At 38.8% G+C, this 144,179-nt stretch overlaps 1 non-coding gene across 1 annotated transcript; it reads right to left on the bottom strand.

Moving 5' to 3' along the window:
- Window positions 1-29,518: 29,518 nt before the first annotated feature.
- LOC131492331 (U6 spliceosomal RNA) lies at window positions 29,519-29,625 on the bottom strand. The gene has a single exon (XR_009252019.1). It is a non-coding gene; the product is annotated as a U6 spliceosomal RNA (small nuclear RNA).
- Window positions 29,626-144,179: the final 114,554 nt, after the last annotated feature.

A 144,179-nucleotide genomic window follows, 5' to 3' on the forward strand; every position in this document is an offset into this window, starting at 1 on the left:
TAAATCCTACCTAGATATTCTAGCTGGCCCTAATTTCTGAGTATGAAGCCTGTTTTTTTTTCCCTTTATTTAAAAAGGAAGGTGAAATTAGGTGTTGAAGACTCTTTTAGCCCCAGACTGAGAGTTTCCTCTTGACTTAATCTGAAGGATTGGAATAAAATTAAAATGAAAATAATTTTCTCATCATGTGATTCACTTTTTCTTAGTGCTGGGTTTATATACCACCTATAATCATTTCGAGAACCTTTTCAATCATCACAAGTATGACATACAAACGTTTGGAAGAAGCCAAGGGAACAAACTCGCTTTTTGGGAAATGCTGTGTTAGAATATGAAAATCCCCCAGATGCCCTGACCTTCTGGTTTCCTCACAGCATCATGGTAGGGAAGAGAGCCTCCCCAGAGGCTGGCCCAGGAGGGTGCAACTAACTCCCAGTAATGACAGCTCATTGGACTGCTGAGCTCACTCCGCATTCTCTTCTCGTTCCTGAGAGAAATGCTTTTTACTTAAGAGATGTGCAAAAGGCTGGAGCAGACCATGAGAGTCAACTGGTTGACCCTGTCTCCCAGATATCTAAGAAATCTTCCAATGCTTAAAAAATCCAGAGAGATCAATACTGCTCCCCTTTCAAAATGTCCTTCAGAAATAATGTCATTCCCTTGTTTTCTCTTATTGAGTTAAAGAGCTGAAACTCAGCAGAAGACAGTCAACTTTGCCATCACTTTCTCTGTTGGTGGGACAGGAACTTCTCTGGACCGGTTTCTCGTATCTGAGTCCACACACATTTTCTCTTTTCTCTTAGATAGATTTGCTCCAAACTGCTTTATATGAGCAACTGGTGTAACATGCAGCAAATACTTACTACATTTGTGTAGATAGCAGGAATTAAAGAGAAAATGGGATTTAAAGTGCTAGTCATAATAAACAGAGCCACACAACCTTAGTGACTTTTTATGATCAACACTGCTCCTGTAGAAAGAGAATTAACTAAGGTTGAAAAAAATAAATTCTATGTGCAGATTTGCCACATATTGAGGGTCCAAATAAATCACTTAGCTTTATCATCGTGGACGTGGCCAGTCCAGTGTACCAACCCAGAGTGACTCACTGCAAAGACTCAGGAGTGTTAACATGTTAACTAACGCTGCTAGTTATTATGTGAGTGACCAAAGAGAAGTGTATTCAACCTCTTTCACTCTCAGTTGTGTATGCAAAACTGATGCAGCTACTTAAGGAGACCGTTGTGAGTAGTAAATGAGGTGTTTTAAGTGCAATAAGGGTACAGAGCACCTAGGAAACCATTGTCCACAAGAAATTCTTTTAATCTAATCCTCAAATTTCTCAGCAGTAATAGGGAAATTTTACCATTTGGAGGGAACTGGTACAACAGAATAGTTAGGAAAAAGGCTTTTATAGCAGGCAGGCTTGGGTTCCAATTCCTCTTCTGCTGCCTACTATCCACTCTCCACTATCTCCTACTATCTACTAACTTGGGGAAACTACATAACCTCTGTGAATCTCAGGTACCTCCTCAGCTTTATAGAATGATTATAAGATAGACTTACCAAGAAGTTGTGAGGATTAAAGCATGTAAAGCACTTAGTACGTGGAACTATGTAAAGGGACCAGTAAATGGTGGTTATTTGGAAAATTTATTTATGTATTTATATGTTGGGGTATCGATACCAACCAATCCTAATTGTCAGGAGAAACACTCCATGCTTTGTGGAGTCTTAAGAGCATCGCCCGTTAAAACACGCTAGAACTTGGCAGTCAAAGAATCATAAACTCACAGTTGAAAAACTTCTTGGTGATTATACAGGCCACTCCGTATTATGTGTGAGTAACCACAAAGATTAACTCAGGCAAATGTTTGCTTTGACTCTGTTTCAAAGCCTCTGATCATTCCAGGGGAACACTGGCTCTTTTGAGGCAGCCCATTCAGTTGTCTTGAAACTGTTTGTTAGTTTGTTAAGAAGTTCATAATTATATCAGATGAAGTCTGTCTTCATGTGATTTCCGTCCACAGGACCTCGTCCTGCTGCTGCATACCAACATGGCGCCTCTGAACGCTATGTCAGCACTTGAAGGCTCCTGCCCCATCCTGTGGCGGTTATGAGTTAGGGGCTAGGCTTTTGGCCTAGGACACATGGGTTAAAACCAAGGCATGCTTTACTCTCTAACTGTGTGATGTTAAAAATAGTTATATAACTCATTAAATCTCAGTGTCCTCAGTTTTACTATAGGTACACATACCCACCCTCTCCACACACACACTGCTTCCCCCAGACCAAGTGGTAAAAATTAATGAAATGGTGCATTCAAAATTTGTGGGACAGTGCTTAGCACAAAACAAGTTATTTGCTAAGTTGTAGCCATGTTTTAACCATTATCATAAAATAAGTCTAATCTTCCCTGATTTCCTTTGCTCCAGATTATGTATCTCCCTGATTTCTAATTTTCTCCTTCACTCTCCCAGATTCTTTTCCCTGAATATACCCTCTACAAGTGTGATTCAGAATTACTCTTTGTATTTCAGGCCCATGTGACCTGAATGCAGAGCAAAAGAGAACAGACATCTTCCTCCTGAAGTAGCCAAACATCAAGTTACTTTCATTAAAGTCACACCATGCCACGGATTAATACTAAGTTACAGTCAACTAATTCCCCAGGGTTTTCTTTTCTTTAATCTTCAACTTCTGTTACAAAAACACATTTCATCAAATCCAATGCCATAAAGAAATAAAAGCCAAGAGAGATCCCGTTACTTGCCTAAGGTTATGTCAAGGTCAGGCCAAGGTTTGAGGCCCAGAAAGCAGGCTGCCGACGCCCAGACCACTGTTGCTTTCAAACAGGTTTGCTGTTTCTCACACTGCACTTCCCAGGGACTGCTTTAACAGCTTTAACTTTTTTCACCTCACCCGTGGGACCCAAAGGTCATTCTCAGTGGGAGAAAATGGGTGGATTAAGGGAGTGGGAATGAGGCCCAGCTCAGGACAAAGTGGCTTGTCTCTTCCTGGAGGCAAGTAGCTTTCACAGGGGTAACTCCAAGGACTGGTGTCCACTGCCAACATGCTGTCACTGCCTCTGGACCCTTTGGCCTGGACAGCCCCAAACAGCCCCTACTCCAGGTGAAGTCACCGGGCCGCAAGATGTCTGATGTCTCTTTCTTCTCTGATATCCCCCTTGACACCCTCCACCTGAGGCCTCTGGATGCCCTCAAGAATGCCTCTGCTTTGTCACTCCTTCAGCTGCCCTCCCCAAAGTAAAGCATCGTTGGCTTCCCCTCCAGATTGTCTAACAGCTGCTCCTGATAAGTAACCAAGCAGCTGAGTTTCTGAAGGAAATGAAGCACAGCCGGCTGCTGGCTATGGTTACTAGAGAAAGAAAGAGGAGCTCACAAAGTCCTCCAGTGGAAACTCAGGGGGAGAATGTTCGTGGTTAGCAGGGAAGGGAGGGCAATAGCAATCGAGGAACAGAGGTCAGATTCAAGGAGCAGGATACCAGAGACCTAGAGCGTAATTCCAAAACATTCTGATCATCGGATCTGTGGACTTCAAAACAATGAAAATGACCATGAATAAAAGAGGGGTAGTACATAATGATAAAGAGGTCAATTCCCTAGGAAGAAACAACAATCCAAAACATGTATATACCTAACAATACAGCCGACTAGAAATAAGAGTCAAAATATAGGAGGCGAAACTGATAGAGCTAAAAAGAGTAAGACACATATGCACTATTATAGCTGAAAAATTCAATACTGCTTTTTTTTTTTTAGGAGTTGGTAGATCAAGTAGGAAGAAAATCAGAAAGGAGAACGTTGACCTGGACAGCACTATAATCAACTTAATGGACATTTTTAGAGGATTCCTTTAATGCCAGCACAGTACTTACACTTTTCAAACTCAGAAGGAATGTGCACCAAGACAGATCACATTCTGGCCATAAAACACATATTAAAAAATTTAACAAATGAATATCATACACGCTAACATACTACATACATGCTACTAACACACTACAACAGAATTGAGCAAGAAATTAATAGCTAAAAGATAAATTAGGAGTTCCCAAATATTTTGAGATTAAATGGTATCTTTTTTAAAAAAACTTAATGTTCATTTATTTTAAATGTTTGCTTTGATTCTGTTTCAAAGCCTCTGATCATTCTGGGGGAACACTAGCTCTTTTGAGGCAGCCCATTCAACTGTCTTGAAAATTAGTTTGTTAAGAAGTTCATAATTGTATCAGGTGAAGTCTGTCTTCTTGTGATTTCCATTCATGGGGAGGAGGGGCAGACAGAGAGGGAGACACAGAATCCAAAGCGGGCTCCAGGTTCTGAGCTGTCGGCACAAAACCTGAAGCAGTGCTCAAACCCACAGACTGCAAAATCATGACCTGAGCCAAAGCTAGATGCTTAACTGACTGAGCCACCCAGGTGCCCCAGCATTTTCTTTCTTTTCAGTTTATTTATTTTGAGAGAGACAGAGAGAGAGAATCCCAATCAGGCTCTGCAATGTCATTGTGGGGGCTCCATGCAGGGCTGGAATTCATGAATCGTGAGATCACGACCTGAGCTGAAATCAAGAGTTGGATGCTTAACTGACTGAGCCACCCAGGCACCCCTAAGCAGCATTCTTTTATTTTTTTTTCTTTTTTTTTTTTTTTTTTTAATTTTTTAACGTCTATTTATTTTTGAGACAGAGAGAGACAGAGCATGAACGGGGGAGGGTCAGAGAGAGAGGGAGACACAGAATCTGAAACAGGCTCCAGGCTCTGAGCTGTCAGCACAGAGCCCGACGCGGGGCTTGAATTCACGGACCGCGAGATCATGACCTGAGCCGAAGTCGGATGCTTAACCGACTGAGCCACCCAGGCGCCCCAAGCAGCATCCTTTTAAATAACACAACAGTCAAAGATGATGTCATGAGAGAAATTTCAAAACACATTTTTAACTAAATAAAAATGGAAATATAACTGATTAAAATTTATTGGATGCAGCAAAAGCAGTGTTAAAAGTAAAATTTATAGCAACAAATATATGTTTTAGAAAAAGAATTAAGATCTAAAATCAATAACATAAGATTCCACCTTAGGAAAATAGAGAAGTAAAAGTAACTTAAGTTTAAAATAAGCAGAATAAGATAACTGGTAAAAATCAGAGCAAAAATCTATGAATTTGAAAACAGGAAAACAATAGAGAAAATCAATGAAACCCAAAAGTATTTATTTGAGTAAATCAATAAAATTGATAAACACTTAGCCAGGCTAACCCTGAGGGAAAAAACCCACAATTTTAAAATATTAGAAATGTAGGTGGGATCGTCACCACTGATACCTTGAACATTAAAAGGATGATTAAAGTATGAAAAGTTATATGCCAGGGGCGCCTGGGTGGCTCAGTCGGTTAAGCGTCCGACTTCAGCTCAGGTCACAATCTCACGGTCCGTGAGTTCGAGCCCCGCGTCAGGCTCTGGGCTGATGGCTCAGAGCCTGGAGCCTGTTTCCGATTCTGTGTCTCCCTGTCTCTCTGCCCCTCCCCCATTCATGCTCTGTCTCTCTCTGTCTCAAAAATAAATAAACGTTAAAAAATTAAAAAAAAAAAGTTATATGCCAAAAATCTGCCAAAAAACAAGAGTCCAGGGCCAGATGGCTTTCCTGGGGAATTCTACCAAATATTTAAGGAAGGGTTAACACCTATACTCTTGAAGCTGTTCCAAAAAATAGAAATGGAAGGAACACTTCCAAACTCATTCTATGAAGCCAGCATTACCTTGATTCCAAAACCAGATAGAGACCCAATAAAAAGGAGCCCAATTTCCCTGATGAACATGGATGCAGAAATCCTCAACAAGATATTAGCCAAGCATACATTAAAAAGATTATTCACCACAACCATGTGGGATTTATACCTGGGATGCAGGGCTGGTTCAATATTTGCAAAACAATTAACATGATTCATCACATCAATAAAAGAAAGGACAAGAACCATATGATCTTCTCAATAGATGCAGAGTAAGCATTCGACAAAATACAGCATCCTTTCTTGGTAAAAACCCTCAAGGAAGTAGGGATAGAAGGATCATACCTCAAGATCGTAAAAGCCATATATGAAAGACCCAATGCTAATATCATCCTCAATGGGAAAACTGAGAGTTTTCCCCCTAAGGTCAGGAACAAGACAGGGATGTCCACTCTCGCCACTGTTATTCAGCACAGTATTGGAAGTCTTAGACTCTGCAATCAGACAACACAAAGAAATAAAAGGCATCCAAATCGGCGAGGAGGAGGTCAAACTTTCACTCTTCGCAGATGACATGATACTCTATGTGGAAAACCCAAAAATTCCACCAAAAAACTGCTAGAACTAATTCATGAATTCAGGAAAGTTGCAGGATATAAAATCAATGCACAGAAATTGGTTGCATTCCTATACACCAACAATGAAGCGACAGAAAGAGAAATCAAGGAATCGATCCCATTTACAGTTGCACCAAAAACCATAAGATACCTAGGAATAAATCTAACCAAAGAGGTGAAAAATCTATACACTGAAAACTATAGAAAGCTTATGAAAGAAATTGAAGAAGACAAAAAGAAATGGAAAAAGATTCCATGCTCCTGGATAGGAAGAACAAATATTGTTAAAATGTCAATACCACCCAAAGCAATCTACATATTCAATGCAATCCTTATCAAAGTAACACCAGCATTCTTCACAGAGCTAGAACAAATAATCCTAAAATTTGTATGGAACCAGAGAAGACCCCGAATAGCCAAAGCAATTTTGAAAAAGAAAACCAAAGCAGGAGGCATCACAACCTCAGACTTCAAGCTATAGTACAAAGCTATAATCATCAAGACAGTATGGTACTGGCACAAGAACAGACACTCAGATCAATGGAACAGAATAGAGAACCCAGAAATGGACCCACAAATGTATGGCCAACTAATCTTTGATAAAGCAGGAAAGAATATCCAGTGGAACAAAGACAGTCTCTTCAGCAAGTGGTGCTGGGAAAACTGGACAGCAACATGCAGAAGAATGAACCTGAACCATTTTCTTACACCATACACAAAAATAAACTCAAAATGGATGAAAGACCTCAATGACAGAAAGCCATCAAAATCCTCGAGGAGAAAGCAGGCAAAAACCTCTTTGATCTTGGACGCAACAACTTCTTACTCAACATGTCTCCCTCCGGAGGCAAGGGAAACAAAAGCAAAAATGAACTACTGGGACCTCATCAAAATAAAAAGTTTCTGCACAGTGAAGGAAACAATCAGCAAAACTAACCGACAGAATGGGAGAAGATATTTGCAAATGACATATCAGATAAAGGGTTAGTATCCAAAATCTACAAAGAACTTATCAAACTCAACACTCAAAACCAAATAATCCAGTGAAGAAATGGGCAAAAGACATGAATAGTCACTTCTCCAAAGAAGACATCCAGATGGCCAACCAACACATGAAAAAATGCTCAACATCACTCATCATCAGGGAAATACAAATCAAAACCACAATGAGATACGACCTTACACATGTCAGAATGGCTAACATTAACAACTCAGGCAACAATAGATGTGGGCGAGGATGTGGAGAAAGAGGATCTCTTTTGCATTGTTGGTAGGAATGCAAGCTGGTGCAGCCCCTCTGGAAAACAGTATGGAGGTTCCTCAAAAAAACTAAAAATAGAACTACCCTATGACCCAGCAATTGCACTATTAGGCATTTATCCATGGGATATAGGTGTGCTGTTTCAAGGGACACATGCACCCCCATGTTTATAGCAGCACTATCAACAATAGCCAAAGTATGGAAAGAGCCCAAATGTCCATCGATCGATGAATGGATAAAGAAGAGGTAGAGGTGATATATATATACATACACACAATGGATAATTACTTGACAATCAAAAAGAATGAAATCTTGCCATTTGCAACTATGTGGATAGAACTGGAGGGTATTATGCTAAGTGAAATTAGTCTGTTAGAGAAAGACAAAAATCATATGACTTCACTCATATGAGGACTTTAAGAGACAAAACAGATGAACATAAGAGGAGGGAAACAAAAATAATATAAAAACGGGGAGGGGGACAAAACAGAAGAGACTCATAAATATAGAGAACAAACTGAGGATTGCTGGAGGGTTTGTGGGAGGGGGGATGGGCTAAATGGGTAAGGGGCATGAAGGAATCTACTCCTGAAATCATTGCTTCATTATATGCTAATTTGGATGTAAATTTTAAAAAATAAAAAATAAAGTTAACAAAAAAGAAAAGTTATATACCCACAATTTCGAGAGCATAAATAAAATTGGCAAAGCCCTTAAAAGACTCAAAGTACCAAAACCCACTAAAAGATAATCTGAATATCATGACATATATTTTAAAATGAATCAATAATTAATAAACTTCAAAAAAAAAATCATCAGTCCAAGCTGGTTTAAAGGTGAATTCTACTAAACACTTAACAAATCAATGATACCACGTCTCCACAATTTCTTCCAGAAACCAGATGCAGAGGAAACATTTCTTAACTCATTTTATGAGGTTACCACTACCTTAATAAGAAAATTGGATAAAGACATTACAAGAAAACTACAGACCAATCTCTCTCATGAACACTGATGAAAAATTCCTCGATAAAATATTACCAAACCAGATCTAGCAACGTATTTAAAGAATTAAACAATACCACCAAATGGGATTTATTCCAGGTATGCGAGACTGGTCCCCAAACTAATGTAATCTATTAATTAGCAAGTCAAAAAAGAAAAAGCACATGATTATATCAATTGATGAGAAAAAGCATTTGACAAAATCTAACACCTCATCATGTTAAAAACTCTCAGAAAACTAAGAATGCAGGTGAAATTCTTAAACCTGATAAAGAATACCTCAATAAAAAATTGTTACAGTTCAAATCATACTAAAGATCAAAAACTGGGCACTTTCCCCTAAGATCAGAACAAGGCAAAGAAAGATGTCATATTTGTCATTGCAATATCCCAAAATAGGTTCATCTGTTAGCCCTCTCTGAAGTACCAATTTCTGAATGAAAATCTGTAATTTTGACATAAAATTCCATGCCCTTTTCCAAGACCTTATAGTTTATACATTTGGGGTCATATGTAATAAGACTGTGTCTGCCACAAATAATTCTCTAATTCTCATGATTTTTTAATATTGTGACCTACTGGCTATATAGTATCTTTTCTTTCATATAGAAGTCTTTGAGCCATCCTATATAAGACAGAGATTTAACATTATTTGTACCCATACAGTGATCCAGTTTCCCCAGCACCATCTATTAAATAATCTGTCCTTTCCCCCATTGGTCTGTAATACTATCTCCACCATATACTAAGTTGCCACATACAAAAGGGTCAGGTTTTAAAGTCATTATACTCTTTATCAAGAATGTTTAAATTCTTTCCCTTCACTACTCGGTTTGACCATTACTATTTAAATCCATCACTTTTTAAAAAATAAAAAAATAAAAAATAAAATAAATAAATCCATCACTTTTTAATACTATGATTTTGTCTTCATGTCTGGTAGGAAAAATCCTCTCCCTCCTTGTTCTTTTCCAAAATTCACTTAGGCCTTTGTGAAAATTTTATTTTTCTATGTACATTTTAGAAAAAATTTCCAAGTCTTCAAAAATGCTAAAGTAAGTGTTAAACTTTCCAGTTGTTTTGGGATTGTAGACAATTTTTCAAATGCCATTCAGAATCTCCTACATGCTTGGCAAAATTGAATAACACTTGCCATGGGCCACACACAGAGCAAAATCCTTTGCATTTGCAAATGCATACATTTCTCACAAGTACTTCATGATGATTACATGTTATTGGCCTTATTTTATAAAGGACATGAGGAAAAGTTAAGGGACTTTACCAAGGTCACTTTCTTAGAAAGCATCACACTTGGGATTCAACCTAGTCAGTCTGACTCAAGAAAATTCTTAGGTGTGTATTATTTTTCAGATAATTAAACATGAATTGGAATTTGAAACTTTTTAGAGTAGCTTCCATTTTCTCTAGGAAGCCAGTCAGCATACTTCCACACTCTTTGATCCCTAATAGAAGTCACAGGCTCCCCCTTGGAGCTCCCATGACTGTTTCTACTGCTGTAGAGTAAAAGTAGAAAATCTCTTTGGGGGCACGTGTCCATAGCATGAAGACTGGGAATATCTACTTGTATGACAGCTTTGGGATAAATAGGATAGATAACATTACACCCCTCCCTCCCTAGAGTTGGGTTAGATCTACTTGAATTTGATATGTAATTCAGTGGGAGGGATATTAACGTTTAAACAGCATAGGTAGAAAGAGTGTAAGAAGGAAGAAGAAATGATTTCCCCAAGGCAAGTAGTTTATTCATCTTTAGGGAACTGACCACTTCTAGTTATAAATATGCTTCTCTGTATCCTATCCCTAGCCATGGAGGGGCTTTACCCTCCTAAATTCCATGACTGCCTGAATGCTTGACTTCAGAAGACAACATTGTGTCCAAATGGGAACCATACACTTGACTCACATTCCCTTTTCCTATTCTCTGTGGGACTACATTATAGACTTTGGGCTGGTAGCAATAATAGTTGTCATATTTATTCGATAAAAATAGGTCTTTCATTTCTATAACGTCCAATATCAACAAACAATTTTATTATGTTCATGAAGATCCCAAAGGAAAAATTTTAAAAAAATAAGTGGCTGAGGCTAGGGCACATAAAGTCTTTGGTGGCCTCATTTCAGAAGCCGACAAATTCATAAGTTGACTCTTACATAATAGGACACATTTATTCGTCTCCAGTTCTTCTCTTTCCCCAGGCAGTGAATTGCAACTTTGACTACTGAGGTCTGTCTCCACTTTGTACGTGATCAGTTAACTGTAATTCAGGCTATCTGACATCTCAAGAAGAATATAAATGCAGTGAGGAAATTTTCATCAAATATAATAACACTGATGTCAATATAATATTAATTAGCTAATTAATAGTGAGTGAATTGAGCAGGATGTAAAGCTGTAATTGCTACAGTATTCTAAGTTGATATAAATATGTATGTTTTACATAGAAAACTTCAACTAGAAAAACTTCAAACTAGGCCAACTAGAAAAACTTCAAACATGAAATACTGGCTATCTCTGAATGGTGGAGTTACAGTGATTTCAACCCATTGTTTACACTTTATTTTACCAATTTTATACATCGAACATTGGGGTAGGAATGGCGGGCTGTTCACCAAAATATATGCTTTCCTTCCACAGTGTAGAGTTTGCTAAGAAAATGCTATTGGGCAGGAACTACATTTCCCAGGACCCGTGGGTCTGGGTAAGGCCATATGACTCCATGCTTGCCTGTGGAATGCAAGAGGATAGGATGCATGCTACATGAGGCCCAAGGTAGTTAAAGAAGCTGCTGGGCCTTTTCTATCTACTGTTTCCCTCAGAGAGGACTCTGAAGTCCTCAAAGATGTCAGAGCCTCACAAAGGAAAGAACCTACTTCTCTGAATTGCCACTTGGCACCTACTGCTAAACAGGAACATCTACATTGGCAGATTATGTAGGCAAATAATAATAATAACAATAATAATGATGATGATGATAACAATAATAAGCTTCTGTCTTAATCAACTTTCTTTTCCTGAGTTCTCCTAAGAAAAGAACACTGAAAAAAATTTGTTTTTAGGGAGGTAGTTTTTAGGGCATTGATCCAGAAGCAAGAGTGAGAGGTCAGTGAAGTGAATCAGAGAAGGAGGAACAGGGATTGCAAGGATGCATTGAGTTGACCAACACCGGAGACAGCAAGTGCTTGAATTCCCCTAGGGCTCCCAAGGAGGCTTACACAGTCATCTCAGAACTGCCTAGCTATAGCAGAGAAGGAGGAGATGTTTGTATATCTGCTCCCAACTCCTGCTGGTCAAGAGCTGATACCTCTTGAGGCACTGAGTCTCTGGCTTCCACATTGAATATGTTTACATACAGAATATTTCATGTAGGTGTCCCTCGATGTGTAGTAAGAGAAGCCCTGGGGCAAAAAGCTAGAGGTACCTGATGAATGTCTGAGGCAAGATACTGCTAGATGATATCTGACTTAGGCCATTCACCCCTGACATGGCTAGAACAAGAAGTGAGGTCCAAAGGATTGGAATTGGTGCACAAGAGGTGTTTGGTAGTCACTGAAAATGTGGGATTGATTTACTACAGTATCTAACCTGGTCTTAACTAAAATAGGCATATATTAACCTTGTGATCAGAAAACCACACACGCACATTTTTGTTTGATTCTATAAAACAGTCAGTATCCTTATGACACTTAATGATTCGCATTGAAAGCACAACTGTCAAGTGAGATATGCTAAGCATCTGAGAGTCTTCTCAGCTATTCAACCACCAAAGGCAGTCAATTACACCTTCTAAACAATATTCAGGATTGTCCCTGCTTCTGTATCGGCTGCCCCTGCTTTAGTCTAGGCTTTTATCAGCACATGCCCCAAACATTGCTATAGCCTCCAATCTCCCCCATTTGTTGTTTAAATCTAAAATTAAATAGGGTTGTAGTAAAATCCTGCTTAAAACTTACTTCAAGGGTTCCCTCTTCTCATAAACTCTGAGCTCTTTACAAGGAATTCTATATGCTTCATAATCCAGCCTCAAGACACATCTCTACCCTACCTCAATCACTCCAGAGACTGCACCTGGCACTTGAGGCAGACAACAGAAATACAAAGGGAACCCCAAGACTTTTCATGCCATTTGGTTGTGTATGAGCCTCTCTTTACCGGGAAGGCTTTCCCTCATTTTTACCTAGAGCAGGAGTTGGGCAACCACAGCCCTTAGTGAGCTACCACCAATGAGCTAAGAATGTTTTTTATATTTTTAAATGATTGGGAAAAATTTTTTTTTAAGTTAATAATCATTGTGACACATGAAAATTATATGAGATTCAAATTTCATTGCCATGAATACAGGTCTTTTTGGAATACATCCATGCTTGCTTACTCATTTGTTGAGGGCTGGTTTGGGGCTACCAAGGCAGAGTTGAGCTATTGTCAGAGACTTGCAGCCCCCAAAGCCTAAAGTATTTGTCTCCTGTCTTTTCATTTAAATAATAATAATAATAAAATAAAGAATAAACCTTTGCAGAGAGCATCATCCTTCAAACTCTGCCCATGAAGGGCCATTCCATATCTCTGTCCCTACAAAACTGAGTTCCCACCTCCAGGAAAGCACGATTCCCACCTAGGGTAAACTGTGCATTTATGTGTCTGCTATCCTACCTATTACCTTTTTGGGAGACAAGGTTATATCTTATTTATCTCTGATTATCCTCTGACCACCAGAATGGTGCCAGGTGAACAAGGCTTAGTCAACATTTGAATCTGTCCAGCTCTAAGCGCTGCTTCCTTTTCTGGAACTTGGTGGTTAAAAGCATGGGCTCTGGCATTGTATTGCCTGAGTTTGATGCTGGGTGTAGCACATAAGGCTGTGCAGCCCTGGAGTCACCCTAACCCCTCTAAGCCTCTGCCTCCTCATCTAAGAACCAAAGATAATAACAGTACCTGCAGCATAGGCTTGTTGTGGGAATTACATGTGATAATATATGCATGGTACTAAGCACAGTGCGAGCACATAGTACATTTTCAGTTAATATTAGCAATTATGATGATGATTGTGTAATCCCTAAAGCTTAAGTGAAGCCCTGGGGTCTCCAGGGAGACATCACTGACCAAACAGTATTCCCTACCTACACAGCTCCATGGTGTTACTTGTGCTTTAGCTATTTTAATGTGCTCATGTGTTGTTAAATAAAATGGTGTGTTTGCTGAGGCAAGGGACAAGATAGGCTTGAAACAAATCATCTTTCCATTTTATCTAAGGATCTCTGTCAATCTATTTTGCTTACATATATCTTCTTCCTGCTGGTTCCTTTTCCTTTTCTCTCCATCTTCCTTTCCAAGGGCTCTCTCTGTCTCTCACTGCTTCCCCAACTTGCCTGATTGCATCACTTTGCTCTTCCTCTTCAGCCTCCCTTTACTTGTCCCCATCTCCAGTCCCTTGTCTTTACTGTTTTCTCAGTATGTTCCCCTCTCTCTGCTCTGCCCTCTCTTTTCTTTTTTCTCTCTCTTCTGTCTTCATTCTTTGCATTCTTTCCATCCTATTTCCCTCTCATTTTGCTTCTGTCATTTCCCTGGTATATCGCTGGTCTCTTTTCCTGCTTCCTCCTCCTCCACCTCTCTGTCCTCTCATGCCACTGAAGCTGGGTCCCCTCCCCAGGTCCTGTGTAGGGGTAGAGGCTCCCTGCCCCCTAGATGACCAGCACATCAGCAAAAAGCTATTAGTCACCCAGCAGAGGAAGAAGACAGTTGTCTGAGGGAGTGTGGTGCTCGGGGAGCATCTCGAGGCCAGGCAGAAAATGGAGTGGTCAGGAAGGAAGAGGAGGCGGTGTTTAATGGAATGGAAATAAAATAGGTGAGAGAGGGGCGCCTGGGTGGCGCAGTCGGTTAAGCGTCCGACTTCAGCCAGGTCACGATCTCGCGGTCCGTGAGTTCGAGCCCCGCGTCAGGCTCTGGGCTGATGGCTCGGAGCCTGGAGCCTGTTTCCAATTCTGTGTGTCTCCCTCTCTCTCTGCCCCTTCCCCGTTCATGCTCTGTCTCTCTCTGTCCCAAAAATAAATAAAAGACGTTGAAAAAAAAAATTTAAAAAAAAAAAAAAAAAAAAAAAAAAATAGGTGAGAGAAAATGAGATGGAAAAGCAGAGATGTACGACACAAGAGAATTTAGTTGGAATGAGATTGTCATCAGATCAGCTGGGGGGAGAAAATGGAAAAACAAGCCTGTTAAAGTGAATTCTTTGTCATAACCACAAGGTTTATATTCTCAGCTTGCTGGCTTGGCTTCCCAACACTGTTTTGTTCTTTCCTAACCATTTTGTTTGATCCTTCTCTTCTCACCAGACTTTGCTATTTACCCAACCCTGTCTGATTTCCATTTGCTGATTTATTTTCTTGGGCACTCTGGGCTGGCCAAGGGTTTAGAAAGAAATCATGGTTAGAAGCACAGATTCAGGAGTCAGAATGGACTTAAAATCTGGCTCTAAAAATCAAAGTGTTTCTGTTATGTTAATGCTGTAAAGTTACCTCTTCCTATCACCTGGCATAGGTTTTGGAACAGAGTTACTTGGACCACAATCCCATTTCTCCTCTTACTAGTTTTGTGATCTTGGCAATTTATTGATGTCTCTGGTCTCATTGGTCTTTATCATGGGGATAACACTCTCATAGATGAAGTTGCTGTGAAGGCTACATGAGATCAATGAAGCCAAGTGCCAGGTACAGGGCCTGGCACACAGTCAGGCTCTATCAATGTTGGCTGGCTTGTTATTAATATTTTAATAGATTGTTCCAGCCCTCTCTCATTGTAGGTTGACATCAGCCTTCCTGGACTATCTATGCTCTGCCTAGTATTATCACTCTAAACACCTTGCACTACACAGCTCCCCTCCTTACTAGGTCACCTTTCCCAGACTGATGCCCAGAAAAGGCCAGGATTTGCTCAGCAACAAGATTTGTATCTTATCCTACTTTAAAACTTCATTCAGTCCCACTCACCCATCCCCACACCCTCCCTTCCTCTTGGTTCCTGCTGGGGGAAAGAGGAGGCAAAGGTTGAACCATCTCCCAGGAGAAGCAACCCACACCATGAACTCACCACTCTCAGTTTCAATAGATATCCACAATTAAATATACATCAAACAAACTCCCCCCAGCGGATGAGTTCGGCTCCCAGTGAGAGTTTTGTCACAAAAACCTTTTCTTTCCATCTCTCTCCTCTCCACCCCCAATTTCACCACCCCCGAAGCCTGCCCTTTGGAAATGCTCTTTACACCCACCCTGTGCTTTTAACCCTGGTATTATGAGGGTGCAACCCAGCTGGAAATTTCCAAAGATGATTTCACTGAGTCCTCCTAAATGTTTCATTTCAATGCAAGGGGGTGGCTGGCCTGTGCCCCTAAGGCAGACAGTGAGGTTCACCAAACACCCTGTTAGCCTGGGGTGCTGAAGCTGCTCACCTACAAGTTGACTTGTAGTCTTGGCAGGACTCTTTGCTACACTTTCTCTCAGCTTCCTCGATGGCACAATGCCAAGGGACTCCTGCAGTTGCTTCTGGCTCTAGTATTCAAAATTCCAAACTCTATTCTAGTTAAAAAAAGATAGATATCTGCAGAGCCCTTATGTCTGCTTCATGTATTCGTTATGTGGATAACAGCATAACTTTTTAGAAAATCACCACCAACTTTGCCCCACTTCCTCAGATCATGATATGCAAATTCCAAAAGCATGAATGTCTAAAGAGGGCTATGGAGAAAAGCCACCTTGCTGAGGAAGGGAAATGGTGACATGGTTGTGTGACAGTGAATTAGAGAAGTCTCTCTCCAATGCCAAACCACCAAATTTTGAGAAGAAAAATACTGGGTACCACTCCTTCAAATCTGAAGTGAAAAAAGAATCTAAAAAATGTTTATAGAGAGATAAAATTAGGGATGAAGAGGAAAGCAAGGGAAACAAAGAGATTTAGAAATAATACTCTAACAAGGAACCAAAATAATCCAGTGTCGGGGGTGTGTGTGTGGGGGGGGGGGGTTGTCTTTCTTTAGCATATATTTTATTCTGGTTGTCTGTTTAAGCTAGGAATTATGATTTCATCAGGTGGACTTCTTCTCACATATTGGAAGGTAATACCTGTTTAATGCTGGCCCCACATCCCGAGATACGTCTGTTGTAGGAATTAGTGAGCAATGAAGAGGAAGATACGACAATAAATAGAAAGATCTGACTCTAACACATAACCTTACATTGTAGAAGGGAAAAAACAACAACACTTAACTACTGGGAAGCCAAAGTGGGGCAGTCAATGAAATTTAGGAAAAGGAAAAAGTAGAAGAGGGATGTTGTGAGGCAGAGACTGTGGTATAGTGGGCACAAAGAGACCTGGCCCACAACTGAAATACTACCAACTGCCTTGCGATGCTGTGAGCCTCTACAAACCTCAGTAGATGCACATGCTAACAGAGGGGAACAAAAAGCCTTTTGTACTCTTTCCTATTATAAAAAGTTACCGTGAGAATCAAATGAAATAAGGACAACACAGGTGCTTTGTTAACTGTACACACGTAACCAACAATTTTATTATAAAACATGATTCCTGAATGACTGAAACAGTGGTGGTTCTAAGGTTATTATAGAGCAGTACATCACAGAGAGCCAGGCTCTCAGGTCTCTGAATGAAATTGCAAATCCTAAATGAATCTTTAATCTCTTCGTGTGGTGGCCTTCTTCTTACCTGAGCCACAGACTCTGGGGGACGAAGTCTCCAGGACAGGATTTGAACTAATGGAGAGACCCACATCACTTCCTCCATTTACTCTGCTCGAAGGGCCTTGCCCCAGATGAGGCATAGCTTTGTCCCACAAGTAAATGGAGCGGCCAAGCACCCTGCGTTTCCTCTGTACTGGTCTTGAGCCTCTACCGATAAGTGGAAACATGGCCTTTTCTTCCAGCCCACAGTGTAGCCAATTCCTACGCTAACAAAGTTGTCCTGTGGTAAATGCCATCTGAAGGGATGCTGTCCTGTACCCTGTGCTCTCATGTACAGTAAGAGTCCCTGCTAACCATCTTGACTAGCATGACCTCCTACAAGTATGTCTCAGTGCTGACTGGACTAAACAGAAGCACCTGACCAAAACAGACCAACCAGAATTCCTTCCTGAGAGTGTGGGGGAGAGATTAGATGAGGATATCTGAGTGACTAGACATGCAGACCCAACTTCTTTCTAGGATGTGGGTATCCTTCTCTTTCTTTCACTTTCTGGGTGGACTGGAAAAGTAAAGGAAATTTTTGGGCTGGGTAAAGATGAAACAGACCAAGAGAGAATTAAGAAGGTTTCCTCCATCTGAGTCCATTATCAAGTGTGGACTATCAAATCTCCAATGCAGCTTGGCCTCAAGGATCCATGCATCTCTCTCTTGTGTTATAATAAGGTTTCTTTTCATTTTAAATTGCCTAGCGGTACTTGCTGTGGTCTGAAACCAACTACATAATTTCTTCAGAAATTCACATTGATTATGTGAAAGGAGACCTGAGATTTGGTGCCAAGCAGCATGAGCACTCATCCTGAAATCGCAGGCAATGCTATGGGATCATGGGCAAGTTGCTTACCCTTCTTGAGCCTCAATTCCGTCACTTACAATCAGCAAAAATAAGCTGAGCTCCCTTGGAGGCTGGCTGGGAATCATTGATTTAGAAGAGTTTTATGAATTATGCAAATGTGAAAGATTATTATAAAAGATGTGCATTTAAGTTATTTCTTCTAAAATGGATGTCTGGTCTAATTCAGAGGCCCTCTAACATCAGGTTCTAAATTATATTTTGGATGTTATCCCATCCAGCAGCTGAGCTAGATAACACATACACTCTCTCCTTATGTCCTGCATCTTCTGGTCATTGTTTGTTCCTATGCTGCCCCCAGGCAGAATCAGGATCACCAGTAACTACCTCCTTCCTCCTATCATCCCCATATCTCCTTTGGCCATAGTCAGTTTTGTGCTTTCATCTTTGAAGGAATAGCTCCAAAGCTGAAGCCTCCATGATTATTTCTTGGATACGCCCAGTGAGAACTCTTTCCATCTGCCTAGAATAATGTGGGCACCTTATACCACAGCAAACATCCTGCTTTCTGGTACTCAATGTCCTACCAACTTGTGATGGAGAACCCAGACTGGACAGACAGGCAGACATGGGTTTGAGTCTTGTCTTGGCATCTTACAAGCTGTTTGAGTTGGGGCAGTTCCTTAACTGCCCCAAGCTGGTTTTCTCATTTTAAAAAATGGAGATGAATAATGGAACTTATTTCAGGGTATGTTGGGAAGATTCGACAACACAGAGAACATTAAACATTTTGCACAGTCTTTGACATGTAGTAATAAACTGTAGCTATTGTGACATTCCCTGTACCAGTTCTGCCTTGTTTTCCCTGGGATACATTTTCGTCCTCTGTGGGACAGAGTCTTGTAGGCTGCACACTCCAGATTCCCACATAAACTGACATACAGATATATTCAGCTGGCAGGAATACTTAAATGACACTGGGGAGTGAGAAGAAGGGAGAGAGAAAGGTATTTCTCCCCTCAACTGCCAACTCTATCTCTACCTCACATGGTGTCTACATTAGTGACTGTGTCTCCCATGTTTCTCCAGTTCCTCCCATGTTCCTCCAAACTCTGGGAAGACTTGCTGTGGTTCCACAAGATCCTGGCCCAGGGTTCTAATAGCATGGTTTCTTCCCTTTTCCCCTCAAAAGCTTAGGGATAGTGGTAGATTTCAGCTGTTGCTAATCTTGAGTTGCCTCACTGTCCCTCTTTGGCTTCTAAACTCTTCCATCATGTGTGTACTAAATTATCTGTACCACATTTCCTCTCATAGTAGTTTCTGTTTCCCTAGCTAGACTATGATTGGTACAACCCACCTCACCCACATCTCAAGTAGATTGCAAATTTGTTGTAAATAGAGATTATGTCTATGTCTTCTAGATTTCCTGAGAGAAAATTATATATTCAGCTAGTACTAGACACATGTTTCTTGGATGTAATATTTTGAAACAGTGACTTACCAACTTCTGCCTGTCCCTACAATCAAGTGCATCATTGTTCTTTGCACATTAGGTCTAAGCCCATATTGTTGCATGGACAATGTCCCCTCAGATGTCTACTTTGTCTACCCTCTGATGGTGTCTGGCCACCCAGGTACCAATGACCAGAAGAGAGAGGTGTGTTGATCATGGGCTGTAGCTCATCTTCCAAGCAGCTTCCTCTGCAACATTGTTACTTCCTAGATGTAATTAAAGATTTTATGTATCAAATTTAGCTCTGTCTCACCTCATCTGCTGTGTTAAATCTATTTCCTTTTCGCTCATTCCAGTGTATCTACTGGCAAAAGTATTCAAAATCTGAAAAACCCATTTAGTGAACCTTTTAGTTTAGTGACAGGGTCCATGGTGCAAGATGTGGGACTCAATGCTACCTGGCAATACCTCCATCTTTTCTTCATTCTGAATATACTAGACTTCAGAAATTAGGCAGCAAGTGTTTCTTCTTTTTAATATAATTTCCTGCTAAGAATGTTAAAACCATGTCATGCAGCCTGCCACAGCAGATATTCATAATGAAATATAGAATATTCTCATGAAGTCTTGAAAGACTTCTCAACACACCTTTCCAGGAGACCACTGCCAATCATTTGGGGATGATCCTCAAGATAAAATGTGTCGTCAGCTCTTCTCAGTATTTTCCTTTTCAAAGTGTGGGCATGGTAGCTGCCTCCCTATATCCAAGTTTTCTCTCCTCCATTTCTGAGAAATCATGAGCTTAGGGGACATTAAGCATCCCAGCTTTTGCGTTATTCACAATTTACCTAGCCCACTGGTACAGTGACTTGTTTGGGTAACGGAGGCATTCCATGTTCAACGGACTGGCCAACGACGTTGATTTAGGAATGGACGTGTGTCTGAAGTTGGATCAGTAAGTCATGAAAGGAGATTTTCTAAGGGCTTTTGAGCAATAGTCCCCTTGATCTTCTAGGAGAGCTATCCAAAGCCATCCCGCTAGCTCTTCTTGGGTAATGTGGGATGAGAAACAGCTTAATAATTTTCACCCCAGGAGTGAAACCAGCCTTATAAGGAAGCTGAAACTGCCACAAAAGAAAGCAGAGCAGACAGATGGAAGAACTTGTGTTCAGAAATCGCTGAGCCACTGAATCAAACCCACCTGAAGAGCTTCCTACCCTGGATTTCTACTTCATGAGCTCATAAATCCTTTTCATCGTTTGCATCAGTTGGAGGAGAATCTGCTGTTACTAAAAGCCACCTGCAACAGTACATCCAGCCTCAGATTCAAGTAAGTTCTGTTGCACTCACTACCAGCTCTCTACATAAAGTCTGGCTCCTGCTCTCAGATCACATCAGGCCCATTTTCCCCTCTTCATTGTTCTTACTTAAATGCTCACTCCCTACAGATCTCTATACCTCACAGCACCTGACTCACCTTCTTCTTTCTTTGTTTTACTGCCCTGAATAAGCCATAGCTTATTACTCTTTTTCATATTCTAATACTCAGTAAGGACGTCCTTTGGAGAAGGGGAGGATGTAGTCATACATACACTCTGATTTAAGAAGTTTCAGAGTTGAATTGTCCATCTTGGAGTCAAACTATCTGAGCTGGCAATTCACCATTTTGCTTTTCTTCCTTTGTGTGTGGTTTTAAGTGAGGTTCAGAGAATTTTATAGTGGAATGGGACCTTAAATGATATGCTAGCCTAATCTCCCTAGATAATAATTAAGTCAACGGAGGTCTAGAAATGCCAAGTGATTGCTCCACATCAGCTGGAGACCTTAAGGAAGGGTTGTAACTCAGGTATGCTGCCTCTCAGCCAGTGCTCTCTTTCTGACCTAATGCCCACTCTCTTTCACACTGCAAGTATTTTAATGGGGGCCTCAGTTGCAGATATTCTGCATAGAGCTCTGAGAATTGGCTGCTTCCAGACAGAAAATCGAGTGGAGATGGAAACGGTGCTGCTGTCATTCACCTGCAGGACAAGGGCCTGGTCAAGCATACTGACAGGTTCAAGATTCTCCCATAATTCCCCAGATCAAGAACTATGGAGGCTGTCAGGTTGTCTGTGAGAGCAGGGGAGGCCAGAGTGGTTCAGACTTTCAATCCAGTCAGATCCATTTTCAGGTTGGTAATTTGAAGTGAATTTCCTAAGAAACCAGAGAAAGAGTAACAAAGAAAATTCAAAAACCATCTGATGCTATTTTGATCCTTAAATCCAAAGCTCTCCAAAGATTCCTATAACATATTACTTGAGGTCATTGATGTTTTCAGGAGGCAGTGTATCCTAGTGGTTAAAGACCATGACTTCTGGAGTCAGACACCCTAGTCTGCACTCCTCTCTGCCACTTCCTGGCTCCATAACCTGGGGCAGCAAGTTAACCCCTTCAAGACTCTGCTTCCACTTCTGCAAACTGGGGATCTGAGTAGCAACTATTGCATAGAGATTTGGGGGATCTCTAAGTAAGTTAATTTTAGTAAAATGCATAGAACAGTGTCTGGTAAATAGCACACTCAAAATAAGTGATCACTATTAATTTCATCATCCTCATCATCATCATGTACAATTTTTTTTGAAAGAAAGAAAAAAGGAGGTATAAAAAAAAGAAAAAAAAACTGAAGAAGAAACACAAAAGGTAAATAAGTCTGGGAACCCAAGTAAGAGGAATAAGAAGCACAACAGATGGAGAGGAAAAGAAAAAAAAGGGAAGAAGGGCAGAAAGGAAGAGAGGTGATTGACTCGGTTTGTTCTATTCATGTGTATCGAGCACTGACATTTGTTCCAAGGGCTATGTTTCTTCCAGTAATGATCCCACATGAAGTTCATAAGAGAGAAAAATATTAAATAAATGAACACAAAATATATGATTACAACCAGCTGTAAATACTACATTGTATGGCCAAGGTAGACCCCTCTGTGGAAAGGACATTTACAGTACGTTTTCTATAACCTAAGGCATATTTGTGCACATTATAGATTTATTCGTTTAGTTTTGCATCCTCTCCTTTATTCATTCTTCATTTATTTTGTAGCAGCCGTATTCCAGACTTTTAACATCATGGTTTGTACACAGGAAGAGTGTCCCTTTGGTCAAGGAATTCCTTATTCAGCAGGGGAGACAGGTATGTTAAGGAATAAAGGTCATGAAGCCTGGTGGGAGTGTCATGAAGCAATTCACAAGAGAATGGAAAGTTATTCCTGGGGATGGTCATGAAAGACCCAGTGAAAACTAGTATTTTGTCACCAGTGACTCTATGACTCTTAACCAGCCTCTACTGCAATTCAGAGATACCATCTCATCTGTGAAACCATCTATCTGGGAAAGAGGTCATGAGAAAGATCCTGAAATTCATCGTGGTCAAAAAACGGGCCAGAGCCCAGGTTCAGAGTCTCTCTGCTCCATGAAAGTACACGACATGGAGGGAGGGATGGGAGGTGGTGTTTCAGGGGAAGTTGCCAGTAAGAGGACTGAGAATAGCACACTTGGCTCTCGTAGGCAGAACTCGGCACAGTAAGTGACTACCGAGGTCACAGAACTCTGCCATTAGCAAGAGTGGTGCAGAGAGCTTTCCACTGTGCTGTGACCTCTCATGACCAACCCACTGAGGCTCTCCTACCTCATCTGCTTTCTTCCAGCTTCTCAGCCAAATCACACCCACTCTCTTTCAAAGGCTCACAAAGTACCAACTCTTTATAGAGCTGATGTCAGAAAAAGGGGCCGGCATACTTATTGTGGAACAATACTGCCACATTAGGTTCACAGTGGGACTCTGGACTAGGAAGGTGGAGAGAGACTGAGTCCTACTCATTAGGGTCCATACACAGGTGGGCTGTAGGGGTTGCATTTCCACAGAAATTCAGACCTGATATTATGAGCACATACCCATGTGCATTTCTGTAGGAAGGGGGGGAAGGTTTGTGTCTTTTGTTAAATTTTCCAGAGATCAATGACATTAATGTGCCTAGTAACTAAATACTTACCATAAACTTCTACCTTCTACAGAGTAAGACCGAGTTTGAGTAATCAATCTAGTCATATTCATAAATAAGTAGAAAGAGAATTTATATTTATCAAATATACGAATTATAGCTGTACAGAGCACTTTATACATATTATCACAGCTGACTATAAAAAATATATGAGAGCTCATTTTCCCCATTTCTACAGCTTTGGAAATATACAGAAGAGAGGTTAAGCAATTTGATCAAGTCTGTACAGTACACGGCAGAATTAAAACTGAAAGCCAGATCCCCAGGATTTTAGGATTATATATATTTTTAGTTGTCTTACATTCTTTCATCTTCAAAGGATTAAATACAGAAAAAAATTCTTATGTTGACTATAAAAACAGAGGAACCTGCAAATTCATAGTATGCATAAAGAGCTTCTTTTCTCTCACTCAAACATACCATATTCTGCCACTTTTATGACGACATTCTATGTATGATAGAGTTAATTTTACTATAAAACTATGATAGGAGAGCAGGTCACAGCAAGATGGGCAACTTTGGCATGAAGATCATTCTGAGCTGAAGTAAATCAAGACCCTAGGGGCTCAAGGGAAACTTTTGCCCCTCCCTTAACGACACTGAAGAATCTAAGTTGGGGGTCTTTGCCAGAATAAGGGTTATTAGCAGAGATGCATTTTATCTAGGGACCCATCCGTATGGCAGGGCAAACATCTAATTTCCAAACATCTGTTATTCTTCTTCTTGCCCTGTGGATTGCATTCCTTTTTCCTACCCCCTTGTCTTTAGTCCAGGATGACATATATACCTCATTTTGCCTGTCTTTGGAATTCCCATGTCTATGTGGATTCCCTGTACGTATACTATTAAATTTTATTTTCTCCGGTTAAACTGTTTCACGTCAATTTGATTCTTATTCCAGCTAGAAGGACCTTTGAGGGGACAGGAATTCCTGCTTCTCAGAGAAGTTTATCAACTTAAGCTTGGCAATAAGTTACCATTATGCCACCAGAAAGATGGCTAAACTTGGTAGGCTCTGAAAATTTGAAATACAAATCTGGGTCTCCATTATCTCAATCAGCATAACAAGGTGTGTTATAATGACAAGGGGATCTATTCAGAACTTTATTATCGCCCCTTCTATACCCTTTCACTCAATTGACTTGTTGAGATTTTGTCAAGGAATGGAAATAGTATGGAATTCAGAAGTAAATGGCCTTGCATTTGAGTTTGGGATCCATCACTTAATTGTAGTCCTGCTAAGAAAAACCAAAATAGAATGCCTGTCATGTGTGTACTACAGAGTTGTTTTGTGTCCACAACTAGGCTAAGAACTTGATGCTTACTATCTTATTTAATCGTCAGACTGACACATCAAAGTCGATTCTCTTACTACTTTCCCTTTACACACAGGAAAAAATGAATATTGAGAATTTGCCATGCATGTGTACATGTGCACGTGCCCGTACACACACACACACACACACACACACACACACACACACACACAACTTGTTCAAGGTCACAAAACAACTGTCTGGCAGAAGCCTCAATTCAAATCCATTCTTGCAAAATTCCAAATTTCAGGGACTCGAACAAGTATGATACACAGTTTCCCTTACTTTCTGGCTCGGTCCCTTTGACCCATTTATTTACCTTCTTTGGTTCACAGTTTTTTCATTTAAGACCAAGTCAAAAGGATCAGCCACAGTTATCTCAGCATATTGTTTTGAGAATTAAATGGGATCATGCATATAAAACGTTTGGGCCATAGAAGCAGGCTTACGAAAGGTTATTCCCTTCCTGCTTCTGAATCATCAACCTTCTCTCTCCTTGGAGTTCTCCTCCACTGTCTCAGCTCCTCCATCCTTTCCCTGCTCTGCCCCCTTGCTTGGGCACAGATGGCAGAAAGGCCCAGTGACATGGGCCATCATTACCACTAGCTGTGTGTCTGGGGTCAAGTAATTTCTTCATTATCTTTCCTTATTGCAAACAGCTTTTGTAAGAGAAAGGGTCCATTAGTAAATATTGATGCTGGCAGGCAGGGCGTGCGAGCTGTCAAACAGCTGAAATGAGGGACTGTCAGTTCAGCAGCAAGAACATGAAAGCCAGTTTAAAGCAAAGATTGAATAAAGAGTAACATAACTAGAAGAACAAGCACACACTCATCAACAATGAACAAAGACAAAGAAAGTTTCAGGTTGTGTTGTTTGGAACAATTGTGTAGTTTTATGAAGGCCTCTGCTCTAAGACAGAATTCAGTTTACATCAATTTGCAAAGAAATTTTTTTTTAAAAAAAGAAAACAGAAAGAAAAAAAGAATGCATGACGACTACCATGTGCAGTGTGTTATGAATCAAATATGAGCAAGATGCAAACATTGTTTTCAAGAAGTTTACTAAATAATAAAGTAGTATAGGGTGGTTATTGAGAACACAGTTTTTATATTTAGAAAAATCGGGATGTAAGATCTGATGTGTATGACCTTGCATTCCCCTATGTGAATCTCAGTTCCCTCCTTATAAAATGAAATTATAATGCCAACACCATAGGGCTGACATGAGAGTTAGGAAAGCATGTGACATTGTCTCTAGCACATTGTACATGCTCTCGACATCACTGATTTTTAAGAGTGATATTATCACATAACATGGTAATACAGAAAATTCTAGGAGTAAAAAGATAGCTTTTGAGATGGGCTTGATGTTCAAAACTAACATTTTTTTTTTTTTTTTGATCAGGGACTAGGAATAGAGTGGGAACATTTCCATTGTTTATTGAGAAAAGGTGAGGATTTGGCCATGCTAATCTTGAAAAGACTGTCATAGGCAGGGAGAACAGTGAAAACAACCATGGACAGTGGGATAGCTTGGGGCAAGAGTGACAAGCAGGGGGCTGTTTCATTTGTCTTTGAACATGGTGTGCAGAGATGGGGATTGCTGGAGATAAGGCTATGAGAAAAATTTGAATCCAGACCTTTAAAGGTCTTACATGCTAAGCCAGTAAGTTAGGACTTCAACCTCTAGTAATGAAGTTGTGATTGATGTTTCCCTTGAACAGGATGAAAATGCCATCATTTCTTCTCATCAGGGTGTACTTTCATCGCTAACCTTAAATTTGATTAGTGTGGTGTTCATAAGCATTGGTTCTGATGTTCAGTTGTCTGCTTTTGAGGCTCAGGTTACTGTAGGATCTCAATCAAGGTATTTCATCTTTTTCTACTTGAGTTTCTCCATCAGTAAGATGAGATCATTATATTCTCTAACTCATAATAGTAGTAAACGATTAAATGAGGTAATACATTGCATCATTTAGAACAGAGCCTGGCATCATTATCACCTAGTACCAAGGCCAATCAGTTACTCAATAATGCTACAGTGATTACTGAATAATTAATAGACCTGGGTAGCTAGTGATGATGATACTTACCAGTCTTTCCCCTACAGCCAACACCCTACATAAAATTTCTTCTTTGACGGTGGATATTATTATTGTCCAAGCCATCTTGGTATAAAATATAATGGTTTTGGCAGGACTGCAATGGAGCTACTGTAGCAGGAATGATAGAACAGCTGAGGCATGATGAGGAGGATCATGCTGAGAAATCAGGTCTGTGGTGGTCAGAGACAGGAATCAGAGCTCAGAGCAACATCTACCTTCCCAAGAAAATCGCTGGTTAGTTTGCTGGAAGAAGAGCACTCCCATTTGAATTTTGGCTCAACCAGCGATGGGTTTCCCTGCTGGTCGGTGTCGTAATTGTGTCTCAGACACTGGATTTTGTGGGGTAATCTTACAATATTTATCCCCAAGCTATTGATGCACTACTGACTCTCTACCTCACTCCATCCCACCAACCTCTTGTGTGTTGGTCTAAAGTCTAGACATAGAATGAACATCATACTTTGCAAAGTTCCTTATGCTGCACTGATTGGAGCTTCATGACTACTGCTAGAGTTTAGGAAGTATATATACTGCCTTCTTGTAAGGAAATAAATGACAGAGAAAATGACTTGCTTTAAGTCACCTACCCAGTTAGAAGCACTGGCCTGGAACTCTGTGGTGCCCTGCCTAGCTATATGAAGCTCTATCCCTGGGACTGTACCTCTCTATCTGCCTAGAGATATCAAAATCTAATAGAGTGTATGTAGACAAGATATACAAGAACATTACTCTCAAACCCATATCCTACTAATACAGTGCTTCCTCTCAAAAATTCTACATAGCCTTTCATTACACCTCATGTAACACAGCACAATAATAGGCTGTTAGTCTTACTTCAAAAGTTAGGCAACTATGGGAAAGATGAGGGTTTAGGAAATAGGGCCTATAGGAGGTAGCTAAGAAAGACTGGAGCTATTTAGCTGGGAGAAGAGAAGGTGGATGAGTAACTTAATAATAATCTTCAAGGGTTATTAAAATACCAGCTGTTAGCCATTCTACCCGAGGTAGTAGGGAGGAAATTGCAGTAGTGAGAATTTAGCCCAGCATTATGAAGAACTTTCATTCCCTTTAGTTATAAGGTCTATTAGACACCAAAACATGATACTAAGCAAAACTGTGGGCTTTTTTCCCTGGAAGTATTCCAGAATAGGCTTGGAGGTAGTTCCCAAGCACGACTTCTTGGACCATTAAGATCAACTCCCTTGGAGCATCTCTTACAAATGCAGATTCCTGGAACCCACTTCGATGTGCAGACTGGCAATCTCTGGGGGTAGGGACAGGAGTCTATATATTTTAACAAGGCCCCAGGTGAGTCTTGTGCACAACCCCATTTGGAAACCCCTTGTGTATGTAGAATCAGTAAAATTTAACGCAGCAAGAATACATTGTGCGCCCACTTGGTGATCCTACCACTGCTATTAGCCTCAGGGAATAAAGATAATAAAAGAATGTAGTATAATTTTAGTCCTTGTGGAGCTTTCAGTAAAGTAATTAAAGATTAATGATGAATTAGGGCAACTGTTTTGCCTTTAACGTAGTGTGATTTGAGGAAAGTTTCTTAATTCCTTTGGCCTGAGGTCCTAAATTGTTAACTTGAAGAATTGAACAAAATGGTTTTAAAAATTCTTGTGAATCTTTAAAATAATACAATACAGAATAAAGCCTATTTAGAAAAATAACTAAATGCTAATTAAAGAGTATGAGAGAGGATATTGAGAGAAACCAATTCATATGGGCAGGGCTTACCAGAGAAAACTCCAGGGAGAATAGGCGATTTAAATCTGGCATTGAAAGGTAGATGTGATAAAAAGATAAATGCATATGCACATGTGGGGGGCCTCGATTTTTTAAAAAAACTTACTGTATACTGTGTACACATGTGACATCATTTAATACATTACAACATTTAATATCTACAAAGGCTTGTGTTGTTAAAGTGAGGATAATTTTTAGAGGATTTTACCATTTACTAGTCACTTAGTTAGGTACTATATACATATTACTTGTTTAATCACTATTACATCATTTTCCAAGTGAAGTGCTAGTTTTCTGTTTTTACCCCCAAAATTCTTATGTTTGTATGGCATGGGGATATATTTGAGGACACAGAGAGAGACAGAAGAGGGAAGGAGGAAGACAGAAGAAAGGAAGGAAGGAAGGAAGGAAGGAAGGAAGGAAGGAAGGAAGGCAGGGAGGGAGCAAGGAAAGAAGAAAAGAGGTTTGTGGAAATAAACATTAAAAAATTAAATGAAATGTACAGGCTACTGAAAACATGAGTTTAGTTTGAGTAGAGGATAAACACTCAGTTGTTTTTCATGGTTGTTGTTTGTTAATATAATTGGGGAGTAATAAGGAAGTGGTGCTTATAGATTTCAATGATGCTTTTTTCCTTTATAAAGACCGCTGAATGAATGAATGAATGAATGAACATATGCAACAGTTCATGAGTTTGCATATCATTGTTGCGTAGGGCCCATGCTAATCTTCTCTGTATCTTTCCAAATTTAGTATATGTGCTGCCAAAGCGAGCACAAGACCGCTGAATTTAAACATTGGAATATATATTCATACAGTAACTTTAAATTTCCTAAGCAGTTGTACATTTCCTTACTACGTTTTATAAATGCTTTTCATTTGTTTTGTTGTTTGTTTTCTGTCCATAGGAAGAAGGGACTTTCCCAACCCCTCAGTACTTGGGCCTCGTGAATTTCTGTCTCAAGTTTCCAAACACTCGATAAAGTGATCAAATCATTTTTATCAGTGTGTGGATGACACAAATTTACAGGGCTCCCAGTAGTTATGCGCTTGGGCTTAAGTACGAGTTAAACATAAATTCAAATCCTTATTCCGTCTAAAGAGCTGTGTGACTCTGAATCATAGCAAATATCTGAGCCATTTGCATCATTTATAAAATTGGGTTGTTTTCAATGATACAATGCATGTATAATCTTTCATTGATCAAGTATGTCATAGAAGGTGTAATTATAAAGTAACCTACAATCCATTCTAGCACATCAATTGTTTTCTCTGCCCTCAGGCACCTTATCTACTCTGGTCATGATAGAAAAAGTTCTAAGGTAACACAGTTATAAACCTCTGCCTCATTTTAATAATTCATGTGCCCTGTCCCTTACAATCCTCATGAACTAGAACTTGATATAAATTTAAAGCTTCTCCCTTTCCTTCTTCCAAGCTTGCTTTAGTCTCACACCCTGGAGGCAAAGATGTACATGGACAAGCATCTGCTCCTCTCCCTTTATTCTGGCTTCTAAACACTCTTAATCAGAGTGGGGGTGGAGGACAGGAAAGGAGAAAGGAGGGACATTCCTCCATGACTGGCATTGGCTGAAGACCTAGCATCAGCGCTCTGTGCACATGACGGATGGTTAATGCTATCTGTGTCCATCCTGAGTTCCTCCTGCACCACTTCCCCTGATTCAGAGTATCCATCACCTCAATATTCATGACTCATCTCTGCCAACTTACCTTCTGCTGCTCAGCTCATAGTCTTCAGGTCTGCTCTGGTCCTCATGCCCCTCCTTCCAGGCAAACCTCTTGGACAATTCTAGACAACTCCAAACCAGTACTCTTTACGGCATGGCCCAGATCTGATTTGGGGTAAAAGCCATAATTCTTTGATGGGGAGGGTGGTTTTTCTCAAACTACAATTGTCTACTTTAAGGACATAGGTCACTTTATCCAGGCTTTTGATGTTTACATTTCTCAGGTGCAACTCAGGCGCAACTCAGGCGTAAGTAACAAGATGGAGATTCAACAAGCCTTCAAATGGTTTCCTTAAAGGCCCATGTACTCTTGTGAAGTGCACAGGGAAGCCCTTTCCAATGGTGCCCTGGGAAAAATGTAAGTAAGACTTAAAGCATACACAGAACTATTTCCAAAATTCTTCCTTCACTCTCCATTTGATGATGGTGTTATACCCATATAGAGATATGGTTGAAAGAGATAAAGGTTGAAAAGGTGTCAGGTTATCATTCACTATTTTGAAATGTTGACTTCTTAGTCTAGAATATCCTTTCAGTATAGGCCTTAGTCAAAGTTTACATTCTAAAATTCTGTTGTATACATAAAGCTGCCAATACAGTACTTGGTCATGTTGTTAGAAAGGTGAGTGCTCAATGTAAAGTTGGAATTGTAATTGCAACGTATTACTTGCTTCTTAGAGAGACACACATACATATGTACAGTTTGTGGTGCCATGCTTTAAGAGTAGTGTTGACAAATACAAGTGTTTCCAAAAGGAAGTTTAGCAAGACCAAAGTTCACAGGGATATCAAATTAATGATTTTAGTATTAAGTCATATGATATGAAATAAACATGATGGCAGTTAAAAGTTTGATATAAACTATGATTATACCTAAAATTCTCATGTTCAGCATGTAAATATTGAGTGATTTGGCTCTACTTTATTTTTTCAGAAACTCTTCATGTGTCTCTTCAAGACATTGTAGTAAAACTAAACTTGAATATGAGAGCTTGCCTGCCTGTGTTCCTTCCTTCCATCCTTCCCTCTTTCCCTTCCTTCTTTCTTTCTTTCCTTCCTTCTTTCTATTTTCTGTCATCCATTCTCTCCTAAATCATTTAGTACAAAAGTCATTAGGTGAGATGGATCAAGGTTTGCATCTGTAGGTAAGGAGGTCAATGTCTAATAGATATACTGGAGCCTGAATCAGTAAAGAGGGTGTCTGGTGGTAATATGTAGGTGTGCAGAGTGTGTGTGTATATGTATATACATATATTATATATATTTATATATAGGTGTGTGTGTATATGTGTATGTATGTTTATATACATACACATATACACACACACCTATATATAAAACACACACACACACACACACACACACACACACACGCAAACACACACACATTTTATCTCAGTGGTCTACCAAGAGGGCCCAGGGATAGTGACATCCCAGATAAATGAACACAACCAACACAGATCATTGTCTCTAAAAACATTCTCCACTAAAAGGAACTTGAGATCCTTAGAGAAATGGCTGATTTCAGGGTTGTGAAACCAAAAATTCATGATGAGCCTTATGCAGCTTGGTGTGCCAGAAATAATATAAGTACAAAGAATATTGTGGACATGTAAAAAGGACACAGAAGCAGCCAGAAGGACCTCCCACTGGAATAAGCTAGGCATCAAATTAAACAGAGATGCTACTGGATTATAACCCACTGAATAAAATAGGCATCCATGACTCCATTCTAATACAAGTAAACAAATGGGAAGAAGAAAACACTTTTCCTTCCACTAGAATGCCACCTAATAAATGGAGAAGGAATAATAGTGATAGAAAAATCACCATTTGGCAGCTGGAGGAATAATTATTTTCTCCAACTAACAGTAGTAAATGCCAAAGCCAGTGGGTAAAAGTATGATAAGGAATAGAATATTTGCTTAGTCTCAAAATAGCTCCCATATCATACTTATTATAGAAGTAATTTTACAGTGGAAAAATCTTATAGATACAACCTAAACCAGGTGATCAAAGTTAACATCACCAGTAGTGGGACAAATTGAAACTGTGTATCACTTGATAGGATTTTAGGAGAAGAACACACAATCACAATTTTTATCTTGTTGTCAAAAATCTATAATCTAAATCTGATAAGGAAACATTGAACAAATCCAAATTGAATGACATTCTATAAAATGTAAAATTATCAGTCTGTGATATTCAAAAGCATTAGGGTCATTAAAGGCAAGGAAAGACTGAGGAACTAATGTCAATTGAAGGCTACTAAAATTTATGACAATTAAATGTGACACATGATTCTAGATTAGCCATTTTTGCTCTAATGGGCATTTATGGAAATTAAAGATCCTTGAAAGGGGTGTGTGAAATTAGTAATATATGTTAATTTTTTTTTTTTAAATTCTGGCAGCTTTTTTGAAGTTATGTTAGAGAACGTCCATGTTCATAGGACTTATCCACTAGTGTTTAGGGTGACAGGACATCATGTCCACAACTCACTCTCCAGTGCTTTCGGGAGGTAAAAAAACCAAACCAAACCAAAACAAAACAAAACAAAACAAAAAAAACAGTCTTTGTATGATGGTTGCAGATTGCTATAAGTTTGAAATGACTTCAAAATTGAACAAAAAACAGAGGAAAATTTACGCAGATACTATCTCTAGTAATATCAATTATGCATCGTTCCAAGTTAACTAGAGCAGTACCTGATGGCATCCGGTTATAGAATGGTGGCAGCAGGCAACTGGTTAGGTTTCCTAAACCACCCACATGCATACACTGATTCACATGCACAAGACACTTTGATCATCTGTTTGAGTTTACATGAATAAATATCAGTTAGCCATGCCATAAGGGTACTGAGGGCACAGTAAAAAACTGTTATTAAGCTTGCCTTGTGTGTGTTGGAAATGAGGTTATGATTACAATTTCAAATACTTTAGGTACTTTTTTTAAAGTTTGTTTGTTTATTTTGAGAGAAACAGAGAGCACAAACAGGGAAGGAACAGAGGGAGAGGGACAAAATCTCAACTAGGCTCCTCACTGTGACCAGGGAGCTGGATGCAGGGCTTGAATTCCTAAACCGTGAGATCATGACCTAAGCTGAAGTCAAGAGTTGGATGCCCAACTCACTGAACCACCCAGGTGCCCCTAAGTACTTTTTGATGTAAGAGTTTTTGTCTTTCTTTAGGACCAGAAGAAAAACAATTGATGGAAGACTGAGGTTTCCAATTTTGATTTAAGAAGAGATGACAGTAAATGCTGCTGAAGAAAGGTAATGCCTTGTGAGAAATTCATATTGAGATCTGACCAAGCCAAGTCTGTGTGATGATCTGATCAGGAAGTGGAAGGATAGGTACATGACAGATGGAGAAAGGTAAGCTACCTGATTTCTCAAACAGATGTGCCCAAGGGGGTAGAGTTTTAAATATGGATGCTTTTACTCTTAATCCTGACCATATCAAAGATGTTCTGATTCGAAGATATAAGAATTAATATGTCCATTTTTTTCCCTCTATAGATTCAATAACCATTTCATGTTGATAGGCCTGGCTTCAAGTGCGAGGGAAAAAAAAGTCCTTGTATAATGTCAACATAACAAAAATAATGAGATTATAGAAGAACACTGACTGATCCGCACTTCATAATTGAAAGATGGGCCTATTAAGGGGACACAGCAGGCCTGAAGGAATTGTGTGATCATTTGCACAAATGCTAATTTTGATATGTGGTTCTTCATCTCCGTAAGCATAATGTGGCTGGGCCGGCAGGATGAACAATGCATTCTTCCCCCGGGAGGTCTATGCCTCAGTGAATCAATGCCAGAAGGGCCATTTGCTGGTGTTGGATGACAGGGCATTCGTTCTCTCTTCTTGTTGTACTTGTGGACACAATTGATCTGATTTGCCAGGATGCTGTGTTTTTAGAGACAACCATCTTCTTTCCTAGAGAAGCCATCTTGCTCTGGGTTGTGTAGTTTTATAGATGAAGCCTGGGGCAAATCACCTCTCTCCTCTGGCCTTAATTTCCTCACTGAGAATATAAAGAATTTGGAATAGACAAGCTACCCTCTCTGAAATGACTCTGCTTGGCAGGTAGTGTGATAGGAGAGAATGAACTTGGGCTTTTACATCAGAGAGACCTGGATTCAAATCCTACCTCAGCTACTTTGTAAAATCCTGAGCAAGTTTACTGAGCTCTCTGAGCATCACTCCCCCCAAATGGAAATAAGTGAGAAAAATAATACTTTATTTTCAGGGTATCAAGAATGCTAGTTGGCAAACAGCCCTTGATAAATATTTACTACATGGCTACATGTAGCAACTATTTGCTACATTAACTATATGTTAATTTACTATACACCAGTATGTATCTAATCAAATAATCAGATATTGACATATATGCACATATACCCACAAACCCCAGAGAAGATACAGAACATAGTTAAGTGATAAAGATCTGCCACAGATTTAGGTTAGTGTGAATTCTCTGCCCCAAGCCTACAAAGCCCCATTGACGTAAGTAGGCACTCAGTAAATGTTTGTCACGTGAATAAGTAAACAAAAAAAGCACGTGGCAACCCCCATCCTCAAAAGTGCAAATCCATAGTTTTAATGCAAATTGTCGAGAAATAGAATTTTGAACAAAGATTCTAACTTGCCATCTGCTTCATATATACCCTGCTTTGTCCTTCTTTTTTCTTTTTTTTTTTTTTTTTTTTTTTTTTTTTTTTTCAACATTTTTTATTTATTTTTGGGACAGAGAGAGACAGAGCATGAACGGGGGAGGGGCAGAGAGAGAGGGAGACACAGAATCGGAAACAGGCTCCAGGCTCCGAGCCATCGGCCCAGAGCCTGACGCGGGGCTCGAACTCACGGACCGCGAGATCGTGACCTGGCTGAAGTCGGACGCTTAACCGACTGCGCCACCCAGGCGCCCCTCTTTTTTCTTAATTCTATCAAGTTTGTTAGGTAACTCAGGGGAAGGAACATTTCTCATGGAATATTCTGACCTCAGTTCTATCTAACCCACATGGAAAGGCCCACAGGTCTACATGTAACCCTAAAGTAGGTTTTTATAAGAATCCACTGAAATAAATAATTCAAGGCCTGTCCTCAGTCACATATGAGAAAGCCTCCATTAAGTCCAATGGAGAGTTCAAATGCTAGTGGCGGAACCTGAAAATATATGTATTTTATACAACTCTTCTCACATCCTTTTGGGAAAGATAATGAACTACAATATTAGGGATTATTCCAATTTTCTCAAGCAAGAAAAAAGAGAATTAGATGAGTTGGAAAAAATGGACTTTAAAAAAATGGTGCAGTATTTGATGTTTAAAAAATCAAATAAAAGGCCACAAATTGAATGGAATAGCTTTTGTTAATGCTGAAACTTGCAGGGCCAGTTAGAGCTCATTAAGAGGTGATGGGAACTATGCAGATGAGATCAAGTTTGGTAATTGGCTGGTTCTGAATCCATTAAAAAGGTTATAGGGTTGTTTGGGTGGGTTATGTTTTATAAATGAATGATTAGAAGTATATTAATGGGCCAATGGGTTATAAGGCTGGGATTGGTTTGGTGATATAATGTCTTGAATAGCACTAAGCTGGGGACAAGGTTATGTGTATAGGATTAAATTTGGGGAATAGGTCAGCTATGATCATATTAGGTGGGTTATAGGGTTGTAAAAAGTGTCCTGTGTTTGATGGCAATGAGAAAATGAGATTGTAGTTAGACTTCACTTGCATCCTTAGCACTTCTAATATTCTAATGTCTTTATATGTAGAAACTGCTTTCTGGAATTTATGTGGGCTCTGGACCAAGACCCCCAAAGAGCTCAGATATCAGTCAAAACCCTTAATTCCCAGCAGAGTTAAAGTCTTCATTGGTGTGTTACCAAGATTAAAAAAAAATCACACTGGGGAAAGGGACAGGCCAAGGTAATGTTATGAAATTTTCTTAGGAGTGGGTTCAAGAGAAAGTGACATGTAGCAGAGTCATAGAAAGTTGAATATACACTTGTTACTAAGGTGGTGATTGCAGACGGAAGGACCATCTAGGAGGAGGTTGCATTTCTGTGAAAACATTTGGGCATGCTTAACACACCAGTTGTCTTCAAGGAACTCAGAGGTCCTATGTGTGTCCGTGGTGGGAAGGTCTGGGAGTAAGAGAAGGAGGGCTGTGTAGACATGTTGTATTTGTGTGTGCAGGGAAGGATTAGACAAGAGAAGTTGGCTGAGGTTGGAATTTAAGGAAGGAGTTGGTGAACATAAATGTGCACATAAATGTGGACTTAATATTTTCTCCCAGTCTGTCCCCAAATGTATTCCAGAGCAAATAAATGTCATAAGTGCACAAAATGATTTTTAAAAAAAGGATTCTGTGGACTCAAATATGTTTGCTAATGCTACATTGTAAATTCTCAGCCTCTGCCTCTTCTATAGACATTCAATTCTCTTTAGAATATTAGATGTTCTAAGGAAACTTGCAGCTACCAAGATGTGAATCCATACTTTACTCCACCATATTTTAAGCTTTTTTGATCCCAGACACATTTTTGCCCACTCCAACCACAAGAAGAAGTGTTATTAATACCCATTTGAGTAAATGCTTTAAGGAACACACTATTGCTCTAGACAAAGAGAAGCCCTTATAATAAAGACTAAGAAACAAGAGACAAGGATACTCAGTTTTCTCATTTTACAAAAGAGATATAACGATGCTAGAAGGCTAAGATACAGCAAAGAAAATGGAAAAAAAATATTGATGTTGTATCTGAACAGTCAATTTGAATTATCTACTACTAAGTAGTTATATGACCTTGAGAAAATTTCTTCTCTGTGGGTCTCAGTTTTCTTAAGTATACAGTTAGGACAAAAAAGAAACTTAAGACTATTAAATAAGGTAATGCATGTAATGATGAGCACTGTACCTCACACATAAGAGGGTGACTGATGTTAACAGTTGCAATAATTCTAAACTTCCCGACTGTCTGAGGTACTGCACCATGTTCAGTTCAACCTTCTGGCCCCTGAGTTCAAGTGTGAGAGCCTTCCCCCACGTCATGTCATCTTTGGGGGCATTATAAGGAAACATCTTTACAAAATAAAACTAAGGGTAGAAGAATAAAGGTCATGGACTGGTATCACTTTCCTTCTTGGCTGTTGGATAGAAGGATGACTAATGTTAATTGAATGAGGTATTCATATGGGAAGACTAGATATCTAACTAAAAAAGAAGTAGGTTTTTGAGTGGCAAACATTCTAGTCTCATGAGAAAGGAACCACCAGCTGACGAGGGCATTGAGCCAATAGAGAGGCTAAGCTCAAATCATAGGTAGACCTTTCAGAGATTTTAGTCCCCGCCTCTGTGCTCATTTCTTCATGGGCAGCCATCCTTGAAGCTGGGAAATAGTTGGGAAATTAGACAGCTAGGGTCTATTTTCTCCATTCTGAACACTTGCTTGATATTTAGACTTTTTACATGTCCCTCCCTAGCCTCACAAATTTTCATGAATATAGCACTTTTCTTTATTAAAAAAACTTTACTCTTTAAAATGTTTCTCAAAACTGCCCTTGGTGACATCACAGAAATTTCCTGGATATAAATCAAGTTCAAATAATTAGTAACTGCTAAAGTAATTTCTCCCTTCTTCCAGAGTTTGTCAGAGTTACACTTAAGGGGGAGGGGGAAGAGTGGGAATCAGAAACAGATCTCTGTTTCTTGGGGACAGTGACGGGGGAGATCTGAATTCTATTCTGGGTAAATTCCCTGCCTATTTCCACTTCACCATGACTTCTATTTCACAGCAGTAAAGGGATAGTTAAAATTCTTTATCAAAACAGACTGAATGAAGATTTAAATCCTTCCTTACTCCTACTACTACTACTATTAGTTTTTAGTTTTTCCTCTTTTTGGATGCCTATTAGTCCAGTCACTCACTCTCTTCTCTAAAATGCTCACAATATTCTATACACATTCCATGCCTGGGTTGTGTTTGTTTTTCTTTGTTTTTGTTTTTTCCATAGACGCAGTGATTACATTTGCGTCCTTCCAAATTTTAAGCTACTCTAAGACAACAACTTGGCCTTACTTTGTATTCTGTCTGCCCCTTTCCTGGCCCAGTGCCCAGAGCTAAATAACTCTTCAGTAAATGACCAGTGGGTGAATATACAAATGAGTAAAAGCATTTTCTAAAATTTCAGAGTGTGCCTCACTGTACCCATTTTTTTTTAACAAGAGAGCTGAAGCAATTGACTGCTATCATCTATTCTGGTGAAGACACTCTGTGGTCTATGATTAAAACAACAACAAAACCAAAACTAAACAAAAACAGACAAAAAACATTAAAACTAGTCTTAAATTGAGCTAATTCGTAACCTGTCCTTATTTCCTTGTGGATGTGAATCTAATAGATTTTTTTTTCTAATGTTTGAAAACAAAACTTAATTTGTAGGCTGAGTCTGGAGCTGGAATGAATTTCTTTCATTTGTGTTAGAAATCTGTGAAAACAAGGGGTTTCGATGAGGACAAGTGACTGACCCTTAACTATGAAATCACAAATGGGCACCACCATAATAATCAGGTGTATTTATAAATCAGGAACAACGTCCCAGCAAGACTGCCTTCCCTCACCTCCCACTGCATTATTGCTCCCTGCCAAAGCTGTCAGCTTGCGCTCGCATTGCTAATTAACTGCACCACTCAAAGCAGGTGGATGGCCAAAGGAAACAACCCACAATTTTCCCTGTAATCATTTGTGCTTCAGGTCCCTGGACTCTGGGACCCGTTCTGCTTGACTTGCTCCCCACTCTCCACACTGAGCACACACACATGCTCCCACCTGGGGGGAAAAGGAGAAGTGGCTTCTCCAGAGGGGAGAAAGAGAGGGAACCATCTGTGAGGTTTGCAAGAGAAAAACCTTTGGGCTGATTCAGGGGCTGGGCTGAGTGTGAAAGAGACAAAGCAGGAAAGTTGATAAATAAGCTCCAACGCTTCCTCAAGAAAATACCCCCTTGGATTTGCCAGCACCGAGTATCTTCACATTAGGTGATATTTTCCCTTGAGAATTTTACAGATCTGTGCAATTCTTCATCCATACAAGCAAGGCAATTTTATCAGACATCCACTTTTTCTCTACATCCAACACCAACCCTCCAGATTAAATCACCATTGTCTTCCACCCTAATTCCTGTAATAGCCTCCTTGCCATCACGCAGCCACAAAGTATGATTTATAGAAATCCAATCTTGTTTTGGATTCTCTCGTTTCACCCCTGCTGCTTAAAACTCTACCTTCTTCCCATTAATCCAAGGATCAAATCCTAAGTTAATAATGGCTCACAGTACCCTCTGTGGCCTTGTCTCTACCTAACTTCCAGCTCCCTTCCAAGCTACTTTGGACCTCAGTTGCTGGGTACCAGTTCTCTGCATAAACCACATTTTCTCATGCTTCAGGGTTTACATGTTATTCCTTCTGCTTGAAACCTTCTTTCTCCAGTCCTTTACCTGGCCTCCTACTCATCCTGTAGGACAAAGCGTATCAATTAATCATCAGTAACATCTAATCCATTGACAACCTGTACCCACTAATTTAAACCAGTCTTCTCATCTATCTTCTAACATTTCAGCTTTTACCTTTTTTCCATTGCGCATATCTGCATACATAGCAATATCTGTTTCTTTCATTAGCACAGTGGTTATCAACCAGAGGTGATTTTGCCCTCCAGTGGACATTTGGCAAAGTCAGAAGATACTTTTGGTTGTAATAAATGAGAAGAGGAAGGCATATCACCCACATCTAGTGCGTAGGGGCCAAGGATGCTGTCAAACACCCTATAAATGCATCAGACAGCCCCCCACAACAAAGAATTTTCAGCTCCAAAAGGCAATAGTGTAAGTAGTTGAGAAAACCCAGCAGAAGCTATAAGGTCCGTGATATAGACAGAAACCATGCCTGTCTTAAACATTTATATTTCTCTAGGACTTAAGGTTTGCTTAACATATACTGTGTTTAATAGATGTTTATTAAGTTAATGCTTGGTTTAATCACACTGTATTCCAAACATGGGCCATTCACCCACTGATTAATCACTTAATGAGCATCATGATACAAGTGGTCATGTGTTTGTCATTGGTAATACAGTGATAAATATCAAAAGCCCATGCTATCAGGAGCCTTAGAATTTAGAAGAGGAATAAGAATGTAAGCAATAAGTTAAACTTGAGGGAAATTTCAATGCATAACACATTATAAGAAATTATTTCACCAGTTGAATGGCATAGATGTTCAGGAAGAAAAGTAACGTGGGTCTTTCACTCAGTCAATAAATATTTGTTGAGAACAAGATGATGGGGATGCAGCAGTGAATAAGACAGACAAGACTCTTGCCCTAATGGAACTTACCTTCTAAAAGGGAAGTCAGAAAGTTTAAAAAATTAAAAAATTAAGGGGAAGACATACATTAAAAGCTATGTTATAAATCAGTAAGATCATTACAATTGAGCTATGTTCTATGAAAACAATAAGTAAGATGAGATAAAGCATAACAGGGAGAGCCTGCTTTAAATAGAATGATCAGCTAAATCCTGTCTGACATGGCATTTCATATGAGGTTTGAGTATGCTTGTGAGCTCATATAATTTTCAGCCATGATGAAAACTGGGCAGATGTACCAAAGAAAGTGTATAAAATAATTTTCCAAGCAAATGAAACATCACATGCAATGTCTCAGATGTAGGAGAGACCTTTGCATGTTGGACAGAGGGAAAAGGACATTTAATAGGTCTAGGATCCAACGAGATTCAGGGAAAATGGTATCAAATGAACTTGTAGGTAACATAGAAGCAGACTATGAATATTCTCTAGGCCATGGTAAAACGTATGGGTTTTTATTCTAGAAACAATGAGAAACAATGGGTGAATTTTCAAAATTTAAATTTATATTTTAAGTGATCGCTCTGGCTATTTCATGAACAGAAGAAGTAAGAGCAAAGAGTGGAAGCACAGAAATGTTAGTAAGTGCATGCAGTGGTCCAGGTGAGAGGTGATGATGGCTTTTATATAGTGGTAGAGGTGGAAAACAAAAGTAAATGAACTTGAGATATTTTTCTGAGTCGTAATAGACCAGAATTTGTGACAAATTAGATATCAGACGGGAGGGAAAGTGAAAACTTAAGGTAATGTCTAAGTTTTGGCCAAAGAAATTGAGTGTAGGGAGTATTGTTTACATAAAAAAGACTGGGGGAAAAGATGCTTGTGCATGTTTTGGGGGATGGCCAAGTACTATGGGTTGCATATAGTATGATTGCAAGGTTAAACATGAAAATAGCAAAAGTAGTAACACTTACATAACAGTCATTGTGTCTCAGCACTCTTCTACGCATTTTACAGATCTTGGCTGCTTTAATTTTCAGAACAATCCTGTGTGTGAGACATGACCCATCTCCCCACTTGACAAATAAGGACACCAAAGAGAACTGAAGTAACCTATCTTAGGTCAAACAGCACGTCTCATGAATGGATATGTGAATAAGGCAGTTATGTCGATGTATCTGTAATTCAGAGTATACATCTAAGGTGGGGATGTCAATTTCTAAGTCATCAGAATTAAGATGGTCACATTTTCAGATTGTGTAGAAAGAGAATGTAAGCAGGAGGGGGGGGGAAACCTGGTAACTTGATGAAACAATGTAAAAACGATGGAAATAAATGAATAAGAAAATCTTTTTTTTTTCCCTATGGCAAATGTAATATTGGAAAGATATCTATGTAATATCGGAACAACTGGAAAATATAGAGAATATTCTGGCACCTTTGAATGCCAAGCTAAGTAATGTTGTTTTCTGCAAATATTCTGGAATATTTGAGAGTCTTTGTGAAAAAAAAAAAAAGTGCCAGCATAAGGTAGCACTTAGAGATGGCAGATCAGGCAGTAGTAAGGTGCAACAGTTAAGAGTGGGTAGTGAATAAAAGTTTCAAAATTGTTTAAAAGGCAAGCACAATACCAGATTTCCTCCCAGGGACAAGGAATAAAAGAAAAGAGTAAACAATACATAGTGTTAGCAAGGGGCATCACAAGGGGGTGATAAATTCATTTTAGCAGAACGGCCCCATTTCCCTGGGGATTTTGTTTCTCAAAATGATATTTCTCCTTCATGCCTCCCATGCATCCCTTCTCTTTCACTTTCCTTGGAGATAGATGATTTAAGAGCCGTTGGGATTTTGTCAAAGGAAACATTCTCAGGGCTTCAGGTTCTCAACAAATGGAGCTTGGATGAGAAATTTCAATCTTGCGTAGATATGATACAGTGCGTATAAATCTCTGTGCATGCAGCTGAAGATCTAAAATATGCACATCTAAAATCTTTAGACACTTAAAATCTATTCTTCAGTGTCTAAATAGTTGCTGCTAGCTTCTTTTTTCTTTTTGAATAATCCTTATATGAAGGCACCCTGAAGAATATGGAAAGAAACATAACTAATATTTATGACTGCCTTCTACATTTTAGGCTCTGTGTTAGGCATACCACTACACAACTACATCAAAAAGCAATTTGACTGTTTATTTACCTAGCACAATTAAGTTCTTTACTTATGTCAATTTCTCATAGACCACAAAGCTTGCATTATAGTGATATAGTTGAGACTGGGCCTCACGGCCACATTTTTCTTGATTAAAGTCCTAGCTTCTAGAACATTTATATAGGTCTATAAAACAGGATAGGCAATTTAACCAATCTTGGCTTACTTTCTTTATTAAAATCAGAAATGTTAATAAATATCATGATGAGAATTAAAAGTTAATACATATAAGCTGTTTAAATACAATGTCTATCATATTATATTACTAAATGCTATTATTACATGTCCCATATAGAATTGTACATCAATAAATATTTGATGTTGATATTGTTGCATAATAGTGTGTTCTACGGTGGGTTACTTAAGGAAGTGACTTTGAAGGCTGTTGATTCAAGGAGGTTGAGAAATGTTGAGTGTAGTATGGTTGTAGTGGTGATCTAACTCAGACTAAAGGTGAGAGGTGGAGTTCAGCAGAAGACAAGAATCCAAGTCCTAAATGGTGTGTGCAATGAAATAGTGTTCAATATATGACATTAATGAGTAGTAAAGAGAGATTAAAATCCAGGGATTCTGGCAGATACTGTGAGACTTATATATTTATAACTAGGAACTCAAATATTGTTTTAAAAACATTTGTGCATTTTTGGAAGGAAAGGGTCAGTTACTTGTATAAGATACTAAAAGGGATCCATAAATCAATAAAATGCACAGTTGGAGATTGTGAGACTCAAAGAAGAGCTTTTTATAAGAGAACATAAGAAAGATTTGTAATAGAAGCAAAGACAAGCTAGAGAATGGTGACATCACCTCAGAGACTATAAGGTGAGAAATAATAAACAGGCTTCAGAGAAGAAGTGTTGTCAGGGGAGAGTTGGTTTCAGAAACAAAGGAAGGTGAGGGAACATTCTGCAAGAAGGTTTCTGATATAAAGGGGGGCACTTATAAGGGAGTTGAGGTTATAACTGGCACAGAAGAGCCAAAAGAAATTTCAGAAAGAGGAAGAATAGATTATTATAAACAAAAGTGCATGATAACATATGTAATTGTATGTGCGTTTGTGTGTGGGGGGGGCAAGAGCAGGTCAGAGGGCTTGAAATTTGATGGTGGACAAGGATGCACACGATAAGAACAAAACTGCATTGATTGTTCTTTAGATTTCTGGACAACTGAACTAAGATTCCAAGTGCTTTTGGAAGCAATGAAGTAGCTTCCCAAATCTTAAAGAAAAATGAGGCATTGATGTGACAAAAAATTGTTTATACATAATGATGAAGTGATGGTTCAAAGTTCCTTGCATTAAAAGGGATACACATGATGAATGTAAGCAGTAAATAGCTAAAAAGTACATAATTTTTAAGACTTTAGAGTAACCTTTCCAAAGGCTTAGGATGTTGGTTACAGGTGTGGACTTTGAAGTTAGACTCTTGGGGTTCCAATATTGATTTCATCCCTTTGTGAATGTGGGATTTTAGGTAAATGTGTATTTTCAATTTTAGGATACTTCCATTTCCACATCTATAAAATGGGTATAATAGCAATACTTTCAAAATAATTCCTTGTTTTGAATAATAATTCTTATAAATTGTTTAAAAAAATCCTTGGCCAATAGTAAATATGACAAAAGTGTCTGTTAAAATACACAAAAACATATACACAGGTAACAACTGTTTGATTTTGGACAAATTATGTAAGCCATTGAAGTCTCAGTTCTCATATCTATAACTTAGAGAAAAATATGTATTTCCCCACAAAGTTTGATGATTAAATGAAAACGTAATGAGATAAACCAAGTAAAGCACATAGTACTATATCTTGCACATATGAGTCAACCAAACTTTCTATTTTTTTTTCTTTTCACTATTAGAATTCTTTATAAAATCACAACATTAGACTTTATAAAAAGCACAAAATTATCTGAAGGAAATCATTAAACTAACACAAATATTAGTTTTGATTTACAGTATTTTTTATTTTAATAAAATGAACTGCTGTCTCAATTGATAATATATTCCTAATAATCTGTCATTAATTAACATTATAACTAAAAGAAGCACAGGTAAAGACCTACCAAACATTAAATAAACAATAATAAACATATAGTATGGCAAAAAAGTGGTGCCTTAAGAGATATTCCCTTTTTATGAAGATCAGAATTTTTAACTATGCACCCATTTGTTCAAATGTATAATATCAGTGTTGTCTCTGAAGCTCTTTACATACTTTCTGGGATGTCAATTTTTGCATCCTGCAAAAGTACTTAAGGTTTCCCTGGTCTGCTTTTAGTCCATTTCTTTAATTTTAAAATAGGTTGTTAAAATTCAAGATGTCTTGTAACAACCCCTCTTGCAATTAAGAGACAGACGTGTGTCTGGGTGTCTTAGCAGGGGGAAAAAATTCAGGAAACAGCTGTAGTTCAGAAAGGAGCAATTTTGCTCTATCCGTGGTGCTGAATATGATTTTCTACGGGTATGGGAAAGCATTAATTGCTTGTCCAAGAATCCAAACAGAATTTGATTTCTACAAACATGTGAGCCAGTCTGGAATGTATAACAGAAAGCCAAAAGCATAGAGAGAGTGAAAGCGGAGGATATATCATTTTAAAGCATTAAATGAGTGTGACCATTTTATTCATTGTTTTTTTTGTTTTTGTTTTTCCTCTCCAAACCTGGAAATGTTTTAGGTAATGCAAATGGATATATTTGATTTCCATCATTTGTGCTAAATGTTTCTTCTGATTATTATATGTTTTATATTTTCTCCATTAATTAACTCCAAGCTTAGTTTCTGAGTTTGTGAGACTTCCTAGTCAAAGTACACATCCAAATACTTTATTTATGGTGAAATGTTTGTTGAGAACGTACTATTTGTGACATCTTATACCATCCATTTTGGGGACAAATATATATTAAAGTTTCAGTAAATGTCAATAGTATTTTTTCTAAAACACAAACTTTTGTGGAGAAAGTATATGACTACAAGATTTTTAACTTTATATACAACTACTTAGGCATTGATGAATAAAGCTGTATGGGATTCTGAGTGTGGGGGACTAATCAGGTTCTGACTTGAGACATTGACGAAGACTATAAAAGGGCCCTTTTTAAAACTTATGCTCATGTTTTGCCCAATGCTAGATAATCCTATCAGTATCTAGGGACAGGAGAGAGGCAGAATGGAAAGAAAGATTTAAACCCAATTGAATGCATGGAATTTGTCTGCAAAAAAGCAGATATGGCATGTGGATGCTTCAGTGAGATCAAATGGCTTAAGGAATGTTCGATGACTGTTGCTGCATTACCCATGGGTTCTTTCACTTTGAATTATTTCACTATGAAATACTCATCTGCTGGCTGCAGAGAGAGAATGACAGAGAGAAAAGAAACATCTTTGCCTTGTCTAAACTTTGTGGAGAGGCTGTTGCACATAGGTCAGGCTTGTCTCCTTTCATTTATGTTAACAGGCCCTAAATCACTCTTTCAATTCACTGCCTCCCACCATGGAGACCACAGAACTTTGCTTCTCCATGATGCCATAGTCACAGAAAGCTCCCATAATATATTTCCAGAGGTGCATTTCTAAGGATTTGAATAAGTTCTCCATCCCCCTAACTATCACACTAATTTTAATTTCTGGACACATACACACACACACACACACACACACACACACACACACACTCCACCAAACTACCAAAACATAAAGTAACATTGCCAGTAACAGTCTTATTAAAATCATAACATGGTAATTAATATCTACCAGTGTTAATGTGTGGGGGTTGAACTTTGTGAACTTTACAATTAATATCTCTAGCAAGGAGGTACTGTGAGTACAAATTTTCTTTGGACTTCATAGCCTGACCTTTGCTTTTGTCTTCAAAAAAGACATTTTCATGAGTACTAGACCCCAAGTATCCTGTATTCAATGATTAGCCTGTCTTAGTTGCAAGGAAGTCACCTACAGTGTGGGTAACTTTAGAAATACAGAAATTCAGTACAAAGTCCTGCTGGATATTTAGATAGATGTGGTTATAACTTTTTTTTTTATTCATTAAATGTGAATGATAAAATCAGTTCTACCTAAAGTTGTGCTCTTTAGTTTGGTTTATGTATGTGAGGGAAATACGAAGAAATTCAAAGAACTATTACAAATAAAAATGTGTTAATTGATTTGATAAATTGTTAGACTGTATACTAAAAGCATAGTATTTTATCTCAGGAATAGTTTCTGTTGTTTTTTTTTCTTTCATTTCCTTTATTGTTTCAAATTTAAATCTCACAAATTGGCTAATACCTCTTCTAAAGCTGTTTCTTCAAGCCAATTGCTACCAGAAGTCATTGGGAAGAAAGAACTACTTTATAATGGATCTGAAAGGAGTTTATGCTATCAAGTTCTTAACAGACAGTTGTGCAGCCCTAGGCATGATCAGCACAACTGGTGGGTGCTCTCTGGAGATCCCCCAAGGATTCAATAAATGGGATAAATGGGCAATGGAGAATGAAGTGAATTGGAAAAGTGCCTGGTTGACTTCATAAATACTAGAATGGAAAGATAGGGCAGAATTTACCTTCCAGGAATACATCAGTTTTACTTGTTCCGAATATACATATACGTATGCATTTGTGCACACATGCACACGCATTCTCACACCTTAATTTGTCTTCGGCTTTAAATTTATCAAGATTTCTTGTGCTTCATTCTGACAGTAAGTTGACACACCTGGACTTCAAGTGTAGTTAAGGAAAACACGACCTTATCCGGAGCATTATTTGTCTCTATATCGGTTACCATAAGAAGCAGTATCTCTGGGGTTTGACAGTCACCCAAAGAGAGAGAAGACAGCCTAAGGGTCTCAGGCTGAAATTGCTTTTACTTAGAACTATTTATCAATGTGCTTACTCTACATTCTCAGCATTTTCCTTCTGTGGCTTACTTTTGTAATGCAAATACCTTTAAGCTACCCCTGAGAAATCTGAATTTGATGCCTCCTCTGCTAACCGGGTACCCAGTATCCTTCAATAGTATGTGATTGGAATAACTAGTATTTATTGAACAAGTACTTGATACCAAATACTTAGCTGATATGACCTTATTTAATTTTTATAACAAAACTGTGCGGTAAATATTAGTGTCATTTTATAGTTGAAAAAACTGAGATCCACACAGGTCAGTAATGATAATAAAGCCTCAGCCATCGTAAAGGTAGAATTTGAGATTGGAATTCAGTTTTTCTTGGTTGAAAAATATTCTAACTTTCTGAGAATTTAAATTCCAAATGGTCTTTCTCCTCTCTTATTCTTAACATGTGTTTCTATATTATATTAAAGCATAAGCAACAAAAGACTACAGCAAATGTAAAAAAGATTCTGCACAACAAAGGAAACAGTCAACAGAATGAAAAATATCATCCGACAAAATAGAAGAAAATATTTGAAAATCATATATTTGATAAAGGGTTAATATGCAAAATACAAAAAGAAATCATATAATTGAATAGCAAAAAAAAATCTGATTTTAAACATAAGCACAGGAACTAAATAGATATTTTCCCAAAGAAGATGTACAATGGCCAACAGGTACAAGAAAAAGTGCTTTATATCACTAATCATTAGGGAGATGCAAATCAAAATCACAATATCACCTCACACCCTTAGAATGGCTATTATCAAAAAGATAAAAGGTGAGGATGTGAAGAAAAGAGAACCCTCATGCACTATTTGTGGGAATGTAAATTGATACAGACACTATAGGAAACAGTATGGTGGTTCCTCAAAAAATTAACTACAACTACCATATGATACAGCAGTGTCACTTCTGGCATATATCCAGAGGAAATAAAAACAAGATATCAAAAAGATACATGCATTTCCATGTTCATTGCAGCATTATTCACAATTGTGAAAACATGAAAACAACCTGTGTTCATCAACAAATGAATGGATAAAGAAGATGCAGCATATATAATGGAATACTATTCAGCCATGAGAAGGAAGGAAATTTTACCATTTGGGACAACACGGATGGTCCTTCAGGGCATTATGCTAAGGAAAATAAGTCACTCAGAAAAAGACAAATGGAGTATGCTATTACTTATATATGGAATCTTAAAGAAAAAAAAAAATAGAAACAAAATGTTGGTTCCAGAGGCTGGAGGATGGAGGAGATGGGAAAATGCTGGTTAAAGGGTACACACTTCCAGTTATAAGATGTATAAGTTCTGGGGATATAATGTACAGCATGGTGATTAGTTAATAGTATAGTACTATATACTTGAACATTGCTAAGACAATAGATCTTAAATGTTCTCACCACACACACACACACACACACACACAAAAGGTAATTTGTGACAGGATAGAGGTGTTATTCAAGGCTACAGTGGCAATTATTTTGCCATATGTAAGTATATCAAATCTACAGGTTGTACAGTTTCAAATTATACAGTGTTACATGAAAAGCTACTCAACATTTCTCATCATCAGGGAAATACAAATCAAAACTATAATGAGGTACCACCTCACACCTGTCAGAATGGCTAAAATTAACAACACAGGAAACAACAGATGTTGGTGAGGAGGCAGAGACAGAGGAAATCTCTTGCCCTGCTGGTGGGAATGCAAACTGGTGCAGCCACTCTGGAGAATAGCATGGAGGCTCCTCAAAAAGTTAAAAACAGAACTACCCTACCATCCAGCAATTGCACTAGTAGGTGTTTACCCAAAGGATACAAAACTACAGATTTGAAGGGCTACATGTACCCTGATGCTTATGGGAGCATTATCAACAATAGCCAAATTATGGAGAGATCCAAAATGCCACTGGCTGATGAATAAAGAAGTTGTTGGAATATTACCCAGCTGTAAAAAAGAATGAAATCTTGCCATTTGCAATGATGTGGATGGAGCTAGAGTGCATTATGCTAAGCAAAATAAGTCAGTCAAAGAAAGACAAATACCATATGATTTCACTCATGTGGGGAATTTAAGAAACAAACCAGATGAACATAACGGGGACAAAAAGAGAGAAACCGTAAAACAGACTCTTAACTATAGAGAACAGACTGAGGGTTGCTGGGGAGGGGGGAGTTGGTGGGGGCATGAGTTACATGGGTGATGGGAATAAGGAGAGCACTTGCTGTGATAAGCACTGGGTGTGATATGTAAGTGATGAGTCACTAAACTGTATTCCTGATACTAATATTACACTATATGTTAACTAACTGGAATTTAAATAAAAAATTGAAACTAAAACAAAATCTTAAAGCAATTCCTAAATTCAGAGATAAACCATGAATTAAAAAAGAAAAAAAAAAAGAAAAACAAAATGCATAGAGTGAGTCTTGCTCTGTCTTTGTGGAAAAAAAAATTAGATAGTGTTCTATGTCAATTATAGCTCGTTAATCTTGGGAAAAAATCAGTACCATGTACAATGCATTAAGAACATAATGGCTCACATTTAATACTTTTTGCTCCTTGCATCTATTTTTGTAAAATTGCCTGTTTGGAAAGTAAGATATTTTTAATAATTATATACTTATAGATACTTTTAAATCATGCCCTTTGATTAAATATGAGATTCTAATCTGGGTCCAATCTAACTAACTGCATCCTTAAAGTAAAGAATATTTCCTCACTGTTGGATGAGAGAGCTCTGTCTATGGAAAAATGGTCAGAGAGATGCAACGTTGTTGACTCTGAAGACGGAAGAAGGGAGTCAGGAACCAAGGACTGTAGTTGACCTCAAAACAGATGTTACCCTAGAGCATCCAGGGAGGAATGCAGTCTTATTTCCACCTTGATTTTTATCCCAGTGAGACCCATGCCAGACTTCTGACCTATATGACTGTAAAAATAATACATTTTTTTGTTGTTTTAAGCCACCAACTTTGCGGTAATTTTTACAGAAGTTATGCAAATTAAATAAATGTGATTGACTCCTCCAACTAGACCTTCCCTAGATGTCTTTACCTTTTGATGGGCATCACCTAGAGGCCTAGATACACTTCAAACATGTCTGAAAAGTGATCCTACAGTCTTGGCTCCACAGTCCAGTGAGGTTGTGATTCTAAGTCCTGAATTCAAATGTTGAGCTCTCGACATCACAGACACCCCATATATCCAAGAATGACCCAATCTGTAAGACTACATTTCTTGATCCGTTCAATAAATATTTTGTACAGTTACTCTGTGCCATTTCTGTGCTGCTTACTGAAACCCAGTGAAGAACAACTTGAACAAACTCTTCTGACTCTTATGGAGTTTATGTCCCAGAGCAAGTGTTAGCAAACCATGACCATGGATCAAATCCAGTCCAATACCTGTTTCTATAAATGAAGTTTGACTGGAAAACAGACATGCCCATTCATTTGCATATAGTTAATGCCCCTCCTGCCCTATAATAGTAGAATGGCATAGTAACAATGGGGGCTTTATAGCCTGCAAAGCCTATGTAATATGCACATCTGGCTCTTTACAGAAAAGGTTTGCCATCCCTTATTCCAAAGAGAAGACAGGCAATGAAACAAATATGTCCAAATATGAAGACTGTTATGATGAAGAAGTACAGGGTGCTGTGGAATTCTCTTAGAGTATGGGGATGACATTTAACTAATGTGGTATAACCAAAAACCAAAAGAAAAACACGTAAGAGTTATTAGCCATATAAAGAAACCGTGAGAGGCTAGGAAAAAGTGTCCCAGGTATGAGGAAGATTTACATATAAATGCCTGAAAGCAAGAAAGGACATGACAAATTGACATCAATCTGCTGAGACAAAAATAATTGGAAGAATGGCCCCAAATGATGCCAACCCACGTAACACACGAGAGGCTGTGTGAAGGATGTCGGATCCCCTGCTAAAGGCAATGGAAACTCAGTGACTAGTTTTAAGCTGGGTTTCCCTACCCAGTGCTTGATTATCTCCTTGACTTGAAACCCTGTCCTGATCCCTCACCACTTGGCTGTATGGTTCCTTATCTGCCTAGATCCTAGAAACTCTTCATCCAGAAACCTTGAAGTTGTTTCCTCGATAACAATACTCAAGGTAGGTTATTGCTAACTTTCAAACCTAGTCTCACGTTCTTTCTGTATTTTACCTATCTTTGTGTCCCCCAGGTGATTCAGGCTTCCTAATACAGGCCTTTCTCTGTTACTCTCTGGGTCATAGACCATTGGGCTGCCAGGACATTCCTTACTTTTATGAGCCTCTGCCCTTATTCTGTGGGAGTCCAATCCCCATAATATAAGGGAAACAGACAAACCAACACAAATTGACAAGGGTTATCTTGACTTTGACTCCTAGCTTCCTAACTTCATAGCTTTGCAATTTTAAATAATGTATGACATTAAAGGGTCCTAAACTTCTTCATTTCTAAAATGGTCATAGAAGTTTCATGGGAATTAAATGGAAAAGTATGCTGTGGTAGATTGACTACATTGATGGACCCTATTAAATTCTATACCCTTTCCTGTCCCCTCCCACTCTGACTTCTGACTTCACCCTGTGGCTTTCTTTGCTTAATAAAGAAGTAACAAATGTGACACAGAGACTCTAAAATGTGCTCAAGTGTTTAGCTTCCTTTCTTACCTCTCAATCATCCCTATGAGAATGTATCTGGCATAGTCTGCTGGAGCATGAGACAAGTGGAACAGAGTTTAATCAGTCTGTTTATTCCAGCCAAGGCTCCAGACATGTGGACATCCTCCTAAGATCTGTAGAGTTGCCTAGCCAAAACACTGCTAATTACAGACACTTGAGTGAGTCCTACCAAGTCTGGTTTAGAAGAGAAAATTTGACCAACTGGCTCCAGATTTATGAAAAAAAATCAGTATTTATTTTGTGTACCTTTGAAGTTTTGTGGCGGGTTGTTTCACAATACTTTTTTCTTTTTTGGTAACAGCTAACTGATGCATGTACAGTAAGTGGGATAACAGGATGCCGAGCATACACTCAGTGCTCAATAAATGGTAGCCCCTCCCCACCACTGAGACTTGTGTGATGTAAATATCAGCAGGTGCCGATTCAGATTACGAATCGACAATTGTTAATTCTCTCATTATTACACTGGTTGGGTGTTCATTTCTGCTGGGTTTCCAGCAGCATGCTTGTAGACACACACATACAAACACTTGCCATTAAATAAACTGTGGCCCCACCATCTGCTGTCTTAAATGAGCACCTGCCTGTTGCAGTCTAAGGGATTCTCACCAAAGACACCTCCAAATCCCATTTCGTTTCTCTTTGGGAGAAAGAGCTATGCCCACCACAGCCCCCACATAATCCTTTTCCCAGCAGAACTGAACAAGCTACATCATGTCAGGGTCAGCACAGCCTGGCTTCTGAAGTAGGTCTAGAGACGGTTTCCAAAGAGACATGTTATTAAAGAAACAATGCCTTTGTCTCGGCAGCAGGGCTAAGTGCTGTTTATTTCCAGATGCTTTCCTGGAACACAGGGGAGGGAGTGCAGCTGCACGTCATTCATGCAGCGGCTGAGACAGGATGGAGGCAGCACTGGGAGGAAATGACCAAGCTCATTTAGGGCTGGGGACATGATGCAATTTTCTGTCCCTGACAAAAAAGAATTTGGTTTCCTTCTTCATTGACCTGCACCTGCTCCAAACCTCAACATTCTTGTTTGTGTGAATGACACCGTCTGTTTCTCCTTCACCTGATCATCCAAGCTTTACACATTTTTTAAATTTCTCCATATAAATGTCTTCCTTGGTCCACTTTCTCACCCTCATGCTCTTCCTTCTGACTGAGATAAGTACAGCCAAGTGGCTCAGACCACAGGCTGTGGAAAGAAAAAAATTGCTTTGGTCAAAATCGTGTTTTGAACATTTATTCTCTATTTGTCTTTGGACAATTCTCTCTCCAAGACCCACTTGCATTATAATAATACAACATTAAAAATAGTAGCTATAGGGGCGCCTGGGTGGCGCAGTCGGTTAAGCGTCCGACTTCAGCCAGGTCACGATCTCGCGGTCCGTGAGTTCGAGCCCCGCGTCAGGCTCTGGGCCGATGGCTCGGAGCCTGGAGCCTGTTTCCGATTCTGTGTCTCCCTCTCTCTCTGCCCCTCCCCCGTTCATGCTCTGCCTCTCTCTGTCCCAAAAATAAAAATAAAAAATGTTGAAAAAAAAAAAATTAAAAAAAAAAAATAGTAGCTATATTATAGGTGTGTTTTATGAAATAATTCACCATTACGTGTTTATCTCTGTGTTTGCAAAGTACTTGTTATTATTCTATCATCATTATCTTGTTTTGTTTTTCACTATTATCCTGAGTCCTGGTATTTGTCTGACTAAATATCTCACATCTATTCTGTTCATCTATCTGAATCTACCCTCTTTCTCTTCCAAATTTTTATTTAAATTCTAGTTAGTTAGCACATAGTGTAATATTGGTTTCAGGAGTAAAATCCGGTGATTCATCACTTACGTATAGCACCTAGTGCTCATCACGAGTGCATACCTTATTCCCCATCACTAATCTAGCCCATCCCCTACCCACCTCCCTCTATCAAGCTTCAGTCTCCTCTCTATAGTTAAGAGTCTCTTATGGTTTGCTTCTCTCTCTTTCCCCTTTCCCATATATCCACTGTTTTGTTTCCAAAATTCCACATATTAATGAAATTATATGGTATTTGTCTTTCTCTGACTGAATTATTGCACTTAACATAACGCATTCTAGCTTCATCCATGTCATTGCAAATGGCAAGATGTCATTTTTTTTGATAGCTGAGTAATATTCTACTCTGTGTAGGTGTATCTTCTTTATTCATTCATCAGTGTATGTATCCTTGGGTTCTTCCCACATTTTGGCTATTGTTGATATGCTACTGGCTAGTGTTGATAATGCTGCTATCAACATTGGGGTGCATGTACCCCTTCAAATCTGTATTTTTGTAGCCTGTAGTAGTGCAATTGCTGGATTGTAGGGAAGTTGTATTTGTAACTTTTTGAGGAACCTCCGTACTGTTCTCCAGAGTGGCTGCACCAGTTTACATTCCCACCAACAGTGCAGGAGGGTTCCTCTATCTCCACATCCTTACCAATAACTGTTGTTTCTTGAGTTGTTCATTTTAGCCATTCTGACAGGTATGAGGTGATATCCCATTGCAGTTCTGATTTGTATTTCCCTGATGATGAGTGATGTGCATCTTTTCATGCGTCTGTTAGCCATCTGGATGTCTTCTTTGGAAAAATGTCTATTCATATCTTCTGCCCATTTCTTAACTGAATTATTTTTTTGGTATTGAGTTTAATAAATTCTTTACAGATTTTGCATGCTAATCCTTTATCCGATTTGTCATTTGCAAATATCTTCTCCCATTCAATCGGCTGTCTTTTAGTTTTGTTGATTGTTTCCTTTACGGTGCAGAAGCTTTTTATCTTGATGAGGTCCCAATAGTTCATTTTTGCTTTTTGTTTCCTTTGCCTCTGGCAACATGTCTTGTAAGAAGTTGTTACAGCCAAAGTCAAAGAGGTTGCTGCCTGTGTTCTCCCCTAGGATTGTAATGGTTTCCTATCTCACACTTAGGTCTTTCATCCATTTTGAAATTGCTTTTGTATATGGTGTAAGAAAGTGGTCCAGCTTCATTATTATGTATGTTGCTGTCCAGTTTTCCCAATGCCATTTATTGAAGAGACTGTCTTTTCTCCATTAGATATTCTTTCCTGCTTTGTTAAAGATTAGTTGACCATATAGTTGTGGGCCCATTTCTGGGTTTTCTATTCCTTTCCATTGTGTCTGTTTTTGTACCAGTACCAAATTGCCTTGATGACGACAGCTTTGTAATATATCCTCTTATTTCTCCCGTGTAAGCCCCCCACCTAGCCTCACCACCGTTTTTCTCTTCTAATTCTTCCCACTGGCTCAGTATCTCTCCCAGGATAACTCCCATTCTTTGTAACATGGTGTACTGATTTCCTAGGGCTACCACAGCAAAGTACCCCTAATTGAGTGGTTTGAACAACAGAAATTAATTTTCTCACAATTTGGAAGCCAGACAGACACTCAAGATATTGGTAAAGTGGCCATGCTATCCTCTGAAACCTATAAAAGAATACTGCTTTGCCCCCTTCCTAGATCTGGTGACTCTTCAGCAATTGTTGGCGATCTTTGGCTTGTAGATGCATCACTCCAATCCCCCATCATCACATGGTATTCTTGCTGTGTCTCTGTATTCGCATGGCTGTCTTTTTATAAGGATAAGATATATTGGTTTAGGAACCCACCTTACTCTACTCCGTATGATTTCTTCTTAACTAATTACATCTGCAATAATCCTCCTTCCATATAAGGTCACATTCTGAGGTACTGGAGGTTAAGACTTCAGCACAAATATAGTTATAGATATATAGATATTTTAGAGGAGGTAGATAAAATTCAACCTATAAAACATGGCTCTTCAGAATCTGCCTCAATTTATGTCTCCATCTCTATTTCTTACCACTTTCCATACTACCCTCTCTGGCCCTGGGGAAAAAAAAATTAATGAGTTGATTATACAGTGTCTTCTCTGTCTCACAGCCTTCCATGGGCTGTGCACTCTGGCAGGAACACTCCCAATGCCCTCCCCACTTGCTTTCTAGCTAAGGTTTACTTACTCTTAAAATCTCAACTTAGTCATCACCTATTATAAGAAGCTTCAACTGAAGCTTACTTCACACCCATTAGAATGACTATTATCCAAAAAAGAAAAAGAAAGTAAGCATTGGTGAGGGTGTTCATGAGAAGAAATTGGAACCCTTGTTCAGTGCTATGCAGCCACTGTGGAGGACAGTGAGACAGTTTCTCAAAAAAATTAAACATAGAATTATCTTATGATCAATGATTCCACTTTAGGTGTATGCCAAAAATAACTGAAAGCAGGGACTCAAACAGACGTTTGTACAACAACATGCACGATAGAATTATTTACAATTGCCAAAAGGTGGAAATAATACAGGTGTCTATTGATGGGTGAAGGGATAAACAAAATGTGGTAGGTATACATAGTGGAATAGTATTCAGACTTTTAAAGGAATGGAATTCTGATACATGCTACAACATGGGTGAGCCGTGAAACATTATGCTAAGTGAAGTAAGACAGACACAAAAGGATAGATCCTATATGATTCCACTTATAAGACGTACTTGGAATATTTAAATTCATAGAGGAAAAAAAGTAGAATAGAGGCTACCAAGGACTGGGGTTGGGGCGTAAAAAGAAGAGCTATTGTTCAATATGTACATAGTTTTACTTTGTAACAATGAAAAAGTTCTTCAAATGCATAGTAGTGACGGTTGAGAACAATGCCCGTACACTTGGTACCACTGAATCATAGACTTAAAATGGTTAAAATAAATTGTATGCTGGGGCGCTTAGGTGGCTCAGCCAGTTGAGCATCTGAGTCTTGATTTTGGCTCAGGTCATGATCCCAGGGTTGTGCGATCAAGCTCCGTGTTGGGGTCCACACTGAGCATGGAGCCTGCTTGATATTCCCTTTGTGTTTCTGTCTCTCTGTCTCTCTCTCTCTCTCCCCACTCTGCCCTTCTCCCCTGCTTGTGCTCTCTCTCTCTAAAATAATAAAAATAAAAAATAATTTAAAAATAAGTTGCATTATATATATATATAATATATATACACACATATATATATATATATACATACATATATACACACACACACACACATATATATATTTACCACAATAAAAAAATAGAACTACATAATGCATAAGGGGCATTAAGGAATCTACTCCTGAAATCATTGTTGCGCTATATGCTAACTAACTTGGATGTAAATTAAAAAAAATAATAAGTTAAAAAAATTTTTTTTAATAAAAAACAAAAAAACTACCTGTATTTAACATGCTACCAAAGAACAAAACAAAATAGAAGCAGGTGAATGGATCCTACCTTTACATCCAAAGGTAACTGCACAATTTTTTTTAATTTAACCAACACATAGATAATGCATCTATATGCTGGTCACTGCCCTCAGCACTATGTAAATATTAACTCATTTAATCGTTATGATACCTTATGACCTAGGTAATACTGTTATACTTATTTTATAGGTGATTACACTGAAATAGAGAGGAAGCAATTTTCCGGAGGTCAGTAGTTTCCATGTGGCAGAGCAGGATTAGAGAGGAGGTATCTGGCTCTAGACTCTGGACTCTTTTTAACTCTCATAGCTGAGATCATGCTCATCACTTCTACAAGCAAGATCTTCAAAGGATCTAGGTTATGTGGACAGTAAAGCCAATGCCACTTTGTTTTTCATGACCACTCTCAAATCAACCCCATCCTATATTTATTCCTATAACATTATTTATTCCTATAATGTTTTTTCATCTTCCTAACTAAAATGAAAGGACCTCTCTGTTATATTCTGAACATTTTCTGAAATTCCCTGTTTATGTGATTTTTTTTTTGCCTACATTATTTGCCTTGGTTATCTATTTCTATTAACAAACTACTTTCTAACTTTCTGGACTACAAGGCAGTCATATGGTTTTTCCTCACAAGTTTGTGGATCTGAAACTTGGAAGGGCTTGGTTAGGCGGTTTGTCCCTGGATCTCTGTGGTCTCAACTGGGACAGCTGAGGCTACAAGTACACATTCAAGATGATGGCTTCTTAACACACATGTCTGGCACATGTCTGACACCTTGGTGCTATGTGGCACTCTCTCTCTCTCTCTCTCCCTTACTCCTTCCCTCTCGTCTTCCTTCCCTTTACATGGCATCTCAGTATTCTAACATAAGAGGACTCCACTGACTTGGGCTACCCAAAGCAAAGTGATCTCAGGGTAGTCACACTTTTTACCTGGTGACTGACTTCCAAGTGGCAGGAAGAGGAAGCTGCATAAAAATTTCAAGGCTTTGGGGCGCCTGGGTGGCTTGGTCGGTTAAGCGTCCGACTTCGGCTCAGGTCACAATCTCGTGGCCTGTGAGTTCGAGCTCCACGTCAGGCTCTGTGCTGACCGCTCAGAGCCTGGAGCCTGTTTCAGATTCTGTGTCTCCCTCTCTCTCTGCCCCTCCCCTGTTCATGCTCTGTCTCTCTGTGTCTCAAAAATAAATAAACATTAAAAAAATTTTTTTAAATTTCAAGGCTTTGCTTATAACTGGCACAGCATGATTTCCACCGAATTCTACTTGTAAAAACAATCACCAATGTTCAGTAGGTGAAGACATAAGCCCCACCTCTTGATGGAGTAATTACAAAGTTACATTGCATAAAAGCCTGTGGAATAAGAGATATCGTGACCACATTGGTATAGTGGAAATCCTTATTATCTATCAGTATGTCTAGGTGGAATCAGATAGATACATAGATACATGATTTTATGTATATTTTTTTAATGTTTACTTTGTTTTTGAGAGAGAGAGAACATGAGCATGAGCAGGAGAGGGGCAAAGAGAGAGGGAGACACAGAATCCGAAGCAGGCTCCAGGTTCTGAGCTGGCAGTACAGAGCCTGATGCGAGGCTTGAACTCACGGACTGTGAGATCATGACCTGAGCCAAAGTCAGACGCTTAACTGACTGAGCCACCCAGGCACCCCAGTTTTATGTCTGTTTTAGATAATACTCTACCACAGTCAGCCATGTAAGTAGTAGAAACCCAACTTGAATTAAAGGTACAAATAGTGGGGTGCCTGCGTGGCTCAGTGCGTTAGGCATCTGAGTGTTGATATTGGCCCACGTCATGATCTTAGGGTTCATGGGATCAAGCTGTTCATTGGGCTCTGTGCTGACAGTGTGGAGCCTGCTTGGGATTCTCTCTTTCCCTCTCTCTCTGCCTGTTCCCAGCTCTCTCTCAAAAATAAATAAACATTTAAAAAAGAAAATAAAGATAAAAATAGTATGTAGCAATTCAGTTACCAAATTACAGAACATGAAGGGGAAGATCTTGCTTGTTTCAAGTAAATCCAGAAAATCAGATATCTTAGAACTCTCTTTCCTTCTCTGTTTTTCTCTCTCTTGGCTTCAGTATTTCTCCAGAACTGGAGAGAAGTATTAAGACTATTGGAAGCACATAACTAAACTTAAGGAAAGATACTAGAGATGGAGGTGAATAATTGGATATTATCTACATACAAATAGATAATTGTTGAAGGTATGGAAGTGGCTGGGGTCTTTAAAGATGATAACAGGGCTAGATGGAGAAAAAACAACCTCAGATCACAAAGTGAGAACTTGAGTTTTAGAATGCAATTTTGTTTGTTTTGTGGTGGATGCATGAGTGTGTATGTATTTGTATCTCTCTAGTCAGGGAAAGATTTAATAAGCCTTTTAGCTACAGTAACTAGCAATTACGAGTGGCAACTATTAATAAACACTCTCTGCTCTACCTATGTCAAAGTAAAGCTGTAACCCTAAAAACAAATGAAGTAACACATTGTTTAGTAGGAAAAGATGGTAGAATTCGAGATAGGGACATCTCTCTAATTCTACATTTTGCACAGATGGGAAAGCTGGCCTGGGACAAGTTTTCTAACTCCTTCAGTTATTTCTTAAAGATATAAAACAAAGAGATTGAACTATAGGAGTGTCAGAGGCCCTTCTAATTCCAAAAGTCTGTACACTACAAAAATGTTTTTCCCAAGTACATAAAATGTTACACAACACAAGATTTTATGAGTTTTAAAGGTTGATTTATTCAGAGTGTCTTTGTGTGTTGATTAATTTCACCAGATAAATGTCAACCATCCCATTTTATTTGCAGCGATGGACCCAAGTATCAGCATTGCCACTGTACTCTGACCAGGTCCACGGGACCACAGCCTAACGGAAACCCACATTACGCATGGACAGGGAAGCTAAAGGTGTGTCCCTCTTCATGCAGCGTCCATGGTCATGACAAGCTTAGGTTAGTGAAAGTTCTGTAAATGTAGTTGCTTCTTAACTGCATTAGAAACACTTGCTATTTAAAAGAACCCCAGGGTCACTCTTTTCCTAAACAGCAAGTGCCTTTTGTAATATGAACCCAAATGGCTTAATTAATGTTTTGCAAACTCAGATTTGATATCTCCAGCATTCTTAACACTCAGCCTATCCTTACTGCATAGTCAAATATTTCTATTTTATTTCCTCCAGAGAATAATTTGATATGCAGATTGATATCTGCCAAACAGATCAGCCAGACATATTTTTTTTCAAGTGAAATTTTTACCTCAATTGTCTAAACTGGTGTTTCTACTTTTCAAGTTCATTAGATAATTGCTTCAATATCAGCTGGACTTTGACAGCCATGTTTTTTCCTACTTCTTTTCCTGCTTTTTTTCCAGTCAGTCATGTTACTGGTTTCTGCCTGGTTTACTTATTCTTTAATAATTTCCTTTCTTTTAGCTACATTTATATGTGCATGTTTTATTGATTATAAATGAAATGAATTCTTGCTATGAAATATTCAAAATTCCCCACCATGCATGAAGTAAAATAAAAATTATTTCATTTGCTCACTCCTCAAGCCTTAAGACAGTCCTGCTTCATAGTTTGGCATGTATTCTTTCAAACTTTAATTCTGAGTTTTAAAATTCAATATATCATATTAATCATGATATAAAATGCATGTATAGCCACATTTTCCAGTATGATGTAACATTCATGATTTTCACATAATTTATTAAATTAATAACCCAATTTTAAATATATTACCTGTTACTAATTTTTTTTTTCTTATTTCAGACAATGTTGTCTGGAATATACTTATCCGTTGACCAACCAAGCATTTTCTTAATATATCTCTTAGAATTAAAATTCTTGATTTGAATAATATGCACATTTAATATTAGTCTTTATTGCTCTATTTTCCTCTAGGAAACTACACTCAGAAAAAAAGTGCATGAGGTGAGGATGTTTGCTTGACCATACCCTTGGCTAAACCTGACCTTAAAAATCTTATGATAAATACATCTTTTTCTTTCTTTCTTTTTTCCTCCCCCAGCCCTCCTTTCTTAATAGCATGTCTAAATATTTTTTTCATATTTTTGTAGCTATTTATAATCTATTGAATATGTAATAACTCATCTTGATGCATTGTAACTTCTAAACATCATACTTTTTTTTTTCAATTCAAAGGTATTGGGATCACATCTGTTTTTAATTATTTTTTAAGTTTATCTATTTATTTTGAGAGATCAGACACAGCATGAGCAGTGGAAGGGTAGAGAGAGGGAGAGAGAGAGAGAGAGAGAGAGAGAGAATCCCAAGCAGGCTCCACACTATCAGCACAGAGCCCAACATGGGGCTTGAACCCACAAAACTGTGAGATCATGACCTGAGAAGAAAGCTTAACCAAACTGAGCCACCCAGGTGTCCCTGGGATCAAATCTTTTGAAGGCATCTCATAATAAAAAAGAATCAAGTTCAGTGTCCTGGGTTTCACATTTAAGGCTCTCTTATGATGGGTTCTACTCAATTTTCCAAACTTACCTTCTCCTTTTTCTTACTTTTCCAGCTTTATAGTCATACCCTACCCCCCATATTTATCAAATACTATGCTCATCAGTGCCATTAGATATTCACTTATTTATACTTCAAAGCTCATCTTACCCAGAACACTTTCCTGCCTGTCCCCAGCCCAAGCTGAGCTCCTCCATCACTGCCTCTCACAGTATTTAGAGATGACATCATTCCCTTTAGGATCCAAATTTGTAGCACTTGCTTTCCCACTCTTGTTACCTCCCAAAGCAAGTAATTCCTTCTGAGTTAGTATGACATTTAGTTCATTTTCATATTATTTCCATTCATACAATGGAGTTTAGAACACATTAAGGAGTCAAGCATCTGTTGAATGGTCTACCCATTTCTAATCCTCTGCATTCACCTACCCCCTCAAACACTAACTCATTCAGTTTTGAGCTATCTGTAGTAGCCAGTATTTTCAGATGCCAGCAGGCCTCTCTCTCTTTTCCCTTTCATGGATTACACAGTCTCAGGTCACAAGAATGATCATATGACACAGGTCTAATGAAAACAAGTGAATAAACAAATGAATGAATGTTCTATCTTTCTGACCACCATAATTATTTTGGGAATGCTTACATGAACCAAACATAGTCGTGGTTCCCTGGGACTTTTCTGCCTAGAAATACCATCTCTTTCCTTGGTTGTCATGGTACCAGAAGAATGTAAATCAGGCTGGCAGTTGCATTCTCCAGGGCTCCATGGATGGAACCCATTTAAAAGAGTCAAAACTTAGAGAAAGAACAAGTGTGAAAATGAGCATATTGGACAGATCATTTGAGCCCTAGATCAAGACATGCTTGCCCTCCAGTTTCCTCTGTATTTCCATTTATAATGATCTTAGGAACTGGTTTAATACGTTTGAATTGCTCTACATGCTATGGAACTTTTCCTAATAAGAAACGCCATTCCTTTATACTTCTCTGCCTGCTGCCAATCTGAAATATTCTTTTTGGCTTTTCCTTCTTAATTTATGAATTTCTGAAACCTAGATTAAGATCCCCCACTCTTAGCATGAAACTTCCCTAAGCGTGCCTACTCACTGTTTCTCTAAGTGCTTGGGGAGGGGGATGTTTCCGTGAAGCACTGTACATTTGATTGGAAGAGAGACTAGAATGGAAGACAGTATAGATGAGCAAGAAAAGTTTAGGAAATGTTCAGGGAAAAAAGACAAATGGTTACAAAAATTACAGCACATTTCTTCTTAGGGTATTATCTATGTATTTAATAATGATGAAGACTATATAATAACAAAATAAATGCTTATGATACATTTTAGCAAAACAGGACACAGCGTTGCATTTATACCATAACTGTAATGTCAAATAATGAGTATTGACTTAAAGCTAGCAAGAAAAATAGAAAAACAATCTCTTGGTTTTAGTGTGGTAGGATTACAGTGAGGGTTTTTGGTTTTTTTTTCTTCTGTATTTACATTACTTTTTCAGTTTAAATAAATAAAAAGGTTTCCTCCCTACTTTCCAATTTTTCTATAATATGTGTGTCTGCACATGCATGTGCCTGTGCATAAGTGTGAGCATGTATCACAGGTGAGAGTGGGAGGCAGAAGATATGGGCCCACTGTCTCAGCTCCTGTCCTTATCCTGGCATCTTACCAGGATTCTATCATCTACAGTCTTGGTTTCACCATCTGTAAAATGATGGTGAATGAAATTGATCTGAGACTCCAAATGTAAAGGCCTGCTTTTCTTATTCTAAATAAATTATGTGCATTGAGTGTTCACTTACTAAACTTTCAGGATTACTTTATTTTCCCAAAGAACATACCTGTTTCCATGTTCTTGATACGCATGAACCACCCATTCCGCCCTAACCCTTTTTCATAGAGAAACATATTTCCGCCCAAACAGGGCAAATATAGTGAATTCTGATTAGATTGTGCTTCAGTGTTTAGGAGACAATTTAGAATAGTTGAGAATATGGTGAACTGGAGCATGTGACTTTGGTTAAAAGAGAAAGCAAGTACTGATCTCTGGCTGATAAACTGCCAAACCAGAATGTTGGCTCAGAGATGTTTCATCTTCCAATTTCTCAGGAATAATTGCAAAAATCTGATTTTTTTTTCTTTTTTCACTTTTTAGATGTTACATATTAACTCAAATTACAATATAAAGTATTTATCTGAAGAAAACGAAAACAGTAATTTGAAGAGATAAATGCACCCCTGTGTTCACTGCAGTGTTATTTACAACAGCCAAAACATGGGAGCAACTCAAGTGTCACCAAAAGATGAACAGATAAAGAAAATGTGGTATATATGCAAAGGAATATTACTAGGCCATAAAAAAGAATGAGATCTTGCCAACTGCAGTAACATGGATGGACCTAGAGGGTATTATTCTGACTGAAATATGTCAGAGAAAGACAAATTCTATATGGTTTCACTTATGTGTGGAATCTAAGAAATCAAATGAGCAAACAAAACAGAAACAGATTCATAGATACAGTAAACAAACTGTTGATTCCTGGGAGTAGGGGAGGGGGGTGGATGATGAACAAAATAGGTAAAGGGAATTATGACTTCCAGTTATAAAATAAATAATTCATGGGATGTAATATGCAGTATGGGGAATATAGTCCATAAAATTGTAATAACTTTGTATGGTGACAGATGGTAACTATACCTATCATGGGGATCATTTTGTAATCTATAAAAAAATATTGAATTACTATGATGTACACCTGAAACTGACAGGATACTGTATGTCAATTACACTTCAATAAAAAGCAATTACAATACAAAACAACCTTTGGAAGTCTTAGAAAACACATCTTTGGGATAAATTTTTTCCTTGGACCATAAATTTACAGTCTCTCGGTTAGAGGAAACATCAATATTCTTTTAGTTCTGTGATTGGTTTTAAATTAATTAGTCTTTATTTCTTTGAGATCTATTAGAAGTATAGGCGCATTGGTCACAGTTTATTACCCAGCATCCATTCATTTTCTTTTTGTAAAAAACTCCTAGATTGGAAACAAACACCTTTCTTCCACTCTGAGTCTATCTGTTCCATTAAAGTGGAGGCCATCTATAGCTCTAAGGGTAACTTAGGGAAATCAAACGTTGTATTCCTGTAGCAAGACTATTTCAGGCATAGATACTTGGTGCAAGCCAAGTCAGAGACAAAGCGATCTGGGACTTTTTCTGGGAATTTTTCTTGAGCTATTGGGAAAAGACACCTACTCCTCTCTTTGCTAGACAGGAACTAAAAAAAAAAAACAACAACCAAAAAACAGTAGTTCCAGATGATATTGAAACCATAGGGGAACAAAAACTCTAAGAGAAGAGATTCCAAACAGAAGATGCAGAGACAGCACAATTGGGTGGGAAATAATGGATCCTCATTTCATTATTCGTGGTTCTATAACCAGCATTGTCTGAAGCTAGTGACCCTGTATTTTCTATCACGGGATCCATTAAATCCTTTTAACCTAAGCTGATTTACATCTGGGTTTCCGCTAATGGAAACGAAAGTCCAACCTGCTACAGAGAGGGGATGAGGTGGGATGGGAGAACTCCATAGTCCCAAATTACCTCATTGCATACAGTGAAAATAAAACCAAAACAAAGAAAAACAAAACATACTGTTTCTTCACCCTCTAAGAGGCTAGATGTCTTTACTGAAGCATGGCGAGGCATAATGTCACCATGTCCCAGCACCGTTTCCAGATGTTACTCTTTTGAATAAACATTGTCAGCACCTTCTCTTTGTACAGTGGAAAAAGGAATGTTATTTTTCTTTCATCCCTGTTTCCATATTCCCCTGCGGAACCATTTCAATTTAGTGAAGTAGAGAGGGACCCAGCAGTTTGCATCTTCTGTTATGAATGTGGTGCTTGAAATGCCAGAGTCAATGACATGAGACGCAGGGCTTCATTACTCGTCAGCTCACCCAGACTCAGGCTTCCCAGGACCCAGTGATAGTTTGCTGCCAGAAAGATACATTTGAATTTCAATATGCCAAGTCTCTCTTGCTGTATTTTCCATGTTGCAGGCTACAAATGGCTTTTGGAAATCTTTTGAACATCCCAGTGACTCGGCTCTTTACCTTCTATCCCTGCCTAACACTAAATTGGATACATTTATTTCCAAGTTGTAATAAATGAAGGAATAAGTGGTCTAAAGAAGAGTGTGCACCCACAATGACAAAACTTTCAGTAAATAAGAACCTTTCAACAAGACCATTCACACTTCAGATGAGGCAACACGGAGAAGGTGAGGAGTAGAGAACATTTATGGCTTCTGAAGGCCAAATTGCAGTCTCTACCTTTTCCTAAATAAGGAAATTTGGTGACACTGACAAAATTTTTCCACCCTTAGCATCCTCATAAAATCAGAATAACAATGCCTATCTTCGTAAAATTGTGATCTGTATATTTCATTAAATTGGGAACTATTATTAATCACAACTATTCTGCAATGAAGAATGAGGATTAAGAAAGGGAAAATTTATTCATTCATTCAACAAGCATTTACAACGGACCTAAACAGGTGAAAAAATATAGCATCAGGAGTCAGAAAGCCTGGGTTCAAATTCTTGTCCTAGTCATTACTAACCAAATGACCTAGGGCTTAATTTCCTGTGCATCTCTTCTTTTTCTACAGGGAATCTACCCCATACGGTTAGAGCATAGATTCATCAGACTGAAACCATTACGTTTTCAGGACTGTGGCAGCACATAGTAAGCACTTAACAAGGGTTTATGTTATTACCGTTACTGATATTGATGCTGTTTTGGAGCTGGGCACTTTGCATTGTCTCAGACACAGTCATGAAGAAGATAGCAGAATGGGGCTGCTTTGAGTTGTGGTTCTGAATTTATATTGGACAACCCGATTTTTCCACTCTAACTCTGGGTCTTTGGGAAAATCACTTTGATTTTCCATGTCTTGGCCTTCTCACTTCTAAAACTGGAATATTAATGGTACCTGATTTATGGGGCAGATATGAGGACCACAAAAGAGTTATTCCACATAAACCACTAAGTAGAACGCCTAAGATACAATACATAATACTCGATTATTCTTAACTTTTATTACCATTATTAACAACAATGGCTTTTTTCAAGGTCACACAGGAAATCAGAGTCGGAAATGGGAAGTTTGTTCATATCACTACATAAAAAGCTGTTGATCAGCTAGACTTCAAACTGGTGTCTGACTCCAAAATCCACAGTGTTGCCATTACACCGCATCATATCTTTTTAAGAAGATGAACAGCAGAGGAAAGCCAAAGGCAATTTTAGATTTATTTTACTGTCATTTCAAACACATCAGTGCAGGGTGCCATATCACTTTCGAAATGTGTATATTTTTAAAAAGATACAAAAACATAGCTATTATAACCAGTGACTGCTTACAAAGTAAATTGTGCTAACCCCTCTGCTCCCCATTTGCAAACATATTTGGATTACATCTGGAACAAAATCATTAGTGGCAGGAAGACAGATGTTGTTCAAAGTTCGGGTGTTGCACGTAGACGTCGAATATTGATGTTGATGTTATTTACTCATTTGATTCTTCACTCTTTTCCAAAAAGATGGATTTTGAGCTTTTTCAAGATTTATTTCTTCTTTCTTGGTTCCCAAGGTGACAAATCAAAGTTCACCCCAGGAACTTGTGAAGTATATCATGGTGGGAGAAATCCATCAGACGTGGAATAATATTAATAACTAGTATTGTGCAGTTGTCAATCAGCATAAAGCCGTTTCTCAGAAATAATTTAAGGATCTTCTTCAAACCAAAGCAGTATGTATACGGCAATGAAAGAATAATGCACAGTGCTGTTACCAGATTGATCAATATAGCAAATTTTACTTTAGATTTTAATTTTAAATATAATTTATTAAAGTTAAATTAAAATTTTACCACGCTCATTTGAAGAAATATACTTAAGGGAAAGAATACACGCAATAAAATAGTCTATTAAAGAAAGCACATATGGGGCGCTTGGGTGGCTCAGTCAGTTAAGCGTCCAACTTTGGCTCAGGTCATGATCTCGCAGTTCATGTGTTCAAGCCCCACACTGGGCTCTGTGCTGACAGCTCAGAGCCTGGAGACTACTTTGGATTCTGTGTCTCCCTCTCTCTCTGTCCTTCCCCTGCTCATGCTCTGTCTCTGTCTCTCAAAAATGAATAAATGTTAAAAAACTTTTTTATTTAAATAAATAAAAGCACATAATGTGCCGTGGATGATACAAACAAATAAGAGATTTGATGAGGGTGGGAACCGAAGAATACGAGGCAATGCCCCTGAGCTACATATATTTAGGCTGCTATAAAATGTCATATTTATTTAATGAAATACATTAGAATTTGTTTTACTCTGAGATAGTTGACTACTGAAAGTGAAAAAAGGTTTTCCTGTCAACAGGAATATAATAGGTATATTGCCTGATAGAGCCCATTTCCAGAATACTATACATACATTTATTTGTGGACACTAAACAGTGAATGTGCTCTCCATGTCTCCTCTGTTTCTATGGAGAACAATTAACTCCAACTCATATAAAATAAAATGCTTTGACATCCATGGAGGAAAGAATATGGGTAATTTCAGTAGAATGTTTATGTAACCCAAAATTCATGTTGAAATCCTATCTTCCAACACAATAATATCAGGAGGTGAGACTCTGGGGGCATAAATAAGTCATAAAGTTGGAGCCTTCATGAATAGAAGAGTGCCCTTATAAAAGAGACTTCTTGTGCTCTTTCCACGTGAGGGTATGGCTAGAAGACAACCGTCTGGAAACTAGGAAGATGGCTCTCACCAGACACTGAATCTGCCAGCACCTTGATCTTAGACTTCCCAAACTCTGGAGCTGTGAGAAATAAATATTTGTTGTTTAAATCACTAAGTCTATGGCATTCTGTTATATGGTATACGCTATGGTATAGCGGCCCAAACGAAGACATAGCCAAACAAAAGTATATTTTTCCCATTATGCATTACATGTTTTCCTTTGTACATTTTTTTTCCATGTGTCACTCATTGTGGAGCACATTTTCCAACACTCATTTCTGCATATCTAATGTGTGCCAATCTTAACGTTCTAGCCTAAACTGCACTGTGCCCATGGAGCTTTGTCTGAGTTCCCCTTTGGAGTCAGAACTTCCTTCCTTGCTCTCAAAGCACTTTGTTTACTCTTGTATTTTTAAGATTTAGTAAATTGGATACGAATTCTTTGCTTACATGCTTATCTTCCAAATTCATCTATAACTTTCCTCAAGAAAAGAGCCCATGACTTACGCATCTTGCTCAATACAGCATGCATCACATAGTAAATATGCAACAAAACCTCACTGAGAGAAAGAATACACACCATTTTCCCCCCTTTTTATTAAGACTCTTACATCATCTGGTCAAGTACCAAACACGTAACAGGAGCTAAACGAATGTTAGGTAAACATTGATATCTGAATGTTGACCAAAGTCAATTTCCAAGGTCTCACAAACCTTATGGTTAGGGTAAGCCATTTTATTTTAGTTTATTATGATTCAATTCACAAAAATAGCCTTTTGAAATCTTTTTTGTCTTTGACCTTCTCACATCTATGTCCAGGAGGCCTTTGTTCCCCCAGAAATATTTGTTATTCAGGGAAAATAATGCCCCAGGGTGACTACTTGTATAATAAATGAGAACCCAACATGGTCTTTCCCAGCCCCAATCTAGTACCGAGTGTTTTCTCCTATAGCTCATTTGCTCAAAACACAAAATAATTGTATTAACTGGGGACTTTTGGGGGATGATATATTTTTTTTTATTTAAGAGAAATGTTAATTTGCTATTAAATCTCTTGTTGAAAGACTAATAGCTTAATGAACACAATAAACATGTGCAAATTAGTTTTTTTTTCAATGCATTACTTAGTTTCAGACTGAAAGGGGGTGATACATCATCGTCATCTCTGCAGGAATTAATGAGGCATTAGGCCATCTCCTGTCATGGAGGCCAGACTTATGAACGATCTGCCAAATTGCACATGCGAACCTTGTCCTGCTCTCCCTTTCCACCCACCACATACATCTTTTCTGGGCCTCTTGCTTCTGTAGCCTGAGCTTTGGTATTTGAAATACAAATGTGGGTTCACCCTCAGTTTGGAAGTGAAAAGTGGTCTATTGCAAGTGACAAATGTTGTTTACCGTTACTAGAAAAGAGGGTGGAACAATGAGTGCATATATTAACATCACAGGGGATGGGTTTGGTAGTCATTCAATTGCCATCTTGCCCTGTGAAGACACATAACCTCTCTCCATTTCCCTCAATCACCCACTCACTCTTAGACATCTACATTAAAATAAAGAGCCCAAGGCAAGGCAAGCTATCTTAACTATAATAAGTGGCAAGGTGTTCTCAACTCAACAGCTTTTGTCACCAGCTCTCAATCTCTCCTCATCACAAGCATGGCTTTTTCTGCCTGCATTATTTGATATATTTGCCTTATCCTGCAGTTCCCAAATCAGCGGTTTCAAACCTCCATGAACAAGCAGCATTTAGAAGCCATCAGTTTCATTCTATGACATAAACTATCTTGTACCTGCTTTTATTTTTATAATTAGCAGGCATGACATTTAATTCTGTTTCAAGAATCTTTGATAAACTTTTGGTGTATCTTGAGATAGCTGAAGATGTCATGGCCTACTTAAAAATCATGGATGGAGATCACTAGAATAGACATTAGATTAGGTGTAGAAATAACATCTGTGTGGGACATGGAAACATTATAATATTGTTAACTAATTTCTTTTACACTTAAAAAAGCATTGTTTAGCTCTGCATTATTTCTTTAAGATGTGTGTGTGTAAGTGTGTATATATTATATAAGATGTGTAGGTGTATATCTATACACACACACACATATACATACAAATCATATATATTTATGTATATATATGTGTATATATAAGATGCGTGTGTATGTGTGTGTACCTGTGTTTATTTTTTCCCCCAGAACATAATTTTCTCTACTTGCTTGATTAGATTCACAAAACTTTGGGCTCTAATCTATCTATGCCTCTCACTAGCCACCAAATTTGCCTGTTGTCTTCTAAGCACATTTCAATTCATGATTCAAGCTTAATGCATATTGATTCCTCTTTTACAACCTAGCCTCCATAACAGCAATTCCTTCTCAGGACACTTTGGCTAATTCACCTTCATATTCAGTGTAAGTCTCTTCTATTCAGTTATACTGTTTCCTAACAGCAGATTTGGGACAAGTACATTCGTGTCCATTATAAATGACACAGTTGAGGAATCTCATGCTCCACATCCACCTGACAGTTTTTTCTTTTTGTTTTTAAACAGACATGTACTTCATTAGTTAACATTCTTTTGATTGTAAGAAAAGAAACTGATTGCCTCATCATTGGAATAAAAAGGGACTAATTTATTAGAAGGAAAATGGGATAGTTCATAACATGGAAGATGAGTTGAAATATCAAGCCTTAGGAATGAGGAGTCAGAACATATTCCAGGACCCCAGCAACTGAAGCTCCTAGATCATCTGTTGGAACACTGCCAATGCTATGACTACCTTTCTGAGATACACACAACCCGTGTCTTAAGAATTTTACTTGCATACAAGTCATTCCAGGACACCTTGATCAATAAGCTGTTGCCAGGGAGGTATGATCACTCAGTAGAAACTAAGCTTCTGAGATCCAGTTCCTTGGTATTGAGGGCTATCCAGCACAAAAATAGGAGTAGGACAGTCTACTACAGCCATCCCCACTGGGGAAGCATGTATGGAATGTTTCTTTTCAGTAGCCATATAAGGTTCACACTTCAGCTAACCTTCCCCACACTTATCCCTACCATCATGGCCACGTTTTTTTCAATGCTGCCTTTAACGTATAATAATAGCAGATTTTTCTAAAGTTGGAAAGAATGAGCTAAATTGACTTGAAAAGTCCAATTTTTATGGAGTTACCCCTCTCTCCCCAATTAACATAAAAAGATAGGAAACACTAACATGTATCAAATAATTTTCAAGGTGTTGCGTCCAGTCTTACAAGCATGAGACTCTGAAGATGAAGGGATGATCATTTTAGAATATCCTCTTAGTGTCAGCCATTCTGGAGGTGATCAGAAAAGTATCTTCAAAAAAAAAATATCTTCACTTGCATGGTAAATATAGCTGATTAGATGGTAACAATGACAACATCTAAATATTGATACCCCATGTTTCATGATATATTTTATTGTAGTGCTTCCATCCTAATTATAAAGGTAATATATACTCAATGCAGAAATGTTAAGAGACCAAAATGCAGAAAATATAAAAAAATTTACTCATGACCCACTCTGTTCACACATTGGTATTGCCACTATGTTCTTCATACTTTGTGCACTGTTTCATAACCTATCTTATTATCATTTTTACTATTTAAAGTAGTACATCCAACACAATGATAATGTTCTAAAATGTTTATTATTATTATTATTATTATTATTATTATACCAATGGTATATATGAATCATAAAGTAATTAGAAAATACAAAGAAGCAGAAAGAAAAGTCACCAAGAATCCTACTACCCAGTGATAGCTTCTTTAAAACAATGTGGTATACATTATTATAAAAGGTTTATTATAAAATAGCTTTAATGTCTATAGACCATTGCACTAGGTGAATGTGTTTTAATCTACTTAATAAGTCTCTCTCAGTTAGTATTTAGGTTATTTTCAATTTTCTTATCAATAACACCACTACAATTATCTGTTTTATGCATATTTTGTATGTATCCTTTTTCTAAGAGTTTTTCCAGTTAAATTCCTAAAAGGTAGAATTGTTTGTTAATGATACATGCATTTTTATTTATTTTTTTTTTTAATTTTTTTTTCAACGTTTTTTATTTATTTTTGGGACAGAGAGAGACAGAGCATGAACGGGGGAGGGGCAGAGAGAGAGGGAGACACAGAATCGGAAACAGGCTCCAGGCTCCGAGCCATCAGCCCAGAGCCTGACGCGGGGCTCGAACTCACGGACCGCGAGATCGTGACCTGGCTGAAGTCGGACGCTTAACCGACTGCGCCACCCAGGCGCCCCAATGATACATGCATTTTTAAAAGTTTATTTACTTATTTTGAAAGAGAGAGCATAAGCAGAGAAGGAAGAGAGAGAGAGAGAGAGAGAGAGAGAGAGAGAGAGAGAGAGAGAGAGAGAGAGAGAGGATCCCAAGACAGTGCAGCATGGAGCCTGATGCAGGGCTGAACCTATGAACCCTGAGCCAAAATCAAGAGTCAGGCGCTCAACTGACTGAGCCACCCAGGAGACCCGATATATGCATTTTTAAGCCACCTCTTGGTTCATGTTCTCATATTTGTTTTCAGTCTTCTTTCAGATTTATTACATCATTTGATTCTCTTAACTGCACTGTGAGGGAGGCAAGTGAGACATCATTATCCTCTTTCGCAAGTGGGAAAGCTGAGATTCAGAGAGTTCTGCCCAGATCATACAACCCTTAAGTGGCAAAGCCTGGCATCTATTCCAGGTCCTTTGTCTCCGATTCATATTTACACACAGATGTGCTGCTGACAGAGTAAAGATCCAGTTCCAATCCTCAAAGAAAAACATGGCATAATAAGATAGCTATATTTATTGTCTACCTATTCTGTACCAGACACTCTGTTAGATTATTTTAGATGCATGATCTCAATCCTTACAGTAAACTGGTGTTATTGGTTTTATTATCTCCTTTACAGATTACAGAACAGAGCATTAGTGAGTTCAAGTAACTCCTTCAAAGACACAGATCAAGGAGGTGAAGGGCAGATTCCAACTCAAATAGTGAAATCCATGCTTTTCCCTATGTACACGCTATGGACCATAATTACCAGACTCCAACCAAAATTTATTTCCCTCAGTTAAAGGCAACGTCTGAATTAGCCTTTTGTCCACTAAATTTGGGAGAGAGAGATAAAGAGACAGAGGCACACACACATGCATGTGTGTGTGTAAAGAATCAGGGATAATTTTTTCAAGGTCAGGCACAGGATCAGCCAAGGTTAAAGAAGCAAGTCTAAATCCGCAATATCTTCCAAATGCTTGCATCAAAGAGCAAGAGAAAAGGAAATGGAGTTGAGGAGCAAATGTATGAGGCATAGAAAGTGTTGGGCTGGTAAGTGGTCACCAACCAACTTCCTACTGGGGAGGGGGGTATCATTTGTAGTACAGTTGAGCCTTGAACAACACGGGGGTTAAGGACAGTGACCCATGCAACATGCGGACACATGCACTGACTCACTGAAAAATCTGCACATAAATTTTGACTCCCCCAAAACTTAACTACTCACAGCCTACTGTTGAGTTTCAGAAGCCTCACCAGTAACATAAACAGTTAACACATATTTTGTATATTATATATATTATATACTTTATTCTTATAATAAAGTAAGCTAGAAAAAATGTTATTAAGAAAATTATAAAGAAGAGAAAACACATTTACAGTACTGTACTGCAAAAATACCCATGTATAGATGGACCTGTGTAGTTCAAACCCATGTTGTTCAAGGGTCAACTGTACTTACCAATCTCCTTGGTATAAGTACTCCCACACAAATTCTGATTTCAACCTACCAGCTGGGCTTATACCGCCATCAAGAGTGATTCTGTTAAACTTTCACGATTGAAATTCTACTGGGTCTCAGAGATACAATTCTTAGAATATGAAATTCATTACAATGAAAAATTAAACAATTCTTAAACCTTTATATCAGGAGGTCTGCTAAGCATTAGAAATACCAAGTTAAATCACACATGGCCCTGACCTTAAAAAAAAAAAAAAAGGCAAAAAACCCCCTCTCACACTGGTATTGAGAAAGACATGTAAACACTTTAACGTGATAGATGAGTAATAATAGAAGCTTATCCTAGGAACAGTGGTGATATATCAGCATATTAAAGTGATCAGCTCTACTCCAATATGCCATCTGAATCTTCTTCACTTACCATCTATAAATTTTGCCCTTTTTTGACATTACACTATCCACAGTATCTTGAAAAACACTGTAAATAATCTGCACTGAGTAAGTGATCTACATATTCAAAGGTATCTTATATTACAAGTGATGGGGTTCCCTCTGTCTCTCCACTTATACCAACAAACATGCAACATAATGACATTCTCAGGAGCTCTTCTAACTGCATTAAGTTTATAGATGAAGACTGGAACTATTTTCAGAAACTTAAAAAAATTACCAAGGGAGGTACTTTCATCATTTATTCATATGCAGGCTCTTTATTTTTTACTTATTAATGAGGTTTAGAAAATGGTACTTGTAGAGCATCAAGTGGCTTTCTTATAAAAATAAAATATGACCAATTCAGGCTTCAGTGGTTCTGCCTCAACCTAGTGCTCACCTTTGGAATATACATTTCTCCTCCTGGGAATCACAAAATAGAATTACCATTTCTATGCTTCTGGGTACCAATGGACTAAGCAACCAAGATACGTTCACAAGACTAGATAATTAGACAGAGTCCTAAGTATTTAATGTATTTGAAAAAAAATCATTGGTTGTATTTCTCATTCATTGAAGCTATTCAAGGACTCAATAATAATCTGACAGGGATATTTTAGAGAGGCTTGAAGCAGTGGGTATTAAGGGGTTGGGTTAAACTAGATCAGTATTTCCCAAACTATTCTGAAAACTGGAAAAATATTAAGAGGTATGGCACAGAAAAAAAAATCAAGTAAATTTAGTTAACACCATATTCTAGAATGCCCTCATAGAGATTCACAATATATATAAATATAACAAAGGATCTGAAAATTCTACAGTTAAGAAACAAGTTCAACTTTGATTCACTCAGGATTTCCCATGCTGTTTCATTGCAGGAACTTTTTATTTTTATTTTTATTTTCAACGTTTTTTATTTATTTTTGGGGCAGAGAGAAACAGAGCATGAACGGGGGAGGGGCAGAGAGAGAGAGAGAGGGAGACACAGAATCGGAAACAGGCTCCAGGCTCCAAGCCATCAGCCCAGAGCCCGACGCGGGGCTCGAACTCACGGACCGCGAGATCGTGACCTGGCTGAAGTCGGACGCTTAACCGACTGCGCCACCCAGGCGCCCCAGGAACTTTTTAATAGTGCAGGGCACTATTGCTTTATGGCATATCTCCACATCACACAAAGCACCAAATTTGGACAACTGTAACTAGAATGTTGTTTAGATGTACCCTAATGCAAATGCTCTGTCGTCAACAGTTTCACATCCTGTTAAGACAGTGGTTTAACCACTTTAAAGTCACCTCTTGCCAGAGAATTTGTTACAAAGGCTGGTCTCCCCTTTCTCCCCACTTTGTACTTAGCCCAGGTCACTGTGGCAATGTCAGTGCAACCACCTCTTCGGAGGAACAACTTTTGACCCACTGATCGTGCATAGCATTTTCAGGATACATATCATTAATTTGAATTATTATCTGATTAATATATTTCTCTCACGTGTAGGCTAAAAATGCCATGAGGAAGTAAGAGTTTATTTTTTCCTACGAGTTGCATTTACCATTGCTACTATGATGCCTGCTGCAGAGTGTGCCTTAATGCATCTGTCAAATGCTTAAAGAATAAAGATCCTCCTAGAAGTTTAAGGATCCTTCCCCTCTGAATGTATAAGTTCAATCTTGTGCAAAAAAAATTTTTTAATGACTTAGATGAAGGCTATAAGATGTGCTTATCAGTTTCGTAATTGGCACAAAGTTTGGAAAGTGGGTATAGAATGATCAATGAGGGAACAAAACAAGTCTCATCAGGCTGAGTCAATGGACTGAATCCTTAAATCTGGCCTTTGATAGGGATAAATGGTAGGCCTGCGAAAAATCCCACTGAACAATTACAGTGTGGGGAAGACCGGGCTTAAGAACACGAGGAATCTTCATATGAAATAAAGTGTGCACACACAAACACACAGGAATATCACCTAGTTCAGTAGGCACAAGTGAGACATTGCTGACACAGATGTGTGTTGCCTCAGACCGCATTCCAAGGGATAACACAAGATTTGGGAATACAGGTTATAGTATAATGCTTCAGAGCACAGGGTCTCGCAAGGTGGACTCTCAGACTTTAAATCTTAGGTCTGCCATTCAGCAGCTACAAAACTTGGAGGAAGTTACTAGAACTTTTTGTGGCTTGGTTTCCTTATCTATAAAATGAGAACCTCAACATTGCTGTGAAGATGAAAAGAGTTAATAAAGGAACAGTTAGCTCTCTATAAATCTTAGTGATTAATATTAGTCATAATGTTAAGATGGGTATTATTACCATTGCGGTAATTCTGCTTTGAATTTTGCATAAGGAGTTTCAAACAAAGAGGGAAGTCAACATAGTATATTTGTCAGCAAACTACACTGCTTCAGGTAGATCTGGATTGGATCCCATCTACACTGCTCCTAGTTTTATGAGCTTACACAGGTTACTTGCCCACCTTTACTTCCTTATCTTCTCTAGGTAATTGAAAGAAGTCAAGGAGTGTCACCTGAGCATCACTCAGTTCTGTGCCTAAGAGCACAGTAAGTGACAATTTCAGAGGAAAATGACAGGATGGTTGAGTAAGAGAAGCCAAGCAAGAAACATAAGACAGGGCTGACTCAGGACAATGTGCTCAGTGTTTTAAAATATTTGAGGTGCTCAAATAAAAGAAGTATAGAACTCTGGGTCTCACCAAATAGGTATAGGCTACAAGGAAATGCATTTTAAGACTGGTATATAAATAAAGTAATATTTGAGCAGACATAGCTGTCCAAAGTTGGGATGGGAGGTCTCAGAAGGTACTAAACTGTTCACTCCAGGGGTCACTTTAGCTTCCAAGACACAACACTATGTAAGAGTTGAACTAAGTATTCTAAAGATCCCTCCAGCCCTCTGTGACTATAGTTGTTAACATCCCATTAATAGTCGCATGTGGATGTTTCTTTGGGCAGGGAAATGCTCTAACTCGGTCTTAATGTGAAAAGACAGAAGGGTAGGGAAAGAAGACCAGGGAAACTGATTTTGTTGCCTAAAAAGCAAATCTCCACTTCACCATATGTCACTCATAAACATCTGCACAGTAGAATTTCTGAACAACCCAATACATGAGGATGATGTTCTGACTCATTAGCAGTCTGGGATATTGATACCCGTTCATGGCCACACGAGGGCTATATATTATACTAACGCTACTACAGAGCATCTTCCATTCTGAAAGTTTGCAAGTCACATCAAACTGCCACATTCTTAAGGTAAGAGGGGCAGCTATGCTTAAGAACATTAAATCTTAAAGGATATTTCTTTGATATTGAGGCAGTGGCTTGACAAAATTCAATGTCAAGCCAGGGTTTGCCCTTCTACACAGGGTAGAGAGAGTCAGCTTCAAAGGAAGACAGAAATCAGTGTGCAGAACCTGGCAATGCCCTGTATGTGAGTTGGCTGAATCATAATAATAAACAATATAACAACAATATTGGTCATTCTCTTAAGAGAACAAGCGAAGCATTTCACCTGCATTACCTTATTTTTTTTTTATCAGGGATGAAATGCACAAGATTTGTCATGAGATACGTAACATGATTTTCAAGAGGAGGACCCTGAGATTTAAAGGGAGGAAGCTGTCAAACCCCAAAATGCTTGGACATAGCACAGCCAGGATTTGATCACAGCCAGTAGATTTCAAAGCCCATGTTTTCAACCTCATACCACACCACATCTTGCTCTTACATTGCCTGAGCATTCATGTCCATCGTTCTTTCTCCAATCCTCCTCCTCCTCCCCACCAAACAAATGTCCCACGTGACTTATTCTAAGTTACTTCTGCTCTATAGACCTTCCCAGAGCATATATGTAACACCAATACAGCTTTTAGGTTTGCTGTGAGTTACAGTTATTTGAGACACTAGCTCCGTCAATACTCTCTGCCCCAATCAAATGACCAACATTTATATATTCTCTGTGTAGTTCCTACAGACCAAACACATAGACAGAGTACTAGTACACAGAACAGTACACAGAAATAATATCATTACTACTTATATAAATAATAAGTAATATTTATTGAGGGATTACCACGTGTCAAATCCTATTCTAAGCACCTTTCAGGCACTAACTCATTTAACTTTACAAGAAACCAATGTGGTGGGTATAATTATCATATCCATTATGCAGAACATTTAAGTACCTTAGATACTTAATTACATGAACATGCCTTTTCTTATCATCGTGAACTGCTATGATTTCAGTCTAAGTTTTGCTCACCTCTCGCCTTCTGCTGCTTCTAAATCATCACTTTCAAGGCTCCTATAATTACCTTATAAAAGCTGACGTTTGCATCCGTCTGTTCCCCTGGTGGTGCCATTTTCTACAGGAAAGCGTCCAAACTACAGTTTTTCAATTCAGCCCTTCCGAATCTGGCCTTTCTTACATCTGTATTTTCATCCCTCCCTCATTCTCCATAGGCCCTAAATCACCTGGCAGTTCTTATCTCTGAGGCAGTTCAAATTATGTCCCCTATCCTAAAATGTCCTTTCCAGAGCTTGTGTGAAGAAAAATAAAGCAAACATTCCATTGAAGCCCTGATCACACCCAGTCCAACCTACCATCATCTCCTGCCTGATGAGTGTAATAGTCTCCTGCCTGTCTCTGCTTCTACTCTTTTTTTCTTTTTTTAAAGTTTATTTATTTTTGAGAGAGAGAAAGAGAGTGTGTGAGCAGGTGAGGGGAAGAGAGAGAGGGAGACCCAGAATCTGAAGCATGCTCTAGACTCTGAGCTGTCACCACAGAGCCTGATATGTGGCTGGAGCTCACGAACCACGAGATCATGACCTGAACTGAAGTTGGACACTTAACGAAATGAGCCATCCAGGCGCCCCGATTTCTGCTTCTACTCTTGACCCTGCCCTCCACAAAGGGTCCCCAACAGCAGCCTAAGTGAACTTTTGTAAGAAGGAAGTCAAATCATGTACTGCCCAGCTCAAACTCTGTGACTGGCTTCTCATCCTATTCAGAATATATAACCTTGACCTCTGACATCTACATGGTCTGGTTCATGCCTTCTGTTTGACTTCCCCTTCCACATGGTTCTTCTCATTCCTTCACTTCAGTCATGTTGGACTTTTTCCTTGTTTCAAGACTATGAGCTCACTTATTGTTCACCAATCATGGCCTAAGCAGTCTGGTATTTATTCCCTGTGATATTGTGATTTATAATAAGAAATATATATTTGGTCCTCATCTCCTACTCTGACACAGAACTCCTAAAACCCTTAAGTATCCTAAATGATGAAAGTGAGCAAGGTATTTTCTTATCTTAATGAGGCAACTTTTGGAAAGCACCTAAGTGTGGGGGACTGGTTGCCAGTGGAGCCAACTTTCAGTCTAACCTGTCAAACTCCTGGGGAAGAGAGAGGGGCTGGAGGTTGAATCAATTACCAAAGGCCAGTGATTTAATCAACTGTGCCTATGTAATGAAGCCTCCATTAAAAACAAAACTAAAAAACAAAAAATTGGAAAGACTAGGTTTGGAAAGCTTCCACATTGGTCAACGTGGGGAAAGTGGTCCCCCTGAAGAGGGAGTGGAGAGCTTCCGTGCCCTTCTGGTATGCATCTCCCCCATATGGCTATTCCTGAGTTATATCCCTTTATCATAAACTGGTAATCTCGTAAGTAAAATGTTCCTCTGAGCTCTGTGAGCCACTCTAGCAAATTAACTGAACCCAAGGGAGGGTCATGGGAACCTCTGATTTACAGCCAGTGAGTAAGAAGCACAGGTGATAACTGGCTTTGCAATTGGTGTCTGAAGTGGGAGGTGAGGTGGGGGGGGGCATTCTTGTAGGACTGACCTCTGAACCTGTGAGGTCTGACACTATCTCTTGGTAGGCAGTGGTGTCAGAATTGTGTTGAACTGTGGGACCCCAGCTGGTGCTGGACCATCACTTGCTCATATAGAGAACAATCTTCCCCATGGTGAAACTGGTACCAGAACCCTTTAATTCCACAACCTTGATTCTCAGAGGGTCTCTCCCTGACTTTACTTACGTCTCTCCTCAAATGCCACCTTTCCAGACTTTCCTTGGCCTTATTTTGAGGGTTCCTTGTTCTTCCTTACATTCACTTAACTTCTTTTTTTCTTTTAAGTGTATTTTTATTTCTTTTGAGAAACATACAGAGAGCAAGTGGGGAGGGGCAGAAAGATAGGGAGACGGAACCCCAAGCAGGCTGCATGCTGTCAGACAGAGCCCGATGTGGGGCTCAAAGTCACGAAACGTGAGATCGTGACCTGAACCGAAATCAAGAGTCAGACACTTAACTGACCGCCACCCAGGAGCCCCAAATTCACTTAACTTCTTACCTCTGTTTCTTTTTCTTCATAGCATTTTGCCACATGAGGTGTCAGTGTGTATTAATCTGTGTACTTTACAATCTGCTTGCCCACTAAAAAAAAAAAAAAAAAATCTAGGGGCGCCTGGGTGGCTCAGTCGGTTAAGCGTCCGACTTCAGCTCAGGTCATGATCTCACAGTTCATGAGTTCGAGCCCCGCATCGGGCTCTAATGCTGACAGCTCAGAGCCTGGAGCCTGCTTCACATTCTGTGTCTCCCTCTCTCTGCCCCTTCCCTGCTCATGCTGTGTCTCTCTCTGTCTCAAAAATAAATAAACATTAAAAAAAAAATTAAAAAAAAAATCTAAGCACCATTAGGTTCAGGTATTTGGAATCTTCTGTTGTCTATTCTCAGCAAGTAATGCTAGGCACAAAAATAAATATTTGTTAAAAGAGTGAATGCTGTTCTGTGGTATTTTCCCCCCTCACCCTAAGAAGTTCTTTATTACTTCCCCCCATTTCCCAACGGTAGACAGGGTCGGCTAATGCATACTCCTCAGTTCATGAAAAATTTTTATGAAATGTCCTTACAAGGACCTATTCTTGCTTATTTATTTCATTCCCTTGTATCCCCATTTCCTCCCCACATCATAGGCAATTAGTCTAATATATTTAGCCAGTACGCTTTTGTTTATGTGAGTTCTTGTATGTATGTTGTCATTCTGTGGTTAGTATATATTTTCATGTATATAAATGAAAGTCTGTTGTATTTCTTCTTCTGTGGCTATTGAACAGTCAGGATGCTGTGACTCATGACTCCACTATCCCATGATGTACGGCTGCCACATTTCACCTGCCCTGATGCTCCAAGGTGGGGCTCTTAACAATCCTTCCCCCTGACTCTGTAATGAATGTATCTGTAGATACACATAGGAAAATCCCTTTTGAATATACAGCCAGCAAAGACTTGAGGAGCAAGACTAGTCCAACACTTAATTTGAACAAGTGTGACTGGAATGTTCTCCAGAATGTCTACACCCACCGATTGTACAAGCAGCGGTGCATGCTGGCTTCCTATCCTCATATCCCTGGCAGCACCTGCCATTACTGCACTTTCCGATGTTTTTCAGGGCACTTTCGACATGATGGCATCTATTCACACAGTTCTCCATGGTATCACGTCACCATTTCTGTCATTCTTTTTGGCCTGTGCTTCCAAAGGGTGGAGTTTCATAGGTATTTTTGTACTCCCCTCTAGACGAGGGCCTCTCACAACACGCAAACTTGATAAAAACGTGTTGAATAAAAACTAAGCTCATCACTTCACACCGGCCTCATGTAGAATGTTTATTTACTTTAAAAAGTCCGTGTGCCAACTGCTGTGGTAGGTCCTACAGACATATTTTCCACAGTTCTTTGGGAAGTATTTCCATTCCTGTTTACCCAGGAGGAAGCTGAGGCTGAACAAGTTTAAATAACTTCTCTGACGTTCTTCAAGAGATATGCATCCAACACAGGGTTTCAACCGGGGTCTGGGCAACTCCAAAGTCAAAGTCCCTCTTTGTTCTGTTTATTCCAGTTGACCCATGTGGTAATAAATAAATAGCTGAAATTTGTTTCTATACCGTTCTATGAGTACTCCATGCCTCCTCAGCAGAGAACATGGTATTTTCAGTGTGCCACAAACCATAGCTCAGAAACACTGTAAGACCATGATATCCCACATTCAGGACATGTTTAAAGCTACCACCACTTGCAGTGATCTTTGGCACTGGGAATATATATATACAGATAATACATATATATACACATATATATTACATATAGTTATTATATTATAATTATGTATTACATTACATATATTATATTTATGATATATGTAAATATATATAACATATATAATATATAAATTTTTTTTTCTGGAGAGTTGTTTTTAAATTTATTTTTGAGAGAGACAACGACTGAGTGGGGGAGGGAGAGGAGACACAGAATCTGAAGCAGGCTCCAGGCTCCAAGCTGTCAGCACAGAGCCCAACGCGGGGCTCGAACCCACCAACCGTGAGATCATGACCTGAGCCGAAGTGGGACGCTTAACAGACTGAGCCACCCAGGCGCCCCTTTCTGGAGAGTTCTTAAGGGCTACCAGCTCAACTAGCTACTAATCTAGACACAAAATCCTTGCTTATCTCCAAGATATTAGAGGATTTGTGAAATGCCTGGTTGAAATGTATTATATCCATGTACAAGTGTTAATTTCTTACTTTGTGCTAGACGCTGTGCTAAATTCTGACACATGATGAAGAATAGGCCAAACATAGTCTGTTACTTTGGAACTCCATGAAGGAGATGAGCATGTGGAAAAGACAGAGGCAAAACAAATAGAGAAGGAAGAAGTGACAGGGCAAAATGAGAAAACATTACAGGAACGCTTACCCTGGCCCTGGGGCAAGGGGCACTTTTGGAAAGAAATGAAGCACATAAACAGGAGTAGGGCAAGGGCACAGGGAGAAGGAGTGTGTTCAGAGAGGAGGGAACAGAATGTGCAAAAGCCTCAAAGGGAAACCAGGCCTTGTACATTCAAGGAAATGAGAGAAGTTGAACATGCTTGAGTACAGATCGCAAGGGGGAGAATAAGCTATTTAAAAATTCTCAGAGAACTGAGAAGGGGCCAGGTTATGCAGACCTATTATAAGGTACCTGGAGTTCATGTATGAGGACAATAGAGAGCTGCTGGATGGTTAGCAAAGCAGAGGGATGACATGATCAGATTTCTTTTCTGGAAGATTCTCCTGGCTGTAGAAAGATCAGAGATTATAGATGGGGGATTGGGGAATGGGAATGGATAGCAGAGATTTAAAAAAAGAAAAAGAAAAAAAAAACCCTTAGGAGACATTTGCAGCAATCCAGGCAAGTGGTAATGATTTTGTGCATAACAGCATAGACATTAAAGATGGAGATAATGGGGGCGCCTGGGTGGCTTGGTCGGTTAAGTGTCCGACTTCAGCTCAGGTCATGATCTCACGGTCCGTGAGTTCGAGCCCTGCGTCGGGCTCTGTGCTGACAACTCAGAGCCTGGAGCCTGTTTCGGATTCTGTGTCTCCCTCTCTCTCTGCTCCTCCCCTGTTCATGCATTGTCTCTCTCTATGTCAAAAAAATAAATAAACGTTAAAAAAAAAAAAAGATGGAGATAATGACAGATTCAAATATTTTCAAAGTAGGATAGACCTAGGACAGATTAGATGTGGGAGGGGTGTGAAAGATGACATCTAGGTCTCAATATTAATTCCCATACATACTATAGAATGTAGGGTCCAGGCTCCTTGTCTCGGTAATGAGCATTCTGCAGAAGGCATTTATTTCATTGAAGATATAGAAAAACAAAGAACAGCATGGACCTAGGACTAGAAGGTGACAAAATTAAATTTCCTTGTATCCTAGCTTTCCTTTTAATGTTTTAGCGCACCTGAGTCCCCAATGCCTGAACTTCTTGGTATTTGGTCCTGGTTCCCATCCCTTTCCTACTCAAGCCAACAGAGCAAATGGTGAGTGAAGGTGGTCAACCCACAGTTGACGGCTGACCATTTAGAGGGTTAGAGGAGAGTCTCTGTTTCCTTGGTGTTAGATCCCTCCGGTTGGGGCTTCCACTAACAGCACCTTGTGACTGACCTCTCAGCTTCTCAGTCAGTCTCCGAACAGGAGGAACAGATTATCTGAATGGTGAATTTGAAAGGAGAAACAATATATATGGCAGAGATATGCCCCTAATACAAAACTAACACAAAGTAGCTTCAGTGCTCCTTCGTAACAACGTCTCCAAAATGCCACATAGGACTTCTCTAGATGAGAAAGCTCAGATTAGCTCACACCAAGCTAAACAAGGGTCTTTTTCAAAGTTTATTTCTAAACATGTCATTACCACTGCCTCATTTCACCCTCTTTTGCCCTCTTCCTCTTATTCCGTTACAGTTTTCTGAAGCTCCTCCCTTTCTCTCTCCATTCCCCATCTCTCCCCCTCATCATTTTGCCTCACTGGTTCCTTCTTTTAACACAGAGGTCTAATTTCTCTGTTTCAATCTAAAGGATATCAATTATTTGTGATGATTTAAATACAGCCTTGTTCTTTACCTCTCTCTCCTGTTCTCTCAGAAGAGATCAGAACAATTTAAAATCTATTAATTAAACAAGTCTCACTTTGTCATCCTAAATTAGTTTGAAATCAGTGTTAATTTCTAAATAACCATCTAGTTTTGTAAATATGATTAATTGGGGAATAGCATCCAAAATTCAAGGTCTTCCTTCACCTGTAATTACACATCTTTTATAAGTAATTTTTATTGCCTACATATTTAAATCTGCTAACCCTGCCCTGTAGCCAAATCAGCCTGTAGGGAATCCAAGATTTTCTGGAATGTTTCCTGGAATTTTCTTACATCTTTGGGTTATTGTACACCCTTTCCTACTTACCAGAAGTAACTCAAAACACACTTCTTCCAAGAAGCTGCCCTTGATCAATGCTGCCTTGAAAATTTTGTATACTGTGTCCCTCCACACATATATACATTCTATACAAACACTTCGGGCTCGAACTCACAAACCGCGAGATCGTGACCTGAGCCGAAGTCGGACGCTCAACCGACTGAGCCACCCAGGCGCCCCTTCACTCAACATTTTAGACTTTTCTCGAAAACCCTTCTAATCTTGAACTTGTAAAATAAAGGTATGGGTTTTTCTCATAGAAGACGTGGATCAGGAATCATTAAACAGTGTGGGAAGGATCACCTCTCCCCACAGTGCTGAGCAATACACACGTATTTGCTCTGGTCAAGTCTATGCTGGTTTTACTACAGGTCGTGTTATGCTCTTGGTTTTGGTGGCTCTGATGGAATGTTTACTCTCCTAAGAACAGCATTTAGGAACCATTAGTTATCGCAATTTCCTTTGGTCCCATCTTTAAGAAACGGTGCAGAATTGTAATTAAATATAATAAATCATTTTACATGTGCGTCTTATTAAATCATAACCACCTTATTTTTGATCCAAGAATGGTTTCTACTCCCATTAGTGTCTATACTTCTACAGGCACTATGTTTGTTATTTCTTTTGCATCTTCCAATACAACTTATTTGGCATCTGGTATTCAGTAAGTGATCAATAAGTGCTTGTTAACTAAGTTGGCAGGACACTGGGTATATGGCATCTGCCCTTGCAAAGGAGAGACATTCCCAGCCCAGGAAGTGTGAGAACGAGGAGTCCACAGAGAGGAGCCAGTTGGAACCGTGGCAACTCACATGCTGTCATATTGCCTCAGAGTCCTGGGCCCTGTGCTTAGGAGATGAGACAGAAGAGGATCCAGCCTCTGATCAAGGACAAATGATTACAGGGAATCCTCAGAGCAGCGGGCAGAAGAGAGGTGATGCTAGGCAGGACCTCCTGAGAAATATCAGCCATTGGAAGACGCCCTTCCTGTCTGGGCATGCCACCTTTGTCCAGTGCAACTGCCATGGGGAATTCGACTGTGAGAAGATACAACTTTGGGGCAACAGCTATCATAGATGACGAGTTCTGTTCTGAGTCCCCATGGCTTCCAACTCATCATTTGTAATTAAAGTGGGGACTGATGAAACTTTCCATCATTGGAATTTCTACTACCCTATGACGTAATCCCTGGAGCCTTAGATGACAGGCTGAGAAACAAGATCCCGAATTCTCAGACCATTTGTCCTGGACAGCCTATAAATAACCAGTTCCCATTACCTTACACCATTCTACTACACTACAGCGAGCTGCCCACCTCCATACTCCATCTTAGGTTATTTCTTCTGCTTAATGAGCCCCTCGTCACTCCATTTCTAACCTTTTAAGATCCAGCTAACAGCAAAGCAAAACAAAACAAAAACCCTCTTATTTGAAACCAGGCAGCAGAATATAATAGTTTCCAGTGTGAATATGAGACAGACCTCTGGGATTCATATCCCAGCTCTCTTATGCACTTGACCTCTCCTTGCTTCAGTTTTCTAGAGGCAGGATGTCATGTGCATACTAATTTACCTACCTCCACGATGCTGTAAGAAATAAATGATTATATTTGTGTGTCTAGAGGTGCACTTATGTATGTTTATGTCTAGATACACATATATAATAACACAATACACACTATATGTATTGTATGTTAATAATTTATATTATATATTATATATACATTGTATTATATTATATTACATTATATGATATACATTCTATTACAATATAATACATATATTTAGGACACTGCCTAGCACTTAGTAAATGCTGAGTGTTTGTTATCGTCATCATCCTTTTAATTTCTTACTTCTATAAATCTCCATAGTTCTCTGTCTCTCTCCCCTCTTCTGTTTCTCTGTGTCTTTCTGTCTCTCACGTGCACTACCTCTCCTATACCTGATATTGCAGTGTAGCCCTGAAGTCTGCGGGAATGATAAACACCACCCAAGTAGTATTAGTATTAAAGCCCTGCTCTCAGTGTGGGTCCTCAAGCAGGTGCCTCACATGTGCACACAGAGTCTCCAGGAGACACACTCACCCCCATATGCCACCCACTGTAGCTTCTTGTTCTTGCTCAGACTCTTGAGCTCTTTCTACTGCTACCTGTGTGGGGAGAAACCTCGCTTTCTGCTGCTATTTTCTACCAGATGAGTGGCGATATTCTTGCCATGGCAGTGTCTCCATGTGCTGCCACACCTATCAGCCCTTGTGTTGCTGACAGAATGCTGGTTCTATATGGCAATGGGTGGAGAAGAGATATTGAAGGACAGGGGTAGGATGATACATGCCTTCTTCCCAAGTTATGTATCAAATTTTGGCTCCTGATGTCTTACTCTGTCCAGGTTGCTACAACAAAACAACAGACTGGGTGGCTTATAAACAACAGCAATTTTTTTTAATAGTTCTGGAGGCTGGAAGTCCAAGATCACGGCACCCTCCTCAGGGTGGCAGAATTCTCATTGTGTCCTCACACAGCAGACGGGGCTAGGAGCTCTGTGGAGTCCCTCTTATAAAAGCATCAATCTCATTCATGACAGCTCTATTCTCCTGACTTAAACACCTCCCAAAGTTCCCATCTCCTGATAGCATCTCTAATCATACATTAGCATCTCAGCATATGAATTCTGTGGGGGACACAAACATTCAAACTACAGCACCTGGTATCCAAAGCTTTAATGCTTTGTGCTCAGGGTGGCTCAGATCCATGGGGACACCCATTTTCCATGGTTTTCTTCCCATGGATCTCTTCAGCTCTTTTCTTTTTTTCTTTCTTTTCTTCTTTCTTTCTTTCAGAGAGAGAGAGAAAGGGAGAGAGAGAGAGAGAGAGAGAGAGAGAGAGAGAGAAAGAGAGAGAGAGAGCATGCATGAGGGTGCAAGTAGGGGAGAAGCAGAGAGAGAAGGAAGGAGAGAATCTTAAGCAGGTTCCATACTCAGTGCTGACTAAGCCAACCAGGCACCCCTTCAGCTCTTTTCTTAATTGACTTGTTCTTTCTTCTCTCCTAACTACCAAATAATAGACCTTGGACACATGAGTAGTAGCTACAGGTAGGTGTAGGGGTGTGTGTGTGTGTGTGTGTGTGTGTGTGTGTGAATGCTGACCATTTATTATCAACATCATATGTACTTTCGAATATATAACAAAGACAAGGAAATAATAAATCAATAAAACTAGCACTGAAACACACAAAACAGGAGCACCTAATGGCTCAGTCATTTAAGTGTCCGATTCTTGATTTCAGTTCAGGTTATGATCTCTTGGTTCGTGAGACTGAGTCCCACATCGGGCTCTGTACTAACAGCATGGACCCTGCTTAAGATTCTCTGTCTCCCTCTTTCTCTGCCCCTTTCCTGCTCATGCTCTCTTTTGCTCTCGAAATAAATGAATAAACTTTAAAAAACCCACATATTTAACTCTTTAAGGAATGTGTCAAGAATAAGAATATTTCAAAGTTTTTATGTGTGTGTCTACATGTTCAGCTCATGCCAGCACAATGATTCATAATTTCAAAGCAGCTCACGTATTAAGTTGTGCTCTTCATTACAAATATGGGAAGTAAGCAAATTTATATTATTTTCTCTTTCATGAGGAACTGGTGGTTAAGTCTCCACACAGAAACTCCTCGTGGTGGGCACCTCTCTGAAACGATTAAGTGGAAGGGCTTGGACAGGAACTTGTTATCTGATACAAAGTTGAAAATTTACCATCAAACATAGTAGCTCCAAAGATAGCAATGGCTCTCATTCTTATAATCCTAAAATAATTTCCCATCTGTTTTATAATTTTATTTGTAACTCATAAAACTTGAATTTACATGATACAATCTTGACATAAAATTGCATTCAAGGAAATATAGTGCAGTGATAATAGATAATTATACAATTTAAAATATTTATTTCCTGGAGGACCTCAAAGAAGATCAAAGAGAATATTCTTTTCTCTAGCCTGCTTGGGTCTTATCTTTCTTACCCTTTTTCCTTCTATTTTTTTAACCCCTGTCCTGGGTAAATTTTAATTCACTCTGATCCAAATTCGTCATCATACCAGGAAATAATGCCAGGATTAATACAAAAAAAGGGGCTGACAAAGACAAAATTCACCTAAGGGGGTAGAAATATGTAAGAAAATGGGTGAGGAAAGAAATTTTTCTTTTGGAGTTAGGGAAAGGAAGATGGTAAGCATTTGCATTGCAATCCCTTGCTCAAGCAGTACCAGATATCCCAACAACTTTGTTGTGAGACAGGTGTATCTGGCATTATTACTGCTTCATTTTACCGAAGGGGAAACCAAGCTTGAATGTATTAAGTGTAGAAGGTTTGCCTGCTGCAAAAATATAAAGACCTGAGTATATGCAAATATAGATTTATAGGGACACACCCTATTACACTTCATTTCTCATCTGATCCTCTAGCCCTGCATTTGATGTTCAACCAGCTAAGGTCCAGAACATGTAGAGGAGGAAACAGATCCTCTACTTACTTTTCTACCTTGTGATGTACATGGAGTCCTGAACTTACAGCTTCGTCTTGTGATTGTGCCAGCCTCCGATTCCTGGTATCAATCAAAGGGAGGTTAAAAGACAGGCTACAGTGGATGGAGAGGAATAGCTACACTCAGGTCACAGCCCCAGAAGTGCAACCCCAGAGGTGAGATTCTGCTTTGTAATTAATGGACAGAGGGATGAGGATAATGAAAGCCAATGCATGGAAAATACCCTGGGACCTCCTCCAGCTGCCATCAGGAACTTCAACCTCAAGCTTGACCACAGACTGAACTGTAATTATTCTCATGACTTGTCAGTTGTCCCTGTTTCTTCTGGTTCAGATTTATCATTCCTAAAATTCTAGAATTCTAAAGCTACATAAAATCAGACCTGGCACCTGACTCCCAACAGGCATCTGACAGAGGAGTTTGCTTCTGGATACCAGAAGATGTTGCAGCCTTCTGTTCATATATACCCCCCTAGAACTACTGTCCTCTGATATCGTCTTCCCCCACTCCTACTATGCTCCAGCCACAGTGGCCTCCTAACCATCTCTTGAGCATGTTTTCTCAGAGTATTTTCATTAGCTCTTCCCTATGCTTGGAATATTTTCTCCTTAGATCTTTATCCAACATCTTTGCCATCATTTAGTATTTTTAAAAATTCATTTATTTATTTTGAGGGCGGAGGGGGAGAGGGAGAGGGAGAAGGAGAGAGAATCCCCCAGAGCACAACATGGGGCTTGAACTCAGGAGGCTCAAATTCACAAACTGTGAGATCATGACCTGAGCAGAAGTCAGGAGTCAGATGCTCAAATGAATAAGCCACCTAGGCACCCCATCATTTGGTATTTTTTTATATAATTTCTCTTACAGATCTTACTCTCCACCTTGACTTAAAGGACACTGAGTTAGACTGAGCCCTCTAAGAAGAAAATACCAAGACAGAATTAAACATGCAACACAAATTATCAAGGAGAATGCTAGTGAGAGAAAATGGGGGATTATCCTCCCTGGAAAGGCTGGAAGAGCCACAGTAATGCAGTCCTGACTCTGAATGAAGGGGAGGGGAAGAAGGGAGGTTGGGTAAAAGCATCAGAAGCAGTGTTACAACTGAAAGGGAAGTCTGGCATGGCCATCGGAGAGTCCTTGGCATGGCCATTGGAGAGTTGTATGTTAGAGAATTCAAACATCTCCCACACCTTTGTGGTTTTTTTAAATTTTTTTTTTACATCTCCCACACCTTTGAATCCCTGCTTCAAATCCCTGCCTTGGAATCCCTGACTGGGAATAGGCCCCTGGAAAGTGGGGTCCTAATGCAAATAGGCTGATGGATATCGGAGGGCAGTAATGCCCACATTTGGAGATCTGAATAGTGCATGCTCAGGGCCGCCATATACCTCCTCCCTACATTTTCCATCTTCATCATATTCCTCTATCTTCTTCCTAAAACTGTCTGCAATTATATTCCTTATTACTTATTCTGTTACCATTTGTCTCCCTCACTAGGCTAAAAATTCCATGGAAGCAGAAATACTGTTTATCCTCATGCCCAAAATTATGTATCAGACACGTATAGTAGGTAGTCAGAAAGTATTTTTGACTTGAGTGACTGAGTCAAGGACTGATAAATAGATCCTCACTGAACCTATAAGCACAAAATACGCTCCTAACTGGCCTTCTGTGAGTTACTTCTAGAAATCGTCTACTCCCCTATTATGACATCGTACACAGTCTCATCCTGTAACAGCTATGTTTGCTCCTTTCCAACTTCCAATCCAGCATGAACTCTAAAACTCTTTAATTAGCCCTGTTCACATATTCTAGCTAAACTTAAACTTCATCTAATACCAGCCAGTGAGGCCAGCCTAATGGTAAACTTTGGAAGAATTGTAACATTTATAAAATGCTTACTTCTAAATGAACAGCATTATAGACCACTCATTCTCAGTACTTATGTGTATAGTGGACACTTTCCAGCCCGGTTAATGATCCAGTTCTTTCCTTTTGTTCTGAAAGTTCACATCCATCTAAACCTTTCTGGCTATTTTAAAGACTAACATTATTGACATTACTCACCATCTAGACATTAACAGGGTCCTCTTTGTCTCTGTAGGTTTCTGAGCCATTTTGGCTGTGCGGACCGCATGTATCACTTACACTTCTCTCTCTCCAGTCCTTATTAATTCTTTCTTTCCCATAAGATAAAAACTCTGTGAAGCAAGAGACTGGAGCCAGCATTAATTTCTACATTTGCAGAATGCTGAATTGGTGTAAAGTGAACGCCAATGATCCCAAGGATACATTGTGCAACTACTACCCGCAGATGCTTGGATTTCATCACGATCCTCCTTCTTCTGTTACATGATAGAGATGTGGCCACAGAGATGATTAATGAGGGGGGGGGGGGGTTGAGACTTACTCTTAAAAAGTGTCCTTGAAGCTATTTCACTCTTCAGTGTTTGACTTATTTATGGACTTATTTATTTATTTTAAAAAATATAATGAGATCAATAACATATGATCATCAGTGGCCCTTGTGTTTGCTGCAGCCATATAATTCCCCCCCCCCACAAAGACACATTCAGTCACGTCACTCCCTTCAACGACTCTCAGTGTCTCTGCCCTTAGAATAAATTCTGAGCCCATTATATGCCTTCCTCTTAGAGCTTCCTTCTACCTCTCTGAGCTCCCTTATCTTAATTTATTTTTCAGCACAATGCACACTAAATTTCTATTTCATCTCTAGCCCTTCCTTCTGGATAAGGGGTAAGGAAAGGAACCCAACCCCACCCTCATCCCTAATCAGATGTCCTTCTGTCAGGGGTTTAGGTTTTAGCTCAGAAGTCACCATCTTGGGGAAGCAGTCTCTGATCGCCCCTCCACTCAGGGTATACTATTTGCCCCTCTTCTGGGCTCCTATAAAAACCTCTACTTTCCCATCATTGAACATTTCACACCATGTTACAATTAATTGAGTGTAGTGCACAAAAGGTCAAGAATCCCATCTGCTTTGTTATACTCTTGGGAACTTGAAGTAGATATTTGTGGAAGAAAGAAGGAGGGAGGGAGGGAGGGAAGAAGGGTAAAAAAACAAAAACAAAAACAAAAAACAAAAAAACAAAAAACAAAAAACAAAAAGACAAAACCAGAACAAAGCCACAGGACCAAAATACAATTGCTTCTGCTATGTCCCCATGACACCAAACTGAGACTTAATCACAGTTTTGGTGCTCCCAGAAATGGATCTTCAATCAGGAATTTCCTCCTCACCTGATAGAGCCCTGCCATCCCCTAAAAGAAAGTGACTGCAATAGCCAACTGTGGGTTGGCTGTGGGTTTTTTTTTGTTGTTGTTGTTCATTTGTTTGTTGTTGAAGTACAGCTGGCACACAGTATTAAATTAGTTTCACCTTTTTCCTAGTATAACTTCCTTCTTCCTGCTCCCTTCTGCTATCAAGCTCTTTAATTTTGCACAGCTCCTCAGGGGTGCTTTCTATCTGCTACATTGGATGCTGCCCCACTAGAATTTATTTTCACTCATATAAACTCTTAAAAATGTTAATGTGTCTCATTGTATCTTTTATATTTTTATTTAATTTTAATTTTTATTTTTTATGAATATAATTTATCGTCAAATTGGCTTCCATACAACACCCAGTGCTCATCCCAACAAATGCCTTCCTCAATGCCCATCACCCATTTTCCCTCTCTCCCCACCCTCCCCATCCACCCTCAGTTTTTTCTCTGTATTTAAGAGTCTCCTGTGGTTTGCCTCCCTCTCTTTCTGTTTGTAACTATTTTCCCCCTTCCTTTCCCCCATGATCTTCTGTTAAGTTTCTCAAGTTCCACGTATGAGTGAAAATATATGATATCTGTCTTTCTCTGACTGACTTATTTTACTCAGCATAATACCTTCCAGTCTATCCACGTTGCTGCAAATGGCATGATTTCATTCTTTCTCATTGCCAAGTAGTATTCCATTGTATATTTAAACCACATCTTCTTTATCCATTCTTCAGTTGATGGACATGTAGGCTCTTTCCATAATTTGGCTATTGTTGAAAGTGCTGCTATAAACATTGGGGTACAAGTGCCCCTATGCATCAGCACTTCTGTATCCCTTGGGTAAATTCCTAGCAGTGCTATTGCCAGGTCATAGGGTAGATCTATTTTTAATTTTTTGAGGAACCTCCACACTGTTTTCCAGAGTGGCTGCACCAGTTTGCATTCCCACCAACAGTGCAAGAGCGTGCCAATTTCTCCACATCCTTACCAGCATCTGTAGTTTCCTGATTTGTTCATTTTAGCCACTCTGACCAGTGTGAGATGGTATCTCAGTGCGGCTTTGATTTGTATTTCCCTGATGATGAGTGACGCTGAATATCGTCTCATGTGTCAGTTGGCCATCTGGATGTCTTCCTTGGAAAAGTGTCTATTCATGTCTTCTGCCCATTTCTTCACTGATTATTTGTTTTTTGGATGTTGAGTTTGGTAAGTTCTTTATAGATTTTGGACACTAGCCCTTTATCTGATATGTCATTTGCAAATATCTTTTCCCATTCCATCGGTTGCCTTTCAGTTCTGTTGATTGTCTCTTTATATATGAAAAGCCCACAGCTAGTATCATCCTCAATGGGGAAAAACTGAGAGCTTTCCCACTGAGATCAGGATCACGTCAGGGATGTCCACTCCCACCACTGTTGTTTAATATAGTGTTGGAAGTCCTAGCATCAGCAATCAGACAACAAAATGAAATAAAAAGCATCAAAATTGGCAAAGAAGAAGTTAAACTTTCACTTTTTGCAGATGACATGAGACTCTAGATGGAAAACCTGAAAGACTCCACCAAAAAGCTGCTAGAATTACACATGAATTCACCAAAGTTTCAGGGCCCAAGATCAATGTACAGAAATCAGTTGCATTCCTATACACCAATAATGAAACAACAGAAAGAGAAATCAAGAAATCAATCCCATTCACAATTGCACCAAGAACCATAAAATGCCTAGGAATAAACCTAACCAAAGATGTAAAAGATCTGTATGCTGAAAACTATAGAAAAGTTATGAAAGAAATTGAAGATGACACAAAGAAATGGAAAAACATTCTATGCTCATAGATTGGAAGAATAAATACTGTTAAAATCTCAATACTACCCAAAGCAACCCACACATTCAATGCAATCCCAATCAAAATTGCACCGGCATTCTTCTCAAAGCTAGAACAAGCAATCCTAAATTTTATATGGAACCACAAAAGACCCCATATTCGGGGTCAAAGTAATAGTGAAGAAGAAAACCAAAGCAGGAGGCATCACAATCCCGGACTGTATTACAAAGCTGCAATCATCAAGAACAGACCCTTTGATCAATGGAAAGAATAGAGGACCCAGAAATGGACCCACAAACGTATGGCCAACTAATCTTTGACAAAGCAGGAAAGAACATCCAATGGAATAGAGTCTCTTCAGCAAGTGGTGCTGGGAAAACTAGACAGCGATATGCAGAAGAATGAACCTGGACCCCTTTCTTACACCATACACAAGAAGAAACTCAAAATGGATGAAAGACCTCAATGTAAGACAGGAAGCCATCAAAATCCTCCAGGAGAAAGCAGGCAAAAACCTCTTTGACCTCGGCCGCAGCACCTTCTTACTCAACACGTCTCCGGAGGCAAGGGACACAAAAGCAAAAATGAACTACTGGGACCTCATCAAGGTAAAAAGCTTCTGTCTCAGTTTATCTTTTAACAGTTCTGGCGACAGAAGAGAGGAGGAGAGGACACCGAGCCGGGCGCCCCCAGGAACAAGGCCCGACAAGGCGCAGGTACCTGCTGAGCTCCTTGCGCCGCTGCTCCGCTGTGTCTGGAGGAGGCGGGAAGGCTCTCTGGCAGCCTGGGTCGCAGCTCCCCAGCTTTCCGGGAGGAGCTCTCAGACTTGACCGCGGCACTGCTTCGTCCACACCGGGGTCCAGAAACCCGCAGGAGTCAGACTGGGTCGGACCGGGAAACCTGAGCCGTTCAGGGTTAGACTGGGTCCGCCCGGGAAACCTGACCCGCCCAGAGTTACCCTCGGTGCGGAAACCGCCCCGAGTTGGACTGGGTCCGACCGGGAAACCCGCCGGGTCCGGGAACAGAGCGGTTCCGACTGGGAAACCTGACCCGGCCAGAGTTACACTGGGTCCGGAAACCGCCCCGAGTTGGACTGGGCCCGTCCGGGAAACCCACCGGGTCCGGGAACAGAGCGGTTCCGACTGGGAAACCTGACCCGGCCAGAGTTACACTGGGTCCGGAAACTGCCCGGAATTGGACGGGGTCCCCTTAAGAAACCTCCCCGGGTCCAGGAACAGAGTGGTTCCGATGTGGAAACCAGACCCAGTTGGGGCTGAAATGTGCCCGGGTCGGAGTGGTTCCTCCTTAGAAACCAGACCGAATCCGACCTAAGCTGGGCTGGGTCCAGTGTGAGGCCCAGGTGAATAACATTTTGCTTTAAGGCTGAACAGGGTTAACTTCACCAAAGATAATCTTGAATTATGGAGACCACTACGGAGAACTTTTAACCATTTTAGATAAGCTTATCCGTTTAGGAGGTGCCCTGGAGATAAAGGTGTCTTGGCCAGGCACTCGCTGTAAAGGGTAGAGGGAAAACTACTTTTCCGCCAGTTTCTTTTTCTTTTTAACATTTATTCATTTTTGAGAGAGAAAGAGAGAGCAAGGGAGGGGCAGAAAGAGAGGGAGACACAGGATTCAGAGCAGGCCCCAGGCTCTGGGCTGTCAGCACAGAGCTGATCACAGGGCTTGAACTCACGAACTATGAGATCATGACCTGAGCTGAAGTCACAGGCTTAACTGACTGAGCCACCCAGGCACCCAGGCACCCCTTTCTTCCCTTGGTTTCTGGTGCCTTCCATAAGAAATGCTGGAACCATCAACTGGCTCTGGAGCCTGCAGATGGGATCCTGGGAAAACTGGCAGAAGGCAGCAAAATGTAAGAATTGTTACCAAAGTCAGTTCCTCCAGATTTCTATCTGTGGTGCCTGGTCAAGAGAGGAAAGTACAATTTCATGTTGCCCTTTCCTTCCCAAATCAACATTGGCAGGAAAAGAAAAAAAAAAATGTAATGGTGATTACGAATTGGCTGTCAGGTACCCATTGGTTGTCCATCTTCTCCCTCCTAGGGTTAGCCCTTGCCTCCCTCATTTTTGTATCCTGAGCACTTGGCTTGGCAACTGTCAGGTTGGGGGTCCCCAGAATATGGCTAGACAGAAATGTGGGTTGTACTTCATTTGTAGCTAGGGTCATACCAACGATTTCCAGATCTCAAAGGAATTGTCTAAATCTTTCTTTTGGTTATCTTTGGGAGTGGCTCTGGATCTTGGGAAGGAAAATTTTTTCACCCTCTTTGGGGATGCCTTTTGTGTCCATGAGGTTATTTAATATTGCCAAGAATACTGTTTATCCCAGATGAAACCTGACAAGATATTCAAAAGCTTTTGTTGTCGTTGTTTTGTAAGTGGCCTTATGGTCAGAAGTTGGCCGAATTAGAAGCTGGTATTTAGGGGCGCCTGGGTGGCTCAGTCGGTTGAGCGCCAACTTCGGCTCAGGTCACGAACTCGCGGTCCGTGAGTTCGAGCCCCGCATCGGGCCCCTGTGCTGACAGCTCAGAGCCCGGAGCCTGTTTCAGATTCTGTGTCTCCCTCTCTCTGACCCTCCCCCATTCATGCTCTGTCTCTTTCTGTCTCAAAAATAAATAAACATTAAAAAAAAAATTTTTTTTTAAATAAAAAAAAAGAAGCTGGTATTTAAAGCCTAGTAAGAATTTTTTAAGGCCTTCCCCCAAAGCTAAATGAAACTATGTACCAGAAGCAAATAAAACCATTTTGAAGCCTTTGTGGAAGGATTTACTAAAACATTCCAAAGACACACAGCTGTAAATCTAGAACATAGGAATCCTTTGATTTTCATCTTAGTTGAACATCTTCTCCCTGATCTAAAGAAACAAATAAAAGATAATATAGTAGGATGTGTATATATCAGCCTCTTTGTATCATTCTGGTTGCAGTCCATTTCTTTGAGGAATTAAAAACAATTATCCTTGTCCTACAAATTGAATCTTTATAACAACAGGAATGTGACTCTAGAAACAACTCAAAGCCCACCTATCTTTTTTTTTTTTTTTTTTTTTTTACCAATCCCCAAACTTCCCCTATTCTTCTCAAAAGGCTTGCGGATATGCTATAAGATCTGGGCTTAGACAACAAAAATTCTCCTTGGTAGAACCTGTATTATTTCTCTGTGCCTTTTGAGATGAAAGTCTTCTACCTGGTCTTCTCCAGGAACCAAGGGAATTCTTATAAGAAGGGAAAAAGGAGGGGAAGGCTATTTTGAAAACTCGACCTATAAAAAATCCTAACAATCTTTTCCACAAATATTAGTAAAAAGCTTCAGCCATCTGAACAGAAAAACTTAACTTCTTCCATCTGCCAGAAAAAGTACTTGGATGCAATTGCCCTGTTATAAACTCGTGAATTTTGAATGATTACATATCTCTCCTGGCTGAAATTTTAAAGCAAAAACTATAACATCTCAGTTTGCATCCTGTACTCTCAGAAATACAAAAAACCTAACCCAAATGTTTTTCAAGTTCATGTGGTCTAGGATAATCTTTGGTAAATAAAAGCTAGTTTACATTTGTTTGTCTAATTGAAATAACCATGAGTTTAGAGTTATCAGCATTAAATATAATACTTTTATTCTCCCCGGGTTTTACTAAAAGTCAAATAAGCTCATGTTCTCTATGTTACAGAATTTATCAGCCAGAAAGATAATTTAAGATGATGGTTAGCTGTTTACTGTCTCATGAAATTTTCATGACTAATCTAAACATAATTAAGAACAATGAATCAAATTGATGTAAGTAAGATATAAGTTTATAAGTGAACTTTTAAACAATTATGCCTTAAGTTATGTCTACTTAAAAACCATTTTTAAAATCTTTTTGGTGACTTGAAACCTTAAATTTACCTGAAATAAGTGACCAGTCAGAAGGACAGGTAATAGCCCAGACTTGGGACTAGTATCTGAAGTAGAGAAAAATTTTGTGGGACTGAGACCTTAACCTGGGGACCCTGATGCTGTCTCCAGGTAAACAGTGTCAGAATCAAGTTGGACTGTAACACCCAGCAGCCATCAGAAAGTGGCTTGGTGGTTTTGGGGAAAAACACACACACACATTAGAATTGGAGTCAGAATTGTAATGGGTCATTAGGAATCTATGACAATTGAAAGGGAATTATACTTGTCCTTTTGGGGTTGCAGTAGAGGAAAACGACTGCACACTCAGTCCAAATCACCCTTTGGTGTCCCTTAATGCACCCAAAAGAAAGGTCAAGCACTACAGATAAAGAGAAAGACAAGCCCAGCAGTGCATTTTGGTACTGATGAATGCGGGACTGACTTGAGCCACAAGAACATTCTTTATATTCTTTCTGTCCAACTACTCTCTTACAGAGCTACTGGTATAAATCAAATCCACCAACCAGGAGAGCACTGGGCTGTGATTCAGGAGTCACATACTTGCTCTGTGGCTTTGGGCTTTTTACATCTCCTCTCTGGGTCTTGATTTTAATAAACACCAGATTAATGAGTTTAAGCAGACACTCTCTATAGCTCTGACACAATGTTGTCTTGGGTTTCCAATGCCCCATTTGCCCTGGGCAAGGGCACCTGTGTCCCTTGTTAGCTGGCTTGCCCCCTCTTCCTCTGCCCGCCTCCCTCCAAGGCAGTGCATCATTTTGGACCCCAAAGTGGTATTAGGCAGCCAGACAATCTCATTTACTCACAACCATTTCCGTCATCAGGACCCACTATATCCAGTGGCAATTTACCACACGTCGTTAATATGTTTGTTATATTTTGTTGGCGGAATATGAAAGTTCATCAGCAAGCCCGCACACAGGGAAAGCATATTGAAATGAGCATTGCAGATCTGTCAGGCTGGAGTTTATGGCCTTTTCTCAGTACTACACTGTAAGTAAAACAAGCTCTGATTGAGTCAGCAGCCTCCTGGGTACTCATTTGCCAAAGTGTGGGAATTTTAATGCTAAGTTTATCCACCTGCATTAGGCAGGGAGGGTTGGGTGGGGAGGAGGTGGGCAGATTGCTTTCGCTTAGGGGTATTATAGACCAGCCTACAAGTTCCACAGGCACCAGGAGGGAAGCTTTCAGCGGGTTTGGCCTCTTATCTTCTTATCGTCTTATAGATTTTGGAGATGTAGTACCCTGGAGTTTTAATACTCAGTTTGCAAATCCTCCTTTTAAAGCCAGTGCATTGAAATGCAAGAGAAAAGAGAAAGGAAAAAAAAAAAAAAAAGAAAAAGAAATATTCACTGAGGAATGGCACTGGGAAGAAAAAAAAGATGATGAAGAAGAAAGGGGAAGAGAGAATCATTAAAATCCCAGTTAGTGAACATGATTGATGCAAATATCCTTACACCTTGTCTCCTTTGCAGGCGACTTCCAGGAAGGGTTCAGGTGCCCTCACTGGGGAACTACATCCTCTGAATAGGACTTTGTAGATGCCGATGCTGTCTAAATGGATTACAAAGCTTTGTAAGTCCAAATTAATGCACTGGGAAAATGAATTTTGGAAACAAGATTTCTGTTTCTTCTTTCAGGCAATGCATAGGAAGCACAAAATAGGGGGAACACATTTCTACCCATGGGAAGAGATCTGTTTCTCCGATTTGGGGAGGGTCAGACAGTTTTCAGCAGGTGGTTCACAGAAGTTGTGTGACTCAGAATAAGGTGTTATTAGTATTAACAGATAGTTATCTCATCGCAGCAATGGCAGTCACTACCATTTCTTCCTCCTCAGCAGGAAGGCTTATCCGTTGCTTTTTCCTTGAGCGGACATTTGGTATTCTAGGAGCCAGAATCTAGTTTTCATTCCAGTGGTGTGCAGCTGTGGGTCACCTGGTTAATGCAGGGGCCATTCCACATTCCAGAGGCATGGAGCCGTGGTCATTTGGCATTCCAGAGGCGTTCTGAAGCTACAGGTCATTCATTATGCCAAGGTTACTTTCTCGGCCTGCAGAGCCGAGAGCCTTATTCTTTGCTAGTTGAGATTGGAAACCGCCAAGGAAGATGTAACTCCACTGGTGTCAGAAGGACAAAGATGGAAAGAAAGAGAGAGAAAATAAAAATTAACTGCAAAGAATTCTCAACTAGTTCTTAGAGAGGATGATGGGGACAATTAATGGTACACATGGAGTCAAAGATGAGTTTTTTGGGGAGGAGAAAGAAAAGTATAAATACAAATCTGATTGTAATTAACTGTTCTGTCTTAATTGAACGAGAAGCAAGATATAACATAGTAACAAGACATACCGGTGCTACAATCGGTCAAAGTTGGGTTCAAATCCTGCCTCTGCTCCCTATTGATTGTGTAATTTTGATTTATTTAGTCTCTTTAAACATTATTTTCATCATCTGTAAAATGGAGACAATGAGACAACCTGCCAGGGTGCCTAGTTGGCTCAGTCAGTGAAGGGTCGAGCTCTTGATCACCGCTCATGTCGTGATTCTCCTGGTTCATGAGATCAAGCTCTGTGTCAGGCTCTGTGCTGACAGAACTGAGCCTGCTTAGGATTCTCTTTCCCTCTCTCTCTGCCCCTCCCCTACTTGTGCTCTCTCTCTCTCTCTCTCTCTCAAAATAAATAAATAAACATTAAAAAAAAGACAAACTGCCATTTTAAGATAACACTCTTTTTAAAAATTTTTTAATGTTTACTTATTTTTGAGAGAGACAGAGCATGAGCAGGGGAGGGGCAGAGAGAGGGGGAGACACAGAATCCGAAGCAGGCTCCAGGCTCCGAGCTGTCAGCACAGAGTTTGATGCAGGGCTCGAACTCACAGACCACTAGATCATGACCTGAGCCAACGTCAGATGCTTAACCAACTGAGCCACTCAGGCGCCCCTAAGATAATACTCTTAAAAGTGTTTAGCACTGTTCCTGCCTCAAAGAAAAGACCCTACAAAAATTACTGTTGCTGTTATTATTATTATTATTATTATTATTATTACTTATTGGGACACTCTTGAGTTTTAAAGATGAAGATGATGATAACTTTCCTTAATATTAATACCTATTCACTCTTTCCATTATCTTCTATCATATGTCAGCCACTGTGTCACAGAAGTCATTGTGCTACCTCTGGACAGATTAAGACTAGGCTGTGTCTAATGACCACAGATTCAATTCAATAGGGTCCCAGCAAATATCTGCTGGGTACAGTGCTCTTCTCTAATCCCAATAGTTGACCTAAAGATCAAGGGAGGAATCTATGACCTATAGTAAGATAACCATGGACAATGAGAAAGGGGGGGGAACATATGGAATTCACAGAATAAGAACTGTTTGTCTTAATGTGCACATAGATTGGACACGTCTCAGGCAGTCCAAAACACATGTATGATGGTGACAAGATGGTTGTACCATTCCCAGCATTGAATCTTTGTAAATTAAAATCTAACAGGACAGGTGGTTGAAGCCACATAAGGGAGAACCTTGATTTTCATGCTTAGGAGTATGCACTTTATTCCATAAGGAGTAATGACAAAAAGGAAAACAAAATTTGCTTTGCTTTACTTTTTGTTGTTTTTGTTCCTACAGGTGAATGATATAATCTATCCTTACGGATCTCCCAACAGAATTGCCAAATATTGGAGCAAAATATATGTATGCTTCATATCAAGATCATCAACAGAGGACAAGTTGAATTATGGGGCAAAGGAGGCAAGCCAGACTGGGGATGGGGGGGGGGGCAATGGTAGTAGAAGGGGACAGTGTCATGACTACAGGGAATTTATATGTGACCTGATTCACTGGTGGAAGCCAGGACCTTAGGGATGGGCTACCCACAGGGAAGCCCTAACTGTGCCTCAGCCAGTAAGCTCAGATGGTAAGAGGAGGTTTCTGTGTGCATGGGGTGGCCTTGCAGGCTGCAGAGCCTACCTCAGAGGGTCACAGAGGGTGGCCTATGCATGCACTGGGGTGCTTGTTAAAAGTGAATTCTGTAATCCTCACCAGGAACAGATCTCCTTGGAGCAATCCCCCGTGGCCTCCAAGAAATAAAGGTCAAAGTTTCTAGCATACAGTTCTCAAAAGAAATAGCAAATCAAGTTGAAAAAGCACTCTTAGAAAACATCTTGTGATTCTTGCAAACATCTGTTGGATCTCTCCTGGTTCTAAAATCTGAGAATACAAGTTTCAGAGAAAACGCAATTTCCCTGCCAGGGTGGACCCTGTATGTTGTAAAATCTTGGGGCCCCCTTAAGTAATGAATACAGAAATAATGAATAGAAATGTACACTAGAAAGTAAATCTTTACCTTAGAAAAGAATTGTAACAACTAACAATACTGAAATACTGACGTACATTTCACAAAAGCCAGAAAAACATAATTTTTCTTTATAACCAACATGCCATACCTCTATAATGTCATCTACATTTTATCTGTATACTTTGATGTTTTCATATGATGATGCGTTTGTATTATTTTCTATTGACAGGTTAGGAAATTCACTTTTCCCCCATCTGGTGCTATTTTTTTTTCTTAATTGACACTTCAAAAAAATTCCCATTATTCTTCCCAATTCGTTATTGAAAATTAGTAGGTAGGGGCGCCTGGGTGGCGCAGTCGGTTAAGCGTCCGACTTCAGCCAGGTCACGATCTCGCGGTCCGTGAGTTCGAGCCCCGCGTCGGGCTCTGGGCTGATGGCTCAGAGCCTGGAGCCTGTTTCCGATTCTGTGTCTCCCTCTCTCTCTGCCCCTCCCCCGTTCATGCTCTGTCTCTCTCTGTCCCAAAAATAAATAAAAAATGTTGAAAAAAAAATTTAAAAAAAAAAAAAAAAAAAAAAAAGAAAATTAGTAGGTAAATACTTAGCAGTGATGTCACTTTGAGAAAACTGATATCAAATTTCTTTAATACATGAGCATTGAGATTTCAGAAAATTTCAAGTCTTCTCATGCAGTAATGTAACTTAAATATTCTTTGTGTTGATAATATTCATGAACCAGTTTGTGATCAAGGTCCATATTGCATTGGCATAGTATGACTTTTATGCTAACTTTGTTGATGTTTATAGTTTATGACAAATCAACAAGCTCTGAATGAAAATACACAAAGACTCGATTGAGCCAGATAGTTTTGACCAAAGAAAATGATGGAAAAAGGCAGTCTAATAGAGCCAAGAATGTAGTTCAAAAAGAGTACAGTGAACAAGCTGGACAATGGATAATGAGACCAGAACTATGTCTTGCAGTGAGAAAGGCAGGTCTGGAATGAGTGTTAAACACTGGCAAGTGGCTGGATTTATATTATCATATTTGCAAATTTTGGAAACAGATACCTGCTGATTTGTCACTAAACTTACAAAAAAGCAGTGACTCAAAATGCTAAGATCATCAGTACTAGTCGCAGACAAATGCCCATTTCAGTCTTAGCTCTGCCCCTTACTAACCCGTGAAATCTTGCTAACAGTAACTTAACTAGTCACAGAAGGGATGACAAACCACAAAAACATTCCCCACCAAACCCCACCAAACATATACCCAATTAAAATTCCTTTAAGCTGGATACAAAAAGGCCCACACCAACCACTGTAACACCAGAAGAGTAAGAGTAAAGAGAGACGATAGTCTTGATCAGTTATGTAGTGCAATACTCTCCTTTGAAAATTCTGAAAAAGAAAAAAAGAAAACACATATAACCACGTGCTCACATTGCTGACGCAACTCCCGGAGTCCTAATGCTGAAACTTCATTTGCCTGCTGGTACATCTGCCTCTGTTCCCTGTGGTTTCCATGGAGCCCACAGTCTAGTTAGGGGAGACAGACAATAAACACATGAACAAAATAGTAAACAGACAATTTCAGATACTCTTCTATGAAGAAAGTAAAATACTATGTATGATAAAGAGTTACCCCAGGCAGGGCAAGAAGCAGCCCTTTGAGAGAGGGGCCAGAGAATATCTGGCTGAGGAAGCCAGCTTTGGGCTGAGATGTGCGTCCAGAGAAACCCACACTTGCAAATCTGCAGACTGGAACTGTGAGGCCAAGAGAGGGGAGTGACTAGTCCATGCTTCCCCATCAAATTAGTGACAGAGTTAGGACTATAGCTGAGACATCCTGGACTACATTAGAATCCCTTGCTACCTACCACTTGAGGACCCCATGTGAAGTTTCACTGTAGATATTCTTGACCTATGGAAACTGAGACAACCCTCCACTGAGCCTTCACTCAGCTCCTGGTAAAGGGAGTTACTTATTTATTTTTAGAATCACCAAAAAGTCAAAGGTGAGCAGGTGAGCACTCCATTCAGTAGTCAAACTGCCATTTCACAGTTTTGAGATAATCACAATGATTATAATATCTCATTTCAGGACCATAAAATTGTTAAGAAAAAAAAAAAGCTATGAAAACTCAGAGAGATAAATCAGGTAATTATTCTTTAGATTATGGTAGTTACATGTCTGTATCAGAATATATCCATCCATCTATCTATCTATCTATCTATCTATGCTTATATACATACAGAGAGAGAGAGAGAGACAGAGACACACAGAGAGAGAGAGAGAGGGAGGGAGGATACCCATACATTATAGACTTATTTACTTGCTATTTTGCTATTTATATGCCAAAAATATACACAAGACCTACAGATTTTAAAAGATGCCCTAGAAATAAATGAAAGTCCAGAATTTTCTACCACTTTCTACCAGTGGATCGCTGGGTATGCACTTTGAGAAAACTGCCTCTCTTTGAAGATTTCTGATCTAGTCTATCACTCAGCGCTCAGCGCTCAGTTTGAGCGCTGAGAAACTGAGGCCAGAGAAGAAAACTGAGAAAATCATTCTGATGACCCAGTATGAAAAATAAGCTGAAATACTTTAAAATAAACTCAATTTCATATCTGAAGTCTTTTAAATCGTCCCTGTTATTTGTTAACATTATCATTTTCCCTATGCTTTCACTTGGTTTTTGCAAGGCCTTTCCTTACTCCCCAGGGACTTATGCTTTGCTCCTGATCTCCTCTCAACGGTGAGCAATCCAGGATCAGGAGACCTCTGACACCAGACCCCAGCAAAGAGTAAACTCCCTCAAGTCCACAGGCTCAACCTGAACTCAAGCCGTTCTCCTCAAGGATTCCCAGAACAGACACAGGCTCCCAGCCTGCTTAGGAATGCGGCACCGCGCTTCTCAATAGCATTTTATGACACATTTCTCAAATCAAATTTAAAAGCATAACTGAGTGGAATTAAATTAATGCCGTCTGGTAATGTCAGCAGCACCAGAGTTGCAACAGGCTGGCTTAACTCTTAAACCTTCTAGAGCTCCATGATACATATTCAGTCTCCAGTATTATTGAGAGAATCTGTGTGTGCGTGGGCGCCTGTGCGTGGTGGGGCGGGGGCTGGGACGTGGCTGAGCAGTCTTCAAGAGCATAAAAGGAGTTACGGGTACTTAATGATCGCGCACGCCGCGTGACCTTGATGTTTTTGAGTTGACATTGGCCTTTCCCTTCCTGTTCCACAGAGTATGCTTAACTTCCTCATATCGTTTGATCATGATAATCACCCTGGGAGGAAACCATTCATGTTTTTATCTCCTTCCTTTATTATGTCTTACTTGAACCCGAGTGCCAGGACTCCAAATTCAGCATTCTTTCCACTCATTGAATTTAATAATAATGACAACATGGCGTGCCTTTGCAAGGTTCTCTTAACGTCTCTGTTGCTAAAGCCATTAAACCATTTGTCATTTTCATCTTAATTGACTCAATGGCATCATTTTACTTACCACTTTCTTGTTGTCGAAAGATGTTGCCCACACTTAGTTTCAAGATGCATGGCCTTTAGTTTTGTTCCTACATCACCGAACACTACCAGTGTCTTTTTCTGAGGACTCTTTCTCTTTTCTAAATGTTAGGTGTTCCAGGGCTCCTTTTTCTCTCTGGCTAAACTACCCCTGGTGATCTCACCCAGTCCATGTTTTATTTATTTATTTTTTTTAAGTAAGCTCTCCTCCTGATGTGGGGGCTTGAACTCACAACCCAAGATCAAGAGTCGCTTGCTGTGCCTACTGATCCAGCCAGGCACCGCAGTCCATGGTTTTAAATGTCATTTACAATAATGGCTTTTGAATCTACATTTTCTGCCAAGATGTCTCTCCTCACCTCCAGTGCCTACATCCAACACCAGGCACCTCCTCTTGGATATCTAAGGGGCCTATCAAATATCACTGATATCCCAATCTTGACCCAGACAGACTTGCTCCCACAGTCTTATTCATGTCTGCAAACACAAACCCCATCCTTCCAGTGGCTCAGTCCCAATGCCTGTGTTATTGTCAAGCCCTGTCTTGTGTCCTCCACACCTGCTCTGTCTGCAAATCCTGTCTACTCTGTGTTCAAAGCATGCCTAGAACCCAACCACTGCATCTTGCACTACTCACACCCTACCCAGGATACCACCATTTTTTGATACAGGATCCAGAGCATTCCTTTTAAAAGGTAAATTCGATCATATCGTGCCAGTGGATGCCCCTCTCGCTTACAGTGAGAAGCAAAGGCCATGTGGTGACTTACAGACTTAGTTCTGTCTTTTTCCTCAACATGAGTAACTTTCTAACACTATGCTATTTTTTGTTTATAGTCTACCTCCTCTCCACAGATTATAATATCTAGCAGAAGAGGCACCATCTAAGCCTGTGTCCCCAGTTCTTCCAATAGTGTCTTACTCACAGAGAGTGTGCAAAACAGATTTTTGATTGTACGAATACATACTTCACTTGCATATCATGAATGATCATTCCCAAATCCTTTCACATACATTATCCTGTGTCGAGTCTCAGCATGATTCTAGGAAGTAAACAGGGTAGACATTTTCCCATTTAAAAAAAGGGGTACAACTGAGATGCAGTGAATTAATTGATTTGGCTAAATTCACTCCAGTACTAACGGAAGAATCCAAGAGTAAACTCTCAACTTTCACATTCCTAAGCTGCTCCTCTTTACTATCTAATAGATTCTGTCTCAGGGAGTGTGAGCGTACATGACACTGTGGAGTCAGCATACAAATTTAGCTTGCAAACTTTGGTGTCTGACTGCTTGGGCTCAGTTTCTGGTTCTACCTATTCCTACATTGGTTAAATTATTTAACCGTCTGTTTTCCCTTCAATGAAAGGGTTATAACCATAATGTCTTCCACAATGGGTCAGAATGTGTTAAATGACATAATACATGTGAAATTGTTGCACAAAGTAAACATTCAAAAAGATGTAATTGATGGCATGTGAAAAGTGTTTGCAGCAAGAGAAATATGAGTTGACAGATAATCAGATAGATTCATGTGCAGATATGACCCACATGAATTTGGAAATTCCACACTATTTGAAGGGATGCATGGATGCCAGAAGCTTCGTGTACTGTTCTTGATTGTTGAAACAACCAGAGTTCAGTCCAGGAAAACTGAATGCCAAGCTGCAGAATTCAGACTAAGCGTACTGTGGAAATCTAAGAGGCCAGAGTACCTCACACAAGACCAAAGAAGCATCCCGGAGCATGTGGAACCTGACATGACTTAAATCTTCCTGGTCCTGACATTGTCTAACACAATAGCCTCCATGTAGGTGGTGCATATGAATGTGCATTGAATAAAAATAAACATTTGGGTGAATGAAAACTGGGGATGATAGAAGAGAACACAGTGCATGGAGAAAAGGATGAGGAAGACAGAGAGCAGAGGAAGTATATTAGTTACCTACTGCTACATAACAAATAGCTCCCAAACTTAGCTGCTTAAAAGAACAAGCATTTATTATCTCTGGAGGGTAACTGACATGACAGATGACTTTCAACAGATATTTATATTAGAACTAGTTACAGATATCATGCCAATACTCAGAAACGTGGGTGTCTTTATTTGTTTTAGTAATAGTAGTCCAGGCAATGTAGAAATATTGACATATGTTATCTAAATTTATCATCACAACAATCCTAGCTGTCATTCTATCTTTTTAATCCATTTATTCACTTATTTATTAAGCAACCATTTATTAATTTTCTACAATATGCCAGACTCTGTGAATTTAGAAGCAAACTATACAGATAAAAATTCTTGCTTACATGGAGCTTATAACAAAGAAGGAGAAGACAGATATTGGTTGGCAGACTGGTCCACTTACATGGAGGACAAGAAAAAAATTTAAAGAAAGAGGCCGACCACTCCAGATTCATAGGTGGCAGTGATCATAAGCAAGGGAAGTTACTTATAAAGTTGTTTGAGGTGGCCACAGACAGGTAGATTTCTGAACCCATCTGTCAAAATATTACAAGTTTATATAGAAACCTTAAGTGGAGTCAGTTATTTGTACTCTCTGGATGGTCTCCATGACACCTTATTCTCTCAAGGCTATGCTCATGGAACAGCTCCCATTGTGGGAACCATAGGAAGAGTGTACTTCCCGAGATGGGGGGTGGGAAGAAGAGGGGAGGATAGGGTGAGGAGATGGGGGGTGAAGAGCCTGATTGCCTGGGTCCAGCTTGTGGGTCAACCTGTGGCACATCCTCTTATTTACCTCCTCCAACAACAGACATTCAATATATAAATAAGTATACAGTAAAATGCATAGTGTGTCAGAGGATGATGTGTGCTCTCAGGACAATAAAGCAGGAAAGGTGGAAGGAGGTATTGTCCAGCATTGCACAGGCAGCAAAGAGTAGAGACAAATGCCATTTTGTTTCTGACCCCATAGGGTGTGCCAGTGACCGCACACTCAATCATAAGAACTTTCAGGTCTTCCTTAGGGTGCCTTGTCAGTTAGGATCACTCAACCACATAGTTAGAGAAAACCCTAACTCACATGGGAAATTGCTTCACAAACTAGGAGACCCAGAGGCTTCAGAAGTGGAATGCCAGAAACTGTCTTACCACTGGGACCAAGGCAGCGTTCCCTCTAGTACTCCAACATCTAATAGAAGAAAATAAACATCTTTTTGATAAAGAAACCTTTCCCAGAAGACCTGAATAGACCTCCCCTCATTATGTAGAACATGATCACATGATCTCCACTAGACACATTCCTGGCAAGCAATCTGAACCCTTGGTATTCTGGATTGACATAAGTCTCCCCCCCCACCCACCCCAGCCTACCCCTCCTCTCCTTACCTGTGGTTTCACTTTCCGTGGTTTTGGTTGCCTGTGGTCAACCCTGGTCTGGAAGCAGATGATCCTCCTCCTGACATATAGGTTAATAGTAGCCCAACACTAGGTCACATGTCTTGGTCGTTCACCTCACTTCATCTCATCAGGTAGGCGTTTGATCATCTCACATCATCACAAGAAGAAAAGTGAGTACAATACAAGGAGATATCTTGAGAGAGAGAGACCACATTCATATAACTTGTACATTCTATTGTCATAATTTTTCCATTTCATTGTTATTGGTGTTAATCCCTTTGTCTACTTGATAAACTTTATCATAGGTATGCACATATAGGAAAAAACACAGTATATGTAGGGTTTGATATTATCCACAGTTTCAGGCATCCACTAGGGGTTGGAACAGATCCTATATTCCTGGAGGGTACTCCTATATTCCCGGAATCTGGGATAGGGTTATCTTCCCCAGTGTAATGTGAGGGAGCAATGGTGATTTCAAGAAAATCTGTCAACAGGAAAAGTGGAGAGTAGCGACCGTCAGCATTTGCCATTAATATGGACAAAGCCTTATTTATAGTCTAATGATCAATAATGGGTACATAAAAGAAATTTCATAAGTAGTTTTTAATTTGGATTAGAGTAAGAAATGGAAAAACAAAACTAAAAGGGATAAGGAAGGGAGGGAAGTTGGAGAAGCAGAATCATTTTAATATTAATATAAAGAGAGAGTGTACAACAGTCTGAGTTGAGAGAGAAAGACTCTTGTCTTTTTATCAATGCCCAGACATTCAAAAGCTGTGTGACTTGGGGCTGATCACTTCACTTTTCTGTGACTCAGTTTCATGAACAGAAACTCTAATCTAATAATGCTAATCAGTCACATTTTATGAACAGCAGGAGATTTAGTAAGATGCCTGTGTTCAGTGAAAGAAATACGTGATATTCCAGTTGAAAGTGGGTGTGTTCTCCATTTACAGAGGTAGAAAGAATGGGAAAGAGTGTGTCTACAAACAAGATAATTGAGTTAGTCAAGTAGATGATTCAAAGAGGGCAACACACACAGACATATGCACACACACACACATACTCCTACAATTTTTTCTCATGAAAAAAATATATTATTGTTTATTGTTCTTTGAGCAATTATTGCTTGCCAGGCACTAGCTAAATAATTTATGAGCATTGTCTCATTTAATTTCACAACATCCCATGAGTTAGGTACTACTATAAAATAGTTTTCTGTTTGAATTATCTAGGATAGATTTTTCAAACTTCCACTTCATTTTACATATATGCACTTTCTCTTCCTCATTAAATGGATGCCATTTCAGTGAATGACTATCGTCTTCAGGTTACTTCTCCTAAATTTAAACACAGTACTTCTTCAGTCATTTTCCTTGCACCAATGAACCATTCTATAGTGCTTTGAGCTGATCAGATCAAAATTGTGCAGGAAAATTTAGCACCAGCCAGTTCCTAAATGCTGAGTTGGCTCTGGTTATTTCTTGACCACCCTGCATTTGCTTACCAGTCTCAACACCAGAACTTGGTGCCCATCAATCACTTGGAACACATCCCTCTCAGCAATTCCTCAACAGGAGCCTTGACTGAGGAACTGTATTGACAATTGCAAGCTAGTATTTCACATTGGATTCCTCTTCAAAGCACTTTACTCAGATGATGTGCATAACTGATATGCAACAGAAAAACAAGGTCAGAAAGAGATTCACAAAGAAAGAGTGATTTGGCAGGTTTCCCATGAGAACTCCAGGGGAAGGTCCAGGGCTCAGCCAAGAGCACCAGGTATGGAGTCAGGAGAGGGGGAGACTTAGTGTGTCTCTGCCAACACCACGCTGTGTGTTTTTGGGCAATTCTTTCTAAATCTCCCAGCATCGATGTTCCCAGCTGTAAACATGGTGGGAGAGAACCAAGTTAGGGCTGGAAGGTACTGGCATAGGTGCCTGTAGCAGACATCAGGAATCAATCATGGTACTTTTTCCCACTGAGCCTGCGATAGGCCCCCATGTTCTTCTCAGCACACACTCCAGGCAGCCTAGAACAATTAGAGTCGGCACATCATTTAGAATATATCTGTCATTCTTGGATGAAGTAATTTCTGACATTCATTTTGGATCTAATATTTTAGAAATATATTGCTGCTGTAGAAAGAATCATGAAGTAGGGATCAGAAGGCCAGACTTAAATTCTGGTTCTGACGTTTATTACTTCTGTGACCTTAAGCAAATCAACTCATATCTTTGATTTGTTTTGTTTTTTTTTTTTTAATCTGCAAAATGGGAATAAAATATCAATGTCCTATGGTCAGAGTGAAGATCAAATGAGATATATGAGAACACACCCAAAAGCATATAGCATATCCTGGCAAATTGTAGACATTCAATCACCCATTAAAATAAATATTTTAAAGGTGACACCTAGTGAGACTAATGCATATGTGAGGAAATTGCTAAGCATGCTGAAAGCCAAAAGGAAAGTGAAAGAGGAAGGGAAGGTCATTCCTCTTTGGATATTTCAGCTCTTCCCTTTACCCACCACTGCTGCTGGATTCTGCAGTCCTTATCCTGGGTTTATTATCAGCAGCACACCTGTATCTCATATCCTCAACCCAATCAAGAGACTGGGTCTTCCTCTTCAGCTCTAGATATCTGACTCACAAATCCATTTCTAAAGAACATGTCCAGGAACTACCAGTATTGTTTGATTCCTCTCTGCTTTTGTCCCTTCATGTGATCCTTCTCCATACCCAAAGGGATAGATATTCCACCAGTATATTAACTCAGTGGGGTGCTAATGGCTTGACTCATCTATACTCAATCTTAACCGGGTGTGTTGTGGGGAGAGGGTAACCTGAGGTCAGGAAATGAATGATGCTAGGAGTTTTTCTCCTTCCCCATCACCAGCACAGCCTGAGGTGTCTAGGGTCTTAGTCTCTGTTTCTCAAGTTTGTAATCATCCTGCTCTTGAAAGATAGTTGTCCATACAGGATAATTATGGTGGGGGTATTAAAATATGAGGGCTCAAGCAGCTGTCAGTTGGTCACTACCAGATTTACTCATGGCAGTCACACATACTCCTCCATTCCTTCTTCCTACAGGTAGGGCATGGTGCTCGTTACTGGAATAGATTTGGGATGGTCCTCAATCCACACACCTTCCCATACTGGTGGCAGGTGCTCCACATCAGGTGAAACAGAGAAATTTTCCTGATGACAGCACCCCAGTCCTCCTCCTCTCTCCTCTTGCCCCATTCTATAGGATCTTCTCTAGTTCTAGATGATTGTGGGGGTGGGGGTGGGGAGGGATACTCATTATGCACGCATATTACTGTATTTCTTAGGTCTGAATCAATTTATGCCTTTGTATCCTATAAATGTAGTCTCATGAAAAGCAGAGGTGTAACAGATTGGTTCAGGGACCAAGGGAAGAAATTTGATGAGTCCCTAGGTAGGAAAAAACATATTAATTCTCACCTTTTCATATTTTCCAATCACATTTTTACTAGAACATATTTAATCCTGATATGATCAAGGACAATAACTATTCTAAGTATCATGTGATTTAGAAGTTCCTAAAGGCATCTGGGAGAAATGGAGTCTGAAGAAGATATGGGGAAGTCAAGAAATGGTGTGAGGCTTTGGATACTTTGTAGGATGAAGCAGCCATATTATTTTTAAAATGATTATTTATTTTTGACAGAGAGAGAGAGAGAGAGAAAGAGAGAGAGAGGCAGAGAGATAGGAAGACCGAGAATCTCAAGCAGGTCCCACGCTGTCAGCACAGATCCTGACACAGGGCTCAAACCCACTAACAGTGAGATCATGACCTGAGCTGAAATCAAGAGTTGGACGCTTAACCAGCTGAACTACCCAGGTGCCCCAAAGGGGCTTTTATAACCAAGAACATCTAATACTCAGTTTGGGGTGGATTATTTGCATTAATACGATGCAAAACTTCTGTTAGCTTCCCAAATTTTTTACTAAAATATTCTGTACATAAAAGTAGATGTGTGTGTGTGTGCGTGTGTGTGTGTGTGTGTGTGTGTGAATGAAAGATGGGCAAAGATAAATGTCCAGGTTGACATAGCTCAGAGCAATCTCCAGATAGGGGTACCATGCACATATGTAATACTAAGATAACTCATAAAGGGAGAAGCCATGAGTTCAAACCACAAAAGTATAGCTCTACCCAGACATTTTCAGAAACTTCATGAGAGTTTTTTTTTTTTAACTTCTAAAGAGTACAAAAATTGAAACCCAAACCAATCTTCTCTATATCTAAAGGATCAGGAAGGCTCAGTGAACATTTGGGTTGGATACTCCCTATAACCCAGATCAAATGCCTTCTTCTCTACAGGGTCTTCTTCAAACACCATCCGAGAAAATTAATTACTTCTCAAGGCTCTTACCTCACTTTGCTGACACAAACCTTGTCATTATGCATTTTGATGTCTGTGCCTGTCTCTCACACTAATCTGTTACTCTATGCTATGCTATGCTTATTTGTTAAGATTTCTTCAGAACCTACTCCCTTGTTTTGTGCAATGAATTAAAACTACTTTATAACACTTTTTCCTTGCTTCCTAATAAAAGACTACATATCTCTGCATTGGATCAGGACTGGGAAAATAAGAAAATAAGTTCAGGACTGGAAAACCAAGCTAGAGTGACATAAACTGTGACACGATGTGCAGAAATCTCCAAAGTCTGCAGAAAAAAAAGTAAAAGGTGAACCCAAATTTGGCAAACCCTAAAGATGAACCTAGAGAGTTTACTGGCAGGAAGCTATGCTCTCCATAACAGCTCTCTGCACCCAAATGGTAGTATCTTCCCTTTCCTCTTTTCTACCCCTTTCCCCCTCTTACCCCTGTTCTACTGGATCTTGGACAAAAGTTAAAAACTCTATCCCTAGTAGCCCAGAGTTAGGTAAGACCCACTTCTATGGTGATGAGGTAGTCAGTGTGTGGTCCCAGTGCCACTGCAGTGGGAAGACAGTGTTTCTTTGGAGACCCAAGTTGGGCCTTGAAGGTATTTCTCCTCAATAATTTTGTCTGATAAACTATGGCTAAAATCAAGTATATGTCATTCCCTCCATAGGTTCAGTAGGTTTTGGTGGATTGGAGGAGGGAGCCCAAAACAAAATGCAGAATACTAGTTCCATATTGAAAACAGCTGCTAAGTTTTAAATAACCAACTTAAAAACAAACTTTTGGGATCAACTCTATTGATCCTTTGGGTTGCTGCTTTTCAGAAACAGGGCCTACATCATAAAATAGCCCCTTACTCCTATGCCTAACACCTAGGGGGTTTCCATACTTCCCTCTGTAGTCATTGGACATAATTTTACATTATTTTAAACATTAGAATGTTTATGGAACACTGTGTGGCCCGCCCTATTCTAATTTGGCCACGGGAAGATGTTCAAATTGATTGTTCAAAATCAATTTAAGGGACCATTAGTCATCCAGAGGCTAATTGCTGTTATTATCTTATTATTCATCATAATCCCAATAACATAAGAATAATGCAAAATTGAAAAGGTAAATCCAATTTGCTATGCAGTCATCAGAAAAGATCGTAGCGATTTCTAAACGCAGCCCTCGGGAAGGAGTCTCAGTGCTCTTTGCTCTAGCCAATCTGGCAAACAAACATCTACTAGGCCCTTCCTATGTATAAGGCTCCAAATTTGCTACTGAGATGGGGGCCATGGGCTAGGGGAAGAAAGGATAGCAGTGTTGTGGGAGGATTCAACAATAAAAAGCCTCTGGCCCTTCATTTGATGGAGCTTTCTGTCTACAAAGAGTGATGTGCTTATTCACTGTTATGAAAAGACAGACATTAATAAGTACAAAACAATTCACTAGTTATTATGGGTGCACACTGTAAGGAATAATTAGTTGTGTTTTTCAGGGTTCTAGGAAGACTTCACAGAAGAGGTTACTTTAAAGCCAGGTCTTGAGGGGTGCCTGGGTGGCTCAGTTGGTTAAGCATCCGACTTCAGCTCAGGTCATGATCTCACTGCTCATGAGTTTGAGCCCTGCATCAGGCTCTCTCTGTGCTGACAGCTCAGAGCCTGGACCCTGCTTTGGATTCTGTGTCTCCCTCTCTCTCTGCACCACCCCCCTCACATTCAGTCTCTGTCTCTTAAAAATAAATAAAACAATTAAAAATAAATAAAGCCAGGTCTTGAATGATAGTTAATATTCCATTATTCCAACAAAGAAAAAAGTCATTCTTGGCAAAGGGAATTACATGGGTAAAAACAAAATTGCAACTGATTCAGGGAGCAGGGAAGCTCCTGTGTGGTCTGAGCAAAGAAGGGGTAGACCAGAAGAAGGCGAGAAGGGAGAATTTATGGTAGGAGGTGAGACTAAAAAGGAACTTTGCAGGTAGGCTGTGAGGAGCCAGGACGGCAGGATGGGAAACATGGGCTTTGCCTTGAGAGCACCAAGAAAACTACTAAGGCCTCATAGTGGGGAGACATTACTGGTTCTCACATTTGTATCAGGAAGAGAACTTTGATACTGATTATAAAATTTGGTTTGGAGGTGGAAAGGTCTGAAAGCTATAAAGCAAGTAAATTTGAGTCACTGCAAAAATGTGGGTGGGATGAAAAAGAATGAAGCTGTGCTATTAGATGCCATGTTGCCACACACACTCTTTGACATGGTTCCATACAGTGGAATATTATACAGTACTTAAAATGAATAAATTATAGCTATACTCAATATAGATAGATTTTAAATATAACATATTGAATCCGAATAAAAGCAAGTTGCAGAAGACCACCTATAATATAATACCATTTTATAAAAACTAGAAAATAAGCAAACTAAATAAAAGCCCTGGGGTATATACATATGTGGTAAATCTCTATTTTGAAAAGCATAAGAAAATGATAAATGAACCATTCAGGAGAGAAGTTACCTCTGGGGAAGAGGCAGGGAAAAGGGATCTGAATGAGACACATTCAGGTTCTTAGATGGTGCTATAGATACTACCAGAGTCTTAGGTTAGGCAGTAGATTAAGAAGTATCTCTTTTATCATTTTACTTCGTAAGTTACATATACATTTCATCCTTTTGCATGCTTCAAATATTACATTAATTAAAAACCCTGTTTTCCTGCAAATATTAATTTTAGAAAATCGATTCCTTCCTAAACAATAAGCAAGCAAGTGTTTGCACAAAATAACCTTCTCTTCCTTGACCTCTTCTAATCTCAATATTGTAAATTATTCAAGAGAAGTGCTTGTTTTTCTGTTGTCATTTTTTTTGATCAGCATAATCTGGAGACACAAAGTATTTAAGATGGCTACCATCTCATCTCTGGCCCTTTAAATGAAGACAATTCTTCCAAACATCTTTTGAGAATCACACAGAGAATACAACTATGGTCAAGAAAGTGTTCCTGTGTCCCGCTTACATGCTCAACCCCTTGCTCCCCATTCCCAGTAGTTCAGGCTTCTGATTCCTGGACCCTGACTTTTCACATATTTGCTCCTATAACATGTACAGTAAAAGGTGCTGAAGGGCTTGTTTGTGCCAGGCAAGCATATGAAGTTCTTATAAGATATAACTTATCACATTCTTGGAACAATCCTGTGAGATGTTATAATCTTGAATTTGCAGATAAGAATTCTAGTGATAATATGAGCTGCTGAAGTAGACAAGTGTTGAATGGTGGGGCCTGGCTTTGAAGTCAGGTAATCTGAGTCCTGAGCCAATGTTTGTAACCACTTCAATAAATGTCTCTGTCTGATTAGCATTGCAGTATGCCTTCCCTTGGGTTTTGGTGACCCTTGTCATTTTCTGGTAGAACATGCTATCCACCAGCTTATTTACAAGTCTAGATTTTCATGGGAAGGAAAGAAGGTTCAGATAATATCATCCAAAAAATAAATAAAGACAATATTGTAAACTGACCTATTCCAGATTTTCACATTTACAGGGCACACCAATGATGGCATATAATAGCAGAGAGATTGAGAAAGGGAAGTAAGATATGATGGGGACCATAGGATGAGGTGAGCCTGGGGACACAGAAGTGGAAGAGTCCATATAATATCACTCACATGAACACTGAAATCTTGGGTCTCTGCTGGAGCTGACATTCATCTCTGAAGAGGTAAATTATGATGAGTCTTGGCCATATAGGATGGAAGAATCCAAGTTCTGGGGAGTCTGAGCATCACGAAATAGACTCAGTGATGGCTCCTTGTATTAGGCGATTAGCAAAGAAAACCAGGTTCATTAAGAACAAACAAAAGTCACTGATTAGGCCAAGTGAGCTGGAGTTCATGGTTTAGTCCAATCCTGTGACCAACAGTGTGGACTCCAGGGATGGACAGCCTAGTTTATAAACTGAATATCATAAGTCCCTAATCAATGCCTACTTCACTAGCATAAGTGTTAAATGAAATAATGTAGTTTAAAGCTTCGTGGAGTGAGTGGCACATGGTAAGTATTTAGTATTTAGTAGGTTAAAGAAAAAGAAAAAAATGGATATTTGAACTCAGAAAAGATTCCAGACTTTGGAAAATATCATTATTTTAAAGCCCATTTGCTTGGGATGAGTTTGAGGTCCAGACTCAATAGCTTTGCTTGTTTGGAACTTATCCTGTCTTCTCTGGCTCTGATGGGGCAAAACCACTCGTTGAAAGCTCATCAAGATCCTTACTCCTAAATGGCGCTGACTAAGGCAAGAACAAATAGAATTTTAAAGTCTCACCAAAAATAACACAATGAAGGCTGGAATAAAACCAGTTGGAAAGGCTCCTCTCAATCCTGAGTTATGATGGCTGTTTTTGTTGTCTTGGTTGTTTATTTAATGTCTTCCTGTTGACAAATTTGGTGGAAATACCTCCTGGAGCTTGGTTGATTAACATTTCAAAGTTTATAGGAGGGGATTATGTTTCCCTTTAACTACACTGATTACCTTTGGTTCAATGTTTTTAGGCAACTAAGGGTAAATATTTATAGCAGGAATTATAATTATTATTATTCTTGCAAGAATCTTATTACTTGAGTCCACATTCACTGTATTCTGAAAGAGTCAGGACATCTAAAGATTCTAGGTAACAGAAATAATGCTGGTCAGAGAAGATTTACTTACTCACTCAACTGGTATTCAACAAATATGTACTATATTACAATGTCTGCTGTGCTGGTGACACAGTGGTGTCATAGACAATAATCCCTGCCTGCAGAGATTCTGCACTCTAATTAGGAGAGAAAGATAGTAAGTTACCTATTAGATAGACGATAATCCACACAATGAAGACGAATCAGACAGAGACAGGGAATGAGAAGTTACCTGAGTGGGAGTTAGTGTTTGCAGTTTCTAACAGCGTGGTCAGAGTGGTCACTGAGAAGGTGAAATTTGATCAAAGGCCTTTAAGAGGTGAGGGAATGAGATATGTAGAGATCTACTAGAAGAATTTTATAAAGAGAAGAGCTAGTGTGAAGGCTGTTGCATGGGAGTAGATGTTGGGAATACCGAGGAACAGAAAGGAGGCCAAGGGGTTGGAGTGCAGTGAACAGGAAAGGCAGCAGTAGTAGGGAATGAAGTTAAAGAGGTAAGCCAGAGACCCTAGCCTGTATGGGGCCTTGCACACTACATGAAAAACTTTGGTTTTCTTTGGGCGGGATAGAGAGCTATTGAACAGAAGAGTGATGTTCTGGCTTCTATGTTAAAAATAGATCTTTATGAGGCAAGGACAAAAGACAGAGGAATGGTTCAAATGAGAGATGCTGATGGCTACGAGGAAGGTAGTAGCAGAAGGGGTGGTAGGAAGTGGGCAGATTCGGAGTCTACTTTGAAGTAAAAGCTGCCAGCTTTTGGTGAATTGGTCATGGGCCAGGTTTCAACTGCCTTGTTTAATCTGAATTCCCAGCACACATTTCCAAGAACAGGGGTCAGAGTCTCTGAGTAGGGCATTTCCTACCATGCCACTGGATGGTATATGAACTGGTGATTCCATCCAGAGCAACTGTGGCAGCCAGGCTTGGGGGTGGGGTGTGCGAGAGGTTCCATGCTGGAAGTCAAGGCTACCTGGGGCTGTGGGGTGTGGACAGGGAGTATTTTTCATAGAAGGATCTGGGAGCACTCTCCTAGAATGAAATGTGTTGTCATAATTACCGACATGCTTTGCTACTAACTTACAAGGCTTTTCATCTGCCTCACTTTACAGTTGGAATATGATAATTAGAGTGATTACATAATGAACTCAAGTTTACATGGCTAAGCAACAACTTAAAATAAGACTAGATCCCAACAAAGCTCTCTGCCTCTTTTCTTTTTTTTTCTTTCTTCACTGCACTCCAATATTCATCTTTAAAGACGAGTGTTTTCCCCCATTGTGTTTCTTTCCCAAATTACAAAATCTCCAAGTGAGAATATCTGTTCTTGACATCTGGTCCATGCATAGTACAGTGCAATAGTTTTGAATGTGGCTCTGGTGTTTTCCTGCTGGGGTTAAGACCAAAGGTCTTATTAATTGTGCGTTCTTGGGCAGGTTGCTTCATTGCTTTGAGCTCTTAGCTTAGGATGAATATTTGTGCACATTTCCCACAGCTATTGTTCAACATAAACAAAATAATGCATGTGAAATATTCAACACAGTACCCAGACCCACATTAAGTACTAAAAAAAAAAAAATTAACTTAATAATGTTCAGTAGTAGCAGGACTAGCAGTAGTATATTTTGAATGAGTAGATGAATGGACATACAAATGGATGGAGAACTATCCTATGATATCCTTTTACAAAAAGCTGCTTTCCTTTGATGAGGATTTCTTGTACTTTGATGTATTTTGGCAGCCTAGCTGAAAGGGTGGAGCTTCCAGTTGTAAACTATACCCTTCTGGGTTATCTGAATAGAATGGCTGAAGCAGAGAAAATGGTCAGTAATGTTAAGAACAGAGTCCTTCTAACAGAAATGACTCCAGCTGCAAGATCATCAGCCCCATAAATTATTTACGCTATTGTTGATCTAGACTCTGCCGCTACAATTTTAAAATTAATTTAGTCTAATTACCCCCACTTAATAAGATAACTTGTCAGTTATCACCACTCCCATAATCTCCTGCATTTCCGTCTCTTTTTAGCCTAAATTATCCTCTTCTAAGCTTGTTTTTAATGTATTGCAAAAAAAAAAATCCTTGGAGGTATAATTAACTTTTTCATTCAGAATCCTAATTTCCTCTCCAGCTCTGTTGCTGCAGTATTTAAACTATTTATTATGCAAACTTGCAGAACTTAAACTATGAATTATGTACAAATCTCTGGATGCAAGCTCTGCCCTAATCATGGCATCTTGCTGCCTTTCTAGTTCGAGGTAAGCAAAATGTGGGCAAAATGAATGTTGCAATTTACAAATGGGCTTATATTTGTGACTAGGCTTTTGAAGGGTTATTCTCTATGCCAGTTATTATTTTTAAAATCATCTTTAAGTCTATAATTCCTTAACTCTTTTTTATCTACTTTATTTGTTGTTGTTGCAAATGATGGAGATTTTGGTGCAGATGTTCTTATGCAAGTCTAATGAGTACCAATAGTTTTTCATTCATTCATTCACTCACTCACTTATTCTTTCATCCATTGAATATTCATAGAAGAACAACTCAGTGGCAACTGAACTAGGCATAGAATTGAAACAGTAAGTGCAATGTGCTCAGTCTCAACTCCCAAGGACTGCTTATATTTTCGCAGAAGATAGACGCTTAGATGCTTAAAATTCAGCTTGGTAAGTGCTAGGATAATGAGACATAAAGCAATGTGGAAAGACAGGATGGGCATCTAAACAGACTGAGGGTGGTGGGGACAAGGAAGTGTCCCAGAGCATTTGATGTTAATATTGAGAAAAAGCTGTAGGGACCAGCTGGGGAAAATGAAGGTGGGATGCATTATATGTGTGATGGTGTGATGGTGTGTGTGTGTGTGTGTATCTAGAAGAGTGAGCAGAAGGCATGCATGTGTACAAGGTAGAAGGTCAGATAGAACACGGTCTATTCAAGGATTGGAAAAGAAAAAAAAACTGTATGGCTAAAATTTGGATAGCCAGGAGAGGTAAGAAACGGGGCTGTAAAATACACAACTCATAGCCATATGTTTACATCTCTTACGTATTAGAAAATTAATTTAACCCAACCTGTCTTTCTAGAGGCAATGTGGTAAAAGATCAGTAGACTGAATGCTAGAATCAACTTACAAGTTGGTAATTTTTTTATTATCTTGTGACATACATATAAATCAAGTAGATTATATGTGTATATATCCAGCAGCAGAAAACCTGAAAACAAAGACAAAACCTCTGAATCTTCTTATGTGTGTCCTATGCAAGTTACAGAACTTCTCTGAGCTTTAGCTTCCTTTTCCATCTAAGAATATAGTAATGGTACTGATATCCTGTGAAGTCAGTTGACAAAGCTATTACATTTTGATCTTAAAGTTCATATGGGACATCGAACTCCCCAAATACAGGGTTATTGCTATCTTCTATCAATTTGCTTCTGAAGTGAAAGAAGGCAAAGCATAGAATAAATAATAGATTATCCTAACAATGTTCACATGCTGAAGCGCTCTTCTGAATGGTTTACATCTATCAGATCATTTAAACTTTACAACAAACTGTGAGGCAGGCATTCTTTTTGACCACTTAAAGATGAAGAACGGAGGCATGGGGAGTTTCAAGTAATTTATTCAGAATTAGTGATGTATAGGTAACTCGAACTCAGGCTGTCTGGGTCTGTGGCACTCCCGCTTAACCACCACAGAATACATCTCATTGGAGCGGAAATAAACATGCAAATGATGGTACTCTATGCTGAACGGACAGTGACTGCATTTTCTTCCAGCTCTATTGAGACAGTTGACATATACTACTGTGTAAGTTTAAAGTGTACAAAGTAATGATTTGAGTTTAAGGTGAACATTGTGATGATTTGGTATACATATGTTGTGAAATGATTACCATAGTAGGGTTAATTAATGTTTCCATCACCTCACATAATTACCATATCTTTTTTTATGGTAAGAATATTTAAGATCCACCCTCTTACCAACTTTCAAGTGTATAATGCAGTATTGTTAACTATAACCACAATGCTGTACATTAGATCTTGAGAACTTACTCCTCTTATAACTGGAAATTTGTACCCTTTGATCAACATCTCTCCATTACCCCATCCCTAACCTCCTGAAGATCACCATGGTACTCTCTGTTTCTAGGAGATAGACTTTTTTAGATTTCACATATAAGTGATGACTCAGTATTTGTCTGTCTGACTTATTTCACTTAGTATAATACCCTCAAGTTATTGTCACAAATGGCAGGATTTCCCACTTTCTCAATGGATTTCCCATCCATTTCTCATAGATGAATAATACTCCATTGCATATACATGTCACAATTTCTCTATCCATTCATCTGTTGATAGAAACTTAGGTTGTATCCATGTCTTGGCTATTATGAATAATGTTGTAATGAACACGGGAGTGCAGATATCTCCCGTGTGAGATTTGGCTTTCATTTCCTTTGGATATATATATATATATATATATATATATATATATATCCAGAAGTGGGACTACTGGATCATATGGTACCTCTATTTTTAATTTTTGAGAAACTTTCATACTGTTTTCCATAGTGTCTGTACTGATTTACATTCCCACCAACAGTGCATGTGGGTTTCCTTGTTTTCACATCCTGGACAATATTTGTTATCTCTTATTTTGTTTTTGTTTTTGATAACAACCATCCCAGCAGGAGTGAGGTGGTATCTCATGGTTTTGACTTGAATTTCCTTGACAATTAGTGAAGTTGAGCATTTTTTTTCATGTACCTGATGGCCATGTATATCTTCTTTGGAAAAAATGCCTATTTAATTCCTCTGTCCATTTTAAATTGGTTTGTTTGTTTCTTTTGCTATTGATTTGTAGGAGTTCCTTATATATGTAGAATATCAATCTTTTATCAGACATTTATCAATATTTTCTCCCATTTTGTGGGTTGCCTTTTCACTTTGTTGACTATTGCTTTTGCTGTGCAGAAACCTTCTTAGTCTGGTGTAATCTCACTCATTAATTTTTGCTTTTTCTGCTTGTGCTGTTGGTGTCATATCCCCCCCCCCCCAAAAAAAAAAACTGCCAAGACTAATGCCAAGGAATTTTTTCCCTATTTTTCTTCTAAGGGTTTTATGGTTTCAGGTCTAATATTTAAGTGTTTAATCCATTTTGAGTTAACTTTTATGAGTGGTATAAGATAGAGATCCAATTTCATTCTGTGCATGTGATTCCAGTTTTCCTAGCACCATTTATTTGAAAAGATTATCCTTTCTCTGTTGAGTATTCTTGGTTTCCTTGTCAAATATTAGTTGGTCATATGTGTGAGGGTTTATTTCTTGCTTCTCAATGTTGCTCCATTGGCTTATGTGTCTATTGTCATGCCAGTAGCAAAATGTTTTTATTCCCAAAGGTTTGTAATGAAGTTTGAATTCAGGGAGTGTGATACCTCCAGCTTTGTTTTGTATCAGGATTGCATTGGCCACTCAGGGACTTTTGCGGTTCTGTGTCAATTTTAGTCCACTTTTGTTATAAAAGTGGAGCTAGAGCTGGAATCTGTAGTTTCTTCCTGGTCTGCAGATTGGGGCTGGTTTTCTGCACATGCCCACTAGATGTCTGCCAATGCTCACTCTTGCTGCCATTGGAATTGCATAAGAAGAGCTGCCATAGTTGGTGGAGGGGTGTAGGTGAAGTGCATGGAGGGCTGCGGTTGCCCTGTCGGGGGGATCTGTGGGTGAGGTGTCCCCAGTGGCTTGTGAACAGGCTTCTTGATAGAATCCACAGTGCAGTTATTATAATCCACATCCGTTTAATGGCCTCCCCCAGAGTCTTAACTGCTACTCTTCTAGCTTCTTCCTGCCTCCCAGTCATGCAGCTCATAACTCAGTACTCTGGATGGGATGAGAGAAAAATGGGCCTTTTTGGCAATATCCCACATAGCTGGGGAAGCTGGATGCTCACTTACATACCCTCACTTTGCCCTGCAGAAGAAATCACAGGCTCAGAAGGTTTCACTTGACACTTAACTGTTCTACCTTTGAGGAGGGGTGAAGTGAGTAAAGTCAAAATGTTCCTTACAATTTCCAATGCACCCAAGCTTGTGTTTGTTTCTTTGTTTGTTTACTATTTTTAAATTTTCCCAGCAATGATGTATTACTGCAAATTGTTCTTTTAAAACTTGGACTTCCACAAAGCCTCACTTGTCTATGTCGGTGTTCTCTAGGGGCTCCAGGACCACAGTTGAGAGGGATCAGTACCATGCAGTGTCCACAGTTGGACCAAGGTCTGTATGCCTAATACCCGATGCTCAGTTGGGTAAGACTTCTTCTTGGGTCCGTTGGTGTATGTGTATGGTACTGGATCTCACAGCTCTTACCAAGGTACTTTTGTCTTTGATGGATACCAAGTTGTTGAGGGTAGGACAGACTAGGGATATCTTATTAGCCATGTTGCTGATGTCATTGTATGTTCCAGTCATTTTACATTCTCGTGCTTTTTCATTTCGGAAGAGAGAGCCCAAATGGACCTTAATGGTGTAGTAACCCACTGTATGACACAGATGAAAGGTTTTTGAATATTTTTTGAGAGGAAAATATATGGATGAAGGTATTAAAGATAAAAAGGAGAACCCCAGTGAGGCAAAACCCAGATTAACCGAAAGTCGTGTGACATGTGTCTTAATTTTTAATTACTTAGTGATTTCTCTCATGTGACCTTTGGAAACTTTGTTCCTTTGCTAGAAACTTAGTTTGTGCCATTGAAAACCAAATGGGTTACTAGAACTGACCACTCAGGTAACTTTCAGAATGGAATACTTTGCTCTAAAATCTAACCCAACTGTAAAGGTACATTCTTTCCTTCTTAAAGCCATATCTTTGAGCTATAACTTGATATTGAAGAAAACATTTCTTGGCAACTTGCCTAATAACATTGAAGGCAATTAAAACGAAAGCATTTTTTTTCTTGAAATCACATTTTATTGCACCAGCTGTGGAGTTTATTTGTTTGTTCAAGTTCGCCCAGTTGGAGTTAATATCTCTTTCCTTTATATCCCTATTGCACTTTCTCAGTCCCTTTGTTATAACACTTATAACATTTTAGCTAATATTAAGATTGCTTGTGTACGTGCCTGTCTCTCCCAATGAGTTAGAGCCCCCTAAAGGCAGTGACTGCTCTTATGATATCTTTCTCCCCCACTATGCCTAGCATTGTGCCCAGCATGTCATAAGGACTCAGTGAATATTCATTGACTTGAATGAACTCACAATTCTGAAACTTGACTCGATTTAAATTTTGGAAATTATTTCAATTGCTTCTCTCTTAGCAGATTCTTTACAATAGCAGAAATCAGCTTACATTTTATAAAAAGCTTTGCCACTGAATTTACTTTTGCTTAGTTGTTAAAATCTATATAAAAAATACAACAAAATTTCAAAATGAAATCCAAAGGTAATGGCCATAATTAGACTAATCTAATTATGCAGCAGTAACAACAATAAAAAAAGTAGATTATACTGCAAATTGCATTAAAAAAGCTTGTATGCAAATCTCAAGTTTACCAATTGCTAAATGAAATAGTTTTATAATATCTTCAAATGGGTCTATATGATTACATACTGATCAGTTTCTACAATGGGATCAATTACATTAGTTACAAATCATAACCTGGAAAGAAACACATACTTAAAATGAGAAGATATGATTTCTGGTCTCTGTTTCATTTCTGCTGAGTGATCATGAACAAGCAAGTCAACATATACTACCAGTTTCCTGGTGGGTAAATATAAATGGTTACATCTACCCAAATGATTACATGGTATTTAAAGTACCCAACAGGGCTTGTAGGTAGATACAGAAGAAGAACACAGAAGAAAATAGAGAGTTAAAGGAGAAATAAATCAGTCTAAACAACTAAAACATCATTAGAACATATATATATATGTGTATATATATATATATATATATATATATATATATGTTATATATATATGTTATATATACACATATATATATAATATATATATAAAGATTATAATCTTTGTAAACTTTTAATTTGTAAACATTTACAATCTTTTTTTAAGTTCATTTACTTTGAGAGAGATAGAGTGGGGGAGGGGTGGAGAGAGAGGGAGAGAGAGAATTCCATACAGGCTCTGCACAGTCAGTGTGGAGTCTGATGCAGGGCTCAGTCTCACAAACCGTGAGATCATGACTTAAGTTGAAATCAGGAGTCAGATGCTTAACTGACTAAGCCACCCAGGTGCCCCTACAATCTTATTGAAAGATATAAAATAAAATCTGTCAGAAGGAAAGACATACCCTTGGATGGTAAGACTTAGTACTATATAGGATCAGTTTTCCAGGAATTAATATAAAGGGAAAAGAAGAGGAAGGGAAATGGAGGGAGAGGGGAGATGGAGAGAGAAGGAAGAAAGATCAAGTAGAAAAAAGTATCTCAAAGTCAAAAGATAATATATGAAGTAACAAATATCAAGAATGCAGTTATAAATGACAAATAAAAAATCAGATGACCTGGGGCGCCTGGGTGGCTCAGTCAGTTGAGCGTCTGACTTCAGCTCAGGTCGTGATCTCATAGCTTGTGAGTTCGAGCCCCACATCGGGCTCTGTGCTGACAGCTCAGAGCCTGGAGCCTGCTTCGGATTCTGTGTCTCCCTTTCTCTCTCTGCCCCTAACCCACTCTCATTCTGTCTCTCTGTCTCAAAAATAAATAAACATTAAAAAAAAAATCAGATGACCTATTATTCAAATAGTAGAAGTCTCACAAAGAGAAAAAGGAATGCATAGAAAAATTCAATGAAAAAAATAATAGAAGAAAATTTGGAAAACCATTACCATATAAGATTTTTCTTTGAGTATAAGCTTCATTTGAACATATCAACATAATTTTCAACATTACTATAATAAGGGGGAAAATAGGTTGACTCAAAAGGCATTTAACAAATTTGAAAAACATTCATAAGAAAATACAGTTTAAATGAGGATTGAATTAAACTGGTACAATAAATATCAGGAAACTGGAAGAAGTGACTGGTATCTATATTAGTATTCAAAACTGTCTTAGATGTTCTGGCAAATATCCCAAAGCAGGAGAAATGAATAACTTTTGCTAAATATTTGAGGAGAAGAAATTTAAATTCATCCTTTTTTCTTAGCAAGGTTATATATAGAGAGAACCCAGTGTTTCTGGTAGAAGACACAGAAATTTAATAAGAATTTGGTAAGTGGCTGGATATAAAATAAATGTACAATTAGGTATATTTTTCTCTATTTTAGCAAAAATCAATTAAAAAGAGAATAGAGAAAGTATCAAAATAGCCACAAAATTAAAAATTATTAAAAACAAAATTACCATCAAAGATAAAGGATCCACACACTTCTCTACAATAGTACTTACTGAAAAGCACAAAATAAAACCTGCCAAAGAGAGTAGCACACCTTTGGATGGAAAGGTTTAATACCATAAAGGGTCAAATTTCCAGTAATTAACATAAAATTTGCTCAATTCCAATTAAAATAATCATATGCAAGTTTTATCTATCTAAATTTATATCTAAACATCTCTCTCTCTCTCCCCCCACCCCCTCTACGTGTGGGCGTGCGTGCGTGTGTGTGTGTGTGTGTGTGTGTGTGTGTGTGTGTGTATGTGTGTATCTCCACTATTTGCTTCATTGGGGAAAGAAGACAATTCAATAAAATAATCTTAAATGTCATTTTATTGAATTGACATTTTATTGACATTTATTGAATCTTAACTTTATAAAGTTCTAAATTATATCTAAGACAAGAGTCAAAGGTAAAATAATGAAGGTTGCCAGGCCTTGATGATATTTGAACATGCTATAATAGCCATCTGTTCAACTTGGTGTAGTATGGAACAAGAAGATAAAGTGTATCAGTTTCTGAGGAAACTGATAATAGCTTAACTATTCTGGCACATTAGCAAAAAAACAAAAACAAAAAATAGCAAAGCTGTTTTTCAGAGAGAGCATGCCAAGCACATTCTTTTTTAAGGTCTTTGCATTTGCTGTTTCCTCTCCTTCTAATGCTCTCCTATTAGATGTACATATAGATTACTCTATAGCATCATTCAGGTTCTGTTCAAATTTCTTTTTATAAATGAATAAATCCCTGGATCCCCTTTCTAAAAGAACATCCTTCTCCATGTTGTATCCCCTGCTTTATTTTATCACCATCAAATACCGATTGACTCATTTTGTTGTTTAGTTAGTTATTTTCTGCTTTCCTCTATTAGAATATAAACTTCAGGAAAATGTGGACCTTGTTTTATTCTATACTATAACTCCAGGACTTAGAAAATTGCATGGCAGAAAGTATACATTCATAATCCAAAAAGAGGTCACAATATTTATATAAGAATTTAAACTGTAACAGAAGCAGTATTTCAATATGGGGGGAAAGGATGATTAAACTAAATAGAGCTGGCACAACTGGCTACCCATCTGGAAGAAAATTAAGTTGGAGCATGTCTCACATCATAGAAAAAATAAATTCCAGATGGTTTAGAAGCTTAAATACAAAAATAAATGATTAAATAAATAAAACAAAAGTATCACAAGACACTCTAAGCATAGGAGTAACCTTCATAACCAAGAAAGAAAAGATAGGAGATTAAAATAAATATTTACCTCCATAAAATTGGAATATATGTATTCAAATCTGTGTGTGTGTGCGCGCGTGCGCATGCGTGTGCACACTTGAATTTGGGAAATATAAAATATTTACCAACCTGATGACAAAAAAACAAAACAAAACAAAAAAATAGGTTTGACATGGGGTTTTTTGGGCAAGCTTAAAGGGAAAAAAAAACTAAAAGAAAAATGTAAACAGTTATATCCAATCTAAGCAGTGAATGAAAATATGAAGAAATATTCATATGAAGGAAATAAAATCCTCAAGTATAATGAGGCACTCCTTTATAACCACCATATTGTCAAAACTTAGTGACTGATAATTCCTCTTGCACTGAAGATGCAGGATGAACATAATCTCGTGTTGTTTGCATAAATTTGCATTGCTAGAGCAATTAGGCAGTATCTATTAAAATTGAATATATCCATACTCTATGTATTGATCAATTTTTGTTACAATAACAAAGAATCCGCCCCCACCCCCTGCAAAACACAGTTATTTAAAACAACAAACATACTACATCTATGGATCACCGGTACCTCTGCTGAATTTGGTTGGAGTTTTTTTCTTCCTGGGAACCAGGCTCAGAAAGCAACCACTATTGAGGGTCTATTCTCATAATGGAGGGAAAAAAAAATTCAAGCAAATATATGGAACTTACTCCTTAAAGTCACATTTTTCTGATCATAGCAAGTCCAAAGTCAGTGAGGTGGAAAAATACACTCAAAGATAAGGTGTGGTAAGGAAGAGAATGAATATTTACTTGCTGAGCAATAAGATAATCTACCACACTATTCATCCCAGAATTCCCACTCCCATGAATCTGTCCTTAAAAAAATAAATATAAATAACTATCTTTGTAGGAGTCTGAATAATACCCATGGCCAAAGATGTCCATGTCTTAATGCTCAAAACCTGTGGCTATGTTATCTTACATGGTATTAGGGACTTCACAGAGATGACTACATTAAGAGTCTTGAGATGGGGACGTTATTTTGCATTTTCTGTGTGGGCCCAATGTATTCATAAAGGTCCCTAGAAGAGGGAGGCAGAAGGATGGGTTAGTAGTAGGAGACATAATGGGAAGTGAGGGGACGGAGTCATGTGAGGAAGGAACTATGAGCCAAGCAACAGAGGCAGCCTCTAGAAGATGAAAAAGACAAGGGGATTATTTTTTCTCCTAGATTCTCCAGAAGTAACTGCCAACTCATTTCTGGAGACTTCTCCAGAACTGTAAGAGAATAAACATTTTTTTACACCATCAAGTTTGCGGCAAATTGTTGTCGTGATAATAGGAAGCAGTTTCTCTCTCCCGGTCTCTATATGTGTGTGTGTGCATGTGTGTATATACGGTATCTATCACAAACACAGTGTTCTTGTTACATTATTGATAATGTCAAAAACTAGAAACAAAGCAAATTCCATTCATTATGAGACATTCTACACTATAGGATTTGTCCAAACCTTAGAATGTCATCTAGCAATTCAAACACGAATGATAACATTTGATTTGGAGGACATTCTGAGTAGTACTGCTGAAAGAAGAAGATGTTAAAAATGTATATATTATGATTCTATTTTTATAATCCACAAGGTTGGTGGTATTCATTTTTAACATATTTTTCATATTTAACATATTTATCATATTATTTACATTACTTTGTATATCTGCATTTTTTCTTTTGATATATGTTTGTATGTGTATATATAATCACATATACTCTCTCTGACATGTGTATATGTAAGATAAACATGGCAAAAATATATAATAATACACATGAAGGTGCTACCATGATTACTTAATAGGCGGGAGGCACTGATGAAGAGTTGATTTGTGGGAAAAGGAGAGGAGGAACACATTTAAGAAAAAACATATTTGAAAAAAGAAACTGCATGATATGATTCTGGTAATGCACAATTTTATATGATATATGTATTTACATATATTAAAAACTAGAGGGTAAAGAATTATAAACATGTATTGCCATGTAGGACTGCCTATGATTTACTTTTAGGTGGGGAAAAAAGAAAAAGAGTACACAGAGATGTAGAATAACATAGCTAATATGATTTTATTTGTTAAAAATTAACAAACACACATACTATATGATTACATTTATATAACATTCTCAAATGACCAAGTGTTAGAGATTGGTAAGAGATTTGTGTTTGTCAGGGTAAGAGAGAGGGAGAGGAGGGCAAAGGGAATGGGTATATTTATAAAAGAGTAGCTGAGGGAAATTTGTAGTGATAAAACAGTTCTCTCAATTATGGTCCTGATCACAGGAATTTTTGCATGTGATAAAACTACATAGAACTACACATGCACACATGTAGCTTTATTGAAATGTAACTGACATACAAAAACTTGCACAGATTTAATGTATACAATTTGATGGGTTTGAATATATGTGCACACCCATGAAACCATCACCCCAATCAAGATAATAAACATACTAATCAGCAAAACTAAAAGGCAACCAATGGAAGGGAGAAGATACTTGCAAATAACATATCAGAAAAAGGGTTACTATCCAAAATCTATAAAGAACTTATGAAGCTCAGCACCCAAAAAACAAATAATCTAGTGAAGAAATGGGCAGAAAACATGAATAGACATTCTTCCAAAAAAAGACACACAGATGGCTAACAGACACATGAAAATATGCTCAACATCACTCATCATCAGGGAAATACAAATCAAAACCACAATGAGATATCACCTCACACCAGTCAGAATGGCTAAAATTAACAACTCAGGCAACAACAGATGTTGGCGAGGATGCAGAGAAAGAGGATCTCTTTTGCTGGTTAGAATGCAAACTGGTGCAGCCACTCTGGAAAACAGTGTGGAGGTTCCCCCCAAAATTAAAAATAGACCTACCCTATGACCCAGCAATAGCACTGCTAGGAATTTACCCAAGGGATACAGGAGTGCTGATGCATAGGGGCACTTGTACCCCAATGTTTACAGCAGCACTCTCAACAATAGCCAAATTATGGAAAGAGCCTAAATGTCCATCAACTGATGAATGGATTAAGAAATTGTGGTTTATACACATAACGGAATACTATGTGGCAATGAGAAAGAATGAAATATGGCCCTTTGTAGCAACGTGGATGGAACTGGAGAGTGTGATGCTAAGTGAAATAAGCCATACAGAGAAAGACAGATACCATATGTGTTCACTCTTATGTGGATCCTGAGAAACTTAACAGAAACCCATGGGGGAGGGGCAGGAAAAAAAAAAAAGAGGCTAGAGAGGGAGTGAGCCAAAGCATAAGAGACTCTTAAAAACTGAGAACAAACTGAGGGTAGATGGGGGGTGGGAGGGAGGGGGGGTGGGTGATGGGTATTGAGGAGGGCACCTTTTGGGATGAGCACTGGGTGTTGTATGGAAACCAATTTGACAATAAATTTCATATTAAAAAAAAATTAAAATAGAACTACCCCACGGCTCAGCAATTGCACTACTAGGTATTTATCCAAGGGATACAGGTGTGCTGTCTTGAAGGCGCACATGCACCCCAATGTTTATAGCAGCACTACCAACAATAGCCAAATTATGGAAAGAGCCCAAGTGTCCAACGGTGGATGAATGGATAAAGAAGATGTGGTGTATATATACAATGGAGTATTACTAGTTTCAAAAAGAATGAAATCTTGCCATTTGCAACTACCTGGATGGAACTGGAGCATATTATGCTAAGCGAAATTAGTTAGAGAAAGATAAATATCACATGACTTCACGGATATGTGGAATTTAAGATATAAAACAGATGAAAATAAGGGAAGGGAAGCAAAAATAATATAAAAACAGGGAGAAGGACAAAACATAACAGATTTAAATAGAGAGAACAAACTGAGGGTTGCTGGAGGAGTTGTGGTGGCGGGATGGGCTAAATGGGCAAGGGGCATTAAGGAAGACACTTGTTTGGATGAGCAGTGGGTGTTATACGTAGGGGATGAATCACTGGATTCTACTCCTGAAATCATTATTGCACTATATGCTAACTAACTTGGATGTAAATTAAAAAGTTAAAAAAAAAAAAAAAAAGAAAGAAACTTCCAAACATGAGCGGTTAGCACTTGTAAAGCAATTCCTCTCCCTCAATGATTAAAATCACTTCCTAAAAAAGAAAATAATATTCAAACTTTAAGCACTGAGTTCAATACGAGGGAAGTCTGTCATACTTTAATCATTGCTAAAGATTTACACTAACCCATATTTCATTTAGTGAAAACTTTCCTCCTGTATTATTTGATAAATCAACAACTTTTTTGACAGAAATTGTCAACTCTTACAATTAAGACAATAAATAGAGCTTTCCATTGATAGTTTCCTTCATTATGCTTCACACAGTAATAATAAGAAGAAATATGGAGATTTTAAAGTGTAATGAAATATTGTTCTTAAGATGTATTCAATTAAAGTAATGGGCAAAAATGTAGAAAGAAAAAAAGATAATAAACATACTTATCACTTCTAAAAGTTTCCAACTGTTCCCCCTTTCTTTGTAAGAACACTCAACCTGACAACTACTCTTAAAAAAAAATTGAGTGCATGACACAGTGTTGTTAATTATAGGCATTGTGTTGTATAGCAGATCTCTAGAATGTATCCGTCTTGCATAACTGAAACTTTATACCCATTGAACAACATCTCCTTATTCCCTTCTCCACTCAGCCCCTGGCAACCACCCTTCAAATCTAGGCTTTTATGAGTTTGACTATTTTAAAGACTTCATGTAAGTGAAATCATGCAATATTTGTCCTCTGACTGGCTTTTCCACTTAGCATAATCCCAAAATTGATTACATTATAACATTATTCAGTTCCACCAGTATGTATGGTTGTCCACTAACATCACGCCAGGGCTGATGATGCATGGGTCAGCACACTACTGGCCTGCGTCTTGAGTTAATCATTGCTCTATTGTTATATATGAAACTTGTTCACAAGTTTTCACTGTGAATAAGTTTGTGGTAAACATATTAGTACATAAAACTTTCTCTGAGTTTAAGATTATTATCTCAGAATATATTCCCAGAAGTAAAATTATTGGGTCAAAGGGAAAATAAAAAATTTTAAGACCTTTGCTACCTATTGCCAAACAAAATGAGATGAACAAGTTTACAAGTCCATTCTGAAAGGTTGCCAACTTCCAAGATACAATCAATCATTGTGACCTTGATGCAAAATATATTCAATAAAAAAGGCTGGCAACAACAAAAAAGACATTCTTTCTCTAATATAAGCTGCCCTGTAGATGAGACCCAAGCGAAGCTATCTTGTCAACAAAAGGGGAGAAATTTAATATTTATTTATTTGGGGTTTGCTATGTGTCAAACACTCCTTTGCATTTGCCCTTTCATTTATCACACATATAAGAGCTTCAGCAAATCAATATTTGACTGATACACTTTTGCATGTATAAAAGGCTATCGTTTACTTAGTGTTTTCATTTGCATGATTTCATTTATGACTAACAAATCTGTCAATCTAAGAATGCATTTTCATTTGTCTGTTTTTCCCTCGAGTTCTTAGTGAATTAAACTTGTGAATGATTTTTCGGAATAATATTTTAAAATAACTTTAAAATGTGATTTACATTTTAAAAAGGGTGGAAGTAAAAAAAAGTCAGTGAAAATGTTTTAAAAGAACTTTATGAAAGCATTTGAAGCTTTGAAAGGAGATTTTCCCTCCTCCTCAACAATTTCCAACAAAAGCTCAATTTGATACTTCTCCTTCATGCTTGTGTCCCTTTAATTTTACGGGACCTTAGCTTGCCTTCTTTTCTGATATGCCAATGAAAGGGAGATACAGACAATGGAACTGCACTGATCTGAAATGTTTCCTTCTCTTACTCTCCTCCCTCCTCCTCCTCCTCCTCACTAGATATCCACCCCCAGAAACACCATCCTTTCTGATGACCGAATTCCATTATTGCAGTGAATACTGGCAGCAACTCTATAGGGGCATATGTGTATAATGAAACAATTCTTTCATTTAAAAGATCCATTCAAAGAACACAGACTTAAAAGAAGAAAGAAAATTGTATCTTAAGGATAAATAGCAGTCAACTTCTGTCCAGCATAGTGGCAGTCAAATGTAAATAAAGATCAGTCAATTAAATCATTCAAATGCCTCCCTAGGAGGTAGAAATAGTGTCAGTGGGTTGTTCAGGCTGTGAGGCTGATCGGAAGAGACTGCAAATCTGGTTAGTAGCCAGATGTTTGGTGCTGCAGAGATAGAAGGTATATAGTCATCACAGCAATAATTATAGCTTCCTATTTTGTATGAAATACACCATTTTGCTGGCTTTAAAGGGCATCTATAAACAAAATCCCAGTTAGGTCTCAAAGACCCTGTATGGTAGGCACATCAGTTATAACTAAGCCATCCTACAGATGACCAAACTCTGAGATGAATTTGCTTGCTCAAAATGAATCAGGTTAGTTAGTACTAGGGCCTTAGTTTGGTCTAGATTTTGTCAATCCAAACTCACATTTTTTTTCCCTTCCGCACAGCCTCCTTATTATTTTTTGTTTGTTTGTTTATTTTTTGAAGGGGAATACTATTTACACAGGCCTCCATCATCCATGAACCATTCACCATGATCTCTGCTGAATCAAGGAGAATGCACCAGAAGATACAGAGGGGAATCGGAAATTAGAAGCAAACATACGTCCTTATTTTTTTTCAAAACATGGAAATAAGTTGGGTTGGACAAAATATAGACCGATGGTTTGGATACCTACCCTAAGCACAATTCTAGAACAATAGGTTGATGGAAAGGTCTGGAGGTCCCTGAAAGAGCTGGGAAGCCTTGCCATACTGTTACCTGGGCCAGACTAGGCAATGACAAAGGGAAAGCAAAGAGCATTAGAGCTGAGCCTAGTTTCACTAGGGGTGAGCAGTGTCTTAGGGGTGCCCTGGAAAGGCCTTAGCTTTGTAGCTTTCTCATAACCTTCACCAATCTCCTCTAGTTATTATTTGCATGAAGAAATAAAGGCTACTTGCTCTACAAACAGCTTTAGGAGAATCTCTAGCACCTACCCATTCAAATTAATTGCTACCTTCTGTAAAGAAATTTCTGAGCCACCACTGTGTTAAACTAACCTCATTTTCTCCTATATTAAGTTTCTCCTATATTAAGAGAAAAAGTTAGTAGATAGGCTGTGTCTGGACTTGAGGAAGACATTTGTCAACTCCTCTCCCTATATCCTTGGTTAGCACCATTACAATCAAAGGGACTGGTTGAATGGTTTTACACAAACAAATGCATATGAATCAAGGGTGGAGTTTCTAATTGGGTGCCTTTGGAGGGAAGAGGGAGTGAATGTATATTGCTCTTTTCAGTCTTAACCTTAAGACCTTGATAATGATTTTAATGGATCTTAGTTTTGGCTTTCTGTGTGTTTGTTTGTTGTAATCTGACCGTGAAAGAACTTGTTTCCTTTCTGTAAGTTTCATGTGATTCTGGGAACATAGTCAATCATTTCATTCTCACTCTCTGGCCACGAGCATAGGGCTATGATCCAGGCTGGCCAATTCGAAGAAACTGGAATCCCTGGGCCTAGGAATTGGTGAGGACCTATACCATGTTCCAAAGTCTGTTCTACATTATGTGCTATCTTCTTAATCCAGCAAAGTCAGGCATTATTCTCTAGTTTACAGAGAAAGAAACTGGGGGCACAGACTTCTTTACATTTTACTCAAGGTCACACATTTAAAGTTTCTGAGGACAGATTCATATCCTGTGACATTTTGTTTTCTGAGCTCTTCATTCATGGTTGAGGCTTCTATTAGGCACAATAAGCATAGTGCCTAGGGCCTGTGATACTTTTAGGGAACCATAAAAAAGCATTGATTTTGATTTATTTTAAAATCAAAGAAAAATGAAATATAATAAAAATCAACGTATAATAATGAATTTAACCTAGATTTTATCCACCTTTATACCACTGTAGTCACAAAATATATTTAATATATACATTATTAAACTATTATATATTAAATATATATTTATTGTGTATTATATATTTATTATATATAATACATAATACATATTATATTTAATTATATATTATATATAATGTATATATATAATGTATCTATCATAGATATATGATAATGTATAATGTATAATTATAATGTATATTATAATGTATAATATATAATGTATTATATTATATATTATGTATATTATATATACATTAAATATAATGTATAATATATAATGTATTATAATGTATATAATAATATATCATAGATATATCTATAATGTATCATAGATATATTATTATATACAGTATATATTATCTATATTATACCATATATTAATATATAATGTATATATAATATATATTATATATATTGTATATATATTAATATATATATATAAAATATATTTTATGGGGAAAGTGACTCATAATGACAAAAGTGCCTGGGGCTCACAAAAGTCATAGTGCAGCTCTGTCTCCAGCCCAACTCTATTCACCTACTTACCTTGCACTATGCAAGGGAGAAGAGGAGTGTGTGTTTGATCTGGGGTGGCTGGACATCAGCAGCAAAGATTAGAGTGGCAAGAAATATATTGGGGTACATTAAAGAAGACTAAAAGAGTCTTACGCAAAGCAGGAGGTGTTACAGTGACTAACTCATATTGTGTGTTTGCTTTGCTAAAAGTTTTGACTTCTCAGTTCCTCCTGATGAATGTAATGGAGGTATTTCTATCTTCCCTTATTTCCACATAGGCACATGTAGGGCTTTCACAAATACGCTTTGAAAATGATCAGAAATGTCTCATTTCTGTTTAGGCTTCTAAAGCCACAGTAGATGAACTTTTCTCTTTTAAATACTCAGGCTGTCTGAATGTATCACCAATAGCAACGACAACTGACATTTGTGTAATACTTTGTAGTCGAAATTATAGGCTTTGGATTCCAATAAACCTTTGTCCAAATCCTAGCCCCACACTCTCTCAGCTGATGCACAGGCTAATTATATCTGTCTTTATGCCAATGCACTCTTTAAATATACTTTTCAATTTTTTTTTTTTTTTCCTCCCCCCCCCCCCTTTTTTTTTTGGCAAAGGAAGTTATGTAAGCTCCCTAGGTCTGAGTGTCCCTAGCTATGAATGAGATAGAGTAATGACCTCAGAATTATTCAGCAAATGGTAGCTATTGTCTTTATTTGTACCCCCACTTTACAGATGAGAAAACAGGTTCAGACAGCAGAAATAAATTACTCCAGGTCACAAAGAGAAGTAGGGCTCAATTCTGTTATATAACCAACTCTCCTGAGTTTCTTTGTTTCCACATCCAAGTTCTCAGAGTATGATTCAAAGTCATTGAAATGACAAAGGCTTCTTTGAAGACAGGACCATCAGCAGGTACATCAAAGGGTTTCAGATTGCTGTGAGGAGCAAGGATTAATATCAATTTAAAGAAAATGTTCTGCTACTTCCAATTCCATTCTTAGCTCTGCTATTATTCCTAAGCATCCACAGGTCACCAGAAGTTTCCAATATATGTTGTTTTTGTCACTGGTATTATCCTAAGGATTTCAGACTTGGGTTCTCATTCCATCAGGAACTTTCCATAGAGACCAAGAGACCATGGTCATTTTCTTTTAATTCAAGTATCTCTCACTAAAAAATCATGGAATTAAGAATTACAGTTATTTAGAACACAAGAGACTTCAGATAGTTATGATGTAGTAATAATAACTATAATAAAAATAATATTCAACTTTGAGCTGTCCATTGTACTGTACAGTTTTCAAAAGGCTTTTTTTTAAGTTTGTTTATTTATTTTGAGAGAGAGACAGAGAACACAAGTCGGGGGGGGGGGGGTTGGCGCAGAGAGAGGGAGAGAGAGAATCCCAAGCAGGCACCATACCATCAGCACAGAGCCCAACACAGGGTTCGATCTCATGAAGTGTGAGATCATGACCTGAGCTGAAATCAATAGTCAGATGCTTAATCCACTGAGCCACCCAGGTGTCCCCAAAAGGCTTTTAAATGTAATTTCCTTAAACCTTCACAATAATATTGTGAAATAGGCAGGACAAGTGTTATGATCCCTAGTTTACAAATGAGAAACTAATTTGATTGCCTAATACCACACATCCATGAGTTGAGTCTCATATACAGGAATTCTGGTTCCATGTCCTTTTGCATATGGCAAATTTCTAAACAGTTTCTCCAGCCATTCCCTCAAATAACCCTGAAGTGGATACCCACATTTTTTAGAATTGATGTCTGTGAGAACACAAGTAGCATCTATGCTCACAATTTAACTCAATCCAACTAATGTTGAATAGGAAATTATTTTTTTTGCTGGGAGAAATAAGAATGGCCAAAATATAGATCTTGCCCAGGAGGACTTGACCATCTGGTGGAAGGGGTAGATATAACGACCCCTAATCACAAATAAAAGCATGCTGGAGTAAGCACTATAGCACACACATATAGCAAACACTACGATGAAGAGAGGGAAGAAAAATGACCTCCTATGGGAAGATCTGTGAAAGATTTATAAAGCAACAACACTGTTATGGCTTGAGGATGAGAGAAATTGTTGGTGGTCAAAGAAATAAGAAAGAGAACAGATGGGAGGAGCTGCCATGAGCAAATTTATGCAGGTACTTAATATGTTTGCAGACTGGCAAATATTAACTCTTGTTTTGTGCATGGGACAACAAGCACAGAAGTTGTTTTTTTAATTTTTTTTAATTTTTAATTTTTTTATTTTTTTATCAGCATTCTTAAAGTCATAGACCCTGGAAGCACTAGACGTAATTTGATTCTCAATCTGATGTGCTTCCCACAACTTTGACTTGTCTTCATTCAGGGCTCATCGACTGAATTTCCAGATGTCTCCTCCACTCCTTCTCAAAGGATATTGTCTGCCCTCAGCAGGGAGACGGTGGTTCACATTTCTTTGCAGCCAGTACCCACTTCCCATTTTCAACCATCTGTTCACATTAGTAAGGGAAAGGAATCGGTACCTTACCTCTGTTTGCTCCTACTTATCCCTATTACCAAGATCCCACAGAGCAAATGGCCTTGTTATGTGATAGCAATAGGCAATAAAAATACCTTGTGTTTGGTACTTAGAATACTTTACAACTAAAAAAAAATCCAAGTTGTTTTTAAGATAGTAATCATGTTTAACAATTATTATTATTATTTTTTAAATTACTAAGCCAACCCATGGGGAAGAACAGTAGACTACGAGTAAGGAGAACTAAATCTGGCCACAATTCTGCAGTGTGACTTTCACAAGCTCTTCCTCTATGGTCTATGGGCCTCAAGTGCCCATCCTTAAAGAGAGAGAGAGAGAGAGAGAAAGAAAGAAAGAAAGAAAGAAAGAAAGAAAGAAAGAAAGAAAGAAAGAAAGAAAGAAAGAAAGAAAGAAAGAAAGAAAAAGGACCAAAGCCCCTGGGCTTTAACACTCAGTGTTAATTATCGAAGGAAAGAAATTACAAGGGCATCAATACAAAAATTTGGTTACACTTCAAATATCCTTGGTAGGCTTAGAATAATTGATCAATCTCTTTTTAAAAAAGTCATTTTGCCTTTTTGTCCCAATGACCATTTGGAGAAAAGTGCTAAGGGTTTGGGGAACAGAGACAAAGAAAACTCTCTTTGAGGTATTTTGTTCCCATGAAAGTAAGTCCAAAGAGTCATTTGTAAATCTGATCTCTCTCTGTCTCTCCCATTTCTTCCTCATCATTAGGAAGCTATTGTAACATAGTGAATAATTCTGGATGTTGAAGCCACACAGCCAAAGAGACATAGGATTTCATCTACCACTTGTCCTACCTCCATACAACCTTGCCTGAATTTGCCTCTTTCCAAGACTTGATTTTTTTTTCAATTAAATGGGAATAAAAAGACTGATATATAGAGTTGTCGTATGAGTTAAATAGGATAAAGTCTTTAAAGAGCTAATATACTGCCTGGCAAAAGAAGTCCAATAAGAGCTACAACGAGAAAATCTGGTTAGTTAAATGTCTTCACCTTTCTATTTTTTGGACGCAATCACTAGACTAACTACAAGTGAAGTCAGACAGACCAGGCTTCAAACCATGGCTGTGGCATCTACTTAGCACTGCTATACTTGAGTTCCCTCATCTACAAAATGTAGATCAGTCTTTCCAGTTGGGGCTTTTGTGAGTGTGAAATGAGTTCATACCTATGTAACACTTGGTATATAGCCATATACATGGGAAATCCTTGATGAATGTCAGACATTATCATTGTTATTGTCATTGATTATTCATTCATTAATTCATTCACAATCTCCAATATTGCTGTCCTACAAATATTTCCTGGGCATCTAACAGGTGCTAAGGCTCTGTGCTGTATGCTTGGCACGTAATGGCAACAATGTTCCATTTGCTTCCCCAGCATAAGCTTATAGTCTAGAAATATTTTTTTTTTGTAAAAAAAGACATAGATATTTCCAATTCAGTATCTCACAGTATACATAAAATGCTATGGAATCTCAGAGAAAAATCTTTAATTTGACTGAGGAGTAGGCTCAGAGATGGTTTCATCAAGGAGATGATGAGAGGGTTAAACCAAGAAGGATCAAGAACTATGGGTAGGTCAAAGGAGGCTAAGAAAAGGTAGGTGCATCCTAGGAAGGTGACTATCACAGAATAGTGATTCTCAAATTTGTATTCTGTTAGAATCACCTAGGGAGCTTTGAAAGCCATGGATGCCGGGGTCCCTTCCCACAGCAAATGAAACAGAATCCCTGGGGATGGGACTCAAGCATCAATGTTTCTAAACCTCTCCAGGTGATTTTAATGTGCGGCCAAGTGAGGAACCACAGGTAAAAAGTATGACAGCATAATTAGTGTTGAGGATGGAAAATGTACTGACCTGGAATAAGTCAGGGCCAGCGAGGATAGGCCCAAATAACAGGACGATGAGTTTGGACTTGGCTAATATCTGGTGATTAGCAATTGGGGAATTGAAAAGGGGAGAAGAGAGTGGTCATATTTACATTTTGGAAGGATCTCTTTGGACACAACTCAGTGCTGAATTCCGGAAAAAAAATGAAAACCAAAACAAAACAAAAAACATGATGCACAATCTTCACAAAACATGTAACCTATGGATTAGTCCTGGAAGAGTGTTTTCTGTATATGGTTTAATAACATGTAGAATTTATAAATACACTGATGCTTAGGGCTCTCCTCAGACATACAGAAAAAGTTTTTG

This window comes from Neofelis nebulosa, chromosome 12, assembly GCF_028018385.1.
Source record: "Neofelis nebulosa isolate mNeoNeb1 chromosome 12, mNeoNeb1.pri, whole genome shotgun sequence".
NCBI classification, from domain to species: domain Eukaryota; kingdom Metazoa; phylum Chordata; class Mammalia; order Carnivora; family Felidae; genus Neofelis; species Neofelis nebulosa.